This window comes from Panicum virgatum, chromosome 3N (assembly GCF_016808335.1).
Source record: "Panicum virgatum strain AP13 chromosome 3N, P.virgatum_v5, whole genome shotgun sequence".
Classification (NCBI taxonomy): Eukaryota; Viridiplantae; Streptophyta; class Magnoliopsida; order Poales; family Poaceae; genus Panicum; species Panicum virgatum.
Genome location: NC_053147.1, coordinates 63,993,653 through 64,135,716, shown reverse-complemented (window position 1 = coordinate 64,135,716; position 142,064 = coordinate 63,993,653). Strand labels below are relative to the sequence as shown.

Below are 142,064 nucleotides of genomic sequence, written 5' to 3'. Positions count from 1 at the left end.
GTCACGTGTCGGCTTTAGATTTAGCCGTCTAGCTGCACATCGGTATCGGCAGCCCTTTGCAGATTCCCTGTAGATCGCTTTTAATACACGCTCTTTATACTCGATCTGTTGTCATTTTCTGTATCGGCAGAACCTTGCCGATACGTTGCGTAAGGGTGATTCGGAAATCCAGCCGATACACTCTTGAATTTGACGGTTTTCTGTTTCCTTGTCAATTTATAGGTCAAATTGACTGGCATGCTTTGGTTTGAATCAAGTGCAGTCCGAGCTTGGCGTACGGAGCTCTCGGGCTTGGTGTGTGATGGTTTCGCGTTAACACTTCCTTCACGCGGGCATAGGCGCGTGCCAGGTAGAGCTGAGCCACCTTCACACGCGTGGCCTTGGAGGTGGCGTCGACGTAGAAGAGATCTTCCTTGCGGCGAGGCGAAGGATGTGCCTGCGAGTCTTGGCAGCACTGTCACGAGCACGTTTGCGACGCGCGCGGCGTCTCCTGGCGCTGACCTCATGCTCCTCCTCCAACAGCAGATCCTCCAGAGAGGGGGCGCATGAAGGAGAGCGACGGACCTCCCCAAGCTCTAGGATGAGCCGAGAGGGAGGTGGTGGGGGTGTTGCAGGTTGCGCTTGCAGTGGCAGGTCGCGGATCACAATCTGACGCACACCTGCAAGAGAAAGAGCACGACCAAGTGCAGACAAGGCACCGGCAACAAAAGTCCACAAGGGGACAGAAGGAAACAGCAGCGAACCCAGGGCGCGGCAAGAACCAGAGTGCCGCCCCGGGGTCCCGAACGCGCATGAGCGACGGTTGCCGGAGAGCCCGCGCTGGGTGGAGCTAGACTGTCCCAACGGGTCAAAATAGCAAGTGGTCGCACGCCTGGGTGGAGGAGTGTTATGGTCGCCATCAACATCATCAGCATCACCCCAGTCGGAGAAGTCGTGGTCGGTGGGGAGCGGGGCACCCTCAGGATGCGCCCAGAACTTGACAACGCGCACTTTGGCGATGCTCGCGAGGCCACCACCCAAGTTCCGGATCACAAGGGAGGGCTTGACGATGAGTTCATTGTCAAGGAGGACCAGCACGCGGACAGCAGAGTAATCTGCGATGTCAGCCCCATAGTCGCCGACGTGCTGAGGAGCGCCCACCGTCTTCAAGCACTCCCTGTCGACGCAGCAAACTTGCCCGTAGACCTGGAACACACACGTGATGCGTTCCCTGGTCCAATGCTCCGGCGGGTAGTTGGTGGCCGCTAGCACCGCCAGCCGGCGGTACCGACACACGAAGCGGAAGTCGGCTTCTTCGTGGCGAACCAGGCGCAGGATGCGCCCTCTGAAGTGAAGCGGGCTGCGACGCAGCGTCTCCTCCAAGAGAGGGTACTGGAACACCACCATCATGGCCCCGTAGGAGGAGGGAGCCAGCCTGAAGTGATGGTCCCTGCCACACTGCTCCAGGGCAGTGCGGATGTAGAGCCTTGGATCAGCGTACTCAGGCTCAACGAAGGCGTAAGCGAGGCGTGGCCCCGTAGGAGGAGGGAGCCAGCCTGAAGTGATGGTCCCTGCCACACTGCTCCAGGGCAGTGCGGATGTAGAGCCCTGGATCAGCGTACTCAGGCTCAACGAAGGCGTAAGCGAGGCGCTGGCACGGTTCCATGTCCACGGCAGGCATGTGGACCGCAACGATGTCGTGTCCGGTGGCGGCAGCATCGCCAGCAGGTGGGGCATAATGACTGGGGAGGAAAGGGCTATCTGCACGCCAAGCACGGTGGGGGCGTGGGTGGTGAACGGTGGAGGCGGCAGCAGAACGGATGACATCTGCAAACCTGACGGATGGAAAGCGGTGTTGTTCCCCGGAAGCAGGAGGGGAACGGGACCGGGAGCTGGTGGTGGGGAAGGAGGGTGGGCCTCCTGTGCACGAGCTTCGCCGGTCGATGTCGGAGACCGCCAGACCGCCGTGCTCTCGGGTGAGAACGCACCGGGGGGTGCAGGCACTCGAGGACGTGGCGGCGACGGGGAGTCGTCGCTGGGCGAGCGCGTCGCACGCCAAGCGACCCACGCCCAGAACGCGAGTTGCCCCGCCATCGAGCACGCTGCGTTGCGGTGGCCATAGTGGAGGCACTGGCGGCACCGGACTGGGTCTCTGTAGGACTCGACGTGGTGATCGGTAGCGAGGCACCGAAAGCACTGGTTGTGGGTGGGGGGCACAGAGCGAGCACGGCGAGGCTTGTTGCCATCCGCAGTCTTTATAGGCACGGGGGTGGTGGCGAGCAGGGCGCGAAGGTATGGTCGCGCCGCACAAGGATGGGATGCCTGAGTTGAGTCGACGGCGGACGGCCCGGCGATGATGGCCTGAGTGGAGTGACATCCATTCGGCGCGTGCGCGACAGGGGTGCTGTTCAGAGGGCGAGGTGACGGCTCACTCCTGGGCAGAGTTGGGGATCTGCATCGTCCGCGTGAGACGATAAAGGCAGCGAGATTCTTGGTGGCTGCTCTTGCAGAGAAGAGGCCGGGAATGACAGCCTTCACATCGAAGCGGTAGAAAGGCCTAGAGAAACGGAAGTTCAAGGCGTTCCCGACTTGGAGCAAGGAGGGGATGATAGAGTCCCGGTCTGGCTTAATCCAGAATGTAGATGCCGGACAAACCGGGTCATTTTTCTGGGCAGGGACGATGAGCTGGTAGAAGTGAAGCAGAGCCACATCGCAGAAAGACGCACCTGGATGAGCATGGAGCCGTCGGCATGGGGGTCCATTCAGGCGAAGCTCACCGGCCCCGACGGATGTCGCGGAAGGCACCGCAGCAGGAGAGATGTCGGTGGCGATGCCCCCCGGAGTCACAGGCGCAGACGTTCGCCGGGACGCCGAGGCACGAATCTTCCCATGGCGCCGCGGGCGAGGAGGGAGAGGAACCGTGGCGCCAAGTGGCGTAAAACAGGGGGGAGCGAGTCAGAAATTGGGAGGAGAGGTGGTGAGTGTGAGGAGAGGCGAGGGTAGCAAGGGGGAGGCCCAGGGGCATCGGCCGCCGGCGGGAGCGCGAGGGGTGCTCATGTTCGAGACCTCTCGCCGTTACCGAAGGCCCTCATCTGACGAGACTGACGCCACCTCCATCGCCAAGTACGTGGCGCAAGCGGAAGGGAGGTGAGCCGGCGACGCTGTAGTGCGGCGAGCAAGGGAGGCAAGCACGTGACTCTTGCAGTGCGGCGAGGAAGGGAGGCGAGCCGGTGATGCTGCTAGGGTTCTCCATTTCGTTTTTACTGTTCCGAATTTCGTTTTTTTTTTACCAAAGTTTGACTTTCATATTTTTGAATTTGAAACCAAAATCACCCACTTTCCGGACCAAAATTCGCTTCCCGGTGAGCAGCGAAAACGGGAAAAAGTACCGAAATTTTGGTCTTTCCGACCGAAACGGTCAACCCTCTGCACTGCGGCAAGGAAGCTAGGTGATTAATGCCAAACGCTTTGAGGGCATGTAAAATGGTTAGACGGCTGCCGTCTGTATGTGTCTAGAATAGCACACGCAGATGACAGAACAGACAATCTATACAATGGTGTGTCTCTGTGGCTGTCTGCAGACTATTTAATACATTCCTAAGCACATGAAACATGGTGATCAAATATGTGAAATGGATCTTTGTGTATTGATTTGTGGCATGAAAGAATTATTTGTGAATGCAAATAAATCAAAGCTTGTTGCATCGGCCACCCATGCCTTGCATGTGTTTCCTGGGATTAGTGTTTGGTCATCTACAAGTATCCCTGCAAGTGACAAGTGAATTTCAGATGCAGCAAAAAAGGAAAAAAAATATTCAGGTAGCATTGTACATATGTCTGAAACTCAAAGCTGCTAGCATTCGCACAAATTTAAGGAGTCAGGCACAGGCAGCAACCAAATGTTTGCATTCAGCTAGACAGGTGTTAAATTCAGCTTTGAGCTATCTCGTGTGATGAGATGCACTACTGTGCATACCACCAGTTGGATCAAGCTCATCACACGAACGCACAGTAGTGCATCTCATCCAATCCGCTGTCCAAGCACGAGCGCAGGCTAGGAGAGAAGAGTGACCGGCAACTCGGGCAGGATGCAGACAGCAAAAGTGAAGGCTTCGCGAACGAGCTGATAGCTCGGTGGTGAGCGCTGGCGGTGGCCAGCCCGCCCATCGGGTTCGATTCCCGTCGGAAGCAACCCCGGTGTCGCACGGGGGTATTTTCCCAGAGGGGACCGGGCTGGTGTGTGTGGGTGTGTGTGTGTTGCCCGGTAGGCGTGTTCCGAGACTTCTCTGACAGTCTCATCTGTGTCTGAGCGTGCGGTCAGCATAGATGTCCATTCGAGTTCTTAAATGATTCTCTAGTGCTCCTGTGTGCTTTCAAAAAAAAAAGTGAAGGCTTCCAGGAGAAGACCAGGTGCACCGCACGCCGACAAGCACCAGGAGAAGGCTGAGCACCGCGCGTGACGCCACGGCACGGGCGTGCCCCTCACCGGGATGCACGGCCACCACGGCGCGGCCGTCGACCCCGCCTACCCGGCGTCGGGCGCCGTTGGACGGCGGCGCCCGCACCAGTGCGGCAGCGGAGGCCCCCGCGGTGCTCGGCGGGGCGGTTCTGTGGCCAACGGACCCGGAGGAGGCCAGCGGCCGGCGCACTTGGCGGCCCTGCGCAAGGTGGCGCACGGCGCTCCTGCGGCAGCACAGGCGGGTCGGAGCAGCAGCATGGCGGCGTTCCGGCGAGTACACCGGCGAATGCATGAATGTAACGAGAGGATGAGTATTAGGGAGCCATAGGGCTTTGGTTTTTGTACCTAGGTCGAGCGGAGAGAGGCCGAGGTGAATCAGTGATGTGGAGGTGGATCTTGGGTGTCACTGATGGCCGGTGGCTAAGGAATCTCCGATTCCCGACGAGGTGGGGGTCGGGGTTCGGGTTGGAGCGGTGGTGGAGGGAGCTAGGAAGGTGGGAGAGCTTCCAGTGCGGGAGATTTGGAATCCATGGAGGACAAGTGGTCAAATTTGGTCGGCGGGCGCTGGCGGCCTGGAAGCAGGGCAGAGCCGGGCGCGGCGGCCTTGGAGGGGTGCACGAGCGTGGGGGCAACGCGGTGTGGAGCGGCACCTCCGCGGGATTTCGCAGGGGATATGTTGCCGCCGGCGTCATCTCACAGTTGCTGCTACAATGGAGGCGCCAAGCCGTCGCTTTCCCTTGGGCAACGGGGCGAGGCTGTCGCCTTGCAAGAGGACCGCAGAGGCCGTTACCTCCCGATTTGGTCTTGAAAATCACAATACACCGGCAATAGACAGCATAATAATTACCGTTGTACGGGTGGAGTGAAACGAAGCGCGGTGATTAATGTGATCAATGCTTTGAGAGCACGCCAGCACCTTTTTATCTTTTATCACTCGTCAGGTCGGTTGTCTGTACCACCTTTTTATCATTCAAAAGGATTTGTTCCAGAGGTTATTGCAAATTAAATAATATTTTTGAATTCAAATGAAATTTTTAAGAAGTGGGACAGGGAGAAAACAGCAACTTTTTAAGAGTTGTAACTTTTTTCCTTCTCTCCTTTGACAAACGCAAAAGGACCAAGTAAGATAAATGTTTTTTTTGGCGGCAAGTAAGATAAATGTTGAAACAAAGAAAAGAGTGTTCGAATCGGTCAACGTGTAGTGCAGATTCCGTGTCTGGAGTTTTTTTATTTTTATATTATTTAATTTTCATTTTTTCAAAAATATATATTGTAAAAAAATTTTGCAGATCTGGCCTCCTGTCGCCAGTTCAACTGGCGGCAAGGACATACCGCTGGATGAACCGGTTCATCCGGCGGAATTTTTTTTACCTGGGCAGCACATTTAAAAAAAACTATAACTAATTTATATGAACTTGGATGGAGATCAACTTTATATGAAAATTGTAGATCTCGACGAGATCTACAACTTTGTAGTTCAAACTTTTTTCATTTGGAGCCATCTTGTTACTCAAATAATCGAGACAAATTTCAGATCTAAAATTTAAATTTTGGTCTGAACACTGAACAGCACACCTTCAAAAAATCATAATTAGTTTATATAAACACGTATGGAGATAAATTTTATATAGAAATTATAGAACTCAACAAGATCTACAACTTTATAGTTCAAAATTATTTCATTCGAAGCCATCTTGGTACTCAAATAATTGTCACAAGTTTCAGATTCAAAATTAAATTTTTGATCTGGAGCATTTATCGATTATTTGAGCATCAAGATGGCTCCAAATGAAAAAAGTTTGAACTACAAAGTTGTAGATCTCAACGAGATCTACAATTTTTATATAAAGTTTATCTCCATCCGAGTTTATATAAATTAGTTATGATTTTTTTAAAGTGAGCTACCAAGGTCAAAAAAATTCCGCCCGGCGGTATGTCCTTGTCGCCGGTTGAATTGGCGACAGGAGGCCAGATCTGTAAAAAAAAAATTGCGGCATATATTTTTGAAAAATTAAAAAATAAATAATATACAAATTTTAAAAAACTCGTGTCTGTTGTTCCTTTGGGCCTCAGCCGTCATCGAGAGATTACTCCTTTGGGTTGGGCCACATCAGTATAATTCCTTTGTGCCGTGGTTTCTGTTGTAAACGGTTTAGCTGTACACTGTTCAATAGAATTTCTAGTTCATATATATACACTAGTAGAGTGCACGTGCGCCACGCACATGTTTTTAAAATACAATAATAAATAATAATTTTATAGAATACAAAATATGGTCATAACATATGTCGCGAGCGGCGGCCCGAGCCCCTCGTGACCTCTCCGACAATTCGGCCTCGTCCCGCTCTATGACCCCTCCATTGCCTTCACCGTCAAGGCCACCGCAGGCAAGCTCCCTCCTGGCGAAGGCGGCGCGTCCCCTTGCAACGGGCTTGGCGGCCAAGCCGCTCCACCACGCGGCCGCAACCTTCACACCCTCTGTGGTGCGGGCGCAATGGACAAGGCACTCACCACGCGCGGGCGCTGGTCGGCCAGCACTGCGTCCTCCTGCTCTGTCACCGCAGCAGCACACACGTGTTTTAAAATTTACATTGATAAAAAGTTAATAGATAATAGTTTTATTTTTTAGAAAAGATGACACATTGTAATTAAGGAATTTTTAAAACATAATCCATATCTCATATGGAACTAAACCCATCTCAATCATGGTTCATATGGTAACGCACTATTGATTGACCCATAAAAAATATAGTTACTCAATTATTCAATTACTAATAAATTGTTTATTTTTTATTTATTTCCTAAACATAGAGGCAATCAATTACCATCTCTTAAAAGACTCTAAATCAACTACCATATGAGTTTTTCCCATGTATCTTATTTCTTTCCCAAAACATAGAGAACCAGCTACATGCATATGTTTATATCTTCTGTTTATATCCAGTATTCTAGACCAGTATACACACGTTTTTAACCAAACAAAATCAAAGAACATGCAGTTCATTAAGTATATCATCTGTTTATATGCAAATAAGAGTATACACACTTTTTAAACTGATAAGTGAAAGACGATCCAATATGTTACGTCAAACAGCAAACAATATGGAAATTCTAATATACTTTCACAAAAAAGTAGCCAGAAGCAATTGATATTTCCTTCGTAGTTCTCCAACACCATGCATACTAATGCTCTCCTCCATCAGATGCTTCTATTGGCATTCCAATCATCTATATTCTCTCATAGTCATCGTCACCTCCTCTCTATATATCAACACTTTCATCGTGAAGGAACATCCTCTTCCTAAATTACAAATACGAATGGAATTTTGATAGTTTTACATGGAGACATAAATTAAAAACTCAGTGCATTCACAATTTATTAGCAGTTCTCAAACTTGGCAAGAGGTGAATCTGCACATCTCAAGACTCAAATGCAATTGTCATTCATTAGGTACAGAGCTTAGTGAACAGCTCTTTGTGCTTGTCGTGCTCTTCTCTCGCCCCAATGTACTTCAAAAACTCCATAAAATTCCTTGCTTTCATAGACCAGTGTTTCCTTCCATTGTAATTTGCAATCCGATAATTAAAACAGATGGCAATATGAATAAGCACAACAGAATGAACATAGAAAGGATTGTAGGAAGGCCATTGGTTCTGGCAATTTGTAGGAAGGCTCTACTATATAGTCCAGGTTATTTGGAATGTTTGAAGGAGGAAAGACACATGTTGTTGCAGTGACTTCAGTGTATGCAAAGGTTTGTAAGGTATAACCATGCGTGAATTAATTATTGTTATTACATGGGCAACCAATCAGCAGAACCAAGCTAAAGGCATGGAGACGGAGATGCAATACGGAAGTGACAGCCTCTGTGTTGTTCTGGCACTGATAAATAACATGTAACAAGGTATATAATATTCACAAACCAAAAATACGAAAGTCATTAATTGTGAGGTAATTTATATGCATATATATATGAACCATGTACACAGTCAATGCATGTGAAACTGTGTCCAGGTTACTTCGGTGCAAAATTGTGCAGAGAATAATGCAGCTGTGCTAGCGCTTGTGCAGTTGAATAATAAGTTACAAAGCACATGAAAGAAAGAGGCAATAGATTATACTGTGACTAAAATAGAACTCAACTGATTCCTAGGATCACAATATGCACACATTTAAATGGAACTCATCTGATTCCTAGCAGCTTTTACTTCACTAAGAATTGCAATAGTATGACCAGTAGCAGTTGAAGGTGGATCAACTTTGATGACCAGGACAAAATTATAAAAGTAACATTCCATGGGATGGAAATTCAATGACGTTAATAAATCATAAGAAAACCACAAATATCTCAATATATTCTGAACTGTAATGATACTTACAGAATGAAAAGCCTTTTTGATGTCATCATGCGATGCATCCTTAGGAACACCAAGAATTTTGTAATAGTCTTTTTTCAATCGAACAACAGTGACCTGACAGAAGCACTCATAAATGTTAAATTGCCCTTTCTCATTGCAAAAGTAATTATGACAAGAAAAGAGTAGTTTAAACCGAGCATATTAACCTGTAGCATGACCGTTTTTTTTAAAAAGAGAGAAGCTTGCACAGTTGGAGCTGCTAAATATTGTTCCTTGTATGCAGCCACACACGGACATGGATCACCTAAATGGCCAAAATTATACAGCACACAGTGTCAGATTCTCTGAGATGGAACAAAATTCACAAAAGATATCTGCACATGAACAATTGTCTTAAGTATACACCAATGCTTGAATATATACTCTGCACTGTTGGAATAGAAGTGCACACAAACAGCAGATATCTGCATACAATTAGTAAGAAAGACCACATACAAAATCAGGTAAACACCGCATTAAAGGATGGAACACGTCTATTTTTCCTAATTGTTCTTTCAGTAGTCTAATTCTAAAACCTTGCATTTTCCAATTTGTAATCATGTCACAGTTTCCAATCATATTGGCCTTTGCAATGTTGATGTTGTAGTTGAATTGCAGGGGCTGTTGCATTTACCACATAGCATCATATAAAAGCAGAAGTACTATTGTGTGATTTAAATTCAGTCAAATCATATACTATAATGAGCTTAGTTAAGTTGGATGGCAGATGCTGTTGAATTTAAGCATCTCCCTTTATTTTCTACTTGCAAAGCAAACCAAAGCAAAGCCTAATCAATCTAATTTTTTATTATTTGTTGCCATTAATTCAGAACATGTGACCTATAGGGTACAGCAGTACATCATGTTTTCTGGAATCAACAGAGAGGGTTCCTTGACAGAAGCTGCTACATGTGTTGCATTATTTAAGTTCTTACCATGTGTGTAAATCCAGGGTGATATAGATGGCCAATTTAGTAGGCTAGAGGTTAATTGTATATTAGGTCTAAACTCCTAAGTCTGAAAACTTAAACGTAGAAGAAACAATCCAGAAACAGTTAGAGATTAACCTGGGTAGCTCTCCTATGCCCAGTTCTATCCCAGCAACTGTAATTGAGCTTCATTTGAAATGTGACATAAAATGGGTAATTCTATAGAAAGAAAAATACAAAAGAGTAAATGTCAGCCCCTTAACTATCTTCACTGTTTATGGACCAAGATTGTCTTTTGTTTATACCTGAAGCTGTCTTACCTTGTGCAGCGATCATGCACTCCAGTTCAGACTTGATGCAGTAAGCTACTTTAGTTTGAGCTCCCTTGCAGAGAAAACATGTCCATTCATGCAGAGATATTAGGTGATAACATCAGTTGGTTAGTGTTTGTTTGGTTTGGTAGATATCTAGAGAGGTGGTTGGCAGGACAGGAACTATATATGAACTGTTTGAGAGTAGACAGTCTCATTCCAATCCTCTAGTTGCTAATCTACTTTCATAACCACATCGGCCTGATCCCCAAATTCCCATCTATCCTAAGTCCGTAACCTAAATTTGTGGCAAATCTAGGCAATTATGCAAATCTACAGAGTACACCACACACCTGAGATTCAGACCTGCAGTCTACACAACAAGTTGTGGAGCAGCTCGGTTTGGCATCTCGGCAGGCGGCGGCGTCCAGCCCGTCGCGCACCCTGGCGCGGCATCGCCTCGACCAGAGGGGGCACTGCTGGCACGTCTCGCTCCGGGACACGTTGCCCCGATTGCCCTGGCGCCAGCAGGATTGGCAGCTTCTTTCCTCCCCCTCATAAACAGGTTTGATTTCCCTCACACATACATCCTCCAGATTATGTATCAGCTACAAATAATACATTTATCAGTATATAATAAAACAAGTATAGCATATAGATGAAAGTTATCCAGGTAAACGCAATGCATAAATGGCACCTTCAATATATAAGGATCATTTCATGGCCCTTTGTTTGATCCAAGATAACCACCTTTGTCACTACATGTGCATGAACCACCTAGGAATTCTGGCAACACAATGTATAAGCATGAACAAATGTCAAGAACTTAAGGTTGAAAATATCTAGAAAATGAGTTCAGATGAATGCCATCTCCACCTACCTCGAGTGTATTATTTCAAGAAGCCAGCTCTGGTAGTTAGTTCGAACCAAGAACCTACAGACAGAAGAAAGATATAGATGTATGTTATAGCAAATAAATGACATCTAAGAATGGAACATAATTCCTGGCATTTACATGAATCTTGGATGACGTTTTTGGGTCAATGAAGCCCTTCACACTATTCTAGATCAACTCGAACCCACCGCCAGCATTCACGACAACACTATCAATTGAATACCATTAATGATAATACTATCACCTCAAGGATGGTGTCAGCTCCGAAGTCCTTCCTCCATTTCAGCATCTCCGCCGCGGCTGCAACCTCTGCGTGTCACGGCGGCCGCACCCGGCGCGGTTGAAGGCGGCGGCACCCCCACCTTCGCCGCCAGCGAAGGGCCTTGCCTCAGATAGCTGCGCCGCGGCGGGATTCGGCCAGTTGCGGTTCCGCTGGTGGATCGACCTCAGCCGCCGCCAAATCGACCTCTGCCGCCGACGAATCGTGCTCCGCAGCCTCCAAATCGAGCTCCGCTTCCACCTCTCTAGCTTCCCATTTGGAGACCCGGAGGCCGGAGGTCGCTCCGTCCGCGGGGCACGGCGTCCAGCGGAGGGGGCAACTGGCGCGCGTCAGGGTGGGGGGCGCCGCCAGCGCGGCTGTGGCGGACCCAGAGGTGGAGGATGGGGAGGTAGCGCATGAGGCGAGGAGGTGCAGGACGGGTACTGTGTTGGGATGGGGAGGCGGCAGCCGGGGGGCGAGGACGGCGCGGAGCCGGGGACGGAGCGGCGGCTGGGCGTGGACCGGCAGCCAGGCGTCGCGGATCCGCCGGGACGGCACGAACGGCGCGGAGTCGGGTCGCGGATCGGCGACCGGGCCAGTGCGGATCCTCCGGGACGGCGCGAACGGCGCGGAGCCGGGGACGTGGATCGGCGACCGGGCCGGCACAGATCCGCCACGGATGGAGCGGCGGCACGGCTAGGACGACGCAAACGGCGGCCGGGACGGAGCGGCGGCTCGGCGCGGCAACGCGGCTTGGCGACGGTAGAGGCGCCGCCCCGCCCGCCGCTCCCGCCGCACGCTCCCACCACCCGTACGGATCTGGCATGGTGGCCGCGTGCGCGGCCGCAGAAGGCACCGAGCGGCCACCGCCGTTGTCGAGGGTGGGTACAAGCGGGCAGCGCAGCCACGCCCGCGCCCACTCCGCCTCGCCGCCTCCACATCTGCGTCGCCGAGGCTGCCACCACCCACGCGGATCCGGCGTGGTGGCCACCAGCAGATGGCACCGTGCTGCCACCGTTGTCATGAGAGGAGGAGGAGGAAAGGAGGGAGCAAGGTCCCACCGCCGCCCCACGCCCGCGTCGGCTTGCCGCCGCTCACTCCCCCGCCGTCGCCCCAGCCCCCGGCGCGTGGACGCCATGACCGCACGGACGGATCGGCGCTCCAGGATGGATGGGGTCTGCGGAGGGCAAGGGTTTGGGAGCAGGCGTGCGGCGGGGAAGGAGGATGGAGGGGCGTGGGTGCCTGCATCGGCCCTGCCGCCGCTCCGCGTAGGGGAACGAGCAAGGGAGGAAGGAGGGGTGTGCGGTGGGGGAGGAGGGCCGGCGCAGTGAGGCAGGGTCGCAGGGAGGAGGGGAAGGAAGGGGAGCAATGCCGCGGCTGGATGCGAGGGATCTCGACGCTGCAATCACGGAAGGAATTGAAGCTGGAGGGCCAATCGGATGGGGGGTATGGAGGGGAGGGTAGAGAACCCCGCGGAGAAAAAAAATTTCACGGAGGGGCGCGCGCCCTCGCGATTGCACTGGCGTGGGCGTCGTTTTCAGTCTGCCATCCTCCCCTGTCAAACATTTGGTGCTTCCAGGTGGGTCCAAAAGTGGAGTTTATGAGGTAAGTATGGGGGCTAATTTTGGTACGAAATGTTCCAATTTTGATGAAAACTTATAGTATAGATACAACGAAAAGCAGATAAACAAGATTGGGTTTTGCCAAGTACCCAACACATGTTAATTAGAGACAGTTTTTCACTTGATTCGGATTACCTAACATTTCTCTTTTAATCTTAGAACATCTGCAGAGCCCTCGTACAGAGACCCTATCCACATTTTAAAAGCCGGATCCAAAAACTCAGCTCCAACAGAGCTCGTATCCGGGCCCCTATGATAGAAGCCCTCCCATTTTGCACCCCACAGTCTGGATCTGCATCGCCGCCGCCCTTCTCGCCTCCGGTGGCCGCCTCGTTCCTCTCCCCGCTTCGCCTGCTCGCTCGTCTCCACGCCGTTGGCGGCGGCAGGTGCGGGCAAGATCTGTCGCTGCCTCCGCTTGCTCCTCCGTGGCCACGCCGTAATGCCCCCTCTCATCCGTGGCCACGCCGACGGCCACCCGGTTCGCGGCAGCGTGCAGCGCGCTCAGCCGCTACGTCAGGGCGGCCGAAACCGAGAGGCCGGAGCCGTCCGCGCCCGCGGCGGAGCTCCCGTCCGTGCGCCCGTGGCGGAGCTCTTGCCGGCGAGCAGGGGCGGGCGCGCGCGGCAGCCGCGGCTCCCTCCGCTCGCGCCGGCTGCGGCGGCGTGCGGCCCGTGGCGTGCAGCGGCGGCCCGTGGTCGGCGGAGGCGGCTCGGTGGCGGGCGACGGCGGAGACGGCTCGGTGGCGGCGGCCATGGCGAGCGCGGTGGCCTGGCCTGCGCAGCGGCGCGGCCGGCGCGGCGGACGGCGAGCGCGGCGCGCGGCCTTTGCAGCGGGCCTCGGCGCGCCGGCCACCCTCGAGCTAGGCCACGGCCCCCCTCGTCGACGGCGACCATGGCGCGTGCGATGGGGTCCACCTCTCCCTCAGGCCTGGAGCTCAGCATGGCTGTTCCAGGCCTCAGCTCCTCCTCTGGCTCAGGTAAAGTCCAGGAGAGGAGATCACCTGCTAGCTGCAGGCAGGTCTATGTGTTCTTCAAATGTTCGTGAATCGTGATGCGTGTTTCTAGTAGGCGTGGAAAACTTGCTTGGGGTTTGCGCCGGCGAGCGGCGGCGAGGAGGAGTTCCCGATGGGCAGCGTGGAGGGGAGGAGTTCCCGATGGGCAGCGTGGAGGAGGACGAGGAGGAGCGGGGGCGCCGGCGCCGGCGGGCCGCACCGCCCCAAGAAGCTCCGGCTCTCCAAGGAGCAGTCCCGCCTCCTGGAGGAGAGCTTCCGCCTCAACCACACCCTCACGCCGGTCAGTCACCGCTGCCCTGCTCCGTTCTACTCCTCTGACTGAGCCAGCAGCCATCCCTTGCTTTTGCTTTTGGCCCCGTTTGGCACAGCTCAACACAGCTTCAGCTTCGTCACTGTAGCGACTCTGTAGCTAACTGTAGCAAAGCCAGGTGAAGCCTCCAAAACCTGACTTCACCGGCTTCTCACCTCCTCACGTTGACTGTAGATGAAGCCGCCCTGCGCAGCTTCGATTAACAGTGCCACAGCACATTGCGGCATAGTGCAGCACAGTACCGACGAAGCTGAAGCTCCTCCCGACGAAGCTGTGCCAAACAGGGCATTTGTCCTTCCCCTTGACGCACCTACCATTCAAGTCGTGTTCAGATGTTTTGTAAAAAAAATTGCGATGAAATTTTACTAATTTAAAGTATTAAATAAAGTCTATTTATAATTTTTTGCACAGATGGATTGTAAATCGCGAGACGAATATAATGATGCTAATTTATCCATGATTAATTAATAATTAGCGGATGGTTAATGTAGCATCCCTGTTGCAAATCATAGATTAAGTATGCTCATTAGATTCGTCTCGCGATTTACAGCCCATCCATGCAAAAAAATTTGTAAATAGACTTCATTTAATACTCCATGCATGTGTCGAAACATTTGATATGATGTTTTTTTGCGTTTACGGAGTTTATGGGGTGGGAACTAAACAGAGCCTCAATTCAAGCTCGCCGGCACGAGGTCAGCGGCGGCGTGGGCGAGGGCGACGGGGCGGGGACTTGGTCGCGAGCGACCCCTGCGACGGTGTCCGGATGAGCCCCGTCGCCAGCCGGAGCTGCGGCCGCGCCGGCGCCGCGGCCGCTTCTTGCCCGTTCTGGCCGGAGGAGGGGGAGGCGGGGCGGCGGCAGGAGGTGCAGCGTGGCCGCACGTGGGAGATGAAGCGGCCGAACTTACAGATGGGTCCCACGTGAATAGGGGCTTGAGTTGCTAGCCTGGCTGGAATTGGGCCTCAATTTGAGCCCCTATTTGTTGCAAATCGACTTGCAAAATGAAATTTAAGGACTTAATTTTGCAGGCCCGGCTGGAGATGCTCTTAGAACACAAGTCGCTGGTCCCTAAAAAGGATCCTTGTCCTAGAAATGCCTCTGATTATACTCTGATCTAAGATTAAAAATTCGGATCTGTATGTAGCATATGGAGGAAGGACCATTTGAACCACGTTGCATGTTCCTCGAAACTCCTTGGAAGTTTTCTCTCAACATACCAGGGGACAAGCTAGTATTTTTACTGTGGCAACGAGTATAAGGAAAACAAGCAAAGGCAAATTAAGAACCGATCGAACAGATACAATTTTATTCAGAAGCAAGAGAAACAAAGACGGAGCTGGGGACGTAATAACTAAAGTGATGGCAGAAGCTACATCACTTTATCTGTGTGATTAAAGATAACAGACTAGAGTAACAAAGATTCCTCCATGGGAGAATTGAGAGGACATACAGAGCAGCCGCTGCTGAGGCGCGGATCATGTCTTTTGTTCTTTGAATTAGGAGCAACATACCACACAACTTGATGGATCGCCGTAGCACCCGTTGCCCCAAGCACAAGGTTGGCCCTCGGTGACTGAATACATGGAGAAAATCAGAGTAACCAAGATTAGTTAAATCTCCATGCAGTTAGCAATATACTGATCAAAATGGGAACTTCATTTAAATGTGCAACTAGAGAGAGAGAGAGAGATGTTGCCTTGGGGATGGAGGGCCGCCATGAGAACCACCACGGCCATGACCCAGATGAGGAGCACGAGGAAGGTGTTCCTGCCGGCCATGTCCGAAATGACTCAGCTGCTGTTTGCTTGTACTTCCCTTGTAAACAAGTACTACTCCCTCGAGCGAGCACTTGTACATACAGCCAGTCAGCTGTGACGGAACTGCCAAATTAAAACTCTAATTAAGCGTAATGGTCGTCATTTGAACATATCGGGCTCATTAGATTAACGGCTTAATTTGACGATTCTTTCTCAATTCACGTCCCGATCGAAACATCACCGATAGTCCCACACGAATGTGGGCGTAGATGGTACAAGCACGACACGCATTTGAAAATACAACAATTATGCATAAGACTTTACCTTAAGTTTTACAAACCAAGTTTGAATAAATACATAATTTACAAACTTTATATTACTGAAATCCGGGCTCAACTAGAGGAAAAAGGATTACAACTACCAAAAGTGTGCCCTAGGGAGATCCCTAACTACACGTCTGGCTCCTCGACCTACCATCCCTCTGCATCCCGGCGGATGAACTTGACGCAGCAGGGACAGAAGTCTACGTCTGCGTGTCCTGAAATAATTGTGACAACAAACTCTAAGTATACTAATACTCAGCAAGGCTTACCCGACCTGGGGTATACATAGCCCCTATCTAGACATGCACGGCTTTCTGGCTGGTAGATGTTTTGCAGAAAAGCATCTAGAGTTGAATCCTTACTTTCAATGTTTTAGCCACAAGTTCTATATAGAAAGACTCTCAGCTAATGTTGGCATATCTACTCAATCATGTTGGAGCAGTACAATAATGATTAAAATAGTTCTATCATTTATCACTAACACTTCTACTTTCTTTCTACGAGGTGACAAAGAGATCAAGGCCCTCATAACCAAAAAGACACGGCGAATCGATCCGATTTAATCTTGCAAGGTGGACCTAACCAACACGGCACGTATAAGCCCCGTCGGACCACACGCACCAACCCTTCCCCTCCCCGCCTCGAACTACAGGACCGCCCCACCATCATATGGTTAGCCGAGCTCAACATGAGACCACCAAAAGTAATACATACATCCCCAATTCTCTGCGACTACTCGACTACCCCAGGAGGTGAGATGGAGTCCTGTACTTTCGAAGCAAGGCAGTACTAGGCTTACCAGTTTCGACTACCTCCTACTCCCGGCATGTGGTTAGTACAATTCAATCCCCGATCAGCACTACCACAACGACCAGTCCTTAAACGACACAGACGGGGCTAAGGCACCCAGAAACCCTGTCCTGCTACCCTCCCTATACATTCTCATCATCCCCGTCCAGTCTCAATTCCCATATCAACAACAATAACTCATGTACTACAATAGGAATATATAAATATATATATCTTATATCTCACGAGTAACCGGAAATTACTCGACTTCTAACATCCTATGTCTCGCGAGTGACAAGAGATCACTCGTCTTTTATCGGGAACCATTAAGCATAGCACTGCTATCGTCCTATACATACTAGTATAACTCAGGGAAACCTAAGGATCATGCAACTAGGGTTTCAACCAATTCCTGAACCTACTGCACAAGTATTAGAAACATAAGTAGGTGTCATAAATTTAAAAGTAATGGGACATGCACCGGGGCTTGCCTTGCGTCTGCTGCTCAGTGCTAGGGTCAGGCGGGCCTTGGGCCGGGTTCTCACGCCTCTCCTCCTGGGCTTGCTCCGGCTGCTCCTGCGGAGTCGCGATCGCCTCAAACACGACGCCCTCAGCTGCGGACGCTACACGAATGCATATGAAATGAATGAGTGCAACTCAAACTAGGTACTCACTACACCCAAAAATATAAAGCCTAGCGGACTGTCCGCAACCAAATGGCGGACCGTCCGCAGTTCAGCTACGCAGTCCCACCAGAACCCCCAACGTCTCTGGTCAAAACTCAACCCTATACTGCAGACTGTCCGCACTCAAACAGCGGACCGTCCGCAGGTTAACTCACTAAAGTACTTGGCGGACCGTCCGCCGTGCACCCTGCCAACCCACCAGAGACGAAAACGTCTCTGGACAACTTTTTAGACCCTACGGCGAACTGTCCGCTCTCCCATAGCGGACTATCCGCAGTTCAACCCTGCAACCCACCAGAGACGACATCGTCTCTGGACAAATTTCGAGCTCTACGGCGGACTGTCCGCTTTCTAATAGCGGACCGTCCGCAGTTCTATTTTACGGAACCACCAGAGACAACATTGTCTCTGGACAAATCCTAACTTGGCCTGCGGAATGTCCGCCCCCCCTAGGCGGACCATCCGCGACTCCTATCTTTGACACCGCACACCAGGCGGCAGCGAGTGCGGCGACGGCGGCGGCGGTCGCTTACCGACGCCGACGGCACTCAACGGAAGGGAAACAGAGGATAGGGAGCACAAGTAACTCACCACAACCCCGTTCCCGCGGTTGGTTGGAGCAGAGGACGACTGGAGAGGCGGATCGACAGTGGAGCAAGCTTCGAGGGGGCTCCAATGGTGACCCGCGGTGGTTGGGACGATTTCGGCCAGGGAGGAGTGGGGCTAGGGGTCGGAGTAGGTGGAGGAGGGGCTATGGAAGATACTCACGCAAGGAATCGAGGTAGAATGGCCGGAGGAGGGAGATCGAGGGGAGGGGGCGACGTCGAGGCGAGCGGTCGAGCTCTGCTCGATTCGGGATTGAGTGAGTAGAGGGAGGAGGAAGATATGACAGGCGGGTCCCACAAAGAGGTAAATATCTGGGCGTCAACTCGGCCGGACCGTCCGCCGCCCCCTTGCGGACCGTCTGCTGTTCCTGGGTGTTACATCAGCCACATGGGAATCGATCGAGATGCCGAGGAAGGATTCTAAGATCGAGTATGCTACGGTAGGCAATTATTGTATACTCCCTCCCTTTCTTATTGTAAATTATTTTGATAAATCTAGATACATATACAACTTTTGCTGTGTACATAGGCAAAACACCGTATGATCTGTCTCTTCATCCGGTGATTTAAATATTGCATTTCCGTAAGTCACTTGTAACACTAGAAACAAAAATAAGACACAAAAACAAAACAAAACAAAAAAAAAACACATAGATCGATTCTTGATGGGATCCAACGGTTCACGTTGGGTGACTTGCGCAAATACAAGATCTAAGTCACCTTAAAAGGAGTAAAGCTTCTAAATATATAGCAAAAACTACAAATCTAAATTTGCTAAAACGACCTATACTTCAAAATGGAGTATATTATAATATGATATTACCTTGTCAACGGCTCATCGAATGATTCAAAGATAATTAACTGCATTATTATGTCAACGGTTCATCATTCCAAGATGGATCCAAAGCTAGTACCTAGAGATATGGCATCAGGCAATTTGCATTTTATTTTCTTTTCACTCATCATGTCGGTAGCTTTTAGCACTTCATTTAACTCTCCTCCTCGATGGGTTGACCTAGGAAACTTGAGCACGGAGGTTCTGACGGCGACAAGACGGCGGAGGCCTTTCCTGCCCGACGCACGCTGCTCTCCTCCTCCACTCCTATGCTCGGGCTGATCAAGGGGCCGACTAGCTCGGCTACCCGGCCTGGGCGGAGATTGGAGATTCTAGCTGGTTGCAAATTGCTTTTTTTTTCAGCAATGACGGCTGAGGAACCAAATGAGAAGAACCTGTAAAAATGAGTTGCCTCAGTTGGAACTGTTGTGGCCTCGGTAATGCTCCGACAGCTAGGGAGCATTGCAAGCTCGCGAAGAAGCATGCCAGACGGGACTTTGTGTTCTAGAAACTCAGGTTCATAAAGCGCGGGTGGAGTCGTTGAAGAATAGTCTATGTTATGATCAATCTTTTGCTGTTAGTAGCTCAGGTCGTAGTGATGGACTTTGTCTTTTCTGGAAGAATAATACTAGAGTAGAGATTTTACCGTACTCGCAGTATCATATCGATGCAATTGTCACCGAGAACGGGAGGGAGCCAAGGAGATTGAAATGTGTTTATGAAGAAGCTCAAACTGCTGAGCGCCATAAAACATGGGAGATGCTGAAATTTATCAAGGGATCATCGCACCTTCCATGGGTGGGTATAGGCAATTTTAATGAAGTACTTCACAGAGATGAGCACATGGGGTGCAAGATAGGAGCTATGCTCAAATTGCAGGCGTCCGTGAAGTGGTGGATGTGTGTGGTTTGTACAACCTTGGTTATCAGGGATGGAAGTGGACCTTTGAAAAGAAAATAGCTGGCGGTTTATTTTGCCGTGTTCGACTAGATCGTGCGCTGACCGATTGGTGCTTACGGTTTCTGCAAGCGCGGGTATCACATCTTACTGCAACAGCTTTGGACCATGAACCCATTCACTTCCATAGCAAATCCAATGGGATGAATAGAATGATTCAAAGATAATTAACTCTGCGTTATTATGTCAACGGTTCATCATTCTAAGATCGATCCAAGTCTAATACCTAGAGATATGGCATCAGGAAATTCACACTTTTTTTATCACTCATCACGTCGGTAGCTTGTAGCACTTCATTTAGCTATCCTCCTCGATGGGTTGACCTAAGAAACTAGAGCACGGCGATTCTGATGGCGACAAGCCAGCAGAGGCTTTTCCTACCCGAGGCACGCTGCTCTCCTCCTCCACTCCTCTGCTCAGGCTGATCAAGGGGCTGACTAGCTCGGCTACCTGGCCTTGGCGGAGATTGGAGATTCTAGCAGGTTGCAAATTGTTTTTTTTCAGCAATGGCGGCTGAGGAACCAAACGAGAAGAACCTACAACAATGAGTCTCCTCAGTTGGAGCTGTTCTGGCCACGGTAATGCTCCGACAGTTAGGGAGCTTCGCAAGCTCACGAAGAAGCTTGCCCCGACGGTACTTTGTGTTCTAGAAACTCATGTTCATAAAGTGCGGAGTCGCTGAAGAATAGTCTAGGTTATGATCAAACTTTTGCTATTAGTAGCTTGGGTCGTAGTGACAGACTTGGTCTTTTCTTGAATAATAATACTAGAGTGGAGATTTTGCCGTACTCGCTGTATCATATCGATGCAATTATCACCGAGAACGGGAGGGGGCCGTGGAGATTGACATGTGTTTATAGAGAAGCTCAAACTGCTAAGCGCCATAAAACATGAGAGATGCTGAAATTTATCAAGGGATCATCGCACCTTGCATGGGTGTGTATAGGCCATTTTAATGAAGTCCTTCACAGAGATGAGCACATGGGGTGCAAGACAGGAGTTATGCTCAAATGGCAGGCGTCCGTGTAGTGGTGGATGTGTGTGGTTTGTACGGCCATGGTTATGAGGGACGGAAGTGGACCTTTGAAAAGAAAATACCTGGCGGTTCGTTTTGCCGTGTTCGACTAGATCGTTCGCTGGCTATGGCTGATTGGTGCTTGCGGTTTCTGCAAGCGCGGGTATCGCATCATACTGCAGCAGCTTCGGACCATGAACCCATTCACCTCCATGGCAGATCCAAATGGGATGAATCGAATGATTCAAAGATAATTAACTCTGCATTATTATGTCAACCGTTCATTATTCTAAGATTGATCCAAAGCTAGTACCTAGAGATATGTCATCAGGCAATTTGCACTTTATTTTTTATCACTCATCACGTCGGTAGCTTGTAGCACTTCATTTGTTATTCAAAAGGACTTCACCCTGGGGTCATTTAGAAATCATTTTTTGGAGACGCGGCTCAAACCTCTTTGGATGTGAAATATTTTTTTTGTCTCCAAATTTGTATCACTAATGTGAGGCACATTGGAGACACAGATTTCCACATCTCCAATTACCCTTGTCGGTGACACGTTTGCCAAAACGACGCGTCTCCAATGACCCTAATCGGTGACATATTTTGTCATAACGCGTTTCCAATGACCTCTTATCGGTAACACATTTTGCCAAAACACATCTCCAATGATGAATTAGAAAAAAAGAACATGAATTGAGACATTAAATAGGCCAAACATACATCACAGTTTCCCCTCTGATCACACATACATGCAAAAGAGTAACCTTCAACAATTATTCCTGTATAAGTTTGTGCATCTTAAGATTCACTTGCATATTGAAATTACATTGAACTAAGGATAAAAAACACAGCTTAATATTGAATAACACTAAATAGAGTATGAAAGGATATAGCTGTTTTGCTAGTTCCTTCTCTTCCCGTTGTTGTTCACATTGCAATTTGTAGATATTTAATCACTTGCCAGGTCGGTAACTTGTACTGTCTTGCCAGGACTTCTTCCATGAGTTTTTAATTATTTAGAATCTGTGTAGTTATCCAAGCAACCGTATAACAATGCACGGGTAATATTGCTTCTGCTTCCCTTGTCAAGTGCGGACAGCCGGAGTACTACCTCGTCCGACGCCGTCTATAGCCTCCCCTGGCTCATTTTGCATATTGGCCGCAGTTCCATCAGATATGCATCACGCACAAAATGCTCTTCTTAGCTTACTAATTAATAGAGGTGTCATGTCATACAATTAGACCACTGGCCGTCACCTGAGCATTTTTTTCTTCTTAACTTGTTTCACAGCATCACATGCAGTTTTACTGGCTTACTCATTGCTCAAGCTGCGGGAGTGAAGACAGCAAACCACTACAAAATCCAAGCCATCTGCCATCTCTAAATAATGTGCCATCAGCGAAACTTTGATTTTTGATTTGGTTGGGTTGCGCCCAGCCTAGGCTATAGTGCAACGCCTAAGCGACACCTAAGGATCCTAGTGGCAAGCCACTAAACTGATCCTTCCGCACAAAAAATAAATTTAATATCGTTGTGAGGACGAGGCCACACATATTATATTATATTAAACTGATAAGAACAGATACTACACTTGATCTTAGTCAAAAAGCCGAGAAAGGTATGAATTGCTCCACCGTGGTGCCCATGGTTTTGTATTGGTCTCCACCGGCTCTGCCTTGGCGCAGCAGTATGGCACTAATCTCTTGTGCTAATTCCACGGGTTTACAAGTAATTTGAGAGGTGATCAAAGCCGGCCCATGTTTGTCGTGTTGGGCTCAATGTTGCAACCTATCACCGTCTACGGCCCATAGCCCACTCGGCCTTGCACACACCACGACGTCGATTTTCCTCCCTTGGACCTCAGCCCGAGAAGATTAGATTAGTCTCCTTTAATTGTGGGAGCTGCAAGTGCTTAATTAGTCTTTTTCCTAGAAAAGAGTGACTTATTGTTTATTGATTAAGTTAAATCGTAACTAATTATCTTAAAAAATTAAAAAAATATTGGACCCCCTAACTGATGATGTCCTTTTAACATCATCAGTTTATCCAAAGTGCGATGTGTGGTGTTGGGATCTCAGCTTCTTAGACACCCAAACAGGGAGCATGAACAGTATGAAAGCGGCGATGAAGGTAGGTACTCAATTCTCCAGCAATAACCAGAAAATTCAACCCTTTACATTGTGGAGAGAGGGGGCTATTTATACCCCTAGCCCTCGGCCAGGTTTCCCCAAATTGCCCCCTTCCAACTCATTTATAGCTCACTTACAGCCGGTTTCAAGGTAAAATTACAGGGTGAGAGGTGTTCAAATCCGACCTTCTCACGTATTCACGTTTTACACGCATGCCTACACCTGCCGAAGGGCTTCGAGTCCTTCGGGGTACTTCGGAGGTCGCACCCCCGAATGCTCCGTCTTCAAGCGATCAGCCGTCACCTTCGGCCGCACGAAGATGGGATCCTTCGTTTATCGGCGGCGAAGGTCTTGATCTTTAAGTTTGTGCCTCTGAGTAGCCACTTGTCACCTTCGGCCTGCCGACGGTGCGATCAACTGTCTCCTTCGGTCTCCCGAAGGTGACTCCTTCGAAGCTCCACAGGTTGCGGGCCTCAGGCTTGTGCTCCTGAGTGTTCGGTCCCGAAGGTGAGCTTCTTGGTCCCCGGTGTCTCTGTTGGCACCGAGCACCCTTCGTGCGCGCTTGTTACTCGACACTAGAGCCCTACAGACAGGTTAGGAGATGTTTTCGAGGTTGGGATTATCCTCCGGGCGCATTACCGACGGTTCAATCCCCAACAGTAGCCCCTCGAGGGCGAGGTCCGAAGCCGACGGTCCGAACCCACGTTAATGAAGAAGATTGCGCGTAACCTTCGGGAAGCTCCTGATGAAAAACGTCTCCCGAACCGTCGGCTGCAACGGTCGGTTTTGGTGGTGTACGTGTCAGGCTCCGATTGCGCCGCTTGGGCGGCCGTCTCCTCGATTTTACCGTTGGTACTGTTGCTTTCCCTCGCCTATATAAGTGGAGGGGGGTAAATCATGTGCCCTCTCGAGCCTTTTTTTTACCTTCGACGCTTTCCACTATAAAGCGCTTCTTCCGAAGGTTCCGCTTTCGTGCGTGATCAAGCCGCTCGTTTTTCTCGGTGTAAGTGGATTAGTGGTTCATGGCTCGCACTAAGCAAACAGCGAGGTTGATCGAAGGTTCGTTTGAACCCTTTTTCCTAATTTGCCTTTCTTTGTTTTGGTGTAGATATGGCATTCATTAAGAGGGCGGTTCTACGTGCAGACTCTGGTCCAGCTCCCGAAGGAGAGACGAGTGCTTCACAGCCGCCTCAGCAGCAGCAGTCCAGTGAGAGCCTTTCAGCGGTGTCTACGGACGTTTCGGAACTGATGGCTCCGGAGAAACGTAAGACTCTGCTTTTCGAGCCATATGTCGTTTCTCAGAGCACGATAGACTTCTACGTTTCGAAAGGCTATTTCGCCGAAGGTGTTTGTCGTCCTCCAGGGGCGGAAGTGATTCCTGTACCGGAGACCGGCGAGGTTGTGGTTTTTAAGGATTTTTTTACTGCGGGGCTTAGACTTCCGATGGATCCACTTGTGCCGAAGCTTTTGGAGCCATTCAACGTGAAGCTGCACCACTTCACCCCGAACGGGATTGTTGCTTTGGCCAAGTTTTTGTGGGTGGTGCGGACCTTCGGAGGAGAAGTGTCCGTGGATGCCTTTTGTAGGCTTTTTCAGCTGCATTGCCAGCCTCGCAAGGTGTATGTGGATGAGGACGCTGAGCTTAGCGAGGTTCAGAACGGCTGTTGCACCTTCGTTCCTCGCAAGCCGAACAAGAGGATTGGCCTAGATAAGGTTATGCTTTCGACGTCTTAAAAGAACAAGTGGGAGGGGAACTGGTTGGGATACTGGTTTTACGCCAAGATTGGCTTTCCTGATCCCGAAGGTTCTGACGAGGAGAAGTATCTGTTGGCTTCGGACATCGAGATGTTCGAACACGTCTATCAGCCTACCTTCAGCAAGCGTGGGCCGGGTTTCAAATCATGCCTGGAGGCCTTCATGACGGCTTGCCAAATTTGTGGTGGAGGAGTTTTTGGCTGCGAAGGTTTGGCCTTTGTCTGCTGGCTGGTCTCCGTTGAGGTTAGAGCGTAAGCGTTTTGCTGGCTTGAAGTATGACGTGATGTCTCCGGTTTTTGGGCTTCGGAGACCCGAAGGTTGCAGCGACGAAGTTATAGTGGCTGAGCTGGAGCGGCAGGCTGCGGAGATATTGGGTCCCTGGAATAGGAAGGAGTATGACTCTTTGGTGGAGGTGTGTGGGGAGAACCTTCGGTTGAACCGGTGTTTGGCTGAGATGGGCGTGGCTTATGAGCCTCGGCCGGTGCCGGCGAACGCCATTCCGAGAATGATGCCGCCCGGGAACGTTGGTTCAGAGGTTCCCGGGTTGAAGTCTAAAGGTAAGGCTAAGGTGGAGGAGGTGGGGAGTTCCGGGGCTGTTGGCACGCGGGGGCGCGGGCGTGGCCGAAAACCTTCGAGCACGAAGGTTTCTGTTGCGAGGGCTAAGAGAGACAAGAGGAAGGCACAAGATGAGGAGGTTTCTTTAGGCGATAGCGGTACGCCCTCATTTATGGAAGAGCTCATGGGGATGGTGGGCGGGGAGATTGTAGTTCCCGAAGGGAGGCTTTTTAGATCCCGTTATGACCTTAGCGATGAGTACGGGACCATGCTTTTTGGTTCCGGCCGTCGGGTTGAGGTGGCGAGGGCGCTGATTAATCTTTATTCTTCCCCCGAAGGTATAACAAAATGCCGGAGGATTCAGAGTCTCGTTAAGACTGGCTCCAAGCCTTCGGACATTCCAAAGCCGCCGGAGCCTAAGCCCACCAGGGCTGCGGCCAGTGCCCCGAAGGATAAGGCCCCGATGACGGCGGTCGCCACGCCTACCCTTGCGGGGGGTGTCAAGGAGGGGGAGATTGTGGTTGGTGAGACACTGCTCTCTCTCAGGGGCGGGGATTTCCCCGGTGGGTCGTCGGCTCTACCTTCGGATAAGGAGGTGGAGATGTTGGAGGGATTGAATCTCGACGAAGCCGGTAAGCTTCGCTTCCCTATTTTTGTGAACCCTTTGTTTGTGACCTTATAATATCCCTCTTTTTATTTCCTTCGCAGCTGTCTCTGCGTCGATGAAGCAACTTTTGGCTCTGATGCACGGGCCTGGAACGACTGGGATTCTTCCTCCTAAAAGGTGTAGGGTGGAGTCTGATTACGTTTAGCCTTTCTTCACTTTTTGGTGTCCCCGAAGGTGATTTTGTGTTTGATTCAGAGTTTAATGCAGCCGTGGCCGAGACGTCTACCTCTGACGCTGCCTTCATCGTTGCTGAGTTGAGCAAGAAGCATGCCCACACCAGCCGTATTTTGATGCAGAAGGCCAAGGCGGATGCGGACCTTCAGGTGACTAGCGCCACCGAGAGATTGGTTCTAGCTGACAAACTACGGCGGGCTGAGGCAGAGGTTCTCGCTTTGAAGGACGAGAACTAGCAACTGAAGGTCAAGTGTTCGAAACTGGAGTCAACTGATCAGATAATGAGAAGGTTCTAGAGAGCCTTCGGAGGACTGTTGAGGGGGACGCAAATGAGAAGGCTGCCCTCAAGGGGAGGATCACTGAGCTGGAGAGGGTTCACGCTAAAATGGGTGAACTCGAGCAGGTCTTCACCGAGGTTGCCTCACGAGCCGATGGAGTGTACCAAGACTACAAGAAGGATCTTGCCGCTCTTGGCGCAGAGCCTTTACCCTTGCCTGAGCCGGCCGAAGGTTCCCATGTCATCCTTCAGCTCTTGGATTGGTTGATGTCTGAGTTTGAGGGCCTCGGTGAGGTGATGAGCGTTGCAAATGACAACGCGGCCTCTGTTTTCTTCGAGGGTCTTGTTGGAAACCTTCTTCGCGCCGGCGCAGTTGATCTTGTCCGACTGGAGGGTTTTTAGTATGTCCTCAACGAAGGTTTGGCTGATGAGGTGGCAAAGATTAAGGAGGTGAAGGTTGCGTTTTTTGAACAGTTCTGGGAACCTTCGGGCAAGGTCGCCGTTTGGACTCTGGCAGCCGCTGCTACTGAGGTAGGGTTGGTTCCAGTAACCGTTTGTTTTTCTTCTGCTTGTTTTTGATTAGGTTCGTCTATTTTGTGCAGGGGTCGACTCCTGATCAGCCTTCGGAGGACAATCGAATGTCCGAGGCTCGCAGGTCTCCTTCGGGGAATGACGCCGGTGGTTTGTCGGGGGCTCAGGTCTAGAGATTAGTTTGTAGTTTACTTTGGTAGTTTCGGGCACTTGGTCTGTAAATATTCCCATGGTGCAGGATATGAACAACGCTATGGTATTGATGAGCTAGGAGGCTTTCAGCCTTGCTCGTTCTGGATGCAGCGTGGCAGAATATTTATGCTGGTCCGGTCGAAATTCATTGTAATCTGTTTTGCTCTTTCGTCTAAATGTGACCTTAATAATTGCCTTTATCGTGGCTTCTTATTGCGTATCCTTCGGGTTTCCTTTCTGTGTGCATCCTTCGAGATGCTTGAGATGTCCTTCGGGTATTTTGATTTGTGCATCCGACGAGATGCCTTGTTATGTGCATCCTTCGAGGTGTTGTTTCTATGCATCCTTCGAGGTGCCTTGTTATGTGCATCCTTCGAGGTGCTGTGTTTTGTGTATCCTTCGAGATGCCTTGTTATGTGCATCCTTCGAGGTGCTGTGTTTTGTGCATCCTTCGAGGTGCCTTGTTATGTGCATCCTTCGAGGTGCTGTGTTTTGTGCATCCTTCAAGACGACGCTCATTAGGGTTTTGTTTTTTTGGAAAAACGTCTCCCCCCCCTTCCTAACGAGTTGTTGCCCAGAGGCAGTTTATGTAGAAAAGGGAGTTCTCTTTTGTGGAACCTTGATAGATTATTTCCTTACCACCGAGGCAATGCACGGAAATTTCGTATTTTTGGAAAAACATATCCCCCCCTTTCTTGCGCGCTATTGTCTTCGGGGGGTTTTGTTCTTTTTGTTTCGTGTGGATCGAGTGATTGATGCCGAGGGGTTGGATGGAAAAACGTCTCCCTCCTTTCTGGCATCCATGTTTCGATCGTTCCGAGGGTATTTTTCTTTTTGTTTTGTGCCGAAGGTCTTTTGGTTCGGTTTGTTTTAAAAGTCGAAGCCCCCTTTTTTGCCGAAGGTTTTTTGTTTCGGACCTTTTGAAAGGTCGAAGCCCCTTGGCGTTCGTTTTGCTCTTTTTGTGCCTTTTTTGCCGAAGGTTATTTGTTTCGGACCTTTTGAAAGGTCGAAGCCCTTTGGCGTTCGTTTTGCGCTTGTTGTGCCTTTTATGCCGAAGGTTTTTTTGGTTCGGACCTTTAAAAGGTCGAAGCCCCTTGGCGTTCATTTTGATAAGTATGCAAAGTTTACGGATTATGTATACTTTACTAACTTACTATTTTGTGCAGCATGTAGATGCTTGCCGAAGCTTGCCATTTGGGCTGCTTAGGCGAATGTGACACTTTGTTTGGGAGAAGTTCAATGCATTGAAATAGTTTACAATGGGTCCGCCTCGTCAAAAACCTCACCTCCGGTGTGGAGTTTCCCCCTGTGAGGAAAAGAGTACGGCCCTTTTGCAATGTAAAAGGGACTGAAAATAACTGCGAAGGTCCGCGATCGCTTATAGTTTCGCGATGCGGCCTTTTTACAAGCTTATATGTAGTACTTTTTAAGGTTGTCCGCATTCCAAGGATGCAGCAGCTCATTGCCTTCGGCGTCGGACAGGTGATATGACCCTGGCCTGTTGCTCTTGATTACTAGGAATGGCCCTTCCCACTTGGGTTGAAGTTTGCTGGAGGTTTCGGCATTTGGCTTCCTTTTTAGGACCCAATCTCTGACTTCGATGCACTTTTTGACGATCTTCTTGTCTCTCCACTTCGTGGTTTCCTGTTGATACTTCTCTAGGTTTTCCAAAGCTTGTAGGATGTCTAGTTCCATGAGGTCTTTGTCATCCGAGGGGATGGCCTCCACTTGGTGGGTCACCCTTAGGCTTCGGTTTTTAAGCTCCTCTGGTGTTATTGCTTCGGCAGCGTAGAGTAGCCTGAATGGGGTGAACTTGGTGGTTCTTGATTCTGATGTGTTGTGGGACCAGATGACCTTCGGGAGTTCATCGGCCCATTTTCCCTTTTTCTGATCAAACAGGCATTTTTTTATGCTTCCGAAGATGATACCACTGGCTCTTTCGACGGCCCCATTGGATTGCGGGTGGTATACTGAGGCAAAGATTACCTTCGTGCCTACACTGTAACAGAATTCTCTGAATAGCTGTGAGTCAAGCTGTTTGCCGTTATCGACAGTGATCTCCCTTGGGACCCCGAACCTGCAGATGATGTTCTGCCAAAAGAATTTTCTGATTGTTTCTGATGTGATGTTGATGAGTGGCTTAGCTTCGATCCACTTTGCGAAGTACTAAACAGCAACTACTGCGTACTTGTAATTGCCTTGGGCTATGGGTAGAGGTCCCACTAGGTCTATTCCCCATCTTTGAAGGGGCCAGGTCGGAGGTATCAGCTGAGTTGACTCCGAAGGTTTGGAGGACTTCGGGCCCATCATTTGACATGCTTGGCATGTTTTCACTATGTGCTGAGCGTCCTTCAGCGCCGTTGGCCAGACGTATCCTTGTCTGAAGGCTTTGGAGACAAGTTGTCTGAAGCCAATGTGGGATCCACAAAATCCGGAGTGAATTTCCTTGAGGAGCTCAATTCCTTCGGTTGTCGAGATGCACTTTAACCATGGGCTGGTTACACCTGACTTGAACAACTCCCCCTCGGATATAACATAACCCCTCACTCTCTGGAACATTTTTTCTCCTCTTTTTCATTTTGCAGCTCGATGTTTCCCCGAAGGTACTCCATTATAGGTGTTCTCCAATCTTCGGCTGAGATTACTGAAACCTGTTTTTCTTTTTTCGGCTTGACCGAAGGTTCTGTAATTTCTTCGAAAAATACATCCGAGGGTAATTGTTCCCTTCTGGATGCTGCTTTTGCTAGCTTGTCAGCTTCGTCGTTCAAATGCCTCGGGATATGGACGATGTCAAAGCCCTTGAAGTTCTTCTCCATGGCTCTGACAGCATCGAGGTACTCGATGAGTTCTGCTTTTCTTGCCTCTGCGTCTTTTTCAATGTGGTCTCTGACAACCTTCGAATCTGTTCTGACTATGAAGTTTTGATGGCCGAGGGCTTTCATTTTGCGAAGGCCCAGGAGCAAAGCTTCATACTCGGTGGTGTTGTTGGTTGATGATTCGAGGTTGCCGAATCTTAGGCGCGCCGCATATCTTATTTTTGCTCCCGAAGGAGATTCTATGATTGCAGCAATACCCGCTCCTTCGTTGCACCAGGCCCCGTCGTAGTGCACGATCCAGGTTTCAGCCGAAGGTTCCTCCTTGAAGATTGGGGATGTCCATTCGGCAATGAAGTCTGCCAATACTTGTGACTTGATGGATATTCTTCTCTCGAAGTCTATGTGGAACTCAGAGAGTTCCGAAGCCCATTTAGCAATCCTGACTGAGGCCTCTCTGTTGTTGAACAAGTCATGCAGAGGTTGATCTGTAACTACGATTATCTTGTGAGCTTCGAAATAGTGTCGAAGCTTCCGTGCAGACATGACTACAGCATATGCAATTTTCTCTAGCTCTGAGTACAGGAGCTTCGAGCATGCAAGAGCTTCGGATACGAAGTAAACAGGTAGCTGCTTCCTCTTTCCCTCGATTTCTCGCTCGAGTACGAGAGCTGCACTGACAGCAGAGTAGGATGCCGCGATGTACAGGAGCAACACATCCTTCGGGTCAGGTGAGGTCATTTTGACCATGTTCTGGAGATGGTTTTTGAGTACCTGAAGGGCTTCGCTTTGCTCGAGGCCCCACTCGAATTTGTTTGCATTGCGAAGGACCTTGAAGAATGGTAGGCTTCGGTCAGCAGAGCGAGGGATAAATCTGTTTAGGGTTGCTATCCGCCCTGTGAGCTTCTGTACGTCCCTGATGGACTTGGGCTCCTCCATGTTCCAGAGAGCTTTTACTTTGTCAGGATTTGCTTCGATGCCTTTGGTGGACACGAGGCATCCAAGCACCTTTCCTTTGTGAACTCCAAAGATGCACTTGTTGGGGTTCAAGGATAGCCCTGCTTTTCTTAGGCTTGCGAAGGTTTCAGCCAGGTCTGCCACATGGTTACTTCTTATTGAACTGGTTACTACAATATCATCAACGTATGCCAGAACATTTCTTCTGAGTTGATGCTCCAGGACCACCGAAGACATTCTTGAAAAAGACTGTCCGGCATTTTCCAATCCTTCGGGCATCCTCATGAAGCAGTAGGTGCCGAAGGGGGTTATGAAACTTGTTTTTTCTTCGTCTTCTTTCCTCATCCAAATCTAATGGTATCCGGAGAAACAATCCAGCAGAGACATCAGTTGACTGTTTGCCGCATCATCGACGACTCTGTCGATTCTTGGCAGCGGGAAGTCATCCTTCGGGTAGGCTTTATTGAGGTCAGTGAAATCGATGCACATGCGCCACTTGTCATTCTTCTTTTTGACTGGAACGGTGTTTGTCAGCCATGTTGGGTATTTGACTTCTCGAATAACATTTGCATCTAGCAGTCTCTGGACTTCGGCCTTGACTGCTGCGACTTTTTCCTCTGCCATTTTGCGAAGCTTCTGCTTCTTTGGCTTGATGTTTGGGTTGATGTCCAAGCGATGCTCAATGATATCTCTGCTGACGCCCCGTAGGTCACTGGCGGACCATGCAAAAACATCTTGATTCTTGCGGAGGAACTCAAGAAGCTCTTTTTCTTCCTCGTGCTCGAGGGTTGCATTGATGGTTACCATTTTATCGGGTAGATGTACGTCAAGGGGGACCTTCTTGACTTCGCAGTCTTCCTCGAAGGTTGCTTTCTCATGATCTCTCTGCTGCTCTTTGAAGGTGCAGACTTGGATTCAGTCCGAAGGTTGTGGACATTTTTCTGGCCTGGGGTGTATCCCCGCTCTATGTCCTGCGCAAGCTGCTGGTCCCCGCGGACGGTGATGACCCCCGCGGGAGCTGGAATATTCATGCACAAGTACAATTGATGAATGATAGCTTCGAACTTGTTGATTGTCCCCCTTCCTAGGATTGCGCTGTATGGGTAGGGCATCTCTACCACATCGAAGGTGATGTGCTCTGTTCTTGCGTTGGCCGTGTCTCCGAAGGACACAGTGAGCGACAGTTTGCCGATTGCGTTCACTCTCTTTCCTCCGAAACCCATTAAAGGGATATCCGAAGGCTGAAGCAAGCTTCGGTTGATGCCCATCTTGTCGAAGGTGTCGGAGAAAATGATGTCTGTAGAGCTGCCAGTGTCAACCAGTATCTTGCCAATCCTCCAGCCCTGAATGTTTGCCTCGATGACAAGAGCATCTGTGTGTGGGTAGCTGATGAGATTGACATCTTCTTCGGAGAAGGTGATCGGAGAGTGTGACCACTGGGTTCTCTTGGTTGGACCTTCGGAAACGATGCAATGGACTTGCCTGAAATAGTCTCTACGCTGTCTCTTGTTCTCGAAGTCCAGGGTGGATCCTCCGGAGATGGGCATGATATGATCATTCCGAAGGTTGGTAGTGCCGCGGGTTGGCCATTTGTGGTTTGGTTTTCTTGTTTTGGTGGGTGGGCTGGGGGTGGTGGTAGCTGCTCTTGTGTTGGTTGAGCTTGGGTGGTGGGTTGATTGGGTTGTGTTTGCGGGTTTGGCTGCGGCTGCCAGTTGTTGTTGTAGTTGTAGTTGAACATGGGTGTGCGGTATGCTTGGGTAAATGGGAGGGGTGGAACGAACGAAGGTTGTGTGTACTGTATTTGTTGAGGAGCTTGTGGAGTCTGAGGCCATGTAGTGTGCCCAACTAGCTTGGCTTTTTTTCTCGGACTCCATTCTGTCAAGGGTCTTTTTCTTCTCCGGGCACTGGTTTGTTCTATGGTCGGAGTCAGACCCGTGGAAGTGACAGAAGAATTTTTCGGGCTCGCGCGAAGGTCCACGACCTCGGCCCCTTCCTCTGCCGCGACCTCTGCTCCGTGCTCCGGACGAAGGTTGCTTGTCGTTTGAGTGCTTAGGTTCTGACTCTGGCGGTATCATGAAGGGATCGAAGGTTATCTGATCCTCATCATCATGCGAAGGTTCCAGAGGTAGGATGAGCTGCTGAGCAGGCTGCTCTTGCTGCCATGTTTGCTGATTGTATTTTTCTGCCTGAAGCATGATTCTTCTTTGCTCGACCCTTCTGCGGTGGTCGGCGTCTGACTTCGCGTACTTCTCTACTTCTGTATAGAGCTTCTCCAGGGTCCTCGGGGGCTCTCTTGTGAGATGAGATGAGAAGCAAGCTGGCCAGGCAGGAGACCTTCGATGCATTTCTCGATCGCATCCTTCTCTGGGAAGTTTGGGATTTGAGCCTTCTTCTGAACGAACCTCCGGAAATAGTCATAGAGAGGCTCATGGTCATGCTGTGGGCACTTGAAGTCTTTCACAGTGTTGGTATTTAGCCTTCTGAATCCCTGAAAGTCCTGGAGGAGCCTGCCTTTCAGCTGGTACCAGTTGTTGATTGATTGCGGGGGAATGTATGAGCACCAGTTGGCCACAGAACCTTCGCAGGCCATGACGAAGGACTTGGCCATGGTTGAGTCGTCACCTCCGGCCGAAACGATGGTTGCTTCGTAGGCCATGAGGAACTGGGTTGGATTAGGCCATGAAGTTCGCTGCAGAGCGACTGAGAGTGGCGAGGTCGGGTCATATGGGAGGTTGACCGGTGGTGGCCTTCGGTCTTCATTGTGAGCGAAGGTTGTCTGGTGGATGATGCGGTTTTCTTGTTAGAGGGAACCTTCAGGCATTTCTTGGTATGCCCTCTGCAAATTCTCAACTTCCGCCTCCATTTCTGCTAGTTTGCGCCTGGCCTCAGCTAGCTTGTTTGCCAGGTCCAATGCCCTCTTTTTGGTGGCGAGCTGAGCTTCGATGTTTCTTTTCTTCATTTCCAGGGCCTTGAGCTTAAGTGCTGTTTCTATGATCTCCTTGGATTGGTTTTGATGAGCTTCGGTGTTTTCGGTGTCATCAACCGGATCTCCATGAAGAACAGCTTCGTTGTTGATGTCTTGAATTCGTGTGTTGGCTTCTTCGTGCTGCTCGTGCTGCTCAGCGGTGTTGCTTGTGGTGCCGGCGGAGGCTTTCTTCTTCGCTGGGGCCATCGAAGTTTGTTTCTCGAGCCCCCACGGTGGGCGCCGCTGTTGGGATCTCAGCTTCTTAGACACCCAAACAGGGAGCATGAACAGTATGAAAGCGGCAATGAAGGTAGGTACTCAATTCTCCAGCAATAACCAGAAAATTCAACACTTTACACTGTCGAGAGAGGGGGCTATTTATACCCCTAGCCCTCGGCCAGGTATCCCCAAATTGCCCCCTTCCAACTCATTTACACCTCACTTACAGCCGGTTTCAAGGTAAAATTACAGAGTGAGAGGTGTTCAAATCCGACATTCTCACGTATTCACGTTTTACACGCACGCCTACACCCGCCGAAGAGCTTCGAGTCCTTCGGGGTACTTCGGAGGTCGCACCCCCGAATGCTCCGTCTTCAAGCGATCAGCCGTCACCTTCGGCCGCACGAAGATGGGATCCTTCGTTTGTCGGCGGCGAAGGTCTTGATCTTTAAGTTTGTGCCTCTGAGTAGCCACTTGTCACCTTCGGCCTGCCGACGGTGCGATCGACTGTCTCCTTCAGTCTCCCGAAGGTGACTCCTTCGAAGCTCCACAGGTTGCGGGCCTCAGGCTTGTGCTCCTGAGTGTTCGGTCCCAAAGGTGAGCTTCTCGGTCCCCGGTGTCTCTGTTGGTACCGAGCACCCTTCGTGCGCGCTTGTTACTCGACACCGGAGCCCTGCAGCAGGTTAGGAGATGTTTTTGAGGTTGGGATTATCCTCCGGGCGCATTCCCGACTGTTCAATCCCCAACATATGGCATGCTCAACTCAGCACATTTTAGATTATAGATGAAGAAAAAGATTATTGGTATCCTGCAGCAGTGATCACCCCATCAACTTGAGTTGAGACGTGGTCAGTTGTCACACCCGATTTTAAGGACAAAACCGAATGCATAGCTATATGTATGCCAGGATCAAGTTTCATACATATAGAGACATCATAAGTGAATAATCAGTAACAGTATCACGTAAAAGAGAATTAAAACAAATAAAAGACTATCAGAGTTATACAGCTTATCCTGGAAACGAAGGCTCCAAACTTCACAGGCAATCGACTGGGGGTTGCGTACGCCTAGAACTCAGCAACATCTTCAAAATACTCCACAGCAACTTTCCCTTCTGAGCAGCAGTAAGCAAGGGTGAGTACACTTATGGTTGGTACTCAGCAAGGCCACAAGAAATAACCAGAAAATGATTTAAATCCATCTTTAAGTTTATTAATCATGTGAGGGTCCAAGCCGCTCTTGACCGTGAGCACGGCTAACCGGTTAGTTTTAACTCTGCAGAGGTTGTACACTTTCACCACAATTCGCGTAAAAGTTCCGAAGAACTTTGAACCCAACCACGCAATGTGCTAGCTAGGCACAATACCACACTTCCGAGGTGTGATTGCATAGGGACGCTACGAGGCCTTTACAAAGATTCCCTAACCCATGACAATCCGCTAAGGTTTCAAGCCAAAGCAGTCATAACACTGTCCTAATGAGGTGGTACCTTGCCAAAGGACCATTAAACAATACCAATTGCCCCAAGAGGACCGAGCTATACCCCGTCGATGCATCCCCTCTTGCCCTTTCGGTAAGATTGTCACAAGCTAGAGTCTCTAATTAATAAGCCAAGACCAGAGCCATATAGTATTGTGGTTGTACGGTTTTCTTGGGTGGTTCTCCATGTTCCAATTAAATCATCATAATACTCTTGTAAATAAGCATAGACAGAAAGATGGTTAGGGTCACTTGCCTTTCTCCAACGAAAGCTACTCTTACTGCTCTTTAGCTCTCGCTCGCATGGAAAACTTGATCTTCAATCTTCGAACAGCGATCCTTCTACTCGGAACAAACTTCGGGCAAACATACAAAGCAAACAAGAAGATACATCTAAGAATAATACACCAAAACAAAAGAAAGGCTTAAAAAGAGCATACTAAAGGATAGAGCTCGCTGCTACAGTTACGAGAGCGCAAGAAACACGGAAAACGGAGCTAAAACAGCGATTTTATGGGATAAACGGTGAGTCAGGAATTTATTAGTCACGATTAACCAAAGGGTTAAGGACTAACAGAAAAGATTTGTAAGACACAGAAAACTGTGCTCACAGAGGATAACAAGGTCATAAAGCTATCGCACACGTTGCAAGGATCATGTGAGCGCGAAAATCAATGAAAACGGAGTTAAAACGAAGAAGTTATGGCTAAAACAAGGTTCTAGTGACTTATTTGTGAAGAAACAGAACTTCCATGGGCTAGATCTGAAGAAACCAGGGGCCTAAACATAATTAAACCTTAATAGCAGGAGCTAGCAGGCTAAACTACAACACAGGGACGGCGGGTTCTATTTTACAAAAGAACAGGGGCTAAACTAAAAAGAAAAGAGCTTGTACGTAATTATTTTTGAACTAAGATGGACTGCGGGTTAATTTTGAAAAAGAAGAGGAACTCGTTTGCAAAACGTGCATGGTTGACCGGTATTGACCCAGTTGACTCGGGTCAAACCCGATCTGGGCCACTGGTTTTAGATCTAACGATTTGGGTTTGGTTGGGTCTGGATCTAATCCGATCCATCGGATCGAGATCGGACAGCTCCAGTGAAAAGGAGCGGCGGGCGGTGGTGGGAGACGCCGGCGGCGAGCGTGCGCGGCGGCGCACAGCCGGAATCTCGCCGGAGTTGCCATTTTGGCACTCCGGGGCTCGATTCAATCTCGGGTTAGGACAGGAAGCTTGCGCGCGAGCACTCGAACTCGTTGGTGCGCTCAGGAGATGGCCTAGGCGGCCGGAACCGGGCGCGCAGCGGTGGCCGACGGAGCTAGAGCTCCGGCGAGCGGTCCCGGGTGAAGGAGGGCGAGAGGGAGGGAGCAAAGGAGACGGCGAGCTCGCTCACCTTGATATGAATCTCCTAGGCAAGACAAAAGAGACGGGGCGACGGCGGAACGGCGTCGCAGCACGGAGCTCCGAGCTCGAGCTCTAATGGCAGCCACGAAACTAGGGTTTGGGGCGGCGGCGGCTGCGGCTTCGTGAAGGAGGTCCTAGGGGCGCGGGCGGCTGCTATTTATAGGGGCCTAGTGTGCCTTGGCATGCGTGCCACGCCCGGAAACGGCGGCGCGTGCGGCGTTCGGACTCGGGAGAGTCCGTGCCCGACGCGAGGAAGGGGACGGCCCTGATGGCCGGGGCCCACCTGTCAGTCGGCGCTGGAGAGGAGTGCGCGGAGCGGGCTGGGCCGGAAGGCTAAAAGGAAAAAGAGAAAGAGAGAGAAGAAAGGACGGAGGAAGTTGCTCACCGGAGAAGAAGGAAATCGTCGGAGTCGAGGAAGAAGGCATGGGGTCGACGGCGAAAAGGCGACGACTCATGAGAAGGAAGACACCACGACGAAGAGGACAACGAGCTGAGCACCGGGGTGGTGTCGGATTTCACCGGAGATGCACGGATGCGGAGGATGGTGGGATTCTGGGGAAAAGATTATTTTAGGGATTCCCAAACAAAGAGCCTCCCTACGGGTAGTCTATACTTTTGTGTGGAGTTGCCATGAGAGGTTGGTTTAATATATAGAGAGAAAAGTCTCGCCATCCCACATCAACTAGCAATGTGGTACTAAACCTCCCTCCCATGCTAATGGGCTTTACGTGCCTTTAGCCCATTAGGGAACACATGAATGGGCCCTTGAGGTCCATTAGGGATTTATGCACTTTTGATAGACTTAGCCCGTTTAAAATTTCGGAATTAATTATTTTCGAAATTAAAATAATTCTAGAAAAATCTAGAATTCATATTTAAAGTCCGAAAAATATTCCAAATGGCCCGAAAATTCAAGGAAAAAATCCTAGAAATATATTGGGACCTAACGAACTCAAATAAAATATTTGGAGCTCAAGAGAAGATTTGGAGAGCCTCTAAAAATTAGAGTTTGCTCTAGGGAAAATGGGAAAAGAATCCAGAAAGATCCGGAAAATTCCCGGGAAGAACTTTTGATGATATAACACGTTTTGAAAGGTTTTCATACTCAACAACACTATGCATGTGACATGAATGCATCACCAGAAGAACAACATCATTTAATTTGAAAAACAACCAATATTTATTTTCTTTTACACTAAATTCTCTGTGAAGAAAAGTAAATATTGAGAAAATTGTTTATTTTTTTTAATTTTAATCACAGCCTGAAATCCAAAAATTTCAGGGTGTGACATGAGTGTCCTGCAGAACCTACAATCAGCAGCAAAAAGGTGCTGGATGCATGTGTGATGTGTTGGACGCTCATTCACACACACACCTCCCTCCATCTCTGCAGGGGTAGCATCAGGACCAATGTAGCTGCATGCAGGCGCCACACATTCATGTATTGTGTATAAACTGCCACCAATAATCCATGCACATTTCCCTCTGAACCTGTCCACCCATCCAATGACCCATCCATGAACATGCATGCACAGTCCTGGGATCGCGTCTGTTCACTTGTCCACACAGACCACACTCGAAACGAGATCTAACAAAATAAGCACCGTTCGATCACACATGTAATCTTGGGATGGAGACTAGGAGGATCTGATGGCCGTGATGGACGACGAAGATCTATCATCATCCCTGGTGTCTGATTGATCGACTGAATCTTCTCTCGATGAGATCGAGCCCATGTGCATTGATATATATCCAGTATCTTCACACACTCACTCCTAGCTCAATCATATCATTCCCGTGACGACAGAGACAGACATCTACCAGCAAGTAGTCTGGGTATATGGGTCGTTTTGATCGATCGATCGATCGATCTCAACGTAGCCCAATGATTATATTGTTCCGTGTGACCATTGGTGGCGTAGAAGTTGCAGAGATCGATCACGCAATTCCATTCCGTCTACGACGACAAACGCTGGGTTTGCTAGGAGTTGCCCAGCTCATGTCGTCCCTGATCACACGAGACGACGACAGGGAGAGGGATCAGGGATCCAATTCTCACTTGACTGGACGCTGTCGCCTGACATGACTGTGGAATGCATGGTTAGGCTATCCAGATCGATCACGAGTCAGATCAGTCTTCGTCGGGGACTGGTGTCATTGCCTTTCTTTTGATCCGGCGCATTGGGGAGCTACTGATGACCTGCCTTCCTGGTTTCTTGAACTGTGTGGGGCACTGTCAGGTTCACAAGCCAAAGGCGCACGTTCTTTGGCCATTCTGACCATTTGGACTTTGTGGGGTGAGAGAAATCGACGCATTTTTTATGGCCACCTTAAGCCTGCAAGTAAGCTTTTTGATGATGTAAAAGAAGCGGCCATGATGTGGATGTCGGCGGGGGCCAAGCATCTGGCGGCACTAGTAGATCAGCGTTTTAGCGAGTAATCTTCTTGCTGTTTCTTGTCTTGGTGTGGGGCCTTTCTTATGCCCCTACCTGCCTCTGGCGGGTTTGTAATTCGGGCACCTCTGGCGCCTGAACATTGCTTTCTTCTTATCAATTAACGCCGGAACTTGTCCGGATCTTTCAAAAAAAAAAACGAGTCAGATCAGTCTTTCTTTTTGAGGACAGGGCCTGACTGATTGAGCTGCTGAATGCCGAGCCGTGGTTCGATCGGACACACGGGAAAGTGGGTGTGGGGGATGCCTGTCGGGCATGGGACACACACACCAGACCTCACCGCCTCTGTGCAGCAGTACTGTACCATCAGGGAGTTCAGAATTCAGATCAGTGCCCAACCTCCTGTCTGCAGCAGCACCCACCGTGCTGCCATTGTGAGTTGAATTTGTGCAGGATACAGGAAGTCTCGATAAGGTTTGTTGTTGAGGCAGTGTTTAGTTTTTTTTGCAATTTGCAAAAGAAACTTACCAATTTGAAGTACTAAATGAAATCTATTTACAAAAATTTTTGCACAGATGGGTTGTAAATCGCGAGACGAATCTAATGATGCTAATTAATCCATGATTAATTAATAATTAGCGGATGGTACTGTAGCATCACTGTTGCAAATCATGGATTAAGTAGGCTCATTAGATTCGTCTCGCGATTTACAGCCTATCCATGCAAAAAAATTTGTAAATAGACTTCATTTAGTACTTCAAATTAGCAAGATTCTTTCGCAAAATTTTGTGTTTTTGCGTTTTCGCGTTTACTGGGTGGGAACGCCTGAACTTGGCATCGATTCTTCTGTCAGAGGATGCGAGCGAGATTGCGAATCCATGGCTTTGGTCGGTTGGCGATGCCAGCCAGCAGGCGGATGGATAGACATCCGAATTCTTAGAACAAATTTGATATTTTAAAATAGATATGTTTAAAATTTTATGCTAATCTTTTTTTATATTATCAAGCATATTATTACACATAAGAATAAAATTTTGTATAGATTTTTTAATGTATTATTTGCTCCCTACAATTAAAAAGGTGAAAAAAGATTCGAATCCGTATCCGTATTCGAATTTTTATATCTATTATTTGAGAATATATATAATAAATTTGAGGTTTAGTTTTTATGAATCTTTACAAGATCAATGTTAAATATAAAGCTATGAATTTACATAGTAAATTCTATATTTTATTTGTTCATAATCGAAGAAAAATGACCAAAAATCTGACATTCGAATAAACATCCGAATCGAATCCATCCAGGCCAATTCTGCAAAATATATGATTGCTGATGGACCTACAGATCTGTCATCTATTGCAGACAAAAAAATTAGTCATTGGGACTTGTGAACCTATCAAGACGGAGGTGCAACTGTGCAAGAATCCTAGACCACCTACACCATGCACCTGGGGCAGTCGATGCTGATGAACTGAACTAGTGATCTCCAAATCTTGCGACACAGAACAAGTGTAAAAAAATGCAGAGGGAGATGCATCATCATATGGGTTAGCAGTACACGGCGTGCCCACAAAAACAATGGAGGATTCCTCATCACAAGGTGGGGGACTCAGCACCATGTGTCAAGGTCTAAAGAACTCGAGGTTCATGGGGTGACAGATTGAAAGTTGCTGCATTGGAGGACATACAGTAGTGCATGTAAGGAGGAAAGCCTTGTACTTGGTGTTTGTTTAATAATTTCACTGCTGTCACCTCAACTGTCTATTATATGTTTTTCCTTTTTTTTTGAAAACAAAATCATACAGTACTTTTTCTAGAGTAGCCATGGTTTATTTGGTACTATGCATTGTTTGGAAGGGGGACCAAGCAAAGCAGAATAGATTTTGGGGAGTAGGGGACCAAGAAAGGTGAAGTGAGATAGCCTGAGTATTAGATCACAAAGTGCAATAATAACATACTTAAGAAAAGGTTTCAAAACCTTGATTGGAAAACGTCAGGGGGCGATGGATATGATGACATTACTAACTACGCGCCATGGCGCTTGTTCTTTTTTTTTTTTAAAAAAAAAGGACGATAGAGGAGCTTCCTATTATATCAGTGCTTTGCACTACTTCTGTTACTGCTTCTCCGAAGAAAAAGCTAGGGAAACCTAGATGCCGACATTGAACGGATAAATGAAAAAAAAACTTTAGAGAAAGGTTGATTGTCAAACGGTCTTGGTGAAGACTTGAATCAGCTACTGAAGATGTAAACAAACAAGTACCATATAGTAGCCTGGTCAAAAGGAGAGGGTAGTAATGAGATGATCCAACATGATCTTGCAGCAGAGGTTTCTTTAGCACCACATCAGGTGGTTTGACTGACTGATTCTATCCTTCAACGTCACTCTAGTTTTTATTTCTTTTCTGAAACTGGATGTTTCCTTCTTCTAACGATTCTGCACTGATAGCATAGCAACGCCAGGCATCAAGGGAAAGCACTCGACCCAATTGCTCTGCTTATTATCTGCTTCTTTTAACTGGCTAACCTTGATGAACAATGACCATCACTGTACTGTACAGTAATGTACTCTGCTCGTCTCATGTAATTTGATTCCATTATTGGTTCAGTACTGTACTATACAGTGACGGGTGCACAGTTCCGAATCCTAACCTTCCCTGTCACTCGAATGTGAGATATCCTGAACATATCCGGCACCAAATTTGCATTCATCTGTCGCAGCATAGGCCTATTATCTCCCAAAATTATTGATGCAATCCGTGTGCAATTTTTTCAACGTTTCTGGAGCCGGCTCAACTCAATATCCCTCTCTCTTTCTTCAGAGAATATGTAGCATGGACACAAAAAAATGGCTGCTTTAATTTCTTGTGCCTCCAAACAAATCCAAATAATGAACAAGTTATTGCAAACTGAAGAGAAAAAAACTAGAGAAAAAGATAAAAAAGAATAAGATGGGAGAAAGGGAGGGCCAAAGAGTCCATGGACTGGCCCCTAGGGACCCCCACCCCCCACCCCAGCAGCTTTTAAACTAAACTAACTCCATGATCACTCCTTTGCATTGGAGTAGCAGCAAAGCAACTCAAACGCAGTCAGTTCTCTGCTCTGTTGCTCCCTCCTCGTTCCACAGCGATCCTTCCTCAACTTAGAGGCCGAGGAACTGGCAAGCATTCCTACCTGCGCTCCTCTCATTTCTCCCCAGGAAGCCTGCACGATCTTCTTGAAGCGATCAACCTGGTAATGGCTTGGAGCTGTTCTTCTCTTGTCTGGAGTAGCAGTGTGTATTTTTAAGCCAAAGCTTTCTTGGATTCACGGGTTTTTACAGCCATTACCTTGTTTTCTTGAATCCAAACGTTGTTGTCAGCCTGATCTCGTTTCTCATGCATTTTGTTTTTACAAAAAATTCATACTTCTGTTCCTTTTCTCAGCAAATTTGAGTAGCCCTGTTCCTTTCCCTCTGCATAAAAGCTCAAGATACAATTTTTTTTCTTCTCAGTTGCTTCTTGGTTCAAAGAAGCAAAACTTAACTGTTTGCAGTTTTTCTTCCTAGAAAAAAAAAAACTGTTTTTCCAGTCCTTCACTTCCCACTTCCCAGCCATGCGGTTTTTATTTTCTCCACTGCAATCGGAAAAAGATTCCAATTCCAGCCTCACTAGCTCCCACGCCTGCAGCCCATCCCCCATTGCCTCGGCGATTATTCCATTCCCGCTGTCCCCTCCACACCCCAGGATGCCGCCGCCCTTGTGCTTTGCCGGTGCCGCTTGCTCTGACTCCGTCTCCCCGATCCAATCCATCTTGCAGGAGCCCTTGGATTCCTCGGGCGGGCGTCGCGTGCTTTCTTGGACCCGGAGCCTCGCGAGATTTGCTGAGTACTTCTCCGATCTAGAGAGAGAGGCTACTTGGGTTTCTTGGCCACAGAGCAAGGGGACAGGGACACCAACGCCTATATGGATCTCTGAAGCTGATGGGCCATTGGTGATTCTTGGTTCTGATTTGGTGGTGGCTGGTGAGGAGAAGGTGGAGGAGAAGGGGAAGGGTGGAATCTCACAAATAGAGAGGTGATTCAGGTTACTCTTGGTGTGTCAAGATGAAGTACATGAAGCTTGGATCGAAGCCGGATGTCTTTCAGACAGATGGGAACAGCATCAGGTGAAGTGGTCCTTATCTGCTCTTGTTTACAGTTTCCATTTTATAAAGACACAAATGGCTTTAGTTCTGAATTTTTAACTCCTCCAATCGTTAGCTTGATTCACCTGAATTCTTGTTTCTGTGAGGGAAATGATAGTTTGCGAGTTGTCTCAATATATGATTGTCCATTACTAAAGATGTTCATGCAGGTATCTGAAGCTCATGTTTGCAGTCTTGGAGTACTGCAAATGTCAGTTAATAACTGTGTTGGATCTAAAACATTTGCACTGAACTTTTGCATTATTTTCCCACCCGGCTATGATTGGCATCGGAAAGAGTATCTCTCTGAAAGTGAGTACTTGTGCTGTCAAGCAGTGGGTCTCATGATGGCACTTAAAAGGCTCCATCTACACTGATCTCCTTTACAGGAGGCATCATCTCTGATTGTTTGGCAATGGCACCTGTTCTTCAGCTTTCTATATATTCACGAGCATGTGCCAATCTCCTGGTTCACCTTTTCTCGTAGGCTGCTCAGTGTTACATCTATCAGATCACGGGGTTGTTGATTGATGGCCGTGTGGTCCATTTGGAAAACGATATTCTATAATTTCCCTAACCTTATGCGTTACTGATTTGTTGTCAAATCATTTTCCTTGGTCCACTTAGCGTTTTGATTAGGTATGTTATACCTGTCGTGCCTGGGGCCGCTTTCAGGAATTGCTTTCCTCACTTTATTGCTGTTCTCTTGGTACTTCGTTCAGGCTAAAATGACCACTTCTTTTCTTACACGTAGCCAATTTAGTAGCTGGAATTTCATTTCATCTACCATTCTATCTTTACCTTGTCCATTCATCATGAATGCTTTTTTAACTTTATATTCTGAATTTCTTCAATTTACTCATTTGACGTGATCCTAATGCTTTTCAGGTTTGTTACAACTGAGCTGGCAACGGATATTGTTATCACTGTTGGGGATGTCAAGTTCTATCTTCACAAGGTACAGTCTCACTCTTCTACTTGTAGTCTCTTAACAGTTACACAACAAAACTAAGGTTCAAACCTTCAGCCTCTGATGTCTTTTCATTGCATTCTGTTGAAAAAAAATTATATATAGGTACTCTTGACACATGCTTATTAGTACCAGTGATGGTTGATCTATATCCGGTATTATGTATGCCATGAATTAAAGCAAAACAACTTAGCTTCATAAATGTGAACTTGTGATTTATACCCGATATTCTGTATGCCATTAATTAAATCAAAACAACTTAGCACCATAACTGTGAACTTGTGACTGATACGATGTCTTGTTTTAAATATGCAGTTCCCTCTTTTGTCGAAGAGTTCCTGCTTACAAACATTGGTAGCCTCAACAAATGATGAAAGCAATGATGAAGTAGATATCTCTGATATCCCCGGTGGACCTGCGGCATTCGAAATTTGCGCCAAGTTCTGCTACGGAATGATAGTCACACTGAACGCCTACAATGTCCTCGCAGCGCGTTGTGCAGCTGAGTACCTTGAGATGTTCGAGACAATTGACAAGGGTAACCTCATCTACAAGATTGATGTGTTCTTGTCCGCAAGCATATTCCAGACATGGAAGGACTCGATCATCGTGCTGCAGTCAACAAAGTCACTTCAGCAATGGACAGAGAACCTGAAGGTGATCAACCATTGCGTCGATTCCATCGCCTCCAAGGCATCCATGGATCCATCAGAGGTTGATTGGTCATACACCTACAACAGGAAGAAGCTTCCATCAGAAAGTGGTCTCGATTCGCACTGGAATGGCGTTAGGAAGCAACAGACAGTGCCTAGAGACTGGTGGGTGGAGGACCTCTGTGACCTTGAGGTGTGCTTGTACAAGAAAGTCATCTTGGCTATCAAGGCCAAGGGGAGGACAAGCAGCAATGTGATCGGTGAAGCTCTGAGGGCTTACGCCTGCCGCCGGCTGTTCAGTTCCCTGGACAATGCCGTCAACAATGGGCTTGACTGCACAAAGCATTGTGCAGCTCTTGAAACCGTCATCTCCCTGTTGCCAGCTGAGAAAGGTTCAGTCTCTTGTGGTCTCCTTCTGAAGCTGCTGAGAGCTTCATGCCTGCTGGGGTCCGGTGAGACCTACCGCGAAGACTTGATCAAGAGAATTGGCACACAGATGGATAGAGCTTCTGTCTCTGATCTTTTGATACCTGCAGGCTCAAGCGATGATGCAATGTACAATGTTGACATGGTCACATCAATACTGAAGGAGTTCATGCTGCATCACAAAGATGGGAGTGAGCCAAAGTTGCAGGAAGATGATGACACCATGGATGTAGCTGATCAATTCATCCGTGTGGAGAAGTTCAATTCTATCTCCATCTCTTCAAAGCTGGGGGCTGTCACAAAGCTGATCGATGCATATCTATCCGAGATCGCCAAGGACCCCGGCCTTCCTCTGGAGAAGTTCATTGCACTCGCTGAATCATTGCCTCCTGCATCTCGACCAGTGCACGACGCGCTCTACCGCGCCATCGATGTTTACCTCAAGGTATGCATAATGCTGCTCTGCAATTATGCACATAATATGTTACTGCATTTTTCAGTAGGGAAAATGTTCAGATGCTGCATGGTCTGCAAATGCAGGAGCACCCAGGGCTGTCGAAGAGCGAGAAGAAGCGGCTATGCGCACTGATGGACTGCAAGAAGCTGTCCGCCGATGCGAGCGCGCACGCCGTGCAGAACGAGCGCCTCCCACTGCGCGTGGTGGTGCAGGTCCTCTTCTTCGAGCAGGTCCGGCAGTCGTCGGCCTCGGCCACTGTTCCGTCCGCCGCACGCTCGTTCCTCCTGCCCAGGGAGGACGGCACCTCGTGCGGCAGCTCACGATCCGCGACCACAACAGCGACCGAGGACGAACAGTGGGCCGGCGTTGTGGGCGCACCGGCGTCCGCGTCTGGCGGTGACGCCAGCTCTCTCCGGTCAGTGAGCCTGGCAGCCAGCAAGAGACGTGACAGCGCCGGCGGCAAGAAGAAAGCAAAGGGCGGTGCAGTTGTGCCGACGCCGGCAAAGAGGGTGCTGGGGAAGCTGTGGTCCAGCAAGGCCAGCAGCGGGGAGAACAGCGGGTCGGACGACACGTCGGAGAGCCCCGCCGGCTCCCTCAACCAGGAGGAGACCAAGTCAACGCCGACACGGATCACGAGGCACTCTGTGTCATAGTGGCTGTATATTTTTGTTTTTTGTTTTTGTTCTGGAGTGATGGTTTTGTTACATGCAACATTTGGATTGGATTTACTGACTGAAATACTTTAGTGTAATATATTGTCCATTATAATCGCAGAAAGGTGTAATATTGGGACTATACCTTGTGTAAGATTCCGTAGCAGTAAGAAAGGTTGGAATATGATTTCAGTTTTTTTAAGAAAAAAACATCTTGTTGGGAAAGTCTTTTCCATATTCGCTGTGTTCGCTTGGCTTGTCAGCCAGCAGTATTGTTCTCTCATATTAAATTAGCACCAGTCATTAGCTACTAGCCAGTCAGCAGTACTATTCTCTCATAACAAATCAGCACCAGTCATCCGCCACAGCCAAGTGAACACAGCGAATTATACAATGAAACTCTAGCTGGGTCCAAATACCTAGAGTCTGCACGCTTAATTGATAAGGGCCATGTTTGTTTCAATTTATGGCCAAGCAGGGGCGGAGACGGGGGGCGGGCAGGGGCCTGGCCCCCTATGGTTCCCAAATTTACATTGAACATTTAAATTTTGATTAAATTTTTATATAAATTAGCATGGTTGCCCCCCCTAATAATGAAAAAAACAAATTTCTGGCTCCGCCCCTATGGCCAAGCCTCGATTTTGGAAACTCCGAAAGTCATATTACTCCCAAAATCGAGAATCCAGAAGATTATGGATTCTCGATTCTGAAGTCATCTGACTTCTGGATTTCTTAAATCGAGCCTTCAATATTAGTCTGAAACAAACGGGCCCTAAATTTCTTGCGGTAAAATCTGTGCATTTGGTTTGGAGTCTTTGACTCATCACACAGTCTTTCGTTCCGGGGAAAGGGGGGCGAATCCGCGTCCGGGGCCGATTCCGCTCCCTCCCCTCCTTCCCGGCGTCCTCGTCGGCGCCGGGAGAGGAAGGGAAGGGGGGAATCAACCGCCGGTGTCCATACTAGTCTAGATAGGTTAGTCTAGGCGTAGTTAGGTTCCTCGTCGTCGGTTTCGGCGGCGGAGGTTTGCTTTCGGGAGTGGCGGCGGCTACGGCGCGGCTCCGGCGGAGAATAAGGTTCTTCCTGGCTAGCGGAGGCATCGTCGGCTTGGTCAAGCTTTTGGCTCTCCTGTGTATCTCAGGCGGTCGGGTCTTCGATTCCGGCGGTTCACCAGTGAGGTTTGGTTCCCTACCTGTTTGCGGAGGGGAGGGTAACTGGTGCATCCATGTGGGTGTGCGGTTTGTCCGGGTCGCTGAGTTCCTCGGCAGCGTCGGATTCTTCTTCCGGTCGCTGGTCGTCTGGCCGGCGGTGGCGGATCTCGTGTTCCTCTTCCAGCTTGTCAAGGTGATGGCCGATAGTCTTTCAGCGGAATCGAGCTGCTTGGTAGTGTATCAGGCGGTGGATCTTGCGGCTTTTCCAAGGTTTGGGGTCCCTTGGCATGTTGGGAGGTGGAGGTTGCTGGTGGTGAAGTTGACGAACGGGATGCCGGAGGAGTTGATGAAGATGAATAGTAGTCGTAGGGGCTCCTTTGTAATTTTCTTTTTCTTCAGGGTCTTGTTTGTAAAAAGGGGATGTATTGTGGTGCGGTTTAATATATCTTCCCTTTCGCAAAAAAAAAGCATGGTCGGTCATATTTTTTTTGATGCTATTCTTTTAGTTGTAAACGATGTATCCATTGATGGCACGGTGCATATGATTTACTTTCTATTCTCTCCATTTCAAATTGTAAGTTATTCCAACTTTTTTGGAGAGTCAAACTATTTTTATGTTTGACCAAAAGTATAGAAAAATTACAATGATTTATAGCACCGAATAGGTATATTGTTATGAAAATATATCTAGTGAAGAATCTAACGATGCTTATTTGGTATTATAAATGTTATTATTTTATTATATAAATTTGATTAGACTTAAAATATTTTTGACTCTGTAAGAAAGTTGGAATGGCTTATATTTTGGAACGGATGGAGTAAATATTATGATCTGCGGGCGCAGTCAATTATGCATGGATGACTGGGCCTCTTGCTGTACAAATCTATTAAGCTATTATGATTATACATAATATATTTGTATATTATTGTTAGTTATATAAGGGAGATATTTATATACTATATTTGTATTATAGAGGAGTGAGCCAAAGAGTGTGTTATAAGTTACATAATAGAAACATAACTTGGTGCGATGGTGTATAGAATCAATTTCCATTTCCCACCCTATAAATTTAGAATAGGCTTATATCTAAACTTTGCAATGTCAAATTCTAAGCCAAATAGCCTAGTTTATTAACTAGATTTAAACTAGGCGTATAGCCCGCGCAACTAGTATTGAAAATTTAAAATTTTGCATGTCATTGTATCTTTACTTAAAGATTATACTATTTTTTATCTTATATCACCCGTTCATTATCATAAATTATATCATATTGTTGGTTAAAACAATTCAAATATGATCTATCTATAATAATAATTTGATTTGTTGAGCTTTAATAATATTATGCATATAATAATTATTATTTTTGTTTTATTTTGATTGATTGTTGTTAGCTTTAGTTTTTATTAATAGTATATATTTGTAACTGATACATAGTTAAATGGTATTTTATATTTAATTTTTCATAATGGCATTGGTGGGTGATTTTTAATTAGGCATAGGGGTATTTTAGTCTAATTTTTATTATAATGTCAGTGGTGGGTAATTTTTATTTTTCTATTTTTTCCGATTAACGTGGGAATTTCTAGACCTTGAAGACGAATGTGGAGGCTCCATTTGTTGGTCAAATAATAAGATAATAGATTCCTCCAAAATAAGAGGATCAGGCCATCCCTAGGGGTGTGCGGGCCCCCCAATTTCTAGGGGCCTCCAACTTAAGCACTTCACTCGATTATCACTATCCTATGAGCTGAATTTATTGGTAAAACAAGGAAGAATCCAAGACAACACAGTTTCTATTATCATTTTCCTTATCTTTTTACGCCGTCTCACGGTCGGCATCTCACTGAGGCAGCCTTAGAGCCGCGCGTTAATCACTAATTGTTGGCGCCAAGATGGTAGTACGTGCACGCTTGGTGTCTACTCAAGCATCGGACGCCACCAGTCATGCACAGACGGTCGACGCGTTGCCGCTGCACGCTCGACGCAAAGTACATCAGTACAGCCACTACAGTCATATATAGGTAGTTAATTTTAATCACTTTGATCTTTTCTTGACCTCTAAATCCTTCAAAATTCAGATAAATTAGACAATGTAGGGATTTGTTCTCTTAACTTTATTCTTTTTATCTTCTTATGATAATATCGAGGTTGCTCTTCAACGAGATCGAAGATCTGACATCGATGCTAACAAAATATACATGGTGATGAGATTTCTTTGAGAGATTTTATTCCTAAAGAAATTATGGGCCAGGTTAAAATTCTAAATTCTTAAAGCGATATGATTGTTTTCCCAATGCAACTATATGTATATAGAGTTTTGTTGACAATTCTTCTAACCGTTGCATAGCAAAACAAATCTTTCTAACTTTAAGCTATTGATGTCCTACTACTTGCCTTCCACAGGGCCTCCAATTTTGCCGAGAGGGCCCTGGAAATGATCCAAATAACCCCTTACTGACGTTTGTTCCTAAAATTAGTGCAAATTCCAACTTTGTAAAAAAAACAATGTTCCATATATATCCTCGGAGCCATGTGGCTGACAATCCTTCCTGTAAGGAAAGCTGACATCCCTTCACAATTGACTTGTCACGTTGGTTGAACCATCCTTTTTTTTTTACAGAGTGGTCGTGGTGAGGACAAAAAAACCTTGTTGGTGCTAAATGCGACGACACTGGTTGACTCGTCGAGTAGACTTTCGATCATGACTAGCCACGCAGACATCAAAACAAATTTTATCATTTAGGAGTACCAAATAAAATTTGTTTATAAAACTTTTTTTGACAGATGGGTGATAATTTACAAGACGAATCTAATGATCCTAATTTATTCATGATTTACTACAGTGATACTACAGTAATCATTCGCTAATTATAGATTAATATATTTTATTAGATTCATCTTGTAATTTAACCTCAGGGTTCTATAGTTAGTTTTACAATCAGACTTCATTTAATACTAATAAATATCAAGATTCTCTTTGATGTGACATAGTCTAAATTTTAACTAATGGAACCAAACAACACCTTAGATCTGTGTGCCAATCCATACTCCGCCCGTTCCAAAACTGAAGGTGTTTTGGTTTGTTTTTAAACCAAGATTTGTAAAAAAACTCTTTAAACCAAGCTTTGTAAAAAAAAAACTCAGTCAATGATAAAGTATAACATAGAACAAATTTAAAACACCATAAACTTTAGAACAGCATAATACATAATAACATGCCACTAATGTATATTGACTTGCGTCAAACAAATTTGTCGTCTATATGCTAAGGTAAATCAAGCAATGCATTGTCCTTTGTTTTAACTTGCCACAGGTGCAGTGAAGGAGCGCTATCTTGTAGAAATGTCCATTGTATATCTTGCTATTACTAATTGGAGGTTCCTTTGGAGCCACCACATGAAGCCACCTAAGATCCTAGGTGGACACTCTAAAAAATAGAGAAACCCTATAAATTCTCGCAAAAATATGAAACATCCAGCCATCAATCCAACAACTCTAGTTATTTAATTATAATAACCATCGGATCTGTTATCTTTTCTAATAAATTATCCACCTCTGCCATTATAAAAATAGGTTAAAGTAACCCTTTAAACATGTATCTAAATTACCCACCTCTGCCATTATAATTTTTTTTAAAATAGCCCCTAATCTTTATGTAAATTACCCTCCTATACCATTATAAAATAATACAAATACACCCTAAATTTGTATATAAATTATCCAATTATGTTATTATTGTTACAAGTTTAATTACTCTTAAATCTGAATTTAAATTATATAATTATAATAAAGTATTAAGGTGCACCAATATAAAATTCTAAATTACTATTTCTATCATTATTAATATATTATTTATATTACTACCTACCGTATATGTCACCATATATTCATGTATGATGGAAGAGATAAGAATATCAATTCACAAACAAATAGTTCAACTAAATATACATCAAATACATATGGAGGTGTGATACAAAACGAAATCTATTGTAACTAGATAATGATAAATATATATTTTAGAGTATGTGTTAGAATATTTAATAGATGAAAAAGGATGTGAGATAGATAATTAAAATTATTGACCTCATTTTTATATTAATTTTAATTAGCCCGTGCGGAAGCACGGGTTGATAGATAGTTTACTAGTAATTGGTAGTCCGAATTTTAAATGAAGATGACAAAAATATCAGTTGTTTCCAGTCAACGTCCGACATATAAGAACAAAATATCGGCGAGCTACAAGAAGTGTCGTGTTGGATTTATGCTGAGTTAGAGGAGAGAGAAGAAAGAAGAGAAATAGGTTGTGAATAGTGACATTTTGACCGCTAATTATGGTGTCAAATAAAGTCAGTTTACAAAACCAACTTCAGAACCCCCGCGCTAGAGACCCTGAAGAATCTAATGAGGCTTTTGACCGTGCGATTAGAAGATGATTACTGTAGCATCACTGTAGCAAATCATCGATTAATTACCATCATTAATTTTGTCGCGAAAAATTACACCCATCCCTAAAATTTTTTTGCAAATAGACTTTATTTAGTACACCATGCATGTGAGATTTTTTTTAAGAATGGAATAGCATAGTGGAAACAAACAAGGCCAAGATAGCTCTCTTGCTCCAAATTCTCCAGGACAAGAAAATAGAATCAATCAAGAAAGGGACAGATTTTGACATGTTCCTCGTGCACTTGTGCCTTGGCAATTGGCATAAACATCCAGTGGTCTTCAAGCTCTGGCAGTTTATGTTTCAATAGTGACTTCCAACTTGCGAGTCAACCTGTAGTCAACCATTTCAGCACTAACTGTGACGAGTGGTCGCAGTGGCGGAACTGAGAGAAAATAAAAAAAGGATCAGACAGACGTATCTTCCTGTTTTTCTTTTAGGTTTTACATTGGTTTCCTATAGGAATTTGGCCTATTTTTATAAAAAAAATCCTATGTAGCATTGTTTTTTTTTGTTGGTGGTGGCCACCCTGAGTTTCGCCACTGACTGCTGGTTGACTAGTCAAGTAGACTTTCTATGTCGGCAAAATATTCAGTGCAAACCACCTTCTCGGTGGAAACGTGAAAACCCTGTAAAAAAACATTGTTGGAATATTAAAAAAAAATTCAAACGATGCACATCCATAGTGCATCATTAGATGTACTTTGTATCAAAAGTTGAGATGCATACTCAATCTATAAAAATTCAAACAAAAACGACAAACTCAAAGTGCATAAAGCACTAGAAGACAATTTTGTCCTGTAGTGCACTTTGCATATGAAATTTGTTATTTTCATATGATTTTTTTCAAAATGACTTTGCATCTCAACTTTTGATACAAAGCACACTTAATGATGCACTATGGATGTGCATCGTTTGAAATTTTTTAGGCACTTGTAACTATAATTTTTTAAAGGGTTTTCACATTTCCACCATACTGCCTAACTAGCCTTGCAGACATATTGGATTTGTTTGCAAATTAAATCCATACCCCATCGATTCCAGAACAGGGGTTTCGGTTTGTATTTAAACCAAGCTTGTAAAAATCAATGATGTCGAATTTATGCTGAGTTAGAGAAGAGCCCATTACTGGTCATGTTCCAAGTTCTTCAGGACAAGAAGAAAGAATCAATCGTGAAAGGGACATATTTTTGACGTGTTGCTCGTGCACTTGTTCCAGTCTTGGCATCAGCATCCAGTAGTCTTCAAGCTCTGGCAGTTTATGTTTTAATAGTGACTCTTGCTACTTGCGAGTCAACCGTGTCTGCATGGCCACCCGTTGCTCACCCACAAGCTGGAGAGATAAGCTGCATGCATGCCTACAACAATGGGGGTCTCCAAGAACAAAGCTCAAATCGAAAATGGCGCCAACGACACTGGTATCCCTCGTGCTCCTGTGCCTCAGCAATGTCCTAATAACCTGCAGCGGCGGCGGCGCAGGGATCCGCATGAAGCTCACCCACGTCGACGCCAAGGGGAGCTACACCGCGGAGGAGCGCGTGCGGCGAGCCGTCGCCGCCAGCCGGCAGCGCCTGGCCTCCATGCGCGCCAGCGGCGGCGGCGGCGGCGTGAGCGCGCCGGTGCACTGGTCGACCCGGCAGTACATCGCCGAGTACCTGGTCGGCGACCCGCCGCAGCGCGCGGAGGCGCTCATCGACACCGGCAGCGACCTCATCTGGACGCAGTCCACGGCGTGCCTCCGCAAGGTCTGCGCGCGGCAGGACCTGCCCTACTTCAACGCGTCGGCCTCCGGCAGCTTCGCGCCCGTGCCGTGCCGGGACCGCGCCTGCGCCGCCAACTACCGGCACTTCTGCGCCCTCGACGGCGGCTGCACGTTCGTGGCCACCTACGGCGCCGGCGCCGTCATCGGGTTCCTCGGCACCGACAACTTCGCCTTCCAGTCCGGCGGGGCGGCGCTCGCCTTCGGGTGCGTGAGCTTCACGCGCGTCGTGCCGGGGGCGCTCCACGGCGCGTCGGGGCTCATCGGCCTCGGCCGCGGCCGCCTCTCGCTCGTCTCCCAGACGGGCGCCACCAGGTTCTCCTACTGCCTCACGCCCTACTTCCACAACAACGGCGCGTCGAGCCACCTGTTCGTCGGCGCCGCGGCGAGCCTGGGCGGCGGCGGCGGCGCCGTGACGTCCATGCCGTTCGTGGAGAGCCCCAAGGACTACCCGTACAGCACGTTCTACTACCTCCCTCTGGAGGGGATCACCGTCGGCGGCACCAAGCTGCCCATCCCGAGCTCGGCGTTCGACCTCCGGCAGGTCGATAAGGGGTACTGGGAGGGCGGCGTCATCATCGACTCCGGCAGCCCCTTCACGTCGCTCGCCAAGGCGGCGTACGTACCGCTGCGCGACGAGCTGGCGGGCCAGCTGAACGGCAGCCTCGTGGGGCCGCCGGCGGACAGCGACCTGGAGCTGTGCGTGGCGCGGGGCGACGTCGACAGGGTGGTGCCGACGCTGGTGCTCCACTTCGGCGGCGGCGCGGACATGGCCCTGCCGCCGGGGAACTACTGGGCGCCGGTGGACAAGACCACGGCGTGCATGGTGATCCTCGAAGCGTACGAGCTGAGCATCATCGGCAACTTCCAGCAGCAGAACATGCACCTCCTCTTCGACGTCGGCGAGGGCCGGTTCTCCTTCCAGACCGCCGACTGCAGCACGCTCTAATGATGATCAACATCAAGTGACGATGATATTTCTACATATATAAACATGACGATGATATTTCTACATATATAAACACGACGTCGTCTAATGTAAATAAGATCAAGCGATCACTATCTTTACTCCTCGAAAATTGGTTTACCTTACAACAATAGGGAGATGAACAGTCTGTATGCTAAAAATATTCCAGGGGCATGGGGCATGATGGTATTTACACAACTGTGGTAAGAATATTACAGTGGGTTACTTTAGAGCATCTCCAAAAGTCTAACCAAATCTAAGGCCTCGTTTAGTTGCGTCCGTAAAGTTTTTGAAATGAAATCTTTGCACATTTGAAGTATTAAATATAGACTAATTATAGAATTAATTACAGAACTGTAAACTACAACATGTATCTAATGAGCCTAATTAATCCATCATTAGAGCATGTGTACTGTAGCAATTTAGTGTCTAATCATAGCCTAATTATGCTTATTAGATTCATCTCGCAATCTACAAGCAAACTATGCAATCCGTTTTTTATTTCGTCTAGATTTAATACTCCATGCATTTAAGATTCTCTTTCGATGTGATAGATTTGGAATTTTAAATTTTACAACTAAACAAGGCCTAACTCTACATATTCCTATTTAGCTATCAATTTACCCAAGATTCTCTCTTCATATTTCGGTACACTCCAACAGACTAGCCAAATCAGACTCTTTATATCATCACCGGTCCCTAAACTTGTGTCGTTGTGTCATCCCGGTCCCTAAACTCACAAATTGACCGTTCAGGTCCTCAAATTTGTCCATATGTGTCATCTCGATCCATAAACTTATTCCACTGTGTCATCCCGGTCCCTAAACTAGAAAATCAAATATTCACATCCTCAAATTTGTTCAATCATGTCATTTCGGTCCCTAAATTTGATTTTCAGTCTCATATGGGTCAAAACAAGGCGATCTAAAATCTATATATCAAAAAGTAATTCATAAATTTTTCATATGAACTTGAATGAAGATAAACTTTATATCAAAATAGTAGCCCTGGACGTAATCTACAATTTTGTAGTTGAAATATTTTTGAATTAAAACTGTTTAGGGTCTCAAAATATTGTTGTAAATTCATAGATTTTGAAATTTTTGTTGTAAATCCACCGGTAGCGAAGGCGTATACCCGTGGGTTCAGGGTGACGAGGCGGTCACGGTGATGTAGATAGAGCAGCTGGCGGGGCAGTGGAGTGACGGAGACGGCGATGCCAACTGGCGGCACAGTCACCAGGACGCCACAACGGTGAAGTCGGCGTTCCCGTCGATTGGGATGCAAACGCGAGAAACCGAGAGGAGCACCACGATGAGGGAGGTGAGACGAACCATTTTGGTGGTTGTTTGGGCTGGAACCGAAAGTTGGTCGGGGGCTCACCTCGAAGGTCGACTATGGTTGTTCTGGGCGGCAGTTGCCCACCAGAGCTAGCCTCCCCAGCGTGGGATTCGGTTAGCCGATGTGGGGGATCCGTAGAGGAGGTCGTGGTCTAGCTATTGGTGCAAGGGAATTCATTTTGGATGCCTGTGTGAGGGAGTATTTGAGATGGGGGTGGAGCTCGAGTTTGAGGTTGGCAATGGCGGTTGGGTCTCTTACCTGAGCTGCGCGTTGGAGAAGATGAAGGTGCGGGAGCATGCGGGAAAAAGAAGGGGGAGGACGCGGGAGCTCACGGGAGGAGGGGATGACAAGGACAATGGCCTCGGTACTTTTGGCTAGCGAGGGCGACGGGATCCCGAGCTAGATAGCGAGGAGAGGAAGATGGCTATTCTGTTGGATCACGATGTCATCCCCTTTTCTTTATTTTTACCAATCAATCTCTTTTGGCTAGCCTTTTGGAGTTGCTCTTAACCTTTCAACCTTAATGGCCTTTTTTGGACTAAGCCTCTTTGTTTTGTTGCAAAATAGATCATGAGGACCCCTCCCAGAGGGTATGGAGTCTGATTAAACTTGTTTCCCAATAGGCCCAATTCCTTCCCAGCTAGGGTTCGACATTGCCTACGTTTTTCAAGAATTGTCTTGAAAATAGTACCATCTAATTTTAGGCAGTAGAATCTAGGAGGTGGGTAACAGAAAAACGCAAAACATATAAAAGAGAAATGCTTTGAGTAAAACCAGATATACCTACCAGACCATTAGTGTGTATGAGTTTTCTTTACTATCCATGTGATTTTAACCGTTCAGTCAATGCTTAATCGTACCCAAATTGTTTTATGGCTATATGAATAGCAATGCTCAATGCACATGCTATGAGTTCGACCATTCTCCTCTATTCTATAATATTTTAGTTTTGTGTAAAGTTAAACTTCTCTAATTGGGATGTAAAATATTATGTATAGTACATAATTAATATACTGTCAAGATATATTTATAAAATGAAACTAATTTGATGTTATATAATTTTGACTTAGGATAAAACATATTATATTTTTTTACGGATGGAGTAGCATTTTAATACTTGTGCAAATTTTGAACACAAAAATGAATGATACACAAACAAATACTCTAAGGGTATCTTCTTTTTAATATGACATAATTTCATGAAAAATCAATCAAAAGTGAAACTACCTCAAGGTCATAGCTGACTTAAATTGGGAACAATGCAAACAATTTCATCATTAACCCGCATTAAAAACCACCCGCAAAAAAAAACCGCATAAAAAACCAACCTCATTTCGGAAATGCCACCAAATGTTCATTGCCAACGAGATGTTTCAACGCCTTTCAAAAAAAAAAAACGATGTTTCAACGAGAGTGAATTCCAATCCAGCCCATGGGTTGTTAGCCCAACAGAAGCCAACCCAAAACCCAGAGCCCAACGAGACTCGCTCGCATCGTGCCGCGTCCATGGCGATCCTAGCCGGCCTCGTCGCCGTCCTCTCCGCCCTCCTCGCCGCCGCGCTCCGGCGCCTCCTCCGCATCCGCCACCAGCCCGTGCCGGCCGCGGGGTTCTTCCACCCGTACACCAACGACGGCGGCGGCGGGGAGCGCGTGCTCTGGTGCGCGGTGCGCGCCGTGCAGGAGCTCCGCCTGGGCCTCCCCTGCGCCGTCTTCACCGGCGACGCGGACGCCTCGCCCGAGGGCCTCGCCGCACGCGCGCTAGATCGGTTCGGCGTCCGCCTCCTCTCCCCGCCACAGGTAACAGCACTGCGGCCCGGTCGATCGGGGTTTGTTCTTCGCAGTGAAAAAATTGGATCTTGGCGGTCCGAGCTGCTTGTTGTCCTGAAGATTTACTTTGGTTTATTTTAAGTAAATAAGAATTACTTCGTTTTAGTCTAAACGACTGGTGTTGGTGCGGCTGATTGGTCATATCTTGTTAAATATGATCTGGGCAGGGCCGGCTCAACATATTTTAGGGCCCTAGGCCAAAAGGATACTATGGGCCCTTTATTAGACTAAAAAGCTGTTTACATTTGCAAAATCATAAAGCATATAATACTAGTAACATATACTCAATTCTTGAAAAACAGTGTCCATATTAGAAACTAAAGGAGCACAAAATGTGACTAGTGTGATTACCTCAAACAAGAATAAATTGTAACAATTCCATCAAAAATAATGTTTCTGTGGTTCAAAAAAACTCCTTTGGAAATTATCAGTGCAAAGTCATTAAGGATAATATTGAGGTGAGAGCTCTAAATATTCACTAATGTTATATTCCCTCTATTCTAAATTATTACTTTTTTGCATTTTTAGATACATAGTCTTTGCTATGCATTTAATTTATACAAAGTTATATCTAGATGTGTAGTAAAAGTTATAGATATAGAAAAGTCAAAACTAATTTTTAGGTCTCTATGGGGGATGGGAATGAAATTAATTATCACTATCACTTATGGACTGATTGAAAAACAAAGGGAAGAAGTGAGAAGATTGCGGACTGTGTGAGCCACCTGATGACCTGATCCAGGACAGGATCCAGGACTAGGGCGTTCATGAGGAACGGAACAGCAGCACACGGTCACCTTGCTGGTGAATCGGAGCACCAACGACCACAACAAGTGCAGCAAGCGGCAATCGTCAAGACTAATTGTTTCTCTGATCCGATTTGATCTTGTGAAGAACGCTAACATGCAGCAGGCAACAATCGCCAAGACGCCACTAAACATTATTTCAATTTCAGCGTCTGTTCACGCTTGCTAGGTCGCGCAGTTGACGTTTCGCTATTTTGCCCTTGCGCTGCTAGGCCTCGGTGCTGCTCTGCATGTACATGAGATTGGGCCCCTTTCCAGCCGGGGCCCTAGGCGGCCGCCCCTCCCGCCTAGGCCCAGAGCCAGGCCTGGATCTGGGTTACCAAAGCGTCTGTTTCAGTTGTGCATTGCGCTGCATTAGAAGCTGGTTGAGTATGAATTTGGACCTGCTTAGTTACTGACCCTGAATGATATTGGATTGTCTTGTATGAATTTTTGTCGCATGAGAGCGCTGCATGAATTTCACATTGGTTGCATTGCCTTACAGCATGCATAGATTTAAACATCTTCAAGTGCCATTTTAGCATAAAGAGAATGCGGTATGCGGCTTTATTAACTCCTGGAATGAGGGAAACATGTGTTAGCTTTTGTTCTAAATATGAGTGTATAATGTGGTGCTTTCCTATTTCATTTTCAAAATTAGCGAATATTTTTGGTCAGATGTGACATACTGGCACTATCACTAAATTGTTTTAATTGCATTTTCAGGTTGTTCACTTGAATAAAAGAAAGTGGATTGAAGCAAGCACATATCCCCATTTTACAATGATTGGCCAAAGTCTTGGCTCAGTTTATCTAGCAGGGGAGGCTCTAACCACCTTTACGCCCCAATTCTACTTTGATACAAGTGGCTATGCTTTTACATACCCATTGGCTCGACTATTTGGCTGCAACGTCATCTCCTACACTCATTACCCTACAATCAGTTCTGATATGGTTGGGCGTGTTAAGCAGCGCAGTTCTATGTACAACAACGATTCTCGTATAGCTGGAAGGTATGCATAACTTCAGTTCTTGTTGGTGTACCAATATATGTTACTCAGTAAACCATGGCGCATTGTTGTATCTGGGAAATCAAAATCTTACAGTACAAGTTTTAATGGTCAAATGTGTTAGCTATCCATGCATGTTCTCCTGAATCTTGTCATCTGTCCTGTTCTCTTTACTGATATACATGTTTCTTCCTACTTGAGACATGCTAGTCATAGATTACTGCAATGGTGCAATAAATGATTAAGAAATTTTTGGCCACTCATTGTGTACTAGCTAACTAAAATGGAGCAACTTAGTTTAGTTTCAGCAATCTAAATGTGTTTTGCAGTTGCCTGTCGTAGCTGCATATCAGATCTTCAGATATCAACCATGAAAGCTAACTGTATACTCTTCGACCGTAGCATTTGGCTGTCACGATGCAAAATCCTCTACTATACCATATTCAGTTGGTTATATGGTCTGGTGGGTTCATGTGCACATCTTGTCATGGTTAATTCCTCATGGACGAAATCCCATATTGTTAATATCTGGAAGATCCCAGAGTGTACTAAGAGGGTGTACCCTCCATGTGACACTTCTGCTCTGCAGGCATGTCTACAATCCAACCATCTATGTTGCTATATTTTTCGTATCAATCCCAATCAACCAATCAATTATGTTTTGTTGTTTAGTATTATTTCCATGCCAACCTATTATGTAATTAAATGGAGATAGTTCTGTTCATTAGAAACATTTGGTGAATTAAACAGATGCTTCCGCTGGAAAGGTCAACAGCACCTCCTGTTCTTATATCAGTTGCACAGTTCCGCCCAGAAAAGGTGTGTCAATTTAATATTATGTCAAGTTTCTTATACAGCCGTATCTACCATCCACCCAGTTCAGAGTAACATGCACTTTGCTGCTCCACCAGGCCCATGGTCTTCAGCTGGAGGCATTTGCACTTGCTCTTACAAGGCTAGATCCTCGCTTCCCTAAGCCAAAGCTTCAATTCGTCGGTAGTTGCCGGAATAAAGAGGATCTGGAAAGACTACAAAAGCTTAAGGACAGAGCCTTTGAGCTACACATAGATGAGCTTGTCGAATTCTACAAGGACATCTCTTACATGTATTTGTTCAATCTTGTGCAAAAATTTTCGCACTATGCATGTTCTTTGCTAAATGGAAATTTAACATACATGTCTATGTACTTACAGGGAATTGGTACAGCTTCTTGGAGGTGCCATTGCTGGGCTTCATTCAATGACAGATGAGCATTTTGGTATAGTGGTTGTCGAGTATATGGCAGCTGGAGCTATTCCAATTGGTAAGTAACTGTCTGTGTATACTATTGATCTTCATTGATGTCCACTTCATTCTCCCAAAGAATAGTGTTGGTAGGATGCGTTCCTAATTCAAAGGGTTTGTAAGTTGCAATTATTTGAAAAAAATGCCGTTTTTCTCTGAACATCGTATCCACATTCGAGTACACTCGTTATTGATTTTTTAGGCTAAATACTGAGGGTAATATATATTCCGAAATTCATGAACCAAAAACACTGCAGTAGTGGTTAGGTTTTCTGATGTCACCAAGTTAGAGGAATGGTGAATGAGTCATATCTTTGATAGGCACATCTTGGAACCATAACACCCCCTGTACTTTCTGCAGCGCATAAATCTGCAGGACCAATGATGGACATTGTGCTAGATGAGGATGGTCATCAAACAGGATTTCTAGCCTCCAAGAAAGAAGAATTTGCTGATGCAATTATCAAGGTCTTGAGCATGTCAGAACAAGAGAGGCAAGAAATGGCAGCTGCATCACGGAAGCGTGCCCAAAGATTTTCAGGGCAGAGGTTCCATGAAGATTTCACTGAAGCTGTCCAGCCAATTTTGTTACCGAGGGAAGCATGATGAGCTGCTGTTTAATCTGAAGGTGCTAACAAGTTTCACATGATAGAGTGAAGAGGAAAGCTGTATGTTGCTTGCATACTGCACCGGCAGAATTTTGTTTTGAGCTTTTTCCAGATTGCTGGTGTATGTGCTTCGTTAGCTTTGTTTGGTACTATACTTCTACTGTACATTGCTTTGTGTACCACTACTGCACGGAAAACAGATCACAGAAATGATATCGTTAACTTTGTTTGGTGCTATATATGCTTGTAAGATTAGCAACATATCAGTTTCCTTCTGAATCTTTCTTGCACCACTTCATTTGCTTGTTGAGTTTGTTCCTTCAAATGTTAAGTTCATATTTGTGATACTATATGGTGGCGAAATTCTGGTACATGAACATTGTACTGAGCAAGTTCTTGTGAAATTGCACCACTGACTGGTGGGTCCTCGATCACTTGAGAATTTCAGTGGTTACATTTTTCACTGAATCCTCACTATGATGTTCCATGAACACTAAGAATTTACATCTCAAATATAGTTCTTTCTATGCTTCCATATAGTTGTTTCTTTCTTTCTCACACAACTGATGAACTTATTTGTTGAACAAAACAAATTGGTAAGCAAGTTATCACCAGGGCTTCTGATCTTAGTGATCACTGATCAGCCATGCATGTAACAAAAATACCACACAATCTCTACTGTGATAAAGCCATGCAATTCAGCAGATGGGAGCCAAGTCCAGGGAGCTCCACAGCAACACGTCGCTATCGCCATCGCCGTCGCTCGCCTCAGACGACGACGAGCTTGTGGTGGCCTCCGGGGCGCCGCTGCCGGCAGAACACTCATCTTGCGCTGCCTTGCCATTGCCATCCTCTGCTGCTTCCGGCGATGGCGCTTGCTCCTGATGCTGCTGTTGGACTTCATCTCGCTGCTTCTTCCGGCACGCCTCCCTCAGTCCGGTGAGCTGATCTCGCACGCCGGCGGCGGCGGCGGCGCCTCCGTGACGCATCCTGAGGCACTCCGAGACGCCGCTGAGCGCGTAGAGCGACGCCGAGATCTTCCTCTCGTAGTCCATCCTCTTCCTCATCAGCTCCTGCACGGCCGATTCGGGCTCGCCGTCGTCGGCTTCCACCGCGCCGCCGAGCTCCGCCGCCACCACGTCGAACGGCGAGCAGAGCCCGCCCTCGCACCCCGCAGTGGGCGACGCGGCGTGCTGCTGGTCCATGAACTGGAAGTCCAGTTCTTCTTCTTCCTCCTCCTCGTCCTCGTCCTCCATCTCCTGCGAGCTGGTGCCGTCGCTGCTGCCGCAGTCGTAGCTCAAGAAGTCGTCGACCTGGAAGGCGCACTCTTCGCCGTCGCCGCCGCCGTTCGTCCCCTCGCACAGCGGCCTCTGCAGCAGAGCGGCCTCCTGCTGCGCCGCGGTGGCGCTGAAGAGCTGCTGGTTGCGCGCCCTGAGCCGCAGCAGCAGGAGGTTGGTGACCTTGGGCGGCAGAGCCGGCGCCGGAGACGACGCCACCGCCGGCGGCGGAGGCGGTTGCACGGGAAGCGCGGCGGCGGCGGCGGCCGGCGAAGGGCGTGGCCAGAAGTTGGTGCGCGTGTTGGAGCCGCGGAGGAGGCACGCCGCCTCGTCGTAGGCGCGGGCGGCCTCCTCGGCGGTGTCGAAGGTGCCGAGCCACACGCGGATCTTCTGGATGGTGTCCTTGATCTCCGCCACCCACCGCCCTGACGGCCGCTGCCGCACGCCGACGAACCGCTTCCTCCCCCGCTGCTGCTGCTGCGCCGCCGCGGCCACCACCGACGCCCATGCACACGCGCCCGTCGACGGTAACAGTGGTGGTGAGTTGAGCACGTCGTTGCCCACTTCGATGTCGACGGAGTCGGAGGCCTTGCGTTTCCTCGCCATGGAAGCAGTCGATCGAGCTCAGCTTGGAGTGAGGATGAGATCGACCGATCGGTGACGAGCAAGAGCACTACAATTTATAAGGGAGAAGAGGAGGGGAGTGGAGACAAGTGAAGGATTAGACCTTTTTGTTGCTTGCGTTGATTGTTCATGGCAGCTCATTGATTTGTGCATTAACTATTTGTTGTGTGTATGTGTGTAATCTATGTTGTTTGATTGCTGTTGTCTTTGTTGCTGATGATGGATTCGCATTGTGCAGTTTTGGTGCTCAACATATGGATTGTGGAGGGAGACAAGGAGATCTAGTGAGAGGGATTGGGTAATTTGTTAATCCATTATTGATGATTTATTGGTGTTGTTTAATTATTCTGTCTTTTACTAGGGTAGTGATCTTTGTTTAGGTAAGGAGGAGGGTTTGATTGTGTTGGCTTAGTCATTGACAGGTGGATATGACATGAACGAGACTCTAGTAGTGTAAAAAACTAAAAAATCAGGCATTTTTTTATAATTACTATGTAACATTTGCGGTTCTTGCGGATGCAGGAAACTGAGATGTTCACCTAGAAGATAAGGAGGTCTCATAGAAATGTTGATGATAAGGGGGATGTGATCCTTGGGTGCCAAACTGCCAATAGGATTGTATCGACAAAACATGAAACAAAGGTCATGACTTTTGGATCACTGTTTTGTGGTCTTTCGCAAGAAATAGCTACCATGTAATCAGATCAGAACAAAGAGTGACCTCCATACATCTTCTATTTAAAACATCATGCATGGTGATAATAACAAAGAAACAAAAACACCTTTTCTTCCTCAGCCTCTGTTTGTAAGGCAAGGGTCATGATATTAGCTTGTGCAATCATGTTAAGAGGTTCACAATAACCATGCATGCCCAAGCAGTTCACAAGTAACCACCCAAAACCTATACTTTGTGGTCATAAGCAAATTAAGCTGCGGTGATGATTTTCAATGTACGAATTCGATGTCATTATTTTCTGTTATAGTACCAAGATGTGGGACAAAGAATGGAAAAGGCGTTGAAAGGGACCCCTGCAGCTTGCATACGCTTCTGCATTTGACCTAGTCCTTGATGTCCATATATCACCTTTTGGTGATTAGCTCATGTCTTACGTTCTAATGAAAGCTTTTAGGTTGATAGAAATATGGTTTATGCTTATTATAATTTGTGAACTGTGGACTTGAATTGATCAAAGACCAACTAGTCAATTTGATGCAACTTGTGTCACTCTATTATTACTCTTTTCCCCCAGGCGATCTCACTCTATTAACACTACTAGCATAGAAACACAAGGATGATTCTGAAGGCATTTTCACCACCGGTTCTGCAATTGACAGTGGTCATGCGTTAGTAAAAATAGCCATTTTCGAAAAAAAACAAAGATAAGTAAAAATGACCATTAACACGGTCTGAGCAGCAGATTAAAGCCAAAACTGTTCACTGTTCTCGAGGCATGTCTAATGGTTACTATGATGGTAACCAGTGCTCAGGGACATGAACTGCGACGAAAATTGACAGCCTATACTATAGGTTGAAAAACCATGGGCTATACTACTTTCTTAATCCCCTGATTAAACCGGCGTTAAGTGATTGTTAGCTGTAACTCGTTTTCTCCTCCTACATTTGTGTTTGTCATGCATGACGATGACGGTGTACCCAATGCTCCTTTACACGTCCTCCTTTCGACTAAAGAGATTGCTGATGCTCAATTAGTCTTCCTATTTTATTGGAAAGATATTGCAAACTAAAGTATCCCTGTAGTATATACCATGATGTCTCTATCACATATGCATGTTGTGTATATTTATATCTGCCATTTTGTGCACCTTGTGGTTGGCCTCATGCTATCATGCATTCATGTTAGCAGCCTGGTTTATTTGAGTTACTGCATATAAATAAGCTGGTTGAGCTGCTATTTTTGTCTATTAGAACAATTGAATTTTGATTGTGACGATATATTTAGAAAAGGCAGCTGTGATTCAAAACCCTTGAGATTCAGTTCAATTTTAAAGTGAACCACAAAATTCCTCAAGATACCAACATTTGCCAAACCACTTATTAAGTATACTTTTGGGTTAACTTGCACAGTTAGAGAGGTTAACACTATTTCTAACTCCCCATCTTTTGGGTCCTAGTCAAGTCACCATGCTACTGACTATATGGTGTGACAAGGTCAAGGTTGCAGCTCCAATGAGGAAGGGCCCCTGGATGTTGCCCAAGAACATGCAAATGAGAAAAGGACTTCCAACACCCAACATTCCATTCATGTTTACCTCACGACGCCTTTTCAGGCTTTATGACCTGGACCAAGAATGTGTCAGCAAATGTGTACAAGTTTTAACGAGTAAATGACAGTGACTTGGAACAAAGTAAGTAGTGACAAATTAACAGAGATATCAAGCGGATATCATGGTCTTACTCTAGACAAGTTGGCAGAAAAATATCACCGTCTAAATAGTGCATAATGATTCCTAGCTTCTACACTCTTCCCCTAAAATGAAAAGGACTATACCTTCCAACAAGGAAGACAAATGGCATAACAGAGTTGATATGGGATACGTCTTACATTAAGATGCATCGCCACTTGCCACATTAGTTTCAGCAAGCTTATTTCTATGCTTGCAGATAACATGGAAGCCAAATGGCGCATGAATGTTGGCAAAGGGTGAACACCACCACCACCACAAGTAACATGTTCCATTAAGATACACTACCCATCACCTGATAGATTCCAAGGATATCACCACTGTATTAGCTCCAATTGGCAATCACACATACACGAACACACCTTAGCAATGTTTACTTGTATCATCATGTTGTTCTACAATTGATGTACCTGCAGTTTCCTTGCTGATGAATACGGTCCCTCTGACATCACCTGCTACCATTCTCAGGTTCAGAGCTACACAAGCAAATCTTTGCTGGATCACATTCGAGGGGCATAAACAAAACCAGAGGGAAGACACTTTCAGAGTCAGTGTAACTAGTGCATCAAATGATCTCAGCTGAATATATAAACCAGGTAACAACACAACATGGACTTCCACATGATGATCCATTCCACACCAATTGAGATTTTGAAAACAGCACTCCTTGATATAGACAGCTACACGGTGATGGCTAGTCAGAGTGGCCAAAATAAAAGGCAAATCGAGAATAAAGAAAAATAGAATAAAACACTTTGCTCCTCATTACAGATGCTCCAAGTGGCAACAATCTCATAGGCTGCATAATGTGAAAGCAAGGCAATGTTCACATGCTCCAAGGTCATGAAAAACTTGAGGGTACAATCCATGAACCCATCACAAGTTAAGTTTGTATTGCCAGCACAACATAGCAAGGCATTATTCATCTCTGAGAAGAACAAAATATCATCTACAGATATGTACAACAAACTCCTCACCAGAAAGGAAAAAAAAAAAATATTGCACAACAGACAAAAATTACAAGTTACAACCATGCATGTAAAAAACTCTGCTTTGTGTAACAAACAAGAAGCACACCACCATTGTGTATCTGATGATGAAATCCAATTGAGAATTGACACCATAGGGGTCAGCTGTCATCTACAACTTATATGGGGCTAGACGCCAAGAGCGGTGCAGTACGTTCATCCGAGTTCGAAGCACGTCGGATAGGTTTCAATGCTGGGTCACGGTATGCTGTTACAAGATTGCTGAAGAATTCAAGCATCTCTGGTTTGCTCTGTTCTTCTCTATCTTTCTTTATCAAAGACTGCATGTACAAAATGTGAGATGTGAAGGCATTCCCATGACATAGCCACAGAAGTGATGATGGAAGGAAAAGGTAAGACAATTGTCACCACTCATCAGCCGTTGGTAAATAATGCATAGATCCAACAAGCATCAGTGTTGGTAAAGAGCAAACAGATCCACAAAAGCATGTGATGTAAGCCTCTGTAAACATATAGGAGCTGTTACCTCGGTAGAGTATGCTTCAAAGATAGGGACAAATCTGTTCCGGCAGAATTCATTGAACAGAAGGGTCAGCACCGGAAGAGGTAGCAGCAAACTTGATGCAAGGGGAAGCTTCTTTAACCCAAATACTCCAATGGCAATTATATGCAGAACCACCAGAGAAAATATTGTTGTGTTGTGCACGATAGGCCAAAATTTTCCTCCAGTATCATACTTGGGCGCATATACATTAAAAAGCTGCACTTGTACCATTTGAAGTTAATCATATGCAGTAAAACATGCGCAGATTTTTTTTTCTAGTCAAAATAGCTCGGCAAAACAGAGCTGAAGTGTTTCTAAAACACATATACTTTGCTAACACTACTTGATCAACCACACTGTGAAAAGAGCAATTGAAACTATAAAGTGAAGACTAAATTGTGTTTATCCAGTAAGAGTGTTCCATTCCTAATAGTTAGAACGCCCCACCTAGCCAACCCGACCATAAAACCCAGGTGTTATAGTGGGAGGGGTGAGGGCTTTTATCCTCAGTCCAACATCCCCCCTACTGCGTGCGAGCCGGGCGAGCCGCGGGGCTGTGCCACCTGTCCGGTCTCAGCACTTCGGTCTCAGCGAACGCAGCCAGGGAAATCGCGTAGCGGAAATGCGTGGCCGGGAGGGATCGAACCCAGGACCTCGGCTCTGGTACCAAGTTAGAACGCCCCACCTAGCCAACCCGACCATAAAACCCAGGTGTTATAGTGGGAGGGGTGGGAGCTTTTATCCTCAGTCCAACACTAATGACCTCGAATGCATGTCTTTCATTTAACATTTTGAAATAACCAAGTGTAGTCACTTGCAATCTCGTAACTAAAATAACCAACCTGACAACAAAAAAATACTTAAAAAGATACACAAATTCCCTGTTTTTATCATCCAAGCAAGCACTGGCATTCAAAACTTACTATCATCAAGTCAACCAAAAAGATATCTTAAGCTTCAAGCCTAAAAGCCTCTTAACATGTCACTCATGCAAAACATGTTATATAAGTCCAATACTAAATAGTCTATGTCACCCTTTTACTTTCAGGAAAGAGGAAATAACACAATTATGTGCTACACCTACACATCCTGAGAAGCTAGTCATTAGAATTAAAAACAGCCGGCGGGGGGAAGACAGCCCCGTGGTACTACAACTGAGGAGGAACCTCCACCAAGCAAGCGGAGAAAACCTCCGAACCCCAGCTTCACCCTATAGAGCTGCACTGTAACCTGGTCCAATGCCAACCAAGATTTACTGGGGTTGCAACTACTGCAACTACCCCCTTTGGTAGGAGGGCCCAAAGGTGCCACAGGCTGGCGTCCTACCACTATTTTTTGGGATTACAAGCTGCTATCATTAATAATGTCACTAGAGAGCTGTGCCAGTTTCAGCTAGTGTCTAGGTTCATTGCTATGAGTGCTTGCTAGATTTTAGCTTGTAGAGAATAATGGGCAGATCATAGAAGGCATTGACTGCATCGATTAGGAAGATATCATGGGCCTGTATGAGATATAAATAAAAGGTGAGAGCCAGCGTTGTTGTGTGCTGATTGGAGCCAGTGATGTGAACGGGGTCAGAGTGCATGCAGTGATTACTAGAGGTGATCCTGTGTGTTAGTGAAGCTAGTTGAATGTGTGTTCCAAGGGTGCTGGTGTGCAGTGCCAAGTAAAAGAGGATGCTGGTGTGTGATGCCGCAAGAAATCTGTGTCTTTCTCATTGTGTTTGTGTGTGATTAGCGAAGGAATTTTTTTGGTGCCAACAGGATTTGAACCCTGGCTAGTGTCTCCCTCAACTGGGGAGCTTACCACTACAGACTACACTAGAAGATGTTGGCAAAGCTAGTAATCATATGCCTTATATTCACATAATCAGGATTTCATAAGCTTATCATCATGCTAGAATCAGTTAACTAATCATATTAATCCAGAAGAACCAAATTCAGCTCAAGCAGATTCCAGTCATTTTTCAATAGTATGAACACATATCTTTTTCTCTGGTAACTGTCTGCCTTTCAAAATACACAACTAGATATAAAGACATTTCAAACTTCATGCTGGTTGCATGAAGATATATTGAGGATTTAAAAAAAATTATTAAGAAACTGAGAAAAATAAACTGCAATTTTCTCACCTGATTACGAAATATGAAGTAGCCAAGGCAGAAGTAGACCAATACAAATGGGAGGATAAGAGGGGCTACAATAAAATATGTGAACCCAAGAAGTCCAAACAAGAGGATCCGTGGAATTTCACTATGATAGGGCATTGATGGGGCTTCGGAGGTGTCCCTCCTGCAACACTTTGCACATTTTCCCCATAGATGACAGAAAAGGGCAGCAGTTTGAGTGAGTTCAGACGTTATGCTTGTCCACGATGTCACCACATATGCAATAAAGAAAGAGGCCTACAGAGCAAACACAAAACCAATGACAGTTTAGCAATGCCCAATTATTAATATGTAGAGGCTTACCATGATAAAGAACTGATAATCATTTAAGTGTATTTCACAATGAAGGGCTCACAGTACAAATATGTCTGCACAGATACAATTGACAAAGAATCATATACTATGTTTAAGCTTATATGCCGGTTATTAAGGCTCTGATCTTAGGAAACACATGTACTATATCAACTAAGGGTATCATATCCATAGGAAAGAATATGCCAATGATGAAGCATACAAGGAAAAACATGTTCCGGAAGTATTTATGATAAGTATAACTTTCTCAAATACATTCCAAATAATGAATCAAACGAGTGCCATATTAGGTTCATTCATTACAAGAAAAGCATGAGCTACCTGTGCAGGTACAAGAACTGCAAGTTTTGAGGGTATTTCCTTTGGATTAAGGAAAATCTCGACTTGAACTAAGACTGAACCAGTGAGAACATTGGCAAAGAACACAGTCCATATTGTAAACCGAAGCATCTTATTGCAAGCACTTCGCTCAATCCCACTAACAGAAATAAATCCTTGCATAGTTGAAAATAGCTTCATTATGGAGGGCACATAAGATGAAAGAACGTGAAGAATGACACTGGGAAGATATCCTGTAACCAGTTGACTCACAACAGCTCTGCAAGGACAAAACAAAATCATATCCAGTTAGTGAGGCTACCTGTAATGCACGAAAGCATTTTCAACAACAGGACACAGAATCTATGAAGGAACTAACATTTCCAGTATCTTCCTCAGGAAAGGCAGCCATTTCTCTACTTGTTCCAAATAGGTGAGTCCTTGAACAAATGCCACAACTAGGAGAAAGACAAGTATCAGAAGAACTGAAGCTACAAAAACTACAAACTTGGCAATCCATCTTTCCATGAAGGATGTTGAAAAGAAAGGCCAATAAACATCATGAGGATCAGGAGCATGCTCAGTTTGCCACTCAGTTGGATTATCTGACTGCCTAATGTAAATTGCATTTGCAGCACCATATCGAGACCTGAACGAAACAAAGGCGGCAGGAATTTCCTGAAGAGATATGAAACAATATCTACAGATCAGAGAAAAGCAAAATATGTGTGCTTGAATTCCATGAGCCTCGGAAACAAATATAAATTCAGGATAGAAGTATGTGTTAGTAATTTGAACAATTCAAAATAAATACAAGATCGGCACCTGTCTTCTAGTAGCATCTGACTGTTCCAGTCTAACATTCTCTTCTACGTCCTCCAGCCTTTTCTGGTATTTCCCAAGAACATCATTTCTGCCAAATAATCCAAGAAATTTTCTTGGAGCGTCTTGAGAAGACCGATGGACATACTTTAAGTTGGTAAGCTTTGTACAAATATTTTCAGCATCATTCTGGACAGAAATACAACCAGCCGTAGAGTAAGTGAAACCAGATACTAAATTCAGAAAATAGATTATGAAGATGATCTCGATAAAAAATGGAAATGATTTAGTGCCTACCATGTAGTAAAGCAAACAAGGAGCAATTACATAAGCATACAAGAAAAATGAAAATGCTAAAAAATGCGACTTAAAAATGATGCACCAAATAAGGATAACAGTAATAGACAAAAAGCTCATGGAGTGAACTATTTTCTTCCATTCACCATCTTGGGATTCCACTGGAAAAATGTGGTATTTAAGTTACATATCAGTGAGAACATGGATCTACACTCAAGAAACACTTCTCCAACCTAAAACAATGTCCAATGATATTATTTGGAGAGAAGACGTCAGTATACGTTGGGCCAATCAGTGCATATACTTTATCCAGGATATTGGTCATAGGAACACTACAGTAAGCTTCTGATTTATGACAATAATTTGAATAAAATATATACTGAGCACTGAGAAAATATCAACGTGAAAGTAAAATAGCAACTTTAAATACGCTGCATTGCTATCGTAATAAGAAACAGAAAAATCGAAATAGTGAATGAATTTTTTTAAAAAAATAGAGACTGAATAAAACCAGAACAAAACACAAATCTAGATGCAATATATCACTGAACAACCCATGAAAAATACGAAAGACATCAATCAACAGACACCCCATACTTAGATACATCAGTGAAATGATATTCATAATAAAAACAATAAAAAGCAGAAAAAAGAATTGAATCTTACAAGAAGACGACGAAGTTTGCCAGTTTGATGAACAACTGTGTGTGACAAGTAGGTGGATGAATGATACTCTCTGAAAAACTTATCAACTGCATCACTCACTGCAACACCATCAGATACTGGAATGGCACGGACAAGAACTGTGAAATGCTGTGGTAATGGCTTTGAAGTCATAAAATACTCTAGCCTCTTGCAAGAGATATATTTGTACTCCTGGACAACAATATGGAAAATGTTTATAAAAACACATGAAACTAGTAAAAATAAGAATTTTCATGGAACCATAGTTGCAGGATCAAATGCCAGACACAACAAGTAGACATTAATTGAACAGAGGTCAATGAGCTCTGATGAACTGTACTGAAACTCGTAACACAGAGTAGCAGGTATGTATCCTTGTAAGGAAAAGGATGCATGCAAAAATGTCTAGCAAATATAGAGAAAGTTGGTAACCAAAGAAAAGCAAAAAACAAGGTTGAATTACTCACATGATACAGTAGGTAGCATGTAATTCCTGTTATGATATAAACAGCTGAGAAGTGTAGCCACAATCTGCCAACCACATTACCACAGGTAATGAGTACACTTGCAGGCATTGGCTGAAGGGTAAAGATAATCTGTAATACATATATACTTGGTCGAACAAATGCATCAGCATGGAGCACTAAATACTAAGAAGACACTATGGACTAAATGGAACGGTAAAACTTTTCCTCTGGTCTTTAGAACCAACTAGCAGATGGAGGCATTGGCTCCAGTTTTTTTTATTAAACTAGAAACTTAGCATAATTTATCATCAGATGAGTCGATTCAAAACAATTTTGCAATGTTCCTATTGACGCTAGACAAGCAGTGGGGATAAAGTAAAGTTGCCATCAAATTGAGCACATGAACTTAACACAAGCACAAGGAAGGACTCCAGAAGCTAAAAGGCCACAAAACCAAGTGGAACTCGCGAATCCTAAAACCAACCAGAGCCAAAATAAACAAATAAATAAATAAAGGAAATTAAGCAAAGGGAAAGTCCTAATTGCTCACTTGTTGGAGCCGTCCTGGACATTGGAGACGCTGAAGAGCTCAATGGACTTGTTGGGCAGGTCGGAGAAGTCGATCGTCCGGAGCTGGTCCCCCAGGAAGTTGACCGGCAGCAGCACCCCGACCCCGAGCACCGCCGCCGCCGCGAAGACCCTGATGCTGCACAACCCAATCCCAGCAGCACGCGCGCACTCCATTAAGCCGGGGAGGAGGAAGAAGAAGAGAGAATCGAAGGAGGAGGAGGAGTAGGGCGGGGGTTGGGGGTGGGGGGTGGGGTGGGGGGGGGGGGGCGTGGCCGACCTGAAGACGAAGATGCGGACGAAGACGACGCCGTCGAGCCCCGCGGCGGCGTGGACGTCCTCCTCGGAGCGGCGCCACGCCGCGGGGAGCCAGGGCTCGAGCGGCGCGTAGGGGCGGCGCGGGGCGTAGACCTCGACGTACGCCGGCCTGCGGCGGAGAAGCGTGTAGGCCGCGGCGAGGAGCACGGTGAGGGCCAGGTTGAGCCCCACCGACGTGGCGAGCGCCGAGAGGATCATCGCGCCCCGGCTCCGGCGGCGGCGGCGCCCCGAAGATTCCTGGGCCCGCAGGGAGGCCGACTCCTCCGGCGAGGTGGGGCCGGGTGGTCAGTGGCAGCGGGAGCGAGCGGGTAAAGGCTACTCGGCCTGTCGGCTGTCGCTTCCGCTTTGCATCTGCCGCGGCGCACACGCACGCCACGAGGCGAAGACAAAAGATCGCCCTCGGAAGTGGGGCCCACCGTGAGGGGGGCTCGAGGAGGGTGTGCAGTGGGCCCTCCGTGTCAGTGAAACACGTGGCGCGCTGGCGTGGCGTTTTGGTCGGCGTGGGCTCATCCGGAAGCGGCGACGCGTGGCCCCGCTTCTCGTGACGCGGTGTAGATGCGTGGAGGTGCGGCGTTGACTATCAGTGCCAATAGAATGTGACAGTTTGAGGACCGTCCCCATCAATTTTCCTCAGAAGTAATCCGGACACATTCTATCGAAAAATTTATGCAAAAATATGAAAACATGAATCATAACTAAAATACTTTAAATAATAAAGTGAGTCATACATAAGATTTTTAAAAATTATTAAATTTTCTGAATAAAACAAAAGGTCAAATTTGAGATCAAAATTGATCCTCTACTAGCCTCTCTATTTTTGAGAGGTTTCCAAATTCTCTTATCCACCCTCCATTCCTGGAACTAAGGGAGCCTTCTATTAAGTTAATAAAAGATTACTGTTAGACTTCAAGCAAATTCATATTTTTTTTAAAATTAAAGGCAGGAGCTCTGTCATGTCATATAAGAAGAAGGTGCCTCATATTAAGGGAAACGATGTCAAACCATACAATGCTCAGTTAAATAGAAAAAACCGAGCGAAAACCAATACGGCGCCACACCACCACACCATGGGAGAGGAACCTACAAGAGACCACCAAAGCAAGCGCCGTCATTCAACGCTATGTCATTCAACGCTATTCCACGCCAAAACTGGCGCAGCCCGCTGCAAGCCTAGATAGAAACCACAGCTCCTCCACCATGGCACTGTCCTCATGCCACATGCACATAGTCATCGATCTCCCAGCCGCCACCGCGAAGCACAACAAAATCTTGACCCTCGAAGACACCTCAACTGCGTGGGGGCCTCGCCACATCCACCGCCTCACAACACAGAAGCAAAACCAACATAAAGCGACACTCCGCCGCTGGACACTGCTTCGCCAAGACTTGCTAAGTCACCATGGTTTAAAGATTAACCTTGCCACCACCGGGATCACCACCGCACCACAAACGCCGACCCAAAGCTAATAGCAACCATGAGCCCTCAGCACCTCCAAACACAGCCACGAACGAGCAACCACCACCCAACGGACCACCCCCACTCATGGCCGCCTTCCCTCACTATTGACAACACAACAATGCCGCAAGCAAAACCCGATCTCAAGAAGCGACACCTCTAAGGAGGGCACGACGCCAATGGCGCCGCTGACGCTCATCCACGAGTGGACAGGGTTTTCACCCAAAGACCTCACATGCAACAGGTAGAGCGGCTCCACAATGGCTCCCCCAACAGGGAGAATGACGCCCGAGGGCGCCGTCACCAAAGCTTTCGCCCAGAGTGCAACCCCCTACCTGTTGCACAAACACAGCCCACCCCACGCCGACGAGCGGCGGCAGCGAGCCAGTGGGCGACACTTGCGACAGACATACCTTCTCCAAATCCACCACGAAGGCTATGCCGGAGTGGTGGCCTAGCACGCCCCGCAACACCTCCTTGATGTCCCGTAGTGCAGTCCAGACCACCCAGGCCCCACCACCATGGCGGAGCCGCAAGCTCCAGCCGAAGACAGGAAGAGGAAAGAGGGGAGCATCACGTCGTCCTTCCCCACCACCACCTCTGCCTTCACCGCCGTCCGCCGCATCGCCGCCGCACACACGCCGCAACACGGCGAGCCGCCAGCCACCCGCCGTAGCTGCAGCACGACCGGCACGCACCACAGCACAGGGAGACGCCAGCCACCGCTGCGGCTGCCGCACCGCCAGCACGCGCAGATCGAGGCTTGAGGGCACCAGATCAGCCCACCTGGGCGGCGGATCTAGCGCCCCGAGCCTCCCCCGCCGACGAAGCCCACCGCCGCCGCCTTGCATCAGATCCCGTCGTCACCGCTGCTGGGGAAGGCCGCCGCTGAAATCCTGCCCCCTCCACCTCCCAGGCTCCTCGCCCGCAGCCCCGCCGTGCCTTGCCGCGCCACACCACAACAACCCCGCCATGGCCGGCCGAGCTCCCTCCCCGTGTGAGCAGCGAACGCCCGCGACCCTCTTGGCGAAAGGCCTCGCCGCCGCCTTCCTTGGGGGCGTGCATGAGCTTCTGCGTGGCCCGTCTCCGGCGGCGGCGAGGTGGTGGAGGGAGGGGAGGGGCGGGGGCGGCGCAAGGGTTGCGCCGCCCGAGTCGTCCGCACAGGGGACGACGCGGGGGAAAACCGGATTTGGGATTTTTGATCGTCGGCTTCTTTGCAATGGAAGCGGTGAATCTAAGCAAATTTATAATAAGCTCCTAAAAAATAAAGATAATCCCATTTAATGTTTGAAGGATCTGATTTAGGAACTATTGCTGGAGTTGGTCTTATATTACAAAATTTGCATCTCACAGATAAAAGAAGGAAGGCATTTTCGAATGAGATCAACAGCACAGCCATAAAACTGATGTTGGTTGCTTAGTTGGCCTGTCTCGACTGTAAAAACCTATGCATTAAACAGCATTCTTTTATTATATTTGCCTACAATGCAAATGCTTCCAAGTTCCAAACTAATTACATTTAAAATCCTTCTTTCTCATGTAATCGCTCTTAAGCTTTGCTGTTTTCAGATATCTAGTTGAGGAGCCAGCATAACAAGTACAAATCGCATCAACTATATATGATGAATAGCATTTCGGAGTCTCCCAAATGATTGTCATAACCATCATATATACAGTTTTAGAAGCTGACAGGTCCTAGCTACTTCATTCTTCTTCTGAAGGCTAGGACGACCCATGGATACACAAAACAAAACAGATACAATTATATAAATACAATTATACTGATATGCAAACAAAATGTTCTTTGCAGCAAAAATACCATTTCAGAGACTCCTAAGCACCGGTTCGATCCATCTCAGCTCGTGGACGTCACATGGCCATGAGAGGCATGGCCATAGGCATGGTGATCCCAGCTGACCCCTCACTCAAATCCACCTCCTCTCTTCCACCCCGTTCCCACTCAAAGCACTGCACCATGACCCCCAACGCCACCCCCACCGTCCTCAAGGCAAGCCCCTCGCCGGGGCACCGCCGCCGCCCCATCCCAAACGGCATCATCCACCTCCACCTGGTACCCTCGTCATCGTCTACCTTCGCTTCCAAGAACCTCTCCGGCGTGAACTTCTCTGGCTCATCCCACACACGAGGATCCCGCTGCATCGAGTACACGTCTGAAAGAGATCGGGTGCTCTAGCCTAAGAGGGGGAGGGGGTGAATTAGGCACTAATAAAAACTTAGATCTATGGCTCCAACTAGTTTGCACAAAACTTAAACTAAAACATGCTATTTAGATGTGCAACTAGGTTGTTCTAGTGTGAAACCCCTATCCCAAAAGAGTTTAGCAACCTATAGCCTTTCCTATCAAGAAACTATTCTATAAAAGTAAATGCACACAAATTGTTAGTATGAAATGCGGAAGCTTAAAGAGAGGGATATGAGATAGCAAACTCTTGACGCGGGTGTTTATCCCGTGGTTCGGTTAGCCACAAAGGCACACCTACATCCACGTTGTTGTAGCACTCACTAAGAGTATAGCTACTCGGACACCAAGTCTCTTCCATGAACACAATCACGGTCACCTTGGCCCCGTGTTCCACTAAGGAGCTTCTCCACAAAGGATGGGGGTCTCCACGTCCTCCGCACAAAGATGTCGTCGCCGCTCCACACCAAGTCGGAGGGTCGATGACGTTGCCGGCGAGCTTCACGCTCCAAGGTGCCGGCACACCAAGCTCTTGACTTGGTTCGCTAATGAACCACAGCACAAAGGCTTTAAGCCTTGCAATCTCACTCACTAAGAGCTAATCCTATACACAACACTCTCAAAGTGTGCTAAGGGCTAAGGATATGATCTTGATGCTTTTGTATGGCTTGGAGATGTTCTTGGGTGTGTGTGGGATGTCCAGCAACTCCAGCAATCTTCAAATGGCCGGGGTGAGGCGTATATATAGGCCACCAAATCTTGTAGCCGTTGCTCCAACGGTTAGCTGAAAATCTGCGTATCACCGGAAGAACCGATGCCTCTGGCAGGGGTAGCGTCGGTTTATTCGGTCACTCTAAGACACGAAATAGCCGTTGAACTTCTGACTGCTGCTACAGTGACCACCGGTTGAACCGATGCTTTGTTCCGATGCATCACCGGTTCATCCGGTGCTTAAGGATCTTCTCCTGAGCGCTGACGTCATTACACCGATGGTATGCAACGATGCTTCACCGGTTCAACCGGTGCTGAAGAATCTTCTCCTGGGCTCTTGACATCGTCTCTGGAACATAGGACGCCCAATCCACCGATGCCCCTTTTTGACCCGTCAGTTCATCCGGTGCCCATAAGCTGACTTGGCTTTAATTCCCTTCTGCCATGGCGTCGGTTCTTCCGGTGCTCCTGATCCGAAGAGCGATCACCAAAATCACTCGAAATGACATAAATGACGCCATATTCGTTACAACATCCACCAACACCACGGTGCCGCGTCCGATGGCGTGCCCGCCGGCGACCGTGAAGCCTCGCGATGCCTCGTGCGGAGGGAGGTTGGGGGCGACGGGGTGCAGCCAGAGGGTCTCGGTGACGATGCACCGGAGGTAGGGCATGTTGGCAAGGTCGGATTCCTGGAGCAGCCGAGATGTGCCCACAGTGGAGATGATCTCCGCCGTCCTTTCTTGAGCGCGGCCGGGTTGTTGAGCAGGAGAGCCATCGCCCACTCGATCGTGCTAGATGATGTATCTGTTCCTCCTTGCAACAAGCTCTGTGTGCATATACATATTGCCGAAGATACACATTACAGTCAGAAATAACAATTCTGGTTCGTGATAGAAAGTAACATACCAATAGCATACGTGATGATAACATACTAATATTGTAGTACTATATAAGAGAATTTTAGAAAAAAAGTATCTTTAATTTCTGGTTCGTAATAGAAAGTAACATACCAATAATAAACATGATATGAACTAACTTCTGACTAGTCTATAAGGTAGAGGAAGTAAGATTTGTTTTTGAAAAAGTAATTTTTATACTTCGTGAAAATTAAAAAAAGTAACATTGTAGTATATTTCAAAAAAGAAAAGACAGAAAGTGACTTGCTAATATTATACCTGATAGAAGTAACTTGTGACTAGTTTATATGGCAGAGAAAGTAATATTTGTTTATAGAAAAGTAACTTAGCGAAACATATTCAAATGCGGTCTTATTTTTAAGCTCTAGTTAAAATAAACATAATAGTATAACCGGAGTTTGATTTGGATATATGGTTATGGAACAATTGATTTTTTAAGCAGAGATTTATCATGCAATCACTACGGGAGACGCCCCCTTTGCCGTGTGCCAGGGGCACACGGTAAAGCCCCAAAAGCCCATGGCAAACCCTTTGCCGTGTGCCGCACACGGCAACCAGGCACCGGCAAAGCCGGCCTTTGCCGTGTGCTATATATCGGGCACACGGTAAAGGGTTTGCCGTGTGCCACTCTCGACCCACGACAAAATAAAGTAGCCAGCTAGGGACGATGACGTGGCCAAATATTTGCCGTGTGCCCTGCAGACGTGGCACATGGCAAAGTTACAAATATACGGAACCTCTATAGAGATGTTCCGATTTCTAACATCTGTACTGAAAACTTGTGCAAAACTTTCCCAAATTTTTACCATAGTGTCCATGCATGAAATCATAATACCATGACAAGTTTTATAATTTTCAAAATTCATTTGCTTTTAATAAAAATTTAAAACGATTCTTCGAAACCTTTGTGCTCATGTGTCGTGAAAGATCTTCATAACTTACTTCTGTTTTAGGCATATATCCTCACATTGTATTCCATAACATGAATATGATTTTTTGATGCATTATATTCCACTATTTAATAAACTCCCAGTTCAATCACCAAGAAATTCGATTAATGAAACTAAAGTACTAAATATGGCAAACTTCATGTGAAATATAGCAAAATTTAAAATGAAGTAACATACATTATATGTGTCTAGCAGAAAAATTTTGGAGGGCAAATTCAAATTTTTTCCCACATGTTTGCCGTGTGATCCACTAAGGCACACGGCAAAATGTGTGTTTGCCGAGTGTTTGATTTTTGCCACACGACAAACGCACGTGTTTGCCGTGTGCCAAACTTTCACCGTGTGTTTCCTCTGCTGGCTCACGTCAAAGAAGCAAGGATGCCGTGTGCCTGTAGTTTGCCGTGCGTTTTGGAGAGTGACACACGGCAAAAAATTCGTTTGCTGTGTGCCTTTCTTTTGCCGTGTGCTACTTTGGTCTGCACACGGCAAACACTACGTTTGCCGGGTGCCCGAGGTTTAGCCCACGACAAATCTCTGGGCACACGGCAAACGCACGGTTTCCGGTAGTGAATGTAGGGAACGTACACAGAGAGCTAATGTCAAACCCTTATGCTAGTAATAATCATCAATTAGCTAGCCAGGAGTCACAGCTGGTGAAGTACATATCGGCCACAATTCACATCCAACGTTGGATTCTCCATCAACGGCCAGCACGACGCTTTCCAAGTCGTCGCCGTGAGGTAACGTATGGCGCAACGAGCGAGTCTGACTCACCAGGCAGACGGTGCGGATGACCACGTCGTCGAGCGGCTCCGGCGACCTCTCCTGCTCCCGGAGCAGGTCGCCGATCACCGTCCTCGGCGTCTCGGCCTCGGAGGAGCACTACGAGGATGACGACGACGCCTGTAGTCGTCGACGAGGCTCTGGCCGAACTGGTGGCGCTCCTTGGCGAGGGCGGCGAGCTTCCTCGCCGTCCGCCCCAAGTCCAGCAGCCGCAGCACCGGAATGAAGTCGTGCCGGTTCGCCGCCCCCGTCGCCGCGTGCGCCGCCTCCGTCATCGCCTTCAACCGGAGCACCTGCACGCAAGCTGAGAAGTAAATCAAACGGCCTTGGCCCTTGGACGCGGACGCGTTTCTAGTTTCGACGCCTGCACGAGGTGTGATCGACGACGGCCGTACCTCTTCCTGCTGCATGCGCTTGCCGGCGACCATGGCCGTGATAACGTTGACGACGAACTCGTACGCCGTCGCCTTCACGGCGACCGAACCTGGTCCAGCGCGCCAGAGCTTCCCCACCATGTCCCGCGCCCCGGCGTCGCGCGCGGCGGCGGTGGCGTCCAGGCGGCGGAGCCGGCGCCAGAGCGGGCCGTAGCTGGCGGTGGCGATGGCGGGGCAGTCGTCCGGGAGCAGCCGCCGCGACGCGAGCCCCGGGCGGCCCGCGAGCGCGACGTCGTGGGCGGTGAAGCACTCGCACGCGGCGGCCGGGGAGGAGACGAGGAGGACCGGCCGCGCGCCGAAGCGGAGGAGGAGGAGGCCGCCGGCGCCCCCGCCGTGGCGCGCGGCGAGCGCGGCGAGGGAGCGGTGCAGCGGCTTCTTCAGAAGGTGGAGGTGGCCGACAACGGGGCGAGCCGGCGGGCCAGGGATGCCGCGCGCGCCGGCCATGGCCGCCGTTCCCGCCGCTCGTGTTCTTGCGAGTTGAAGCTTGCATGAGTAGCCATGTGATGAAGAGGAGGAGAAAGGATAAGAGCAAGGTTTGTGAGATCTCCATGGCTTAGTTGACGCATGGAATTCAGTGTCTCTTGGTCTTCATGTATACGCAGGGTTCTCCAATTTTGTGGATCATGCAAATATTCAATTCATTGTAGATGGCCACTGATTGACTTTAACGATATATATATATATATATATATATATATATATATATATATATATATATATATATATATATATATATATATATATATATATATATATATATATATACACACACACACACACTACGATCCATGTATACACTACTCACTGTAGATTCGCTAAATTTGTGCCCAAGAAAAATGACACATAAAAAGCTAGCTAGTATGACGGATTGATCGTTGGTCTAGCCGGCTTCCTTTTGCCATCTTCTTCGTTTACATGTAAATTTGTCATCCACCACCCACACACATGTCGATTAGAGGTGCAAATAGGTGATCCCTATATACACCTTCAACCCTTTTTAATTTAAATATTTGTACTACTCTTTCAAAATAGTAGCAGGATTGGATGTGCACAAGGGGAAAAAAATTGGGTGCGGATGGTCCTCACCCGGCATCGTGCGGACGCCCAACAGATTATGATGCGTGTACAGGTCTTGAACCAGCTCGCCCGCTCCCGGTGTTGCTGGCTCGGCTCGCGCAGCGCTGCTCCCTCGCAGTGCTCGGTTCCCAGGCTCAGCTCGCGTTTTGCTCTCATACCGCATCTCGCGTTTCTCTCTCCCAGGCTCAGCTCCCAGGGTCAAGTTCTTCCCCACCACATCTCGCACGGCACCCGTCCGCCGCCCGCGGTCGCTCTTAGGGCCGCGAGTTCGCCCGCCGTCGCCATCGCCCCGAGCTCTCCCGCCACCTCCGCCGGCCCCGAGGTCGCCCGCCGCCGCCGCCCTAAGGTTGTCCGCCACTAGCCTCCTCACCATTCGCCGTCGCCGTCGCCGCCGCCACCGAGGGAACCCGGCCGCCGCCCCTCCGCGAGACACGAGCAGAGACCAGAGAGGAGAACGGAGACAACGCTCCAACCTCCAAGCGACATCTGCGCTGCGATGCAGAGTAGACCGAGATGGGAGCAGAGAGGAGAACGGAGCCGTCCGGCAAAACGATCTTCTTCAGCAACTCAAAATTGTGCTTCCCTGGGGCATCACTGCATCAAATCCATCACCAACAACACGATTCAGCTACCCATTCCCCTGACCGTAGGCTGCCATGATTGTTACTGAAGATGAATTGATCGCTAGTACTGTTGCACAATTGAGTAGTAATATGCAGCTCTTTTTTTGTTCTGAACTGCCTTTGTATAGATGTTATATGTAATATGCACATTGTAATTTTCTTATCTGAAATAAATATGGCATTTGGAGCCCGTTTGAACTTTATAGTTTGATGGCCGTGTTACAAGAATTATGGTCGATTTACAATGTTGCAGTTTCTTCTACTGCATCTTGGAATGCCAAAAAGCTCACATTATCTTCTGGATGTGCTCACAAAAGGAGGTTAACAGCAGGGATAACCATAACTGAATCCAGCTCAACATATAGTAAGAGTAATGCAAAGTGGGGATATTAATCAACAGAACACAATTACATATTTTCATCGAAATATAACTTTCTAGCAGGTGAGGACATTGCGGCTTCTTGCTGAACTCCGAGTAAAAGACCCGTAAATCCTCCTTGGATGTATGGTGCAGGTATGGCAGAAGATTGCTCAACCATAGAATTTGCAATGTCCGGCTTTGTGGCAGAAACATATCCATCTAGTGGAGAAGACATGGTTGAAGCATTTCTAAAGTTTGACATGGAACTAGTTCCACCAGTATCAGCAGCATCAAGGTCTTGTGTCATAGGTACTAAATTGTTCATAAATTTTTTTTGTAAGTAAATAAAATAGGAAAAAGGAATAGTCAATTGATGACTTACCATGAATTGATTTGGAACAGCACTTTTATCTTTATTTTGTGTAGCATTATTTGGATCTCCTATACGCAAAGGTTAAAATAAGAAAAACTATAGAAGTAGCAAAGCTGGAAACAAAATCAGCTAGAAAAAGATTGGATCAGTACCTTTCTTTTTAGCACTTTTCCTCCTTTTTCCTGTACCTTTTTCAAGTACGTTTGGTAACCGTTTTTGCTTCGCGGTTTTTACGACATGATGAATTTTAAACGATATTTTGCCTTTCAATGGGTCTGTTGGACAGACAGTCGATACTAGGGGAACCTCATCAGATTTCTCTTTCATCTTATTCAGATAAGCATCTGCTTCCAAATCCAAGTTTTGCATGCTTTTCTCCAAATCATGAAGAAGTTCTTTTGACACTGAACACTTCAATGCTATGGATGTCGCCAGTCGTGAGATACGTGCAGCCAATGTTTTGTTACTCCCCCCCCCCACTTTCTTGTTTGTCAACATAGAATCCTCTTTTTGCATATTTTGTCCATCTTCCCATTATGTACTGTGGTGGCAAATTAAACACATTATTTGCATTTAAGACTTTTAAGGCATGCTTGCACAATATACCTGCATGATAAATAGTCAATAACATACGCCCATAGTATATTAGAAACAATAGGTAATTATTAACGAATGTGTGTACATACATACCTATGCATTCAAACTTTCGGCAAGAACATGTAACGGTCATATCTACAGTGCTGAACTGAACTCTTGCTCCACGATTAGAGTGCATATGTGCAACCTCGCATGTTAAGATTGACCCATCAATTTGTACCAACTTCCATGAGAATGAAAATTGTTCTTTAAACTCTTCCTCAAACTCCGAATACATCCTCCTTGTATATGATTCAGCCGCAGTCTTCAACATGGGTAAATTTGGGATGTAAGTAACTGGGGTCTTCCGACGTCAATTAAAATCCGCATCTAACTCATTTTCACGAAGACTAGCAGAAACCTTTTCACATTCTGCAAGGAGTTCTGAAAGTCCAAGTCTCCTACGAAATCTTTTCTTGAATACATTATTCATACCTTCGCTCCTTTGAGTTGAGTTCATGTCAGCTGTGAAAGAGTCACGGTAGACAGCGGCCCACTTTTTCCTCAAATCATATAAATTTTCCATCCATTTATTCTCCTCGAGCTTATACTCAGATAATAATTCATTCCATTTCTCGATGAAAATAGATTCTGATATGTCTTCATAGACACATCTCTTAAAATCTGGTAGAAACTTCTCAGGATGCTTATGAATTACATGCGCCAAATGTGTAGCGGCATTAACATATATGTGAAACAAACAAAGATGATGGCTTGTATTTGGAAATACATAAGCAACTGCTCCTGCCATGGCTGCATCTTGATCAGTAAAAATTGTGCTTGGATGCTTACCCGACATTGCTGTTAGGAAGGTTTCAAAGAGCCAGACAAATGATTCAATAGTCTCATTAAATATCAGTGCAGCCCCAAAAATTATTGTTTGCTTGTGATGGTTAGTTCCAAGGATTGGAGCAAAAGGAATTTCAAACTTATTAGTCTTAAACGTGGTGTCAAATGACACGGCATCACCGAAACATGCATAATCCATGATAGATTGACCATCTGCCCAAAAGAAATTAGCTATCCGACCATCTTCCTCATCTATTTCAATTGCATAAAAAAATGTAGGATCGTCTATTTGCTTGTTCTTCAAGTATTCCAACAATGTTTGCGCATCGTTGGATTCTAAGTACTTTTTGCGCTCGCGGCCAATTGCATTATTGCAGTCCATCCTTGATAATGGGACTTTGTCAGCTCCTCCATAAAACTCCTTCATGAACTCATACACCTGGGCTAGCTTCATCCCAGCTTCCCTTATTTGACTAATTAGCATCCTGTCTGCTTCCGTAACACGCCGGTGGGACTTAGCTTGTGCAACTTATTTGGACTAGCAAAATAATGATTGTGATCAAGTACAACCTTCTGCACTGTCCAAATTCCCTCTTTGCTAACACTGAACTGAACACGAGCCTCACAACCTGTCCTTGTAATGTCTTTCTGTGATGACTTGTTTCGTCGATATCCTTCATTACTGCAAACTATATATTTCTGATATATAGTTTTGTCTTCTCGGAGCTTTGAATGACTCTTTCTAACATTGAACCCAACCTTACCGGCATAGGTGTTGTACATCTCCCAAGCTTTCTCCTCCGAATCAAAAGCCATACCAACTTCAGGAACTATCAAAGCTTGGCCAATTTCAAGAACCACCTATTGTACAATGCGATGTAAATTAAAGTTATGTAACTCTGAATTCATAATGTGCTACTTTTTAAATTTAGTTACCTCATCTTGTGCTTTCTGTGATATTGTTTCATGCACAACCGTATTGTTGTCCTCACTGGAATTTTGTTGACTCTATAGCATATGGCTACAAATCAGTGAAGGGTACATAACACATATTCAACGAGAGATGCATGTGAAACACTATATATGATGATAAAAGATAGACCCCATTCCATAAAGTCAATGCGCATATGGACAGGAGAGAGATTTTCTTTTCTTTATTGTTTCTTGACTGCACCTAGATTGTCGATTTCGACAGCGATGTTGGAGGCGGCCTTTGGGTACACATAGACCCCATTCCATAAAGTCAATGCACATCTACAAATAGACCCTGCAGGAGGGCAAGCTGTGTAGTGTCAAGTGTGAACTCCGAGCATGGAGATGATCTCGAAACCCTTGCTCGTCGGATCTCTTCTGCTCCTCCTCACATGGTTGCTTTTCACCTTGCTCTCGGCCTCACTTCGTAAGAACGCTATCGGCCAGGGCCGGCGGATCCCTAGCCCGACGGCGCTTCCCGTCGTCGGCCACCTCCACCTTCTCAAGAAGCCGCTGCACCGCAGCCTCGCCGCGCTGGCCGCCCGCTACGGCGACGGCACAGGCCTCCTCCTGCTCCGGTTCGGCACCAAGCCGGTCCTCTTCGTCACCTCCCCGGCCGTCGCCGACGAGTGCTTCACCGTCCACGACGTCGCGCTCGCGGACCGCCCGGGGCTCGCGTCGCGCCGGCTCCTCACCGACGACTGCCCTTCCATCTCAACCGCCAACTACGGCACGCTGTGGCGCCAGCTCCGGCGCCTGGCCACCGTGCACGCGCTCTGCGCGCACCGCCTGGCCGCCACCGCCGCCACGCGCGACGCCGGGGCGCGCGCCATGGCGGCGAGGCTCCGCCGCGCGGGGCCCGGCGCGGCGGTCTCCGTGAAGGAGACGGCCTACGAGTTCGTGGTCAACGCCATCATGACCACGGTCTCCGGCGAGCGCATGCCGGCGGAGCAGGTGCTCCGGTTCAAAGAGATGACGGAGGCGGGGTTCGCGGCGGCGGGGGCAGCCAACCGGCAAGACTTCCTGCCGGTGCTGCGGCTGGCGGCTGCTGGACTTCGGGAGGACGGCGAAGAGGCTCGCCGCGCTCGCCAAGGCGCGCCACCGGTTCGGCCAGAGCCTCATCGACGAGTACAGGCGGCGCCACCCTCGTGGCGCCCCAGCGCAGGAGACGCCGAGGACGGTGATCGGCGACCTGCTCCGGCAGCAGCAGGAGGGGTCGCCGGAGCCGCTCGACGACGTGGTCATCCGCATCGTCTGCCTGGTGAGTAAACTCTCGAGCTCGTAAACACGCCAACGACCTGCAAGCGTCGTTCTGGCCGTTGATGCGGTATCGTACGGTATCGCCGGCACATGTTCATGGACGCCGCCGCCGGCGAGAAATGTGGCCGACGTGTCCCGCACTGGCCTTGCTTCCATTAACTGATGATTCATTATTAGTGACAATAATTCAGTGTTTTTTTTAAGTTTGCTATGTTTAAAACTGACTTGGGTGCGTGATATTAGGCACTTTGCTAATTGCTAGTATATATCATCAGCTTTTGACATTGGACAGTGCAGATATGTTTGGTCATGTGATAGTGCCAATTAATGGTACTCCAGATACAGGGGTTCAGCACAACCACTCTACATTCAGAATGTGTTTATTTGACTTTTTATCAATACTTTATCAACATATTTTGGAGACGGCCTAAAACAGTCATGGTATCATTATGAATGTACAAACCAAAATTGTATAAACCTAGAAATATACATACCCAGTTAAGGTGGGATATGATTGCATCGTGGTGTCTAAGGACAAGATCTAAAAGATCGTTGTATCGAATAGTTGGATCATAATCTCTTACCATAAAAATGGCTGCATGTGCAGCGGCACTGACTATTAGAAATCTACGAACCCACATGTGGTGTGTGAGTTCTACTTTTGTAGATTGAAGCTTTTATGAGGCAGGAATGAGAGCTGCAAAGGAAGAGATAAAGCGGTGATTGCTCTTGCTCGACTCTTCATATGGCACGGTTGGCCGGGAATGAGAACAAAAGGAGTAAGAAGAAACTGGTTAAGATTTTAGCCTAGAGTTAGCTAGAACTATTCCATCGAGTCCCCCTATGGTGAACAAAAAGATGCAAGAGTAGAGCTCTACCAATTGAGCTATATCCCCCCAGCCAAGTGGAGTATGCATGAAAGAGTCAGATGCTTATTCTATTCTTTTTCCTAGCGCTGCCAAAGGGAGTGGGGTGCCATATGCAAAAAGGTAGTGACCCATAGAATGGCAGAGGCAAATAGAGCTCTTGGCGAAGATACCTTAGGATAGGATAAGTTGCTAAAACAAACGGAGGGAGGATCGATCCGTTTAGTAGAATTCTGAAAAAAGACTGTTGGCCCCCCCCCCACCCCAAACAAATTGTACGTGGGAGTTTCCCTCCATATGGCTCAAATCATTAATTCTTAGATGCCCTGTGAGCCTCTTATTTCTCCAAAATTAGGGATCAAAGTGATTTTCCTCCTTTTTCTCAAATAGTCGGCAGTCTTTCCACCCGATGCAAACAATCAGTCAAAGGTTCTAGTTTATATTATCATCTTTCTAGAAGAATCCCAAGGTGAGCTATGGTCTCTATGATTTTCGATGAATGAGCCTATGGAATGCTTTTCCTTCGAAAGGAGTACCAGCATGTCTTACGTCAAGGTTCAGTGAAGCAACCATCTAGTGCGTGAATCTCCATACTAATCCAAAATTTTCACCATATTTGCATCCCCATAACTCAACTCTATGCACCCAAGGCAAGCGCACCTCCTCTAATTTGCTCTAGCTTCGCCACTGGATATGGTATGTACGGTATCGCCGGCACACATGTATGCATGGACGCCGCCACCGGCGAGAAATGTGGCCGACGTGTCCAGCACTGGCCTTTGCTTAGTGACAATAATTCAGTGTTTGTTTAAGTTTGCTATGCTTAAAACTGACTTGGGTGCGTGGTATTAGGTACTTCGCTAATTGCTAGAATATATCATCAGCTTTTGATATTGGACAGTGCAGATGTTTGCACTTGTCATGTGATAGTGCCAGTTAATGGTACTCCAGATACAAGGGTTCAGCACAACCACTCTAGCTGGTGTAATATTTGTTCTGCTCCAATCAAACTTGTACATTCAGAATGTGTGCACTTGACTTTTTATCAATACTCTATCAATATTCAGATTATTGATATCTGCACACAGGCACTGGCGAATATACTATGCAAATCTAAACTTGTGGCCACTGCTACTGTCTTACTAATATTCAAAATATAAGCCGTTTAGCATATAGACACGGTTTACAAATTGACTAGCACTTTCTATGAAAGATATGCTATTTCACACATTGTCAAATTACCTTTTTATGGACTAATATAATATAATGTTCCAATATTTACCATGAACTTTGTTTGTTACAGATAGAAGTGTTATTTGTTAACTTAATCTTTTCTGTTTTCTGCAACATGCATATGCCCAGAGCTTGCTACAAGCAGGGACCGACACATCCACCAGCACCATCGAGTGGGCAATGGCTCTCCTTCTCAGCAACCCCGACGTGCTCAAGAAAGCAGCAGCCGAGATCCACTCCGTCGTCGGCACATCCCGACTGCTCCACGAATCCGACCTCACCGGCCTCCCCTTCTGAAGCGCCTCGACCCAAAGATCGAGACTAAACCATATATTAATAACCGAAACAAGTTCCCGGTACAATACATGTTACATCAAGTGGAGTCCAAAGTCATACAGAGTTTTATTCAACACGTACACGAGGAGTAAAGTGACAACACCAAGCTACCGCAAATAACCATAGGATAACGATTAGCATAACGTAATGCAAAACTAGCTCTTCGTCCATCACGGCTCCACTCAATCAGCTTGGGTGCGGACACGATCTACTCGTAATCTTCAGGCACAAAGTCAGATCCTCTGAAAAAAACACAAATGTTGCACCAACACATTCCACACTGCCCTGGTCTCATTCCTATTCCAGTTTCATCAATTAACAAGGTCCGATAATATGCTAGTTTGACAGTAAATCAATATGCAACATGGCTTCAATCGATGGTTTCTCTCAGACCCTCAGTGTATCATTTTATGCAATCCCTAAGTCTAGCAAATTTTATATTTAACCTTACTTAGGATCAATCATGGTCAACGTAAGGGATCAATGAGACTTGCCTTCGCTTACGTACGCGGCGGCGGCGGCGGCTTCCTGGTCTCCCGGCTCCTCCGGGTTCTCCTCTGGAATCGGTTCTACTTCGTCGTACGCAAACAAGCAAAGCACATACATCAATACATTATACAAATATAGTTGTATTAGATAGGGTTTGATTTTAGATGAATTTAGGAAAAAGAATCAATGGAATCAGAGCTTAGATGGTGAGATATTGGATGCTAAAGTGAACTGATAATTAAACTGCGTAATTAAATTAGTATATTTCACATGATGCCATGGTCACGTGGGCTACTCAAATAGCACACAGGCTGTTTTGCTGGTCATGCGTATATACTTGGGCCTTTGGATTTTATTAGTGTTGTGGGCCCAGGAGATAGGAAGGGAGAGGGGCACATGTAGCAGAGAAGCACGCAGGTGCTCGTGCTCATCTCTCTCTCATCCGCCATGGCTGGGGTGCTCGAGCTCGAGCCGGCGGCAGTTCCGGCCACCGTTCTCGAATCCGAGGGCACGGGGAGAGAGAGGAGGGCGAGGGGGTTCTACTTTGGTGACTCCGGACATGGGAAACGAAGGTCGGGTCCGGCCGCGTGGCAGCCATGGCCGCGGCTTATGAGCTTGCTGGTGGCGGGCAGTGGAAGGGGCGCTAGTTGGGGAAGGCCGAGGGTGCTGTGGAGATGCCCGACAGCTGCTTACCTTGGTGCGGGGCTGCCTACAGGAGGACATCGATGAGCGACTGCTGCGGCTCGGGAGGGAGAGCAGAGAGAGCTCGATTCAGGGAGGAAGGGAGGCGGTAAGTGGTGGAGCTGGGGCTACTCGGCGAGTTGAAGGTGGCAGCGGAGGGCAGCTCGGCCTCGCCTTTTATAGGCCGAAGAAGCGGCAACAGCTCGCAGCTTCAACCACCGCCATTAATGGCGGCGACTGTGGCCGGGCGTCGGCTTGTGGGCATCGCCGAGCGGAGTGGTGGCACTGAGGCGACGGCATGGCGCGCGCGGCGAGGCGGCGGGGCTGCAGCGGTGAAGAGACGGGGCGGGCGGGCGCCCCTGTGGCCGGCGGCCGGCGCGGCTTTGGCACGGCGAGCAGCTCGGCTGGGTGATGGAACGGCACGAGCACGCGCGGACTTGCGGTGATGATGGCATAGAGGAGATGGGATGGCACGAGCAGAGGGCAGCGTCGCTTTGCAGCAGCTCGCCGGGGTCTCCGGCTTTTGGCCAGGTTGTCCGCTCGTACGAGAGCTCAGTGTGCCATGGCCATGTGCTGCTGCTGGGTGCTAGCTAATGGCAGCATGCATGCGATTAAGTGTTGCTGCATGCGCCAGTGAGAGCGAGCACAGCGAAAGCCTTGGTCTGCAAAGTTTGCATGCACACGTGGGTGCTAGCTTGATGCTAAGGTTGCATGCAATTGATTAAAAGCTGCTACGCGAGTGCAACTTGTGTATGTGAGAGTGCATAGGTGAGAAACAAAACAAGAGAGATTAGTGAGGGAGGAAGCTAATTAGCTGGAGCGTATATGATGAGAGAGAATAGCTAAATGGAGGTTTAGGCAAAAGATAGAATCTACGTGACAAGGAAATTTGAGCTCAACGACGAAAGAAATTTTGAAATGGTTTCGAAATTTATTTTTAGCGAGTAATTTCCTTAGTTGAATTTTCGAGATGTTACAAACCTACCCCACTTAGGTTGAATCTCGTCCCAGAGATTCAACTAATTACTAAAGAGACTAGGGAACTCGGCTCGTAATGTGTCTTCTCTCCCAAGTTGCTTCTGCCTCAGAATGCCTGCTCCACTGAACTCGACAAATTCTGACTTCTGAGTTGCGGGTTCTTCTAATCACAGTGTCCAAAATTTTTACTGGCACCTCCTAATATCTGAGATCGTCCTGTAGGTCTATTGTCTTTGGGGCCACTTGTTCTTCCGGTACTCGCAGACACTTCCTGAGCTGGGACACATGGAACACATCGTGCACATCTGACATCTCTACTGGCAACTGAAGCTTGTAGGCTACTGCTCCCACTTTCTTGATAACTGGAAAAGGTCCAATGTAATGTGGGGCCAACTTCCCACGCACTTGGAATCTGCGTGTGCCGTGAATTGGGGAAACTTTAAGGTACACATAGTCTCCAACTTCAAAGCTGAGGGCACGCCTTCTTTTATCAGCGTAACTTTTTTGACGTGATTGAGCTGCCTTTAGATTCTCTCTAATTTCTGCTATCTTGTCTTCTTCCTTTTTAATAAAATCTGGGCCTTCAATAATGCGGTCACCAACTTCGGACCACATAAGGGGTGTGCGACACTTCCTCCCGTAGAGGGCTTCAAACTGCGACATCTTCAAACTTGACTGGTAGCTGTTGTTATAAGAGAACTCCGCATATGGCAAACTGTTTTCCCAATCTTTGCCATAAGTAAGAACACAGGCTCTTAGCATGTCTTCAAAGATCTGATTAACTCTTTCAGTCTGGCCATCAGTCTGAGGATGATAGGCTGAACTGAAATCCAACTTTGCACCAAGTGCTTCATGTAACCTACTCCAGAATCTCGAAGTGAACTGGGTGCCTCTATCTGACACAATTCTCTTAGGTACTCCATGCAACTTCACAATATGCTCAATATATAACTTGGCTAATTTATCACCTCCATAAGTGGTACGCACTGGGATGAAGTGTGCCACTTTAGTGAGTCGATCAACAATCACCCAAACTGAGTCATGACCGCTCTGGGTTCTTGGTAGACCGGTGATAAAATCCATACTAACTTCATCCCATTTCCATACTGGAATCGGCAACGGCTGAAGTAATCCACTGGGCTTCTGGTGCTCTGCCTTAACCCTTTTGCACACATCACAATGAGCGACGAACCGAGCGATATCCCCCTTCATATCATTCCACCAATACTTCTCCTTAAGGTCCAGGTACATTTTCGTGGTGCCGGGGTGAATGGAATAAGCTGAGTTATCGGCTTCATCCAAGATGGTCCTGCGGAAATGACCTTGCTTAGGCACACATAATCTCTTCTTGAACCACAAGACTCCATCCTTATCTATTTTGAAATCTGGGGCCTTGCCTTCACTGTTGCGACCTTTAATCCATACCAATCTTCTATCCTCCATCTGAGCTTCCTTGATCTGGTCATCCAGGATGGGATGGACACTAAGGTTGTAGTTGCAAGAGCGGCGTACAACCCTTAGGTTCAACTTCCTCATTTCTTCACTCAGCTCTGGGGCTTGTGTAACTAAGTGATGGCAATACGCTTTACGACTGAGCGCATCAGCCACCACGTTAGCCTTTTTAGGGTGATAATGAATTTCCAAATCATAGTCTTTGATCAACTCCAACCATCTTCTCTGTCTAAGGTTGAAGTCTGACTGGGTGAAAATATACTTCAGGCTCTTATGATCCATGTAGATTTTACACTTGTTCCCGATCAGATAATGTCTCCAAATCTTGAGGGCATGCACAACTGCTGCTAACTCCAAGTCATGGGTGGGGTAGTTCTACTCATGTGTTCTCAACTATCTTGAGGCATAAGCTACAACTCTTCCTTCTTGCATAAGTACACAACCCAATCCTTGTCGGGATGCGTCGCAATAAACGACAAAGCTCTTCTGATTATCTGGCAAGACTAGCACTGGGGAAGAAGTTAGTCTTCTCTTCATCTCTTGAAAACTTCTCTCGCAAGCTTCAGACCAGACAAACTTCGTGTCCTTCCGGAGCATCTCGGTCATAGGCCGGGCTATCTTAGAGAAACCTTCGATGAATCTCCGGTAATAGCCGGCTAATCCCAAGAAACTCCTGATCTCCGAGGCTGAGGTTGGTTGCTTCCATTCCGATACTGCCTTGACCTTTTCTGGGTCCACTTCAACACCTTCAGCTGTTAATACATGACCTAGAAAACTGACTCTCTGCAACCAGAATTCACACTTACTAAACTTGGCATACAACTGTTGTTTTCTGAGCATTCCCAGCACAACTCTGAGATGTTGCCCATGCTCCTCAGCACTCTTAGAGTAGACCAGTATGTCATCTATGAATACCATGACAAATCGATCTAACTCCTCCATAAACACCTTATTCATGAGGGTCATGAAAAAGGCAGGGGCATTAGTCAGACCAAAAGGCATCACTGTGAACTCATACTGGCCATAACGGGTCCTGAAGGTTGTCTTAGAGATGTCCTCTTGTCGCACTCTGAGCTGATGATAACTTGACCTCAGATCTATCTTGGAGAAGAACTTAGCTCCCTTCAGTTGATCAAACAGGTCATCAATCCGAGGCAGAGGGTACTTGTTCTTGATGGTAACTGCATTCAGATCACGGTAGTCCACACAAAGTCTCATGCTCCCATCTTTCTTCTTCACGAAGAGCACTGGGGCTACCCACGGAGAAGCAGCGGGTCTAATAAATCCCTTTTGTTGAAGCTCTTCAAGCTGCTTCTTCAACTCGGCAAGCTCTGGGGCTACTAACCGATAGGCATTCTTTGCTATAGGCTTGGTTCCAGGGACCAAGTCAATAGTGAACTCTACATCTCTTTCTAGAGGCATACTGGGTAATTCATCTGGAAACACATATGCGAATTCCTGAACTACTGGCACATCTTCTGGGAATTCTGCTTGGATGTGGTTCACCATGGAGTCTGATAGGCTAGGCTGGATTAGGCATGTGACTGTTAACCCTTGGTGGTTGGTGACTGTCACTGCTCTCTCAGCACAGTCTATGTTTCCTCGGTGCTTGGTGAGCCAGTCCATACCGAGTATGATATCTATCCCTTTGGAAACAAGGGCTACTAGGTTGGCAAGGTATATGACCTCCAAGCGAACGGGTCATTAGCGGCCTCTTAAGGGCTATAGTAGGTATATCATGCTTTTCCACAAAGTGGGAGGATATAAAGGAATGCGATGCTCCAGAATCAAAAAGCACTGAGGCTAGAGCTGATTTGACCAGAAACTCACCAAAAATCACTCCTGGTGCATCCTCTGCTTCTTCAGCATACACATGGTTCACCTTTGCCTTGCCGAAGGACTGCTGTTGGCTCCTAGCTGATGCTGCACGGTTGGCTTCAGTCGGCTGCTTTGGTCCTTTAACTGAGTTGGAGAAAACAGAAGGGGCGGGCTGGCTGAGATACAGGCAGTTGGCCTTGAAGTGTCCAGCTTCACGGCAGTGGAAACAAGTCCTCACATTGGTCACTTGACTTCCACCAAACTACTGGGTGCGGAAGGTACTTTGGGTCTTCACAACTGGAGCTGACTGAGCTGGCTTCTGGAAAGAACCGGGGTGCGCCTTGAATGAAAAGGCACCCTGGCTCCTCTGACCTGAGTGAACCAGATACTGAGTCCTCTAGAACTTCTCCAACTGCTGGGGCTTTTTGCTTTCAAACCGACATTTGCGCTCACTGAGTTCTACCTTCCTGTTTCTCTCGGTGGTGATAGCCCTGTTGACCTTGGCATTGAAGTCACTGTGGATGGTGACTTCAACCAAGGTCCTGATTTCAGGGTTAAGCCCACCCAGAAAAGCTTCTTGCTTCTTCTCGTCATCATTGATATCCTCTGGTGCATAACGAGACAACTCTGAGAACTTATGAAGATACTCTGTCACAGTCATCCCACCTTGACGAAGCTTTCTGAACTCAGCCTTCTTGAGCTTCATAACACTGCTGGGAATGTGATGTTCTCTGAAGATCCTGACAAAGTCAGCCCATACCATCTCGTTAGCATTTTCATTTATTTCCCTATAACTCTGCCACCAAGAAAGGGCTGGTCCTCTTAACTGCTGTACTGCGAGCAAAACCTTGTCTCTATCATCTGCATGGACCACTTCAAGCTTCATTTCAATCTCTCGTAGCCAATCATCTGCCGCAATTGGGTTATCAGATCCTCCAAACATAGGTGGCTGCAAGCGGTTGAAGTCTGCAATTCTACTGCCATTGCCATTAGGATGCACCGCAGGTCTATGGTTGCCAAGATTGCCTTGAGCTTGAGCAGTGAGAGTAGTCACAAGAACTTGAAGGAGTTGGTTCTGCTGCTGCAATATGGCTGCCAGATCAATGGGTCCTAGGGCACGGGGAGGTGGCGGCGGTAGGTGTCCATTTTCTGGTGCTTCTGGGCTACATTCAGAGGGGCTTGGTTTCTCGGGTTGACCTCGTCACCGTCTTCCTGAGCATGGAGTCCCTGGACTCGGCTCGAACGATGAGACATCTGCGGTCAAGGAGGGATAGGGTAGGATTAGGTGACTTTCCTAGTATATTACGGGGGTAGATTTGTATATATAATATATTTTGTACCACACAAAGCGCACAAGCCAATCATTCAAGCATCACACAAGCATTCATTCAAACAAGCAGGGATACATGACACGACGGATTACAATAATGCGGCTCGACTTTTAAGGGTCGGCCGGAACAACTTGACTACTGGTCCGTACGACACGGTCTTCGGGGTTTCGGTCTTCAGCTTCACGGGGTGACGCGGGAGGTGTGGGTGGCACGGATTCACCAATCCTCCTGCGTGGTTGGGACAAGGAACACAGCGGAATTCCCTCCAGGATTGGCGGCTCAGTAGTAGTCCTGGGATGACGTTCCTTGCGCTTGACACGGTCCACTAGGTAGACTCCCCTAAGGAGCTGATTATGGTGGTCTGCCTGCTCCCTAAGGTTCTCTTCGGCTGCAGCAAGGCGGCTTTCTGCTTCAGCTACTCGGGCTTCTGCCTGAGCTAAGGCCAACTTAGTCTTACGCCAACGTGACTCCTCTCTCTCAGCACGCTGGATGAGGTCTTTCACACGCTGGTGTAGTTGGTCGCACAAATCATCAAGGCTAAGCAAATAGGCAGACATAGCGACAACTGTGGGGTCCTTCTCTGTTCCTGCGGTGTTCTCCAAGTTGCGGATCCTCGCCGCCCAAGTAGGACGGTTACGATCCAGCAGGGGAAAGTACTTTATGGGGGTAGAACCCAAGTGCCATTCAAACATCTGGCACAGGTACCGCAATGCCTTGCGAGCTACAAGTTGAATGGTGTCAGGCATGCGGGCTCCAGTGGCAGTGACACTCCAGGGTTGCATCTCCAAGAACTTGTCACTGGCGCCAATATGCATGGTGACTTCACAGCTTTCGGTGCCATGCTCCATGAACTCGCGACCGACGTACTCCGGATGTTCCGGAATACCAAGTCGCACAGTGGCAGCATAAAGCACCTTGGGGATCTTCGTTGATGCAGTAGATGGTGGTCCAGTCATCAGCCATCTGACTTAACAAGGGTAAGGTTAGCATAACAAGGATAAAGTTTATCAAGGAGTAATAGGTTTTCAAGGATTGAACATCCTAGGGCTCCTACAGTCATCGTTTACTACCGGTTCGTGTCCTACAGCCAAGCATGGCTCTGATACCACTTGAAGCGCCCCGACCCAAAGATCGAGGCTAAACTATGTATTAATAACCGAAGCAAGTCCCCGGTACAATACATGTTACATCAAGTGGAGTCCAAAGTCATACAGAGCTTTATTCAACACGTACACGAGGAGTAAGGTGACAACACCAAGCTACCGCAAATAACCATAGGATAATGATTAGCATAATGACATGCAAGACTAGCTCTTCGTCCATCTAGGCTCCACTCGATCAGCTTGGGTGTGGACACGATCTACTCGTAATCTTGAGGCACAAAGTCAGGATCCTCTGAAAAAAATGATCAACAAGGGTTGAGTACGAAAGTACTCAGCAAGTTCCAGCTTGCCCTATGGGGAGGGAGTTACAGATTAATATGCAAAGATCCATTAATCAACTAGAATAAATAACAAATGTAGTATTAAAGGTAACCCAAACAGTCATCCATCTCAGGGGCTAGGTGGCTCAACTAGTTGAGATGTCCACAACGTAACCTGTTCAAACCGAGGACACGGACCATTCGAATGGATTGTACACTCTGCAGAGGTTGTACGCTTTACCCACACGCACTTCACCGTCCAGAGACGTCTCCGTCATAGCCGACACCCAGCCGTGGCTCAACCCCGACTAGTCGCCCACAAACCCCCGGGTCTGGACCAATCCAGGTCTCACCCCAAAACATATCCACCTCGGACGACTACCAGGTTAGCCAGTGGGATTAGACTAAGGCTTACCCATACAAGCTCATTTGGTTGTACTGAAGGTAGGTTAGGTGAGATGGCACCACAACACTCGGTCCTTAAGGCTCATTAGGGCAGCCAACAACCATAACCAACCAAACCCGAGATGTCACCACGACAGAGCTCGGTCGCAAGTCTACCACCACGGTAGCGCATGCACCAACACATTCCACACTGCCCTGGTCTCATTCATATTCCAGTTTCATCAATTAACAAGGTCCGATAATATGCTAGTCTGACAGTAAATCAATATGCAACATGGCTTCAATCGATGGTTTCTCTCATACCCTCAGTGTATCATCTCATGCAATCCCTAAGTCTAGCAAATTTTATATTTAACCTTACTTAGGATCAATCATGGTCAACATAAGGGATCGATGAGACTTGCCTTCGCTTACGTACGCGGCGGCAGCGGCTTCCTAGTCTCCCGGCTCCTCCGGGTTCTCCTCTGGAATCGGTTCTACTTCGTCGTACGCAAACAAGCAAAGAACATACATCAATACATTATACAAATATAGTTGTATTAGATAGAGTTTGATTTTAGATGAATTTAGGAAAAAGAATCAATGGAATCGGAGCTTGGATGGGTGAGATATTGGATGCGAAAGTGAACTGATAATTAAACTGCATAATTAAATTAGTATATTTCACATGATGGCATGGTCATGTGGGTTACTCGAACAGCACACAGGCTGTTTAGCTGGTCATGCGTATATACTTGGGCCTTTGGATTTTATTAGTGTTGTGGGCCCAGGAGATAATAGGACGGGAGAGGGGCACAGGTAGCAGAGAAGCACGCAGGTGCTCGTGCTCATCTCTCTCTCATCCGCCATGGCTCAGGTGCTCGACCTCGAGCCGGCGGCAGCTCCGGCCACCGTTCTCGAATCCGAGGGCACGGGGAGAGAGAGGAGGGCGAGGGGGTTCTACTTTAGTGACTCCGGACATGGGAAACGAAGGTTGGCTCCGGCCGCGTGGCAGCCATGGCCGCGGCTTATGAGCTTGCTGGTGGCGGGCAGAGGAAGGGGCGCTGGTTGGGGAAGGCCGAGGGTGCTGTGGAGATGCTCGGCAGCTTCTTACCTTGGTGCGGGGCTGCCTACAGGAGGAGATCGACGAGCGGCTACTGCGGCTCGGGAGGGAGAGCAGAGAGAGCTCGATTCAGGGAGGAAGGGAGGCGGTAAGTGGTGGAGCTGGGGCTGCTCGGCGAGTTGAAGGTGGCGACGGAGGGCAGCTCGGCCTCGCCTTTCATAGGCCGAAGAAGTGGCAACAGCTCGCAGCTTCAACCACCGCCATTAATAGCGGCGACTGTGGCCGGACGTCGGCTTGTAGGCGTCGCCGAGCGGAGCGGTGGCACTGAGGCGACGGCATGGCGCGCGCGGCGAGGCGGCGGGGCTGCAGCGGTGAAGAGACGGGGCGGGCAGGCGCCCCAGTGGCCGGCGGCCGGTGCGGCTTTGGCACGGCAAGCAGCTCGGCTGGGTGATGGAACGGCACGAGCACGCGCGGACTTGCGGTGATGATGGCGTAGAGGAGATGGGATGGCACGAGCAGAGGGCAGCGTCGCTTTGCAGCAGCTCGCCGGGGTCTCCGGCTTTTGGCCAGGTTGTCCGCTCGTGCGAGAGCTCGGCGTGCCATGGCCATGTGCTGCTGCTGGGTGCTAGCTAATGGCAGCATGCATGCGATTAAGTGTTGTTGTATGCGCCAGCGAGAGCGAGCACAGCGAAAGCCTCGGTCTGCAAAGTTTGCATGCACACGTGGGTGCTAGCTTGATGCTAAGGTTGCATGCAGTTGATTAAAAGCTGCTACGCGAGTGCAACTTGTGTATGTGAGAGTGCATAGGTGAGAAACAAAACAAGAGAGATTAGTGAGGGAGGAAGCTAATTAGCTAGAGCTTATATGATGAGAGAGAATAGCTAAATGGAGGTTTAGGCAAAAGATAGAATCTAGGTGACAAGGAAATTTGAGCTCAACGATGAAAGAAATTTTGAAATGATTTCGAAATTTATTTTTAGCAAGTAATTTCCTTGGTTGAATTTTCGGGATGTTACACCTACCTCCGGGGCATATCGCCGAGACGCTCCGGCTGTACCCTCTCACCCCCAACCACGTCCCCCACGAGGCCTCGCGCGACATCTCCATCGCCGGCCGGCGGCCATGGCGTCGCGCGGGGGACGATGGTGCTCGTCGACGTTTACTCCATGCAGCGGGACCCGCTCGCGTGGAGCGACCCGGAGAAGTTCGTGCCGGAGAGGTTCGCGGACGACGATGGGGAGCCGGAGGACGATGATGGAGGTCGTCGGAGGTGGATGATGCCGTTCGGGATGGGGAGACGGAGGTGCCCCGGCGAGGGGCTTGCCCTGAGGACGGTGGGGGTGGCGCTGGGAGTTATGCTGCAGTGCTTCGAGTGGGGGCGAGAGGAGGAGGTGGACATGAGCGAGGGGTCTGGTTTTACCATGCCCATGGCCGTGCCTCTCGTTGCTTCGTGCCGGCCACACCCGGAGATGGAGCCGTTGCTTCAGACTCTCTAGAAATAGTAACTTGCTTCAAGTAGAGCAGTTCTGTTCTTCTTGAAGATCATTGATTTTCTGTTAAAAGTCATTGATAATTAAGCCAATAATCAATTGCCTAATCCAATGTTAATAAGCCAATAAAGTAGAATAGTTATCTAGCATGGGTCACTTCGCTCCTACATAAAGACTAAGTGGCTGCTTCATGAATCCTATACATTAGCATTCACCTGACGGAAGTCAGAAACCATGGAGATGGAGATCTCACACCCCTTGCTCTTAGTCTCTCTTCTTCTGCCCTTCTCATGGCTACTCGTGCGCCTGCTCTCGGCTTCACCTCGCGAGCGCAGTAGTGGCCATGGCCGGCGCATCCCTAGCCCGCCGGCGCTCCCCGTCCTGGGCCACCTCCACCTCCTCAAGCCGCCGCTGCACCGCTGCCTCGCCGCGCTGGCCACCCGCTACGGCGCCGGCGCCGGCCTCCTCCACCTCCGGTTCGGCGCCAAGCCGGTCGTCCTCGTCACCTCCCTGGCCGTCGCCGGCGAGTGCTTCACCGCCCACGACGTCGCGCTGGCGGGCCGCCCGGGGCTCGACTCGCGGCGCCTGCTCACCGAGGACTGCCCCCGCCATCGGCATGTGCAACTACGGCCCGCTCTGGCGCCAGCTCCGCCGCCTCGCCACCGTGCACGCGCTCTGCGCGCACCGCCTGGGCGCCACCGCCGCCGCGCGCGACGCCGAGGCGCGCGCCATGGCGGCCAGGCTCTGGCGCGCCGGGCCCGGCGTCGTCGCCGTGAAGTCCACGGCCTACCAGTTCGTGGCCAACGTCATCATGGCCATGGTCGCCGGGCGGCGCATGTCCGAGGAACAGGTACCAGGCTACCAACATAGAGATCACACAGCTATCTAGCTAGCTAGATCGATGTCCATGACCGTTCGTCTCGGCGCGCGTGCGTGCAGGTCCTCGGGTTCAAGGCGATGACGGAGGCGGGGCTGGCGGCGGCTGGGGCGGCGAACCGGCACGACTCCCTGCCGGTCCTCCGGCTGCTGGACTTCGGGAGGACGAGGAGGAGGCTCGCCGGCCTCGCCAAGGCGCGCAGACAGTTCGGCCAGAGCATCCTCGACGACTACAGGTGGCGTCACCCCCGCGGCGCCGACGACGCCAAGGAAGAAACTGCTTCAAGGACGGTGATCGGCGACCTTCTCCGGTCGCCGGAGGCGCTCGACGACGTGGTCATGAGCTCCGTGTGCCTGGTGAGTAGAGTCAACTCGCTCGCTCGCTCTCGTTGCACACGCCAACAACCTGCAAATTAAAGCGTCGCCGTCGGCATACGTACGTATGCGGTATGCCGATGGATAATGTGTACCGGCCGCACTGGCCAATAGTCTAGTCATTTTCTATTCTCATTCCCATTAGCTTATTAATTCGGTGCAATAATTCAGTGTTTGCATATTCAAAACTCACTTGTCTCGAAAGAAAAGGTTTGAAACTGATCTCTGTTCTTTTTTGCGAGAAAAGACTGCAACCGAGACTTCTTTTTGTGAGGAAAGTTTGAAACCGACTTCTTTTTCCGTGGAAAGTTTGAAACTGACTTTGGTTTATACCAGTACTAATGTACCTTTTGAAATTGGACAGGTTCATATGTTCGCACTAGCTGTTTGTTAATTAATTCGAACAACAGTCCATTTATTAATTGTAACTGCACTATGGTTTAGACATTTGTTATGGTCTTAAAGCAACTTTAATCATAATTTCATACGTAAATATGATAGTAATAAATTACTTTATTATGAAATATAAGAAATTACGTTTTACAACAAATCTAATAATGAGATAAATTTACTCAAAATCAACCGTCAAAGTTAGAAAAGTTTAACCATACATATTTGAGAACACGCGCGCGGAGAGAGAGAGAGAGAGATGTGGTATGATTAGGTGGTACTGTGGTAGTAGATGGTACCACTGATTCTCTCCATTATGTATACAAGTACTAATTAATGTACCTTTTGACATTGGTCAGTTCATATGTTCGCAATAGCTGTTTGTTAATTAATTAGAACAGCTAGCACTCCGTTTAATTGTAAATGCATGATGTTTTAGACATTTGTCACGGCCTTAAAGCAACTTTAATCATACTGCTAAATTAGCAACTTTAATCATAATTTCATTCGTAAACATGATAGTAATAAATTATTTTATTATGAAATATGACATTACATTTCACAACAAATCTGGTGAGATAAATTTACTCAAAATCAACCGTCAAAGTTAGAAAAGTTTATTAACCACACATATTTTAGAACACCACACATATATATACAATGGAGGTAGTATGATTAATTAGGTGGTAGATGGTACCAAGCAATGATACTCCAATATGTATTTTCTTTGCATGAGCTCAGCACAACCACTCCGGTTTATTCCACTTCCACTCTGCTCCGGTCCAACTCCTAGTTTAGAATGTGTGTGCAGTTGCTAGAGTTAGCCAATCTAATAATGTATTGATAGTATATTATTTTTAAGTATTTGATTATATTGTCAACTAATAATATGCAACTAGTTGTTGCAACCTCAACTAATATTCATCGTGTATATGCAATGCATGCTTCAGAGCTTACTGCAAGCAGGGACCGACACCTCCTCCAGCACGATCGAGTGGGCGATGGCTCTCCTGCTCAACAACCCAGAAGTGCTCAGGAAAGCAGCAGCAGAGATCCGCTCCGCCGTCGGCGCATCCCGTCTCCTCCAGGAGTCCGACCTCGCCGGACTCCCCTACCTCCGGTGCGTCATCACCGAGACCCTCCGGCTGAAACCGCTCGCCCCGAACCACATCCCCCACGAGGCGTCGCGGGACTGCGTGGTCGCCGGCTACGCCGTCGCGCGCGGGACGATGGTGCTCGTCGACGTGTACTCCGTGCAGCGGGATCCTGACGTGTGGGAGGAGCCGGCGAGGTTCATGCCGGAGAGGTTCATGGACGGCGGCGGCGAGGTGGGTGGGGAGAGCCGGTGGATGATGCCGTTTGGGATGGGGCGGCGGCGGTGCCCCGGCGAGGGCCTTGCTTTGAGGACGGTGGGGGTTGCGTTGGGGGGTCATGGTGCAGTGCTTTGAGTGGGAGCGGGTCGGAGGGGAGGAGGTGGACATGAGAGAGGGCTCGGGTCTCACCATGCCCATGGCCGTGCCTCTTGTGGCCATGTGCCGTCCACGTGCAGAGATGGAGACACTGCTCCAGACTCTGTAGAAAGTAGTTTGTGCTTTACCAAAATCATTTGGTTTTATCTGTATATTTATGTTATTTTTGATACACATTGTTGGTGAATGGTGAACAATCCTCTCTGACCTCCACCATGTTTAATTACCATGCAATTATACACATCCCTCGTAGGTGTCACCAAGAACTAAATTATACCATATCATATTCCACTGCATGGATCTACTCATGTGGAGTCCAACAAAATTAGATTTTCGATTTATAGTTTTCTTGTGATTTACTACAATTCTTTAAAGATTCATCCAAAATAAAGATAAAAGAAAAATAGGAAAACCACTAAGAGAAACCAGCTAAGGAGGTCATGTGTCTGGTATCGCGAGTCCAAGTAGCCCAAATGTCCTATTGTCGAGTCCAGGGCGAAAAACATGAACTCGGTCCATTATCCATGGAGGTAAAAATTAAATAACTTTTTTTCTATATATTCCAAGAGCTTGGACGGAGGCGGCGCCCTAGCGAGGGGCTGGCGATGCGTCTCGTTAGCTTGACACTGGCAACGCTCATGTGTGCTTCGACTGTAACTGTGAAGAAAGTAAACTAGAAACAATCTTAACAATTTATCAATTCCACATTTGCCGTTCCACAGTTCAACAATTTCACAATTCAGCAAGTATTGTTTTTTTTTGAAGGGTTCAGCAAGTATTGTAGAGGGTGAAATCTAGCAACTCACCAATGTAGACCTCCTCCACGTGGAATTGCTCATCCATTCAACACATCCTCTGATATCCGGCTTGGAGGAACCACCTGACAACGCATGGATTCGACGCCGGTTTGACCCAAGTCTGCCTCCAGCCTGAACATGGCGATAGGCCTCATACACTGTTGGAGAAAGGCACATTAGTGCCGGTCACAGGACGGCTTAGTGCCGGTCCCTGTGGCCGGCACTAAATGGCCGGCACTAACGTGACAGACGTTAGTGCCGGCTACTCTGACCGGCACTAACGTGCGTATGTTAGTGCCGGTCCGTAATACCAGCCGGCACTAACGTGCCCGCCCCCGCCCGAGTTCTGACAGCAAGGTTAGTGCCGGCTGATATAACTAGCCGGCACTAAATGTTTTTTCTTCTTTATGTTTCTTTTCTTTTCGTTTTTATACGTATGGCTATGCGTATTTCTAGCGTATGTGACTACATAGTCGTACTCTTTGCATTGCACAGTATTATTAGAACAGCATATTACACTAACATTATATATTTATATATATATATTATATGTCATGTATGGAACACTTAGGAGTTCAAAAGTACATGAGATATTACATCAACTATAATAACGTATCAGCTTCCTCGTCGTCGGATCTTCTTGGGCGACGCTTAGACGGAGATCGCCATGAAATTCGCCCTTAGGATTTATGACTTCATCGAGTAGAAATCCGCATATAGCTTCTTGAATTGCCCTGATCCGAGCGATTTCAATGAGTTCTTCTTTCATCCGCCAACGCTGTCACATTTTTCGATAAAAACATGAGAATAAAAAATAATGAAATAAAATAATGAGCAGATGTGATTGTGCTCACGTACATTGAATGCATCCACTGTCATTTGCCCTTTTTCACTTGCAAAAGAGTTGATCCACTCGCATACGTAGTATCCACATAAGTTGTTTCCTTGGCCCTGTCTCCAACACTATGGACAAATGTGGGTTACGATATAGAATTTTTTTGATGTTTATTGCGAATGACATTAGTAGCGAGAGTATATTCATACCGGAAAATCAGTCACCCAATGAAGAGGCTCGATTTCACCTATGGGCAAGCCTATGTGTTTGTGGAGGTAGCGACTCCATGCAGTATTTACCACCTCGATGATATCTTGGTACTTTGATTTATCTTGCCTTAACGAGTCGTACACCAAGACCTTGTGCTCCTCAATCCGAATACAAAGCAATATCCAATGAAAGCTGTGCATATACATACGCATAACCAATTAATGTTGATTATAATAGTTATTAAATGGTATTATTAATACGAAGGGATTGAAAAAAAAGTCTAACAAAGAACGACTCACTGATGGTTGTATGGCAAGAGAATGAAGGGACACATGCTATTTTTACGCAACCCCCTGTATATAACATTGACTATGTCTCCAGGATTTAGCGCTAGCGATTTCTCGTGTATAATATCGGGGTCGAAGAACCCGACGTTATGAAAGTTCTTCTTTCGGCAAATTTGAATTTTTGACCTACGGGACACAAGAAAAACGGGGATCAATCAACACTCAAGGCTAAAATAATGAAATGAGAGACAATACTTACATGCACCATACACTGACGAGTGACTTGTGAAGGGCATCTTGATGGTATAAATCGTAGAGTGATGCAAACTCGATATATACATCATCTGCCCCCCGCCAGAAATGCTCATCTTTAATCCGAGCTGGGAACATCTCTAATTTACTAGCTTTAGATTGCACGGCATACCATTTGTGTAACTCGGCCATTCTCGTTGGTAGGAATGGTAGCAACTCTGGCCATATCAAAGGTTCACCAAGTACAAACTTTTTCCTGCCGCGGGCATTCTGTAGGGCCTCCCCAAGCAATTGAGCCCTTGTTAGATCAGTTTGCAATATCATCCCAGCCATGGTCAACGGATCTCTTGATTCATCGGGACAGTCTTCATGCGACACTATCAACGGAGGGATCGATTGTTTGGACTGCTCTCCGAGCTGGGGAACGGTCTTTGCATTAATCAGGCGATTCTTGGGGTTGCTGTAGCACTTTCTGATCTGCCGATCATAATCCGACTCTCTTTCTTTCTCCTTGGTGGGATCTTTAATGAAGTGTTTCACAAAGTGTGCCTTTGCAACCGGATCTATTTCTGGCTTCTTGTTCGCAGCCTCCCTTAGTAGCTTGCGCTTCAGCAAGAAGGTTTGAAACGATTCTTCTGCCTCTTCCTCTTCTGGCGCCTTCTTTTTCTTCTTTCTTTGCTGCTTATGAGATGGCTGGACCGAAGGGGACGTGTATGACTTCTGTCGCTGACTCTGATTCTGTTGTGCGGCTGGTGATGATGCCAGAATTGGCTCGCTTTGTGCGGCTGGTGATGGCGGATCCATGCTGGGGTCCCGTGCAGGCGGTGGAGAAGGTGGGCCAACACTAGGATTCCTATCAGCTGGCGTTGGTGATCTTTGCCTTGAGCACCGAGCGGAATCTGTGTCTGCTTGCACCAATCTTATGTCGCGCTTTGGCCACGCGATCCATGTGTGTACGGCATGTTGTAGTTCTGTTTCTTCAGGACTTATAGGGATCGGGAGGTCCATGTCTTCCCAGCGTTCTTCAGTAATTCGGTCAACAAAGACTCTGGCGAATCCTTCAGGAATCGGCTGGCAATGTATTGTCCCGCCCTGTTTTTGGACTTCCGCATAACCCTCAGCACAAACTTTAAGCTTTTTCCCATAAAGAACCAGAAGCTCACATTGGGTCCTAACGGTGATGTCGTCAATGGGGTCCCTCGGCCTGTCGGCACCCAAATTAGGGTGCTCCGTGGAAGCAACACTGCTACGACGCTGAGAAGAGGGGCTGATCTCCACATTGGCAGCTGGTTGGTCCGAGCGTTGCCCAACTGCTGCCTCAAGTGACATTATCCGGTTTTCTAGGCTATGAATCTTCTCAGCCACTACTGCCTTGCTTCTGCATCGGCTTCGGTAGGTTTCGAGATCTCCGGAAAAGCCATATTTCCATGGAACTACGCCCACACCTCGGGTCCGTCCAGTGTGTTCCGCATTCCCAAGAGCGTAAGTCAGCTCGTCATTCTCTCTGTTGGGCTGGAAGGTTCCTTCTTCGGTACGCCTCATTGCGTCCTCGAGTCTTTGGGCAGCCTCTCTTAGTACGTCGCTAGTCACAAATATTCCAGTGTCGGGGTCTAGTGTGCCTCCATGAGCATAGAAGTAATACCTTGCTCGTTTGGGCCAACTCAAGGTTTGCGGTACGATTCCTTTTACAATTAAATTATTTTCCATCTTTTCCCATTTCGGAATGGCAACCTTATAACCTCCGGGCCCAAGTCTATGGAAGTTTTTCTTTTTGCTAGCATTCATTTTGCCTTGAATCGAGGCTGCCATGCTGTCAGCACTGTGCTTGTAATTCACGAATTCATTCCACCACTCTCGTTGCTTCTTCCAGACTTTATCAAAATCTGGAGTGAGGCCCTTGTTGACAAAGTTTGCCACCAATTTTTTCTTGAATGAGGCGAACTGAATTGCCATCTTCTTAAATGCCCATCCCTTTATTTTGTCAGCTTTGCCTGGGGGAAAGTTGAAGTGCAACGACACCTCTTTCCATAACAAATCTTTCTCTGAATCTGGCACGATATCTTCAGGTCGATCAGAGACTTTATTTCTCTTCCAAAGCTTATACTTTATGGGGACGGATTCCCTAACAAGATATCCCAATTGATTTACAAATGTTGTCTTAATTTGACCAGGAGCTAGTGGCTCGCCGGTTGCTTCGTTGATCTCCGTGATGGTTGTACATCCTACCATCTTCCTCTTGGAGCCACGTTTCCGTTTAGGCTTCGTCGATCCTGATGCCTGAAAGAATCGCAAATTTATCAAGCGGGTTGCTAGCAACTAGTGGACGTCGCGGCAGGTATGCGTAACCTTCATAACCCGCAAGCAAGGGTTCCAGATCGAAAATTATCATGATATTAGGTAACTTATTGACTGAAACATTCATAAGAATTTTTAGCTGGAGCACGACTCCTTACACAAGGACTGAAATCATCAACAAAGCTAGCAACATAACACAAATAGTTCGCAGCTGGGCCGCATGTGTCACAAACAATATCTTGCTCCTAACATATATATTGACAAAACATTTATCCTGATGCCTGAAAGAATCACTAAACTTTTATACCTCGGCTTCCTCGACATTTCCTTCTTCCTCCCCACTAATATCTTGCTCCTCGTCGCCATGATAATGCAAGTTTAAAAATTGGCTGCCATCGTTCTCGTCCTCATCAAACTCTGGAGCTATGTGCCCAGAACTACCACGAATGAGCTCGTGCATTAACTCGTCTTGGTTGTCCGTAGGATCCATTTCCACTACCTGAAACAATAAAAAACAAAGAGAGTGCATGAGCCCAGTTGCTAAGGCCTTTAGATTATTTTGTATGCAATAGCAACATCCAGATTGTGAAATACTAAATGAGATAAGCATATATACTGTGATAATGCCGCAAGATAAAGAAAAGCTCCATTGGAGTGCATGACCAAGCAGCATGGGAGAAATTGGCAGTAGATAGGTTGCATAGCATGGGTATCCTAACATTGCTATTTCTATTCCGAGAGACAAAATGCATATGTTCTTCTTGCTAATAAATTATTCCGAGAGACAAAATGCATATGTTCTTCTGATCTGTACATCGAACTGAAGAAACATTAGGGGTGGTTCCCCTGTTTGCCTCACAACATTCTCTATCAGGTTAAAAAACTAAAGCACTGAATCCAGTTATCAGTAACTTCACATTTCTTAAATCTACAATGTGATTGAAATATAGCAGCATATTTTTTTAAAAATACTGAAAAATTCATTTGGATTTAGCGACTGTTAAGTATAACAAGATCTTTCTAGAAAAAAGGAACATCATCATAAGTGACAAAATCTAATTATTTGAGACTGTCATATATAGTAGCAATCATGTTTCATTATGAAGGTCATAGATATACACTTATGCTAGCATAACCTGTTCCTGCTTCAAAATTATGCTCCAGAGACTTGGCACAGTACTCGTACTTAAGTACTCATACTTAACGACTACAAAACCATCTGATATTTTTACAGAAGAAACATAGAATAGAAAACCATTGTATTGGTACTATCAAATATAAGGCTTGTATGATCTAATAATCAAGGTAAGGGGTAATTCATTCAAAGATTCAGTCAGCATTCATATATGCAATTCGCAATATACTTTGCAGTTGCACAATTTGCACACTCGAGGCATTTAACTTTTGAACATCACGAAGCTATTGCTTAAAAAGTATCCAAAATGTCAAAAAAAAAAAACAGGACCTTAGGGGATTTCTCCTTGTGTAAGTTTTTTTTTCACGAAGGGGCATGAGATTGGACCTATTTCATTTATAAAGAAGGGAGATTACAACATGACTAGCCGGTTAAAGAGCAAGTAAACAATTACTTGTGTAAGTTATTGACATGGATCACCAGTAGGATACTTAGTCAATCAGTTCAACTTGTCCAACAGCGTGTATGAACTTTGCCAATATTGTAGGACTTCGAATTGTCGATGCAGCTAATAGCAATAGACAGGCCGCTCGTTAAGCCGAAACGTCATATAGCAGTACTATGGTAGCTAGAAAACTTTAATAGCCTAGTTTATCTCAGATGTGTTAGCCAAAATATTAACATAGGAATCCAGCTAGCGACCTCATGCAAGAAATTGCTTATATGCCTTGCCCTGAAGAAAGACATGGTGCTTTTCTAGCTTCTGATCATACTTGTGCATAATGTATTTGCCCCAGCTAGCGACCTCATGCAAGAAATTGCTTATAATGATCTTTCACAGAAAAGGAGATAGACATTACCTCGGTGGAAGTAGGGGCGGCGTGGTCGGGGCCGGGGCGGCGTGGGGGCAGCCGGGCGGCCGCGATGGCGCTGATGAGTCGACGGGCGGCTCCACGGACCGGGCGAGGACGCCGAGGTGCGCGGCGGCGCGGGCCGGGCGAGGACGCCGAGGTACGCGGCGGCGCGGGCCGGGCCGGCGAGGACGAGACGACGAGGCGTGGGGGCGGCCGGCCTAGGGACGACGAGGAGGGACGGCGGGCTGGGGAGGACCTCGAGGGCGGCCACGGTCGAGCGCCGGCCGGGGACCCACGCACGGCCGGGGAAGAACGCGGCGGCGCACGCGGGCGAGCGAGCCAGGGGCGGCAAGAAGAAGTCGGGGCGGCGGGCAACGTCGATCGGAATTGGGCGGCGAAGGGAGTAATTTGTTGGGGGTGGCTCGGTTAGTGCCGGCTGGTATTACCAGCCGGCACTAACGTGCCCCCGTGACGTCAGATGGGACACATTAGTGCCGGCTGGTAGGTTAGTGACGTCACGGGGGCTCGGTTAGTGCCGGCTGGTATTACCAGCCGGCACTAACGTGGCTCTGTTAGTGCCGGCTGGTATTACCAGCCGGCACTAACGTGCCCCCGTGACGTCAGATGGGACACATTAGTGCCGGCTGGTAGGTCTAGCCGGCACTAACGTTCTCACATTAGTGCCGGCTAGAACTACTAGCCGGCACTAACGTGTCCCATCTGGCGGGAATTGTAAATTCGCCACGCCGGTTACCATTTACAATAAATTTTTAATATTCATAAATTTATTCATAATAGGCTTAATAATTAAAATAATAAAACAAAAATTTATATCTTAAGTTTTTTAGCTACACAATAATTATAGTAATTATATCTACAAAATAACAATAGCAATTGAAGTAAATTAACAAATATGCTACTATTATCAATTATGTGTAGCTTATAGGGTTTATATGTTAGTATACTTCTATTATTTGTAATAAATCGAAAAAATTTCAGATTGATCCATGCAAAAATATTCAAAAGTCTTTTCAGTAATAGCCAATACAATGATGTAATCAATTCGCAAATTACTTGATTATTTGTTTGTAATTTAATGTTTCAACACTCCTAGTAATGCAAAATTAGTGAAAGTAAATAATAGTTATACCATGCAAAAATATAATATTATTTGAAGATGATATTGTGTCCTAATTGGATGAATAGTATCGAGAATTGAGACAAATACGGCGCGGTGCGTTACATTACATCACTAAATGAGAAAATATAATATATAATTTATATAAAAGTACTACTCATCATCATTATCTACTGGAACATTGATAATCTTCCTTTTGATGAAAGTGCCTTGGACGTGATCACGGCGTAAGTAAGGCGTGTCCTCTTTGGATAAGAGGATGCTGGGGTCAACGTCAACTGAGAATGGAGGAAGGTCATCAATCTGGTCATAATCTTCCGAATTGTCCGAAATATTCTCGACTCCAACAACTTTTCTTTTACCTGGAAGAACTATGTGCCGTTTCGGCTCATTTCCAGCCTTGTCTGCTTGAGACGTCTTATCCGACTTTTTCTTCGGTTTGCTCGACATGTCCTTCACATAGAACACTTGTGTCACATCCTTGGCTAGAACGAATGGCTCATCTTTATATCCAATCTTTTTAAAATCGACTATGGTCATCCCATACTGGTCCTTCGTTACGCCTCCTCCAGCCACCCATTCGCAACGAAACAGAGGGACAACTATGGGTCCATATTCAAGTTCCCATATCTCCTCTATGACACCATAGTAGTTGTTTTTTTCTCCATTACTGTTTACTATACACATACGGACACCACTGTTTTGGTTGGTGCTTTTTTTATCTTGAGCTCTCGTGTAAAATGTATACCCATTGATTTCGTACCCTTGGTATTGCTGGACGGTTATTGATGGTCCCCTGGCCAGCCATTGAAGTTCTTGATCAACTGTGTTGTTGCCCAATAATTTTCGTCTGAACCAGCCGTCAAAAGTTTTTATATGTTGGCGTGTAATCCAAGCAAAATTCTTCTGTGGATTTTCGGACCGTATAATATTCATGTGCTCATCAATATAGGGAGCCACCTTGGATGAATTCTGAAGAACCGTGAAGTTTGCTTGGCTGAATTCACTACAAGAGATGTTCATATTACATTTCTTTCCTAGTGTGCCTTTTCCCTTTAGTCGCCCCTCATGGTGTGACACGGGGAGCCCAATCGGATTGAGATCAGGAAGATAGTCAACGCAAAACTCAATGACCTCCTCTGTTCCATAGCCCTTAGCAATGCATCCTTCTGGGCGAGAACGTTTGCGCACGTACTTCTTCAATACGGCCATGAACCTCTCGAAAGGGAACATATTGTGTAGAAAAACAGGACCCAGGATAGTTATTTCTGTCACAATATGAACTAGAAGGTGTGTCATAATATTGAAGAAAGAAGGTGGGAAGACCATCTCGAAGCTGACAAGACATTCGACAATGTCTTTCTGCAGCTTTATTAGATTATTTGGATTAATTGCTTTTTGCGAAATTTCATTCATGAACGCACAAAGCTTTACAACTGCCAATCTCACATTTTCCGGTAGAACACCCCTCAGTATAACCGGAAGTAGTTGTGTCATCAGGACGTGGCAGTCATGTGACTTCAAGTTTTGGATTTTCTTCTCTTTCACATTTATTATGCCCTGTATATTTGAGGAGTACCCAGACGGGACCTTGATACTGTTCAAGCAATCGAACATACTTTCCTTCTCCTCTTTGCTCAGATTATAGCTGGCAGGTTTTAAATAGTGGCATCCTTTGTCTCTCTTTTCGGGTTGCAAGCCTTTTCGTCCAGCTAGCTGTTGCATGTCGCGCCTTGCTTCCAATGTGTCTTTTGACTTACCATACACTCCCAGGAATCCTAGTAGGTTTACGCAAAGATTCTTCGACAGATGCATCACATCAATTGCGTTGCGAACCTGTAAGACTTGCCAATAAGGTAGGTTCCACAATATAGACTTCTTCTTCCACATTGGAACATGTCCCTGGTCATCCTTGGGAACAGGTTGCCTACCGGGACCCTTTCCAAATACTACCTTCACATCCTTGATCATCGAGAACACACGCTTTCCATTACGAAATAGAGGCTTAGGACGAGTTTCGGGCTCTCCTTTGAAATGCTTCCCTTCGGTTCTTAGGGGGTGATCGGTTGGAAGAAATCGACGATGGCCCATGTATACGCACTTCTTACAGTGTTTCAAATAAATGCTATCGGTCTCATCATAACAGTGGGTGCAGGCCATGTATCCCATGTTCGACTGTCCCGAAAGTTTTGCAAGTGCAGGCCAATCATTGATGCATACAAAAAGCAAAGCTCGGAGGTTGAAGGACTCCTGTTTATACTCATCCCACACACGTACACCTTCTTCTTTCCAGAGTAGTAATAGATCATCCATCAAGGGTTGTAGGAACACATCAATGTCGTTGCCAGGTTCTTTTGGCCCTTCTATAAGCACCGGCATCATGATGAACTTACGCTTCAGGCACAACCAAGGAGGAAGGTTGAACATACATAGGGTCACAGGCCATGTACTATGAGCGCTGCCAAACTCACCGTACGGATTCATTCCATCAGTACTTAGAGCAAATCTTATATTTCTTGGGTCGTTGTCAAATTGAGGATACTCTCGGTTAAGATTTCTCCACTGGGACCCATCTGCTGGGTGTCTGATCATGTGATCCTCCTTACGGTCTTCTTTGTGCCACCGCATCAACTTAGCGTTATCCTTGTTTTTGAAAAAGCGCTTCAGACGTGGTATTATAGGGAAGTACCACACCAACTTTGCGGGAACTCTCTTCTTTACCGGCTGCCCATCAACATCACCTGGATCATCTCGCCTAATCTTATACCGCAATGCGTTGCAAACAGGACAAGCTTCCAAGTTCTCGTATTCACCGCGATACAGGATGCAGTCGTTAGGACATGCGTGAATCTTCTGCACGTCCAATCCAAGAGGGCAAACCATCTTTTTAGCTTCGTATGTTGTTGACGGCAGTTCATTACCCTCGGTTACACCAAATCCCTTATCGGTTACACCATTAGTTGCCTTCCATTTCAGCATCTCCAGCGTGGTACCCAACTTCTTTTGCTCCGGTTTGCAATTAGGGAACAACGGCCTTTTGTGATCCTCCAACATCTTCTCGAACTTTAATGCCTCCTTCACAGTCTCACTGTCTTTCTGTGCATCAAGTAACGCCTGACCTAGCTCGTCAGGTGGCTCCTCTTGTGCAACATTTGCTTCACCCTCGTCCATTGGTTCATCTTGAAAGCCACCTGCTTCATGAACCCATGCCCAATCTGGAAGATTGTTATCACCATCGTCATCTTCTTCATTATCTTCCATCATAACTCCAACTTCGCCGTGCTTAGTCCAAAGACTATAGTTACTCATGAAACCATTCAAGGCCAGGTGATTCCATAGAGTATCTCTTTTTCGGAATTCCTTTTTATTTTCGCAAACACTGCATGGACAACACATTAAACCCTTTGGCGACCTATTTGCCATTGCCGCTTTGAGAAAAGAATCTAAACCCTGAATCCACGCCGAGGTGCTCCGGCTTCCGTGCATCCATTGCCGGTCCATCTGTACAAATTAAAAAAAATCATGCTCATTATCCCTAAAAACAGGTTACTATGAAGTAATTAAAAAAAATGTAAATGTGTCATAGACCACCTATCTAGTAAATTTAAACTAAATAACAAAATAACTTGGCACAATAACATATAGACATGTCACCATGAAATAATTCAAAAAAACTCATTCTAAATGTGTGATAGTCAAACTATATAGTAATCATTCTCTAAAAAGCAACAAATCAATTCTACCTTGCTCAAATTAATGAACAAATTAATAAATCATGCTCATTTTTCCTCATCCTTAAAATCCTTAAAATTTTGCATAATAACATATACACATGTCCCCGTGAAATAATTCAAAAAAATTACTCTAAATGTGTCATAGTCAAACTATCTAGAAAACCTTCTCTAAAAAGTAACAAATCGATTCTATTTTACTCAAATTAATGAATAAATTGGAAAATTATGCTCATTTTTCCTCAACCTTAATATCACTATTTTCTTTATCTAGAAAGCATGAAACAAAGAATAAATACCGTGAAAGAAGAGTGGAAGAAGCTACTAACCTTTGGTGCACTTGGATGGGTGAAATCCTCACAAATTTGGGGGAAAATGGACAGCACCTCCCCTCTAACACGCCATGAGAGAGAGGAGGAGCTCGGCCAAATGAAATGGTCGGGCTGGGGAAGAAGGAGTGCCTGGCTTATACGGGGCAAGTTAGTGCCGGCTAGTGGATTTAGCCGGCACTAAGTGTGGACTTTTAGTGCCGGCTAGATTTACCAGCCGGCACTAACATGCAATTGACCAAGTTAGTGCCGGCTAGAATCACCAGCCGGCACTAACGTGTCTTTTGACCGTTGTGGCAGACGGGCTGACCGTTGGGGGATGGCACGTTAGTGCCGGCTGGAGTTTCTAGCCGGCACTAACGTACCCGCTTTGTACGGTTCATGCACGTTAGTGCCGGCTCCGTTTTGACCGGCACTAACGTGCTGGTACCAATGTGCGTTTCTCCAACAGTGATAGTTTCTACTCGTAGAAGCTTGTGTATTAGAAGCTAGATGATGTATGATCGGATCAGTCTGTGTCATCATCTGAACTGGGCCAACAGGTGCACGCTTCAATAAATCATTATACAAATCATCTGGATATTCCAAGAGGGACACCTGATCCTTGCGGAGGGATGGACAGCACGCTGTACGCCACTGTGGTATATGGCGGCTCAAAATTAATCAATTCATTCGTTCTACTAGGATCCACCGAACAAGGAATTGATGCAAGTGGTGTTGGTGTTGCCGGGCTTGCCACCATCGCACTGATCTGACTGGTCTATTAGCTTGCATCGGCTGATCTATCGTCTTGCTGTTCAATCTTCTTTAATTAGATCCTATCCTGTTGAAGTAGATGATAGATTATTTAAGGGTTAATTGGATCTATACCATTATAATTTTACAACTTCTGAGTTATACCACTACAATTCACCTATTCAGAACGATGCCATTACAATTCGTTTGAACCCTCAAATATGCCATTTTATACGTATTTGATTCTCCTGGACCCACGTGCAGGCTCTGGTATTTTCGTATGGACCAAAATGCCCATGCTGCCTCTCCACCCTCCACTCACTTACTTATGGGCCCCACATGTCAGCTTCTTCTTCTTCTTTCCTTTCTTCCCAAGCCGCTGTCGCCGCCCTCCACCCCCAGCTCCTTAGGATGCTGGAATTGGCTTCATGGCCGATAACCTACTTATCATACTTTATTTTGCTACATCATTATCGCTACTGGTGATAGGATCACATCGTCTTGGTCGACTGATTGTCTTGGACTTTAGAAGGATTTAGTTGAACGGTTAAACTGGTTGGCATGCCCACGCATACCACGCACGCCAATTTGAGTTCTGTACTGTTGGACGGCATTTTGTACATAGTGTCTCAACGTGAACAAAAAGATGGTCCATGCATGTGATTTTTGGAAGAAGCAAGTAGTGTTAGCATGCATGCAAAGAAGTATGCATATGTAACATATGTTGCGTGCATGCGTCTTCATGTTCCTTTCAAAGATTGCACGAGCAGATCAAGCCAACAAACTGGTGCCTTCATTATGCAACCTGTATGTGATTAGCAGGGCCGGCCGCCGGTTAGTTGACCGCACCTGTTAAGCTTCGAGTCTTGGGCTCATTGGTAAAGAATTAGCACAAAAGTCTGCCTGATGTACGTGGGCTTATCAAGTGACCCGGACGTGGCCCAATGTATACTGTGACTACGAGCAGGCCTCCATGAATGAGAATCCATCTTCTGGAAGCTTCTCTAGGCACACGTGCATCAGCCAAAGGATGAGCTTGCGGAGGAGATCGAAATTCAAAATTTGAATTAGCGGCCGCTTCGCTCGGGCGCTGACTCGCTCGCTAACTGACCAGAGGCGGCGCACACTCCTCTCCTGGCCTGTCTATAAAAGGCACCCCCTCAGTCTCTCACGAGGGCCGAACCGCGGAAAAGACCTGCCCATATCTCGGGTACCATAACATGGGGCACTCTAATCTAGGGATTAAAACGCCTTCAAAAGCGTAAAACATAATTAAACAATCAGGCCAAAGGCCCACTCCGGTGCTTTACCATCATCTATGCTTGGACGCCCAAATCCTCTCCAGGTTCCAAAAAGACCCAAGAAGCACTCAGCCCACGGCCCAACACCAAGATACGGCACATCCGAGGCCCCCTCGATAGCGCATCTCACCTAGGGGAACAAGCGGGTTCCACCCTCGGCCGAACCCTCTGCGGGGCCTCGGTTCGAGGGGAAACTCCGCCTCGGTCGAACCCCCCCTCGACAGACGGGGATGGTAACCCACTCAATCGACGGACAGGTGTATTTATTGCCAACTACTCCACAGCAAGGCGCTGTGTCAGACGGCGTCAGCGGCCATGCCACACAGCAAACATGACCGGAGTCCCGTCCGCCAACTTCAGTCACTGTGCCGCCATCCCCGGCGCTGTGCAGACCTGCGGCACATTGTACGGACGTGCCTGACGCTGCACCCGCCACTGTACTACAAAATCCTCGTACTTCCTCCTTTGCAGGACCCTCGTCAAATATGGGCAGCAACCCTCGGACGCTGTACAGCCCTTGACCAGAATGAGACCACCGTCAGTAGGACCCTCGGCGCTCCACCCGGTTAGACGCGGAGGACAGTACACCCTACAAAAGTCGCCACGCCGTCCACTGGCGCCACATTCCACGCATGGCAAAAAGCTTCCCCGGACGATGGCGACACCCGACGCCATGCCCTACAGTGCTCGGCAACAGCGACTATCCATTGCTCCCCACGATTCGGGGAGGGACTGACAAAAACAAGGACATTACGTGCATGTACTCCGTCCCTCCTTGAGCCTATAAAAGGAGGCGGGCCTCTTCCCCACAGCAGAACTCCACGGCGAACACACACACGCACACCTAGTTCTCCCCGATATTGACACTTACCTCAATCAACCCTAGCGTACGCAGGGACCTGGGAGCTTCTCTCCCTCTCTCGCCTAAGTTTGTACCCCCTACTACAAGCACCCCGGTGCAAGATAATACAGCGCTCGCACACCCTGCTGGACGTACGGCCCCCTTGGCCGGAACCAGGATCAATCTTGTGTCATTGTGTTTCTTCTTGCATCAACCATTTAGAGACAGGGACACGCAACATCATCACTTGTTGGTGCTGGACCGAGAGGCCCGGACACCGACACCATATGTACGTGCGGCCACCAGGGTTATTCTGATTGTCCATCGGATGTGGGTCCGGATTTACTGCACGCATGCTGTGTTCTGGCTGGTGGACTGTGGACAAGGGTATTTTTGGAAACTCGCTAACCTCATCGTCGGTGCTCCTTCCTCTGAAAGCTACCTGCTCCCCGTTCCTGCTCCTGCTCGTTCACCTTTTGCTTTCTTTCGCTCATACGCTACCTGCTCCCCGCTGGCGTGTTGCGACGCTGCTTTCTGGCAGCCAGGACGCCCACGGCGGGACCAGCACGAGCATTGTGGAGCCGCTCTCCCCGCCCGCCTGCGAGCGCTGCCGGATCCGCGCCGGCCGTCTGCGCCCGCGCTGCCGGAGCTTAGAAGAGAAGGAGCTCAGGGAGGCAGGCCGGCCAGGCGGTGGGGATGGTTGGAGGGCGGCGGGGGAGGCCGCTGGGCCAGGTCGGGGCGGGGTCGCCCATGACTGGAGCTGTGCACGGCGGAGCTTAGAAGAGAAGGAGCTCGGGAGGCAGGCCGGCCAGGCGGTGGGGACGGCTGGAGGGCGGCTTTAGGGTTCTGGCAGCGGGGGAGGCAGCCGGGCCAGGTCGGGGCGGTGGCGCCCATGCCTAAAGCTATGCGCGGCGGAGCGGCACCGCTCGAGGAAGAGATGTCGTCGGGAAGAAGATAAACAGTAGTAGAACTGATAAGATAGAGAGAGAACAAGAGAGATAACCAGTACATTTTCCGTTCTACCCCTCAGCGCATGAGCTCGATCGGGCATCACTTTTCTCTCCCTATTGTCAGCCTCCAACGGTCGCGATAATGTTGGCAATGTTCCAAGGGCCAGGATAGGCCCGACGGCCACCGGTACATGTAAAAAATCTGCCTCGTCCCAACCACGATCCACCAGGCACACATCCCATCCACGATCTCCATCCATCACGTACACACCTCATCGTCATCCTCACCGTCGTGCTCGCCGCACGTCAGTTCGCCGACTGCCGCGCCTCCACCTTATCGCCTCTGAGTCCGAGTCCGAGACCATGCGGCCTCTGCAGCTTCCCCACCGCAGCGGCGGCGGAGACCCATCTGGCCGCGCGTCGCCATCGTCGGTGACCGCTCGTCCTACGGCCAGGACGGCCTCGTCGACTGGGTAACTGAGCGACATCAACAAGACGGAGGCCGCGCCTCGTCACCTGCGCCTCCGTCTCCGTCTGCCACGCCGCGTGCCGCCGCCCCAAGATGAGCCAGATCGTTATGGCGCTGCAGGGAAAGATGTCGCTGGAGGAGCTCAGCGATGCCGCGCGGGCGGGCACAGCGGTGCATCCAGCTCCGGCTCGGGCTCCGATGACTACGGGTCCGGCTCCGGAGGGTGGCGCTGCCCAGCCCGGAGTACAGCGCCGACTACCCCGGCTCCATCCCGGAGTGGGCCACCAGTCGCCGGCCAGCAGCGCCAGCCCCGTCAACCGGGATGAACGGAGGCACCATGGCGGAGGTCCCCGCCGGTGACTGTGACGATGAACCAGCAAGCAAGGTCACAAGCTCTGATGAGGACATCGCTGCATCGGATGCGTACACGTTGAAGTCCGACTCGTCTACAACTTGAACTTCGTTTCCTTCTCGGATTTCAGAAACAGTCTGAACCAAAAACGATGCCACGGCCACATATGGAGTCCGTTTGAGGAGTTATTTATATGGTTGGAAAGATAATTTCATAATGTTTCCAACGCCACCAGATTTAGGTCCATAGCTGTTCGGAGTCAACAGCAATTCACGAAACAAGTTGATGCCCAGAATATGGAAAGGTGCTGCACCACCTCTTTTGGGCCAATGGCCCGTGTATCGTGTCGGGCCTTAAGCCCAAGTTGTGGGCGCCCCAGCCCTGGTCGTCCTCAACCCTAGGAAGCCAGGCTCTTCCTTAAACTCAGTAGCCGCCGCCGCTTAGACTTGAGTTTTGTTTAGTTCTTGTGTTTTCCTTCGAGAAACAGAGATTGCATCGTTGTATCTGTGACGATAATTCCTTATACATTGATCCAAGGCCTCCGTTCTTGATCTCCTCCACTGTGTCGATTAGTCTTTTGGAATCGAGTTCTTGAACCCCTCTTGTGATTCGCTTAATCCATATCTGCAATTATCAGATTGCGTGTTTAACTCTTCTTGCTTGTGTCCTTCGATTCGCTTGCAGGAAAAGCCTTCTCGGCGGGGTCAATCAAGTTGTGCTTGGTTGATAACCAACAGAGCGGTGGGGTAATTTTACACTTAGCCTCCCACCTCTAATCACAATTTTGCAAATCCCCCCTCCCACTCCCATTGCACAACCCCCTTGGATGTTGATCCTGTACGTGGCCCAGATTAGAAGTTTGCACGGTTGGACAAAGATGTTGGTTTGCACCTGTTACGTTGCCTTCTTTAATATGATAGATCCAAATTTTCTTATGAGTCACCACATAGGGAAATCGTATTAGGAAAATTATTTCTATCGGTAAATTGACAGGCAATTGTAATTTCTTTGTCACTTTATCTCTATCAGGATTTTTGCCTGGCGGTTTTCCATCATGATTTAATTTTCTTGACGGTTTCCCGATATCCCTAACGGTTTCTGGCACACAAGGAAATCTCGTTTTCCAGTTGTGGTGAACCAAGCATTATTCCAACGTGGACTTGATGTTGAAGTCAATATGAATCCAATAATGGTTACTGCATCAAATATCAACAGAGGTCAGTTTAGTTCTTCACTTCCAATTAAAATGCTATAATGCATTTCTTGATATTAATAGTGAAAATAATTAGATATATAGTATATGAAAACCGAGTCGGCTCTATCGCGCAAGTTATATGTTATTGTAGCTTCCTATTCTCTTATTGTGATACAAGTAAAATCTATGTTTCAAATTCAATCAACGCTAAAAAGATTACATGGAAGTATGCTAAACTATTTTCTGTGAATGCCTGACCTAGAAGGACTACTAAACACTGGAGCCAGTATGATTCAGATGACTACTGAATCAAATATCAATGAAGGTTAGTTCAATTTGTATCCTCCATATGTATATGAAAACTGAGTCGGATCTATTATATTGCACTAGTTATACATTGTACACAACTTTATAAATGCGTCAAAATATGTTTTGTACTTGTGTAAGTTGTTTGTTATGTTAGGAACATACTAGCATTGAATGAAGCCTGCTGATCTTAGGCGTAACTTGCACCACAACAAACTGCTTGTACCACGAACAATCTACAAAGTTCATAAAAAAGTATTATAAGGACAGTCCCTGTTTAGAAATGAGTACACAATGAGAGAGAAAATCCATTTCAAAACATCAAAATATCAACTACTTTGCTTTTATGTTCGATGAGCTAAAAAAGAGAACAGTTCAGAGCTATAACTTTTTCGTGTGTGCCTTTGGATTACTACATCATCAGTAGCCATATTCTTGTTCTTATAGTTTGTAAGATATGTTATAAGGCTGAGGCAATGAATTATCGCTAAATATTATCCTTTAAAAGTGGCAAACCAATATGGCATAGAGATGTTTTTATGCAGCAATACGTTTCATATCAACAAAAGAGCAGGGTCTAGTGCTGTTAGCCATCCGCTCATATGCAAAAATAAAAATTCAAATTCCCCCCCCCCCCCCCCCCCCCCCCCCAAAATTTGTGACTTTATATTGGTTCAATTCAATAGACCTACCGTGTAGTCGAACATTATAATTTGTGCGGATTATATGCTTCATAAAAAATACAGTAGAATCTGGAATAATGAAGCAGCTTCATTTCATAATATAAAAGGTGATGTAGACCAAATAGATAGTTTCAGTGCTGAATAATCTGCAAGATTCTCCAACAAGTTGTGTTGGTTACTCATCCATGCATGTGTTCTTCATTTTTCTATATATGAAAACTTTAGTTATATATATATGCTTTTTGCAATGCATCACAAAAGCAAATTACTGAAGTATTTGCAATGCATCACTAAACTATTAAAATTATTTCAGAAATTTATCCAGTCAATTATTGATGGCGTGCAGTACACTACTGGTCATGAAAATGCTAGCTCTTCCGTGAAATATATTATGTTTGATCATATAGAAATACCCTAAAAGGTTTATTAAATAAAAACTACAACTGGAGTTGCTACTATAGAATAGACCTTTGGTCCTTGCTATTTGTCCCGGCCATTGTTGGACCTGGGACTATAACCTAGACATTAGTCCCGGGTCCAATGGCTAGGGGGTGGAAGGGCTCTTTAGTTCCGGTTGAAAACCACTAACCGGTTGAAGTCCATCTTTAGTCCCGGTTGGTGCTACCAACCGGAACTAAAAGTCCATCTTTAGTTCCGGTTGGTGCTACCAACCGGAACCAAAGGAGAATGTTAGTTCTGATCTTCTATCGGTAAGAGAGATCAAATCTTCCCCCTCCCTTGTGCCATGATCGGGGGTGTTCTAGTCATTCATGGCTGTGGGGCCCCTCTCGTGCAATGCAACATAAAGAGAAGGGGAGCCATGGGCACACCATCCAAGGTTGGACGTGCCATAGTACTTCCTGTGAAATTCTAGCTCCACCGATCTGGAGAGGTACTGAAGAGAGGAGAACCCGCTTGCAGCGTCGCCCTCGTCCTCGCTGTCACTGTGACCTCTTCTCCAACTATGCCACCAACTCGTCACCACCTCAACAGCGGTGCCATGGGAGGATGCAGGAGCTACCAGCAAGGTTTTTCCCTTTGGTTAAGATCCTTACCCTCTCGATCTACTCCTAGTGATCCAAGATTTTTTCTAACAATCCTTGCATTATTAATGCACCGAAAATAATCAACATATTTATGTGATTTGGACATTTAAGTTTATAATAAAACAGTTGTGAGGAACATGGTACACGTATTCTTGTATTCTGCAGGATCTGCATGTCTAAGTCTATCAAGGGTGATAGCAGGCTTACTCATCGAAGTCTACGAACAGCTTACTTCCTCACGCAATTGTTACAAACATCTCACTCGCTGATTCTCTACTACTCCACACTAGATAGCTGCAGAGACGCAGAGTAGGCGAGTAGCAAGCCATGGACGCAACGAAAATGGGCACGCGGCCAGCGGAGACGCTCCTCCTCGTCACCGGCCCCCACTGCTAGGCCACCTCCACCTGCTGGGTTAGCCGCTGCACTGATCGCTGGCCACGCACGGTGGTGCCGGGGGAGCGGCGCCGCTCCTGTCCCTGGCCTTGGCGCGCGGCCCGTGCTGCCGGTGTCCGCGCACGCCATGACCGAGGAGGACCGCTGGTACGCCCTCCGCAGGTTCCTCGCTGTCGAGCTCTTCTCCGCGCGCCGCTGACCGCCACGCCGAGGTCGGCGCGCTCGTGGAGGGCCTCCTCCGACACGCCGGAGGAGTTCAGGCCAGAGCAGTTCTTGGAAGCCGACACGGTTGTTGGGAATAAACCCAGCGCGACGATGGTCGCAGCTGGGCGGCGAGCTGGCCATGCACGTGTGAGCGTGCACGGGCAGCGAGCGTGTGTGTGCGCGCGCCGAGCGCGTGGGCTGTGCGCGCGGGCGTCGTGTCAAGCTAGGTGTTGCGTGCGTCGTGAGGCGATCGTCGGGGTGATCGTGCGGGCGATCAAGAGGTTGGAGTCAAGGTGTGATCCGCGTCGGACGCGCGGGCGTTGAAGGCCGTTGGAAGCGGGAGCATTGGGCGCAGCATCTCCGGGCACGGCGGGAACGCGTTGGAGCGCGTCATGTGCGCCCATGGCGGAGGTGGCGGCGTCGTGGTGAGTAGTGTGGGTCATGGGTGCGTCCCTGGGGCTATAAAGCTCTGTTGTACTCCGATGATGATCCTTGCGAGTTGAATTGGAGAGCGGCGTTCGTCGCCGTGCGTTTGGGCGCGAAATCCATCTCGGGGTTACTGTTCATCTTCAACCTCCCACCACCTCAAATTCGCCGCGTCCGTGCGCTAATTCGCGAAGCTAGTTGGTCGGGGAGCTCGAGGGTGGTGAGGCGCGTCCGCTGCGCGCAAGAACCGGAGCCGGCGGTGGGCGGAGGGGTGACTTCACCGTCGACCCCCCCCCCCCCCCCCGCGGTGGAGCTCTGTTCGAGCAGAGCGGTGGCGATCGGAGTTCGGGCGGAACTCCAACAATTGGTATCAGAGCCGGTTATGTTCTTCGGCGATGTCATCACCCCCTGCGCGCTCGGCGACTCCACCACATCAACGTTCGCGAGGTCGATCTCCACCGAGGAGGCAAACACGCGAGGTCATCGTTGAGCAGGTGGTTGAGCGGGTGGCGACGTTCGGGTCCGTGAGCTATCCGGTGCTAACGCCGGCGGGCTACATGGCATGGTCGATCAAGATGGAGGCCATCCTAAACGCGCAGGGCCTCTGGGAGGTCGTGTCTCCGTCGAGCGGCGCCGAGGTGGACGCATGGAAGAACAAGATGGCTCGGGCTAATCTTCTTCAAGCGTTGCCCGAGGATATATTGATGCAGGTATCGACCAAGCCCACGGCGCAGGAGGTGTGGGAGGCGTTGAAGACGCGATTCGTGGGCGCGGATCGTGTGCGAACGGCGCGCCTCGCCACGTTGAGAGGGGAATTCGACTCTCTGATCATGGCGAATGGCGATGCGCTGGACGTCTACGCTGGCAAGATCAGCGGGATGAAGGCGAGCTTCGCGAGCCTCGGATCGACGCTCGATGACGCAGCGCTGGTCAAGAAGCTGCTCGACACCGTGCCCGACCGGTTGTATCCGGCGGTGGCCGGCATCGAGCAGTTTTGCGACGTGGCGTCCATGCCGTTCGAGGAGGCTCTCGGGCGGCTCAAGGCGTTCGACGAGCGATCGCGGCGGCGGGCTCAGCTGACGAGCGGGCAGGCGACATCGGGCGGTCAATTCGACGGGGCGGCTCCTGCTCACGGAGGAGGAGTGGCGGGCGCGACGGAAGGGCAAGTCCACGATCGGGAAGTGCTTCAACTGCGGGGTACGTGGCCACTTCGCGCGCGACTGCCGCAAGCCGAAGAAGGAGGCCGTCATGGCGGCCATGGCGGATGTCGGCAAGGAGCCGACCGAGGGAGCTCTCCTCTGAAGATTCCGGCGCAGGCGGCGCTGGGATCCGGCGTAGGTGCGCTGGGTTTAGGGGGAGTTTGTGGGGAATAAACCCAGCGCGACGATGGTCGCAGCTGGGCGGCGAGCTGGCCGTGCACGTGTGCGTGTGCACGGGCAGCGAGCGTGTGTGTGTGCGCGCGCCGAGCGCGTGGGCTGTGAGTGCGGGCGTCGTGTCGAGCTAGGTGTTGCGTGCGTCGTGCACGGATGGCTGTGCATGAGCCAGTCAGTGGCGCGCGTGTGATCGTGGGTGAACGCGTGCGTGCGCAGAGCGATCGTGAGGCGATCGTCGGGGTGATCGTGCGGGCGATCAAGAGGCTGGAGTCAAGGTGTGATCCGCGTCGGACGCGCGGGCATTGAAGGCCGTTGGAAGCGGGCGCATTGGGCGCAGCATCTCCGGGCACGGCGGGAACGCGTTGGAGCGCGTCGTGCGCGCCCATGGCGGAGGTGGCGGCGTCGTGGTGAGTAGTGTGGGTCGTGGGTGCGTCCCTGGAGCTATAAAGCTCCGTTATACTCCGATGATGATCCTTGCGAGTTGAATTGGAGAGCGGCATTCGTCGCCGTGCGTTTGGGTGTGAAATCCATCTCGGTTTACTGTTCATCTTCAACCTCCCGCCACCTCAAATTCGCCGCGTCCGTGCGCTAATTCGCGAAGCTAGTTGGTCGGGGAGCTCGAGGGTGGTGAGGCGCGTCCGCTGCGCACAAGAACCGGAGCCGGCGGTGGCCGGAGGGGTGACTTCACCGTCAACCCCCCTGGCGGAGCTTTGTTCGAGCAGTGCGGCGGCGATCAGAGTTCGGGCGGAACTCCAACAACGGTGACCGCGCGCGGTCACGCGCCCATGCTGCCGTTTGGGCTAGGGTGGAGGCGGTACCCCTGGGATGGCCTGGCCATTTGTCTTGTTAGCTTGGCGCTGGCGGCGCTCGTGCAGTGCTTCGAGTGGGATGTTGGCGGCCAAGGCGCAGTTCCATTGAGACGGCCGGAGGTGGAGGGATGCCGATGCCGATGGCCAAGCTGTTGGCTGCTGTCTGTCGGACGCGGGAGCATATGCTCTCTGATTCAGCTTGATGAACTAAACACAGGACTTCGAAGAATAAACAGAATGGCATGTGCCTTCAACTTTAAAAATTCAAACTATTACAACTACGTAAACACACCCTCTAATGAATTTTTTACTTATTGTACAAGTTCAAATATTTTAAAGTAAACTCACCCTCTAATGAAACTTTTAGGACTTTCTCTTTCTTTTTTCCTTTTACAAGTTGTGCTTCTGGGTTACCATTATGGAATGACTAATGTCATTGTATTGTTTGTTAAATAAATGTTTTAGAATATGCCTAAATAATTAAATATTTCATAATTTGTCCTGATTAAATGTTAATGTAGTTTGGAGGGTCTTACAATGATTTAACTCCGAAGATATGTAAATGCATAGGAATAATCACATACAAGATTTAAAATATGATTTTTTAAATATAGAGTATGATGTCCAAATCCATCCTTTTTTAGAAAATAAAATTTTAACACAATTCCAGAAGGATTTTTTTTTAAAAAAAAAAGAAAAATAGCCAGTGGCCACATAGTCGCTTTCCCGAGGGCCGGCGCATCATTGAACTAATGATCACTGATGGCATCTTCTAGCCCTCGCTATCTTCTCCAAGAAAATATATATATCGTCACTCAATCATATATGATTGTGACTCCAAGTTTTGTAAGCTTGACAGTTCTGGACTGCAGTGATCTTTACGATTGCCCTCATACACAATGCACCTGCATTGTTGTACCTTATAGTACCTGCTAGTACTATTTGTTTTACTGATCCAGTTGCATTCACACTGCATATGGCAGCACAACTCATTATTGTTTAGAAGTGCCGTGGAGACGTGCAATCTGGCGATCTGCAAACTGGGGAGTCATGATTTAGAAGTGCCTAAGACTTCGTGTCCCCTCTTCTGAAGGCACCTTTCATTTTTCAGAGTTTAGCACAGCTTTCTTTTTGTCTGGCGCACGGTGTTTTCTTTCGATTCTGTTTGGCAATGTATTTTAGTTTAGGGTGTGTTTCTTTAAACCGTGATTTTTGAAAAAAAAACTGTTGTGAGCTGTGGGCTGTGAAAAATCAGCTGTAGAAAAATCATAAGACAGTTTGCTTGGGTAGCTGTTGCTTTTGAGAAATCTAATAACCGGGCCCATGTCTCAACTCTCTTCCCCTCTCACCAACAAGCCAGCTGTGACGTCCCAAAAAAAATTACTAAAATAAATCACGCAATAAAAATAATTCTCAAAACTTTTTATCGTTGAGCTCAGACCTTTCCCGCCCGATCTTCCGAAAAACCGGTCCCGACATCCGAATCCATCGCCGTCCCGTCTCCCTGTTCGCCCTCGTCCCACGCGTCACGCCCGACCAGCACGCGTGCGCGTCCGGCCGTGGTGCCCTCGTCCCGCCCGTCACGCCCGACCAGCACGCGTGCGCGTCCGGCCGTGGTCGCCGCCGATTTTTTCGCCGTCTCTCTCCCTTTCTCTCTTTTTCTTTTTCTCCATTTTTCATTTTTCCCTTTTCTCTTTTTCTTTTTTTCTTTTTCCCTCCCTGTCTCTCCTTTTCCACCCTATTGTCGGTCAAAACCCACCGGCGAGTAGCGACAGACAACACGAAGAGCCGGGAGGTCGCCGGGGCGCTGGCAGGCACTGCTCCCTCGTCAACGGCCCGCAATCATGGCACACGCCGCGGCTTTTAAAACGCAGGGCGTGCCACCTGACCTATACCTGATCAGGAAGGTGTGGACGTGCTTGCAACGATTTGCCTGCATACACAAACACATGTAAACATTAGTCCGAGCCGTAGTCGGCTCCCGGGACGACTCTTGCATCGACTTTAAAGAGCCGATCGAGTCCCGGTGTCAGATTGGATCTGCATATCCAGATGATAATGGATAAAGCAAATAACTGTAAAGCTGCTTCAATTAAATCTAGCTAATCTAATCCACAATGGTAAAAGCTTCACTGCTAGATCAGAACATCCTACACGTAGTTGGGCCTAGCGAGTGTAATAAACAACCAAACCTTAACCAGAATAGAGGCCTAAGAATAAGCGAAAGCCGATTACCGGATCAATTCCCTGTTAAGACTAAGGCAAAGCATCTAATACGTCGCCGGATCGTCCAACCTGTTTGCAAGGCCTAAACTAGCAGATATTATGCCAATTCTTAAGTATAAGAACAAATCATAACAGATTAGATCTGCTAGATTGAAAAGAAGCAGGGTGTTGTCTCCGCACAACTAATTCTATGCAACGAGAATTAGCATAAGATTAAAATGTGACTGCACAAAAACAACATGATATTCGTAGATGATAAACAACCAAAGCATGATAAATCTACTAAAAGCCATGCTACGAATATTAGGATAACTAGGACTACTCGCCATCAAAAATGCTTCAGTACGAGTAATACCAAGGTAAAAGCAAGTACAACGCTGCCCTGATCGCAAGAAGCGATCAGGGCAGCATGTCGCTTACTTGGATGAAACCTTAGAACTAGGGGTGGCGGTGTGCCGAGAGTTGTTGTTTGCAAAACGTGATAACGTTCTTCTTTTACAAATATCACAGGGTACATATTTATAGTCCGGAGACTTGGAAAATAATCTAAACTAACGGGTCCATATCGGACTCTATCTCTAACTCAAATTGAACTAAATCTAAGGATACATGGCCCACACGGCCCAAATGCTCACGCAGGAGCCGATTCGCAAGCCTCCTTCAATTTCTTCATTAAGCCCAACTCACTCGCGGCCCATTAATTAACATGTTAATTTATGGCGATAACACTCCCCCTTTTCCTCTCTGCCGCGAGATGCTCTGCTCAGTGCCGCCGAGCACGCCTCCATGCGAGCAGCTCGACGCTGGCCGCCCTCTGCCACCCCGCCTCACTGAGCCGCCGTGCCGCTCGCCTACCTCAACGCCGAGCTTCCTTGCCGCCTAGACGCGCGCGCCTGCCCGCGCGTGCGCACGCGCTCCACACGGCCGCACCGCTCGCCGCGCCGCCCGCTCGCCGCCGACTCATCCCGTCGCATCCACACGCCGCACGCACACAAGCCTGAGCGCAGCACGCGTTCCACACGGCCGCGCCGCTCATCGTGCCGTCCGTCAACCGCCCAGCGCCGTCGCCTCGCCGCCCGAGCCGCACAGCTCGCGCACAGCGATGCCGCCGGCCGCACAGCACCCCGCCTCGCCACTCGCGCCGCTCTGCTCGACGCCGAGCCCCACAGCCGGCCCCTCCACGTGCCTGCGCGCCACTAGGACCTGCCCGAGCCGTCGCATCGTCCTGGGCCGCCGCGAATCGCGCCGCCGCCGCATCGCGACATCAAACGCCACCCCGCACCGCTCGCTAGACCGCCACCAACGCGGCCACCGCCCCACCGCCTTGCCACGCCTATAAAAGGGCCCTCTACCCCGCCTCCGAGCACCACAGCCACCTCAATGCCGCCCGCCTCCTCCCCGAGCTCCCAACGTCGCCACCGCTCACCATAGCCGCTGTAGCGAAAATGGCCTCTCATGCCATATTTCAATATAATATTTTGGCGATTGATGACACACACAACACTTGGACTAATGTGATTGTTAAGATGACTATTCTCAGGCTTTTAGGTTCAAGTGATGACAAAGAGAAGAGAGGCGTAGCAAGGCCCGAAGGGCCACCCCTAAAAGCAAATATTTTGGAGTAAAATGATGCCATTAGCAAGGGGGAGGAATGGAAAATGCAATGCAAAAGGATGCTTGGTGATAGGGGGAGGTACTTAGTCAATATGGGGGAGAAGTGCAATTTGATGATCCCATGGACTAAGGTACAAATTTTTCATTGCTCATATGGTTCAAACCACACACAAGCCATTGTTCTACAATTCTTTCTACAATTGGTATCAAGGGCTTTTAAAATGAGCATTGAAATGTCATCCAAGCAAGCTAAGTAGTTTCTAACTTTTCAAATTGATATCAATCTTATATTCTTGCTTTTCATCTTGCTTGCTTTGGTTGTGTTGTCATCAATCACCAAAAAGGGGGAGATTGTAGCGAAAATGGCCTCTCATGCCATATTTCAATATAATATTTTGGCGATTGATGACACACACAACACTTGGACTAATGTGATTGTTAAGATGACTATTCTCAGGCTTTTAGGTTCAAGTGATGACAAAGAGAAGAGAGGCGTAGCAAGACCCGAAGGGCCACCCCTACGGGGGTTAAACCGACGTAGGGCAAAATGAACTCACCGGTGCAATCACAGAGAAGGTCTGCGGGCTAGGGTTTTACACCGGATGAACCGACGCTACGGAAATTATATACGTCGGTGCATTGGCAGATGAAGACTGAGGAAAATACCTACACCGGTTGAACCGACGATGCATCGGTCAATTGCATCGGTTCAGTTGTCCAGAGAGGTGGTTTTTGGAGGAACGTGAAGAAGTTACAATCACCGGTTAAACCGATGCTAATTTTACATACACCGGTTGATTGCATCGGTTAAACCGGCGATACACCGGTTAATTGCTAACGGCTAGTTTTTCAAGTAGCAGTTTACATACACCGGTTGAACCGATGATGGCTTTTGGGGTACGTCGGATTAACCGGCGTTAAGCACATTTCTGGCAGCTTTTCTCCAACGGCTATATTTGCTTGTGCTGCCTATATATACCCCCAAGGCCGGGTCATTTGAGAGTGCTGGAGTTCAAGAAAGTATACAAGAGCTAAATATCATCTCCAACCACCATAGAGCTTCATTGTACATCATATAGGCTTAAGCACACTTGTGAGAGTGCTTAGTGCTTGTTTAGGCTTAGTTCTTGAGAGAACTAGCTTGAGAGAAAGCCTTGCTGCGGCAAGCACCTTGTGTACTCGTCGTGTGATCCTCCGACTTGGTGTGGAGTGGCAACGACACTTTGTGCGGGGAAGGAGGCCCCTACTTGGTGTTAAAGCTCCAAGATAGTGAAGACGGTGCCGTGGTGACACTTCGAGATAGACGGTGGCGGTGACCTCGTCTTTGTGACTTGGCGTCACTTAGCCTTTGCTTGTCGGGAGCCTTGGAGGCGTGGCAAGACGGTGATCAAGCGAAGAGACTCGGCATCATACTTGTTCTTTGTGAGCAAGTGGCCATGGACGTAGGGAGGGACTTTGGTGTCCTAACCGAACCACGTTAAATCGTGTGTCTTGGTGTCTTCACGGGAGTTTGCATATCCTCTCCCTTACCGCTTTACTTACCGCATTACGTTTCCGCATTTACCTTTACTTTCCTAGTAAGTTTGATTAAGATTAGCTATAGGTTGCAAGTCTTTTGGGGTAAGTAGAGGGTAGCATAGATAAACCTTAGTCATAACTAGCATGTGTAGGACGTGTTAGGTTTATCTTATGCAATTAGATTGAGCCCTAGGTTAAAAAGCGATTAGCGACCCTATTCACCCCCTCCCCCTCTAGGGTCGGACACCCCGGTGATCCTTACAGCCGCCGATCCCTGCCGGCCACCGCGGAGCCGCCTCCTTGTGCCACCTCTCCCAAGATCACGGTGTGAACGAAGGAGAGACTATCGACGAGCAGTACTGCGAGCAAGTGAACGAGGACTAGTTCCGCGATCCCGAACCCGAAGGACAGTACCTTGATCAGGACTTTCCGGAAGACTTTGAGAATGGCAAGTTCAATCTCATCCTTTGATTCATGTTTTGTCCCAGTTTTATAGACACAACCTATTGTCCTGTTTTACAAAACTGCATATATTTTTCCTGCCGAAAACATGGTTGGATAGGCACCCCTTGATTTGTTATAACCTTTCCTTGACCACCTAGATTAATGTCTGAATATGATTTGTTTGGACGTTAATTGCTGCTAGAATGCTTAGGACCTTAAACACGATACAACTTGTTTTATAAAGGGAAGATCTGTGAGTATGTGGGAAGTGAAAAATGTAGAATTTTCGAAAGATGAGTTTAGATGGGATGGATGGCACTTCTGTGTGATTTGCCGAATGGTGTGCTCGTACCTGTGTGGTTGAGCAAAGAAGGGAGATATCCATCATGTCACAACTAAGGACCAAGTTGGTGTGTCATCTTGCCTAACTCCACTATTGTGCAAACTACTCGACCGTTGTATGGGCAACGACTTAGCATAAACCCCACTTGTTAGTCTGATAGCCATCAGGAGAGCTGAGAGCAACGGGTGACCAAGGAGAAGGGATAAGCTCTGTGTCACTTATGCCCCGGTTAAACTTCGGTGATAGGTCGATGACCCTTGGTGGATCCCGTGGTGGCTAGGCAAGTCTAGCTAAGGTGGGTAATGGCTTTGTTGGGATCTGCACCGACACTAAAGTGATCGTGCTGTGGTACCCCGCTTGTGGGTAAAGTTGCACACCTCTGCAGAGTTAAAACCTATTCGAATAGCCGTGCCCACGGTACTGGGCGAGTTACGGTTTGGCCACACAACTAGTGTTTCTTCTGGGAATGGATGGGTTGGCGTGAGCTATTTTGGAAAAGTGTCCGGCAGCTGTGCCGTGTGCTACGGTGGATGAGGAGTCCGGTAGCAATTTAAAACTTGGATCATGTGTGGATCAACCCGGCGTGGTACTCAGTGCAAGATAATTGCCTTTAAAAATCCCTTTCTTTCAAATAAACCCATGCATAAAAATTAGCTTTCCGCAAATTAAACCCTAGCCTTATCCTTGATTTACCCTGTGCATTATATTCTGTTTATATCCCCTCCGTGGGTGTGGTTAGACTTGTTGAGTATGTTTGTACTCACCCCATTCTTAATTTTTACAGAGAAAGATCCGGACTTCGTTCCCGAAGACGTTGAGTAGAGGTTCTGTCCTACACCCAACCTTTCCTGTGGATAGGGTCACCCGCAGGAAGTTCCGTATGACGCAAGACTCTGATGACCCCCTCTTCGTAGTTAATATCATTGTGTGGGTGTTAGTTGTTATCCTTGCGATAGTGGCGCTTAACTACCCACTTCCGCGTAGAGTTGTACGGTGATATACCATCTGATGTAATAAAAGTGTTATCAGCCTCCTGGGACTGATATTGTATCACTTTTAAGTCTTCTCTTATGAGGGGACGCTTCACGAGCCCCGCTTGACAGCATCTCCCACCCGCTCTCCTCGAGTGCACGGCGGAGAACATCATCAGGAGCGCACGGTGCCCGTGGCGGATCTCGCCCCTGGGGCAGAGCCCGTGGTGGTGGCCTGCGCGCGCGGCGGAGCTCACCCTCGGGGCGGAACCCGCGGCGGCGACGGCTGACGCGTAGCGCGGCAGAGCTCGAACTTGGGTGGAACCCGCACCGGCAGCGGAGCTCGCCCTTGGGAGCGGATCCCGCTGTGGCGACAGCTCGCACGCGGCGGAGCATTCCAGTGGAGCTCACCCCTAGGGGCAGATCCCGTGGCGGTGGCCTACACGCTGCGGAGCTCATCTAGGGACGGAGCCCGCGGCGGCGGCAGCTCGCCTCTGGGGGCAGATCTCATGGCAGTTGCCTGCGCGTGGCGGAGCTCGCCGTGTCATCACAGGGCTGTGCGGGGAGTCGGTCCGCGTCGAAGCAGAACCGGTTAGGTGGCGACGTAGCCGCCCGGAGCACTGGCGACGAGCGGAGGGGCGGTGGCGGAGGGCGGAGGAATGGCACGAGGGATGGAGTCGGGGGCACGGTGGGAAGGGCGGGGAAGAAAAGAACGAACTGGTTTGCATCATAACATGTGGGTAAATATTTGATCCAAAAGCAGCTCAAAGTAGGGGGTCGAGGTGCTTTCACTTTGTACTAGAGCAAAAGCAACTATTAGGTAGAAGAAGTTGTGGATTTTTAGCTCTTTGGTTGACTTTTGGCATTTGTAAAAGTAAAAACAGATTCAAATGTCCAACTAAAAGCACCTATGGTTTGCATTTATATAAATTTAGTTAGAAGGAAGGTATCTAAGCTTGTGCCCAGCGGCGACGCGCGCATAGGCCTGCTGCTTTTTCACCGTCACCGCCTGCACTCGTTCCTGTCAAGCACTGGAATGGATGGCACAACGGTGGGACGGGAGGCTGCGCTGTGCCGCTGTGGGCCTGGCGACGCCGGCTGCCGGCAGCTGCTGCAGTGTGTGTGGACGTCCCGTGACCGAGAGGGAGGACGACCAGAGCACGTTGCTCTGTTGGCTTCATGGCTTGGTGTCCCTGTGCAGGCTGCCTTGGGCCACGCGGGCTGTCGCGTGACCGTGGTCCTGTTTGGTTTCAGTAGCACAAAGGTATTGTAGCAATTTTTTTTTCTTCTCCATATATAAGTTGAATTTTAAATTTAAATTTTACAAATTAGTAGTGGACATCACAATGCATATTAAAAAATTTGTTATAATTTTCATAGTATTTCCTATAATTTTGAATTCTAATGATTAGTTTATTGTTAAATATCATAATCTATCAAAATAATGATAAGAATTATGATTTATTTTTCAAAGATGTGTTATGATGTGTACTATCATCTTGCAAAATTTCAGTTTAAGACTCCACCTATGCATGAAAAAATAAAAAAGATAATTTGCATTTTGGGGTTATTTGAACCAAAATGTATAGTTTGGGGGTAAAAATAACCACACAATAGTTTAAGAAGTTATTAAAATTTTGGCTATAGTTCAGGAGTAACTTAAACTTTTGCCAAAAGAAAATCAGCTAGCCTGTCGTAATGAAGACGATAGCAATCAGTCTCAGCAGTGTCTGGAGATCAACCGATCCATCAATAGCTCGACGGTACGTGTAAGAAAAATAGAACTCGATGCTAATGACGAAGAAAATGGAGGTGCTTTGTACCAGGGTTTTAATATCCGACCGGTGTTCGGTAACCGCCGGCCTCCGGTACCGGTATACCGGTCCGGTTTGGCCGGTTACCGGTCCGAACTGGTGGAATTCAAATTTGAATTCAAATGGCGCAGTTCAACCGGTTCGTACCGGTATACCGGCCGGTTAGACCGGTATACCGGCCGGTTTGACTGGTAACCGGTCGGTTTGATTGGTAACCGGTTAAATTTAATTTTTTTCTTTTTTGGTTTAAATTCAAATGCCCGCAAAGTATACTAAATAAATGTTTGTATAACATATTTTAGTTTAAATGAGCCCTCCAACCCTCTTTTGTACTACTTTTACATTGTATTTGTATACTTTTGTATGCACGTTTTTTTTGTTTAACTTCAAATCCCCGCAAACTATACTAAATGAATGAATTTTTGAGAAAATTTGACACCATTAGATTCGTCGCACCTTGAAGTATTTTTAGAATTTTTTTGGGAATTTTTTATTTTTTTGAATTTAAATTTAAATTTTGAATTTGGGCCGGTTTAGTACCGGCCCAAACCGGAACCGGACCGGACCTGTTTGACCGGTAACTGGTCAAACCGGATCGGTTCCCACCGGTTATGTGAACCCTGCTTTGTACTCCCTCCGTATTCCGAAAAAAAATCATATTGGACAGCGACACCGTTTCTAAAGTTTATCTTTAATTTCTTATTTTATTTTTATAAAAATATTTGCCGCAAAGCGATATATTTATATTTTTATGAAAATATTTTTTAAGACAAATTTATACATATAGTTCTTGTATTTTGAAACTCAACAATTTAAAATTTATTCATGATTTATATTTTTATTGTTTGAATTTAAGTATAGAGGGAGTATCTAACTAGTGGCATCCTGGCAAAGTCCGAACATGTGCAGACGTTTCCTCCCTCATGGAATCATCGTAAAACTCACGCTGCTTCGATGCTTATGAGTGGTAAATGTCCCATTATTTAATCCATGGCCATCTTCGTTGTTGACACGCTTGTGGAAGAGAGGGATTCCTTTGATGTTGAGAGAGACGACTTGCATAAGATCTTTTCTTCCCCCTCTATTTCTTCCTCACCCCTCCGACTTCCTCCAGCTACAGTCCGTACACGGCGCCGCGACCCCGGTGGTATCCACTCTGTACGTGGCGGCAGCGAGCCCCTCGCCGTCGCCAGCCATGGACGCGGTGGCGAGCGGCGACAGTCTCCTACTCCTTGCCATCGCCGTCTCCCTGCTCGTCGCTGCTGCCGTCTGGTCCAGGCGTGGTCGGTGGCGCGGCAACGTCGCGCCGAGCCCGCCGTCGCGCCCGCTTCTCGGGCACCTCCACCTGCTCGGCAAGCCGCTGCACCGCTCGCTGGCCGCCCTTGCCGCCGCGCACGGCTCCGGGGGCGGGGCTGCGGCGCCGCTCCTGTCGCTGCGCCTGGGCGCGCGGCGGGCGCTGCTGGTGTCCACGCACGGCGCGGCCGAGGAGTGCTTCACCGCGCGCGACGCCGCGCTGGCGGGCCGGCCGCGGCTGCTGGCGGGCGAGCGGCTCGGGTACGGGTACACGATGGTGGTGTGGGCGCCCCACGGCGACCACTGGCGCGCCGTCCGCCGGTTCCTCGCCGTCGAGATCTTCTCGGCGTCCCGTCTCGCCGCGCGCGCCGCCGACCGCCGCGCCGAGGTCGACGCGCTCGTCGGGAGCATGCTCCGCGGCGGCGCCGCCGTGACGCTCCGGCCCAGGCTCTTCGAGCTGGTGCTCAACGTCATGCTGCGCGCGGTCACCGGGGAGCGCGCAAGCCGCGCCGACGTGCGCAGGTTCCAGGAGATCGTCGAGGAGACGTTCGCGGTGAGCGGCGCGCCCAGCATCGGGGACTTCTTCCCGGCGCTGCGCTGGGTGGACCGCCTGCGCGGCATCGACGCGGCGCTAGTGCGTCTGCAGGGGAGACGCGACGCGTTCGTTGGCGGCCTCGTCGACGACCAACGGCGAAGGCGCGACGGCGGTAGTCGCCGAGACACGGAGAAGAAAAGCATCATTGACGAGCTCCTGTCGCTGCAAGAAATTGATCCCGAGTACTACACCGACACTGTCATCAAAGGCATCGTCTTGGTGAGTAGTCTTTCTCCTGTCAATCAGTCTTCCTTGTGGCGCACCAACATGTTGGTGTTTCAGAAAAAAACATGGTGTTTGGCCCATTGTTACAGGTACTACTCTCTGCCGGGACCGACACGTCTGCGCTAACTACCGAATGGGCAATGGCGCTGCTGCTGACACACCCGGAAGCGATGCGGAAGGTGAGGGCTGAGATAGACACCAAGGTTGGCACCGCACGGATGGTGGAGGAGTCGGACATCACAAACCTTCCGTATTTGCAATGCGTGGTGAAGGAGACCCTCCGGCTATGCCCCGTCGCACCGATCATTCCGGCACATGAGGCCATGGAGGACTGCACCGTCGGTGGGTTCGACGTTCGCCGCGGCACGATGATCCTCGTGAACGCTTGGGCGATCCACCGGGATCCCAATCTCTGGGATGCAGCCGGGGAGTTCAGGCCTGAGAGGTTCTTGGACGCCGGTATGGTGACCGCGGTCACCGCACCCCTGCTGCCATTTGGGCTTGGACGGAGGCGGTGCCCCGGCGATGGGTTGGCGATGCGTCTAGTTAGCTTGACACTGGCAGCGCTCGTGCAGTGCTTTGAGTGGGATGTCGGTAAAGGTAGTGTGATTGACATGTCTGAAGGTGGTGGGCTGTCCATGCCAATGGCGACGCCATTGTCAGCTGTCTGCCAGCCCCGAAAGTTTGTCGAGCGCATGCTCTGTGCTTCAACATAAACATGGTCAGATGGAGAATAAACAGAATTTGATGGTACCAAGTAAGGTAATCGATTTTGGATGGTCACGTGTTGCCAGGTGGATGCACCAGCACTTGTTTTATTGTCTTTCTGCAAGTCCTCTATACTCCTCTTTCACCTTTTCCATCTCGACCAAGGAGTGGCAATTCTCTCCCACTTCCATTTCAGCCACCAACACTACCCTATGTTCGAATCTGTTTACGGTCTAGCTCCTATATGAAATGAGCCTAATATGCAAATAGTACATCTCTTAAACTTACATTATTACTTCGTTTGTAAAACAATTAATCCGGCAGTGTTATGTTTGGAGCAACGAGAAATATAAGGTGAGATTTGCCCATCTAAACTTCCATATACCTGTACTAGACCACGGCCACAAACAACACTACCTAGCAATATGGGCGAATAATACCAGTATTGGCAATATGCACTCACTACCACAAAAACCGAGATTTCGTGAGGGGATGGATTTTTCGTGAGAGTTTAAAACACACCCTCATGAAATTAGTATTTTTCGTGGAGGTGCTACAAATCCCGTCATGAAAACCTATTTTCGTGAGAGTGCTATGCAAACCGCCATGAAAAATTGTTATTTCTTGACATGAACTCTCATGAAAATAGTTGTTGCCGCCAGGAAACATGTAGCGCAGATTTTTTGCTTGGCTGAATTCACAATGGCGCCTAAAAATGCTAAGTCGCGCGCTTGCGCTTGGTGTTGGCGCCAAGAGAATGTCCGGCGCTTTTTTTCTGTTGGCCCATCACACAACAAAACCGCCCGACCCGTTCCAAACCCTATCCACAGGCACCCCACTCCCCCAACCCCGCGCGACGCCCCCACAGCTCTCCTCCGCCGCCGCACCTCCGCAACCCCGCGCGACGCCCACTCCGCAACCCCACGCGACGCCCCAACTCTCCATTGCCGCTCGCCCCTAGATCTCCACCCATCGCCAGCCCCCAGCACTCCACCCCGCTGGCCGCCCCTCCCCAACCGAGCGCCGGACGCCCACCCCTCCGCCACCAGCGCCCGAAGCCCCTCTACACCAGTGCCCGAAGCCCCAGTTCGTCAATTTCCAGAGCACCGGTGAGTAGTCCCACCGTAGTACTCCGCTCCAGCTGCAGCAGTTTATCCAGATCTGAATTTAGTCTCTTTCTAGCAGTCCAGCACCAAGTCATGCTCGTTCTTGAGTTAAAGCTGTTGCTGGTATTTGTTTTTTAATTGCTCAAATTTCGGCTTTGTCACTATCAAGCAACAGTGCTTCATTTATTCCATGTTTATTTAGCTAGTCGGTGCATCCAGCAGCAAGTGCAGCTCGATCGATTTCTTTGGTCACAGCAAGTAATCATTAGCTTGTTCAGTTCACTGTTTTTAGCAGCTAGCAGTCAATTCTTGAGCGGCTTTTACAGGAAGCAAGTTGCTGTGGCAAGTGAATTTTTAGCCTTGTCCGATTTGCGCGTTGCTGAATTTTTAGTTGCCTGTACCGTGGTTCTCTGCAAACTCTGTCATTCTCATTTCATCAGTACAGCACTCCATCCTTTTTCCCGATTTTTTCCGTGTTGTGTGCTCTAGCAATATTTTCCCCTAATTGTTTGTTGCTCTAGCACAGCTGTTGCGGTCTCACTATCCGTCCAAATCTGGTAAAATGGTGCACCCTTGTGATGGAGAAGCATGGCAACAGTTTGATAAAGATTTTCTAGACTTCAAAAGTGACCCTAGAAATGTGTGTCTTGCCTTTGCAACAGATGGTTTTACCCCTTTTGGTTTAATGGCAGCTCCTTACTCCTGTTGGCCAGTGTTTGTTACCCCATTGAATTTTCCACCATGCACAATCATGAAATCTGAGTACATATTTCTTTCTCTTGTGATCCCTGGCCCGGAACATCCTGGAAAGAAACTAGGCATTCTAATGCAGCCTTTAGTTGATGAATTAATGAGTTTATGGGAGGGGGTAGACACTTGGGATGCTTCACTCAAGAAAACTTTTAAGATGCGAGCAGCCTATCTATGGTCAGTCCATGATTTTCCTGCTTACGGTAACTTTGCTGGATGGAGCACACATGGTAGGTTTGCATGTCCAGTGTGTTTGTGTGATACTAAGGCATTTACACTTCGTTATGGTCACAAGGCTTGCTGGTTTGATTGCCATAGGCGTTTCTTACCTAGAGGCCATCAATTCAGATTTCAATCTAATGCATTTCGTAAGGACACCGTGGTTCTTGATGAGCCTCCAAGGATTTTGACGGGGGACGAAATCTATGCCCAAATGAGCAAATTCGTAGGTGACACAAAAACTTATGGTAAATTGCACAATTGGACCCATGTTTGTGGCCTTTGGCAACTTCCATATTTTCCTAAGTTGTTGCTACCACACAACATTGATATGATGCACAATGAGAAAAATGTAGCTGAAGTTATATGGAGCACTTGCTTTGATGTACCTGACAAGACTAAGGATAATGTCAAGGCAAGGAAAGATTTAGCCGATATTTGCAATCGTCCATCACAACATTTGAAGTTGAAAGCAAATGGCAAGTGGGACAAGCCACGTGCCCCATTTTGCATTAATAAGGATGACAAACAAAAAATTCTTAAATGGTTTCAAGAACTTAAGTTCCCTGATGGATATGCAGCCAACATTAGAAGAGGGGTTAACTTGTTACAAAGGAAGATTTTTGGCCTAAAGAGCCATGATTACCACATATTCATGGAGCGCTTACTCCCTGTAGCCTTCCGTGGATTCCTTCCACATGACATATGGTTGTGTTTGGCTGAGCTTAGCTTTTTATATCGGCAGTTGTGTGCCAAAGAGTTGAGAAAGGATGTCATAAATTCATTAGAACAGCAAGTTGTTGTCCTTGTTTGCAAATTGGAGAAGATATTTCCTCCTGGTTTCTTCAATCCTATGCAACATCTTATAATCCATCTTCCCTGAGAGGCTCGACTAGGAGGCCCTGTCCAATCTCGTTGGAATTATCCATATGAGAGGTAAATTCATAACTAATATTCTACCGTCTTTTGTAAAAATAACCTTCTCTTTGTGCTTTCTTTGGTTCCTATAGGAAAATCCAAAAACTGAAAGGCAAAGTACAAAATAAGGCACGTGTTGAGGGCTGCATTGTCGAGGCTCAGTTAGTTGAGGAGGCAACAAATTTCCTCACCCTCTTTTTTAGGTCACAAG

At 47.8% G+C, this 142,064-nt stretch overlaps 7 protein-coding genes, 2 long non-coding RNA genes, 1 other non-coding gene and 3 pseudogenes across 13 annotated transcripts; 7 read left to right on the top strand and 6 right to left on the bottom strand.

Moving 5' to 3' along the window:
• Positions 1–8,799: 8,799 nt before the first annotated feature.
• Positions 8,800–10,570, bottom strand: LOC120663786. The gene is made up of 3 exons (XR_005670622.1): positions 10,071–10,570; positions 9,904–9,984; positions 8,800–9,101 (listed from the first exon to the last, which is right to left on the bottom strand). It is a non-coding gene; the product is annotated as an uncharacterized LOC120663786 (long non-coding RNA).
• Positions 10,571–13,572: 3,002 nt separating this feature from the next.
• Positions 13,573–16,100, top strand: LOC120666709. 3 transcript variants are annotated; one of them, XM_039946622.1, is made up of 3 exons: positions 13,573–13,826; positions 13,918–14,142; positions 14,854–16,100. In XM_039946622.1, the coding sequence occupies exons 1-3, from the start codon at positions 13,602–13,604 to the stop codon at positions 15,115–15,117; spliced, it is 714 nt and encodes a 237-aa protein (XP_039802556.1). In that variant the 5' UTR covers positions 13,573–13,601; the 3' UTR covers positions 15,118–16,100. The 3 variants fall into 3 exon arrangements, with proteins under 3 accessions (XP_039802556.1, XP_039802557.1, XP_039802558.1); XM_039946623.1 differs by having other exon boundaries at positions 14,840–16,100; XM_039946624.1 differs by having other exon boundaries at positions 13,915–14,142; positions 14,840–16,100.
• Positions 16,101–22,566: 6,466 nt separating this feature from the next.
• On the bottom strand, positions 22,567–22,766 carry LOC120668198. Its single transcript, XR_005672297.1, has one exon. It is a non-coding gene; the product is annotated as a U2 spliceosomal RNA (small nuclear RNA).
• Positions 22,767–42,624: 19,858 nt separating this feature from the next.
• On the top strand, positions 42,625–47,119 carry LOC120666708 (BTB/POZ domain-containing protein NPY4-like). 2 transcript variants are annotated; one of them, XM_039946619.1, is made up of 5 exons: positions 42,625–42,888; positions 43,453–43,800; positions 44,707–44,776; positions 45,104–46,312; positions 46,408–47,119. In XM_039946619.1, exons 2-5 carry the CDS (start codon positions 43,739–43,741, stop codon positions 46,975–46,977), a joined length of 1,911 nt encoding a protein of 636 aa, XP_039802553.1. In that variant the 5' UTR covers positions 42,625–42,888; positions 43,453–43,738; the 3' UTR covers positions 46,978–47,119. The 2 variants fall into 2 exon arrangements, with proteins under 2 accessions (XP_039802553.1, XP_039802554.1); XM_039946620.1 differs by lacking the exon at positions 42,625–42,888 and having other exon boundaries at positions 43,235–43,800.
• Positions 47,120–53,860: 6,741 nt separating this feature from the next.
• Positions 53,861–55,531, top strand: LOC120666707 (aspartic proteinase nepenthesin-1-like). The gene has a single exon (XM_039946618.1). It carries the CDS (start codon positions 53,878–53,880, stop codon positions 55,276–55,278), a length of 1,401 nt encoding a protein of 466 aa, XP_039802552.1. The 5' UTR covers positions 53,861–53,877; the 3' UTR covers positions 55,279–55,531.
• Positions 55,532–58,089: 2,558 nt separating this feature from the next.
• On the top strand, positions 58,090–62,430 carry LOC120666705 (GDP-Man:Man(3)GlcNAc(2)-PP-Dol alpha-1,2-mannosyltransferase-like). Its single transcript, XM_039946616.1, has 7 exons — positions 58,090–58,434; positions 59,976–60,262; positions 60,662–60,848; positions 61,010–61,078; positions 61,171–61,364; positions 61,453–61,562; positions 61,905–62,430. Exons 1-7 carry the CDS (start codon positions 58,144–58,146, stop codon positions 62,147–62,149), a joined length of 1,383 nt encoding a protein of 460 aa, XP_039802550.1. The 5' UTR covers positions 58,090–58,143; the 3' UTR covers positions 62,150–62,430.
• Positions 62,431–62,651: 221 nt separating this feature from the next.
• Positions 62,652–64,343, bottom strand: LOC120666706 (ethylene-responsive transcription factor ERN1-like). Its single transcript, XM_039946617.1, has one exon. It carries the CDS (start codon positions 64,032–64,034, stop codon positions 62,850–62,852), a length of 1,185 nt encoding a protein of 394 aa, XP_039802551.1. The 5' UTR covers positions 64,035–64,343; the 3' UTR covers positions 62,652–62,849.
• A 2,914-nt stretch (positions 64,344–67,257) lies between these two features.
• Positions 67,258–74,327, bottom strand: LOC120666704 (CSC1-like protein HYP1). Its single transcript, XM_039946615.1, has 10 exons — positions 73,924–74,327; positions 73,627–73,782; positions 73,077–73,140; positions 72,592–72,801; positions 71,632–71,817; positions 71,186–71,484; positions 70,810–71,086; positions 70,141–70,413; positions 67,992–68,225; positions 67,258–67,785 (listed from the first exon to the last, which is right to left on the bottom strand). Exons 1-10 carry the CDS (start codon positions 74,157–74,159, stop codon positions 67,624–67,626), a joined length of 2,097 nt encoding a protein of 698 aa, XP_039802549.1. The 5' UTR covers positions 74,160–74,327; the 3' UTR covers positions 67,258–67,623.
• A 2,923-nt stretch (positions 74,328–77,250) lies between these two features.
• On the bottom strand, positions 77,251–81,859 carry LOC120668004 (annotated as a pseudogene).
• Positions 81,860–86,585: 4,726 nt separating this feature from the next.
• LOC120666700 lies at positions 86,586–101,056 on the top strand (annotated as a pseudogene).
• Positions 101,057–101,284: 228 nt separating this feature from the next.
• LOC120666701 lies at positions 101,285–104,289 on the top strand (annotated as a pseudogene).
• Positions 104,290–106,095: 1,806 nt separating this feature from the next.
• LOC120666702 lies at positions 106,096–106,604 on the bottom strand. The gene is made up of 3 exons (XR_005671843.1): positions 106,549–106,604; positions 106,302–106,475; positions 106,096–106,151 (listed from the first exon to the last, which is right to left on the bottom strand). It is a non-coding gene; the product is annotated as an uncharacterized LOC120666702 (long non-coding RNA).
• A 30,466-nt stretch (positions 106,605–137,070) lies between these two features.
• LOC120666699 (cytochrome P450 81Q32-like) lies at positions 137,071–138,918 on the top strand. Its single transcript, XM_039946612.1, has 2 exons — positions 137,071–138,146; positions 138,242–138,918. The coding sequence occupies exons 1-2, from the start codon at positions 137,079–137,081 to the stop codon at positions 138,866–138,868; spliced, it is 1,695 nt and encodes a 564-aa protein (XP_039802546.1). The 5' UTR covers positions 137,071–137,078; the 3' UTR covers positions 138,869–138,918.
• Positions 138,919–142,064: the final 3,146 nt, after the last annotated feature.

Bases quoted from the DNA above. Each gene is read 5' to 3' on its own strand.
- LOC120666709 (XM_039946622.1), top strand. From the start codon at position 13,602: ATGGCGAGCGCGGTGGCCTGGCCTGCGCAGCGGCGCGGCCGGCGCGGC. The intron at 13,827-13,917 runs GTAAAGTCCAGG...TGTTTCTAGTAG, and splicing joins CAGCTCCTCCTCTGGCTCAG to GCGTGGAAAACTTGCTTGGG. The intron at 14,143-14,853 runs GTCAGTCACCGC...CCTCAATTCAAG, and splicing joins TCAACCACACCCTCACGCCG to CTCGCCGGCACGAGGTCAGC.
- LOC120666708 (XM_039946619.1), top strand. From the start codon at position 43,739: ATGAAGTACATGAAGCTTGGATCGAAGCCGGATGTCTTTCAGACAGAT. The intron at 43,801-44,706 runs GTGAAGTGGTCC...AATGCTTTTCAG, and splicing joins ACAGATGGGAACAGCATCAG to GTTTGTTACAACTGAGCTGG. The intron at 46,313-46,407 runs GTATGCATAATG...CTGCAAATGCAG, and splicing joins CCATCGATGTTTACCTCAAG to GAGCACCCAGGGCTGTCGAA.
- LOC120666707 (XM_039946618.1), top strand. From the start codon at position 53,878: ATGGCCACCCGTTGCTCACCCACAAGCTGGAGAGATAAGCTGCATGCA.
- LOC120666705 (XM_039946616.1), top strand. From the start codon at position 58,144: ATGGCGATCCTAGCCGGCCTCGTCGCCGTCCTCTCCGCCCTCCTCGCC. The intron at 58,435-59,975 runs GTAACAGCACTG...TTGCATTTTCAG, and splicing joins GCCTCCTCTCCCCGCCACAG to GTTGTTCACTTGAATAAAAG. The intron at 60,263-60,661 runs GTATGCATAACT...CTTCGACCGTAG, and splicing joins GATTCTCGTATAGCTGGAAG to CATTTGGCTGTCACGATGCA.
- LOC120666706 (XM_039946617.1), bottom strand. From the start codon at position 64,034: ATGGCGAGGAAACGCAAGGCCTCCGACTCCGTCGACATCGAAGTGGGC.
- LOC120666704 (XM_039946615.1), bottom strand. From the start codon at position 74,159: ATGATCCTCTCGGCGCTCGCCACGTCGGTGGGGCTCAACCTGGCCCTC. The intron at 73,783-73,923 runs GTCGGCCACGCC...TGGGTTGTGCAG, and splicing joins GTCCGCATCTTCGTCTTCAG to CATCAGGGTCTTCGCGGCGG. The intron at 73,141-73,626 runs GTGAGCAATTAG...TGTGGTTGGCAG, and splicing joins GTCCAGGACGGCTCCAACAA to ATTGTGGCTACACTTCTCAG.
- LOC120666699 (XM_039946612.1), top strand. From the start codon at position 137,079: ATGTTGAGAGAGACGACTTGCATAAGATCTTTTCTTCCCCCTCTATTT. The intron at 138,147-138,241 runs GTGAGTAGTCTT...CCATTGTTACAG, and splicing joins TCATCAAAGGCATCGTCTTG to GTACTACTCTCTGCCGGGAC.